Genomic DNA, 144,179 nt, shown 5'->3' on the forward strand with positions numbered 1-144,179 from the left:
GGGCGAGTGCACGGAATTATGGGAAGCGGTCGGGCTATCGCGAGACTTTCAAAGGACCGCCAAAAACAAAAAAAAATTAAAAAATGGATTGCCTAGTGGAAGGAGGCGGGTGAGGGGCGGAGCCTCCTCAGGGGTGGGCAGTAGAGAGTCGATGGAGTCGAACACCCAGGCGAGGCCCTGGGGAGCTAGCTGGTGGAGATGCGGTGTTAGCATAGGTTCGACTCCCTTCTAGCATCTAATCCGTAAAAGTCAAAAACTGACAAGTGCCTAGATATTTGCAAATTTTTATTGCAGTAACTGTTCACCATTTAGAATGAATTTTGATACTTGCGTATTTACAGTATCTCTAGAAGGACCCACAAGAAATCGGTAAATACCTCTGCGAAGGGCGTTAGGAACTGGGATGGAAGACTTGCTTTTCTCCCAATACAATTTAGTTTTGTTTTTTGAAACATGTATAGATTACTTTTTCATACAGTCAAAAATATATTTTTTAATCGGTGCTTCCTTTTTGACTCTCCCTAAATATTAGAAATTATTTACTGGAGTTCCAGACTTTGCTTTCGAGTTCTGAGATACACAGTTTAGAAGAAAGCCACAAATGTTTCAAAATAAACGCTCAGCCTCTTAAAGGTTATTGCAAGGATCAGATGAGATAATGGTGACAAAGGGCTCGCAAAATGTCTGGTACGTAGTAAGTAAATGCTCAGTAGGTACGGCTTGAAGCCCGGGGTCTGGCGGCCTGGGAGAGGGTGAATTCTGGCTCCGCCCTCTCCAGAGCTGAGTAACCTCAGGCTAGATACCCAACATCTGAAACTTCTGCCATAGACTTCTTTCCTCGCAGCTGTCACCCTTACCCTCCCTTCTTACCCTTCCTTGTGTTTCCCACTTGGCCGCCAGAATGATCGTTTCAAAACTCAAGTCAGACCTTGCACTCTCCAAGGGTTCTTAGCACCCTCAGTAAAATCCAAATTCCTTACCAAAACTTACAAAGTCCTCCCTGACGTGCACACCTGCTTCCTTGCCTAGGAACATCATCCCCCCAACTTCCGCCCCTGGCTTGCTTTTCTTCAGATACCCCAAGCATACTCTGCCTCAAGGCCTTTGCATTTGCTTTTCCCTTTAACTTGAGTATTCCTCCCCCCAGTTTATCCCGAGACTTGCTCCCCGCTCCCTTTCCTCAGGTCTCTATTCGATCACACACTCATACAACCTTCTCCCCATTCCCCCCAACCCCATTGCCCTGCTTAATTTTTCTCCATAGCACTTACCACCTGAAATATTGGAAGTGTATTTATCGTCTGTCTCCATTAAGTAAGCAGGGATTTGGTTGGTTTGTTCACCGCTGTACCCACAGCTTCTAGAAAAGTCATCTGGTACACAGTGGGCGGTTGATACGTATTTGATGAATAAATGAATGGGCAAATCAGTTCCCCCATTTGCAAAATGCGGATGATACACCAATCAGTTGAAGTTGCTATGAGGGTAAATGAAATAATCCAGATAAAAGAGACACATAAAATCCGGCAGCGTGCGTGCTCAGTCAGCGTCTGTGATTAGCATCACAGCCCACCTCCGCCGCCCCCAATGCTTCTCAAATCCCAGGTGAACATTGAGGAGAGCCAAGCTCCCAGTTTGAACATCTCCGGGATATAGAAATCTCTGGTTGTAACTTACATTTACAAAAGGACATTTGCTTTTCTAATGAACATTTCCTTTAAGAACTGGTTCCCCGTACCCTTAACAACACATTCTGTTGACTAAATATGTGGTGCTCACCTTAACTGAGGGCCTTAGCAACAGTGGGAAGTGAAGTGAATAAATCCACTTTCCTTCAAGAGCCTTACCATAAATAGAAAATTAGTACCAGCCACTATCTCTTTATACACTTCATTCATTCATTCATCCCTTCATTCAGGAAATATCTAATGAGTGCCTACCATGTGCCTGCCAGGTGTTGTACCAGCTGAGAGGACAAAAATATCAGTTCTTGCCCTTAAGAGGTACAGATCCTAGCAGAGACAGATCTCTAAATAACAGCACAATACTGGGCAGTGTGCCATATAGGATGCCAATATGAAGTGCTGTGAGAACGGAGAGGTGGCCTGGAAAGTTGCTAAAGCTTTCACAGAGGAAGTGCCATCTGACCTGTGTCGTGAAGGGTACTAACAACTACTAATTCCTAACTGCCACTAAGTGCCTCCTGTAGATTAACTGAATCCTCAAAACAACACATGCAATTACATAATGCCCCTGTGAGATCTGTACTATTATCTCCACTTCACAAATGAGGGAGCAAACTAAATTCAATCTTGACTCAGTCTTCAAATTTTGCTGTAGGTTAAAAAATCAAAACAAAAAAGTGGTCACCTACAACTTGTCTAAGCTACTAAATTACTTATGGGGTTTTGGGATCCTGAAACATTAGGAAGGGTGTGTGGCCTATAGATATTAAGAGCTAGGAGGGCACATAAAGATGGACAGAAATCTCAGAATGGTTGGGTTGGAACTGCGATAAGGGCAGAAGGGTGGAAATGGGTGGGAGGGCCATGTATAAATTGCCTCTTGTCATCCTGTGAATTCTGGAATGATAGGACCTCTGCCAGAGGTGGTGCAAAGGCAAGTTGAAAGGGGACCTGTGCTGTGGCCAGAGCTGGCACAGGAGTAGCCAAGTTGGCCTGGGGAGTAATCATAGCTGCATGTGGAAGACCAGCATTTCAGAGCATCCAATGACCAGGAGACCTATGGTGACTGGGTTGAGACTTCCCTGTTCTGGACATCATCAAGCCCCCAGGAGGCTCCAAGGAAGGATCCATACATTTTGGGGAGAGGGGGAGCAAGAGATTTAATTTGACATTGAATGTTCCCAGGATCCACCACATATAGATAGTAAGGCCTAATGATAAAATGTCCAACTGGGGCTCTATTTTTAAAAAAATTCTAAGTGCAGACAAAAGTCACCCACCAATTATTTACTGAGCAGCTCAGGTACCGAATTCTGAGCTAGGCCCTAGGGTACAGAGGTGCCTTGGCAGGCACTCTCCTGCATTGCTCCCTGCCTATTCTTCCAACCAGGCCCTCTCACACATCACCTCTGGCCATCATTTATTCATTGTATCTCCTTTTCCATCTAGGGTGGTGCCTGGATGTTTACTGAATGAATAAATTTAAACCTTTTATTTTATTTTGTTCTTAAAGAGCACCTTATAGCCATGTAATGATCACACAGGGTAGTTCATTAATTGGGTACATAAATCCGATCATGTAAACATTGTGCTGGCTAAGCTATAAAGAAAGGACACAAAAAAAAAAAAAAAAAAAAAAAAAAGAAAGGACACAAGGAGGGCTTCCAGCTTTTTTATTTTTCCCCTTTTACACAAAACAAAGTAGAAGAAATAATACAGGATTAAAACCGCAAAAGTAGTTAATTGGTAGAACACACACACAAAAATCTAGGAAGACAAGCTTATTTACAATGAGGAAACACATGTAAATTACGGTAGTCTGTATACGAAACATTAAAAAAGAAAAGTCAAACATATGCTACATGGGTGCCACTGTTTACAGCAATATTGAAGGGGAGAAAACAAAACTTATTTAGGAACAGATATACCACAAGGTCCAGGTTTTACAGCATCAGTGCAATAAATTCACAAAACTATATTACAGCTAGTTAATCAGTTTAAGAATTGTTCCCAAATATGTCACATTTCCAGCCCTCAGAGGGTCATTCCTACAGATTTCAACTACTCCATCTATGGGGACCAAAAGCAGCCAGTGTTACCATAAAATGAGAATCTTGAGGCTTACCTTTAAAGGCTTATTCTGGTCTTGAAAAACTAGTAGGATTTTCTACTGAAATGAATCTTGACTAAACACAGGATGAGTTTTGTTCTTTATCGGCTGGTCTTGGAGTGAAGGTCACAGACATGACTCTTAACCTATTATGTACTTTAGTTTCAGTTAGCTGAAAATCTGAAATTAAAAGTATGCTAAAAATCCTAAATACCATCTTGCGTAAGCCTGCTACTAAAAAGCCCTTAAGGATGTACTAACTTCACGTTTAAGTGCACGGGAACAAGAGTTCTAAGCCTGTCAGATTCCCCATCTGGGAGGAAGGATCAATGTTTCCAACAAATTGCTAAATTCTGCACTAGGGAGACGCCAACACATACTAGGCCATGGAATTACTTTCATTTTATTCCATGAGGATTCTTCTCCCACAGTATCGAAACAGAATGAGGAATGAATCTTAACTGGTCTCTTCATCAGAAGTGGTAACCTTGGTTTCTGTATTCACGAAGCCAGGCAGTTGTTTAAGCAGAGTGTGGAAGCAGATAGTGGAACCAGCTTCCTGTAGTCACAGACCACGATCTTGTATCCAGCTAAAGCGAAGATCAACTTGCACAGTTCTCCCAAGCCACTGTTAACTGTACTAAAGGATGAAGTTCACCACTATATTATTTTAAAAGTAAGAGTTCAATTAACCCTGGGTAAGAAAAACCAAGACAAATGGTAATGATGAATGAGTTGTCCATATAAGGCCAGCTGATGACAACATACCCTTGAAGACACTGGGCATAAAGCCTTACTTGGCAAGTCGGAATTTCTACTAACTAAGGGCAGAATGAGGGACAGCAAAGAGCTACATCTGTAACATTTTAGTATCCAGACAGCATAACAGACACTGTCCCCAAGGACAATGTATACGCCATTAATCACACTGAGTAAAGCAGATGCATTATTCATGTTTCTTTTCTTTTTGTTTCAGAAGCTTGTTTATCTCTCTTTTGGCCATTCCAATGTACTTCGAAATGATTCCATGTTGGTTTAGTCCAGGAAGCAAGAGTAAGAAAGTCACTTAAAATTAAAAACAAAAACAAAACAAAATAAAATTACAAAGGCAGCAATTAACTTCCCAAAGATTCTAACATTTACTATAGAAGGTAGTTCTTCAGACTACTACACACTCTAATGGGAGGAAGTAACATGAAATCCATTATTTCCATTGGTATTTATCCCCAGAAGCTTCTGCTTCATACCTCCCAACCTCAGATAAGACACACTGCTTATTTTTACCTCTTGCACATTACTTTCTACCTTGGTTATTAGTTCTTTGTCTTAACTTCCGATAAGACCACAAACTCACTGAAAACAAGGACCTGGGATTTAGTCATCTTTCCATACTCACACAGGTCCTTAATCACTGCCTGGAACTCAGTGAGCAGGAACATACTGCTTACTAAATTCCAGTTAGACTTTACTGGCCAGGATGTGCCTGCAGTTTTTCCTCAAAGACTTACCTATCAGGTAGGTGAGAAGGAGGTTGTGGACTTGCTGTCCCACCCAAGCAACCGCAGCAAGAGAAATGATCATGGTCATGAAGTACTAATAATGAAAATAACAAGAATTTATCAACTCCTAGAAACAGACTAAGAAGAGAAACTTTAGGAGGTTGTTTCAAAGATTGGAAAATAACTTTTTATTCCCACTTTTCTCTAAAAATATTTAGTATCTATGTATTATATAAAACCCATAGAAAACTCCCTAGGTCGACTTTATACAATTTAGATACATTCTCTCCTAGAATAACTATAATTCTGTATGTAAATTAAGTAGTTTGTAAGTTAACTACTTTTGCAATTAATAACTTCACATAGTAACCTCAAGTGAAGCTAAGAGAAAAGAGAACAAATGCTTCCTAAGTATATGTCTTTTACATTTATTTCAGTAAATAAAAGAGAAACAGAAAAAATTCACCTCTACAAGAATAAAAAAATTGAATGCAAAATGTAATTTTAACTTTGAGTCTAATACAGATAAATATTTATGAATGTACTCAGAGGAGTTAAACCAACACATAATGATAAACATCAAACTACAACTAAAGTAAAGCAAAAAGGCTTTACACTACAATGAAGCAAAAATTGACTCAATCTTAAAATGTTGCTTTACTTAAATAAGTCAAAACCAACAAAGTACCATTTTAGGCTTTTCTTCCTTTAGCGTAAAGAGGCGTTTCCACCAGCCCACAGCTCTGCGTCGAGTTTTTACTAGATTACTGCAAATTTCATGGAATCTCTGTTGTTGCTCAGTGGTCCTAGGAAAAGAATCTTCCCCTTTACTACAGGCAAATCTTAACAGTAAACAGAAATACACCGTCCTCTCAAATTTCAGAAACTATCTTCTAAAGAAAATCTAAATAAAAACAACAATGATTCACCATTATCTTATAGAAAAAGTTCTTAAACCATTAAGACTCCTTTTGGGAATTCCCTGGTGGTCCAGTGGTTAGGACTCTGTGCTCTCACTGCAGAGGGCCTGGGTTCAAAACCTGGTTGGAGAACTGTATCCCACACACAAGCTGCTCAGCATGGCAAGAAAGACTCCTTTCATAGCACAGGAATAAGTTTTAACATAAAGACACATATGTGTGTACAAAGTAATGGCTATCTATGGTTCTAAAGCCAAATTTGGTCAATGATAGTAACAAAAGCCTCATGACTACTATGAGCCATGCAGAAATCAGTATGAATTAATTTCTCTATTCCTTTATTATTTTGCAGATCCCAATGAATCCTGGGTGGTGACCCATCAGAGTCCCACTATTTTGAGGAAGATGTGAAGTTTCAACCAAACAGTTATATTTAAGCACTTGTCAGTAAGATAATAACTACTAGCATTCAAAGCACAATACCCTCCACTGGGCTTCATACATTTGATGCCTAGGCAGCCACAAAGAGCTCAAATCCAAATTCCTTATAAATTTAGTCCCATTGAGGGAAAATATAATCACGAACAAAACAGCAGTAAGAATACAAAAAGATCCACCAAAAAGCCCTTTGTAGTTTATAACATATTTTGGGTTCTGATTTTTTAAAGAAATTTTGCCTTTGTACTGTCTTTGCTATACAGACATAATGGCTGCTATAAAAAGTAAGCCCTATGCTGGAGATGTGTTGCTTTCTCTCCTCTAGCCCTTGTCCCTATAAATCTGCAGTGACAGATACAGTAGAAGGGCTTCTACTGAGCCCTGGAACTTCTTATAAATTATCAGACCTCGTATGCTGCCCATAGTCAAGGCTGGACTGTGGCTAGGCAACAGTGTTCTTCCTTCCTCATAAAGGTCAAAAAACAAAATCGCTCTGTAGATACGACTGAGCCACATACTGATTACCACGAAACTTCAAGAGCTTACTTCTGAAAATTTTTCTCCAGGAGTTATGAATTAGCAGATTAGAATGTTATCTGGCTAATAAAGTCAGGGTCTGAGGTTGATTCTGTTAAATTGTTACATTGCATAGTTACAAACTTGCCCCCCAAACTGAAGCACAATGAAAAACAATTCAAAACACATTTCCTAACACTAACCATTGTGCTATGCCAGAACATCTTTATTTCAATACAAAAATGCTTAATTATCCCATAACTTAAGCAAACCCTACATTTAAAATTCTTATTTTTATAGAATTATTTTATAATTTGCTATTATCAGGAGAACGAAAAACTACAGGCACAAGTAGACTACCAATCAAATTAAAATAAACAACCAAGGGAGAATAGCAGCTAGGAGAAAAAAAATCCATTCCTATATTTAGTTTTGCTCACTATTTGGATCAAAAGAGAAATGCAACATTCCAGAAGGAAGTTAAAAAATACTTTAACAGGATCCACAGCCACTTATCTTGGGAACTCATAAGTAACCCGTTCAAAGAGTCGTATAAATGCAATCAACAACCCACTTATATATACAGCTTGAACGTATTCTAAAGCACTTTTGCTAACCTCCACTGCATTACCTCAAGGTCTCAACGTGAAACACAAGATCAATCTTTTTCTTTTTTTTTTAAAGTCTTTATTGAATTTGTCACAATATTGTTTCTGTTTTATGTTTTGGTTTTTTGCCCGGGAGGCATTAGCTCCCGACCAGGGATCGATCCCGCACCCCCTGCATTGGAAGGCGAAGTCTTAACCACTGGACCACCAGGGAAGTCCCAAGATGAATCTTAAAAGTCAAAATATTTCACAGCACCCAGAAGAGTCTGCCTAATAGAAAAGTAGACATTCAATAAATAGTTGCTAAATGAACAGGCAAAGAAAATCTACGTTACTGTTTTCATATTCATTCAAAAGTAATTGGTGAAATTAATATTATATTATTTTAAATATCAATGGAAAAAATGTAAAAGTAGACGTACTACTTTTATGGAAAGCCCATTATGAGGTCTGCAATCCTTGATAAAACATTACCTTAAAAAGCCTCACTTCAATAAAAAGGTCTAGGAAGAAAAAAAAGTCAAAATAAATGCTAGAGTATAAAAGAACTATGGAGATATAAGTACTGGAAGTTTGTGATTTATATCTGAATCAGCTAAGAAATTCTTTACATCAAACGATAAATCTAACCCCTAGCTATCTGATGGTTAAGACAATTCTCTGTGCTTAATTACAACACACTAGTCACAGCTACCAGGTGCAGTAACTTCTCAGAAATTAGACTGCCACATCATTATGCCACCTACCATTTATTGGAGCCAAAAATTCTAGGCGCTAGAATGGGAACAAGGTAGTCAGCCAAGCACAAAAACATAACAAAACAGGAAACACCTGACAGAACGGATGGATCTAGATAGTAGATAGTCCTGTTTAAAAAAAAAAATTAATAAAGGTTAGAAAAACACAGTCCTTATTAGTCCTAGCTGAAGATGTTTATTCTCCTAGTCCTCTGGTTCTCAAAGATGTTATTCGCCTTTTTTATTCTAATTTTCTCACAAGTAGTTTTCCGGAAGCTTCATGACATCACAGCTGTATAACGGTTCATGTAAACATGAGGAAGCAAAGGCTCTTTGGAGTCCTCAACATTTTTTAGGAGTGTAAAGGGTCCTAAGGCCAAAAAGTGTGAGCCACAGATTTATTCAACTGCCTTGGTTACTGAGTTTACAAAGTACTACAAATACTGAGAACTAGGCAAACGGCTCTAAGCAAAGGCATTCTTTACAGATTCAGGCACTTCCATAAATGGAACCTGAGCCCTTATGAGCAACAAGCACAATCTACAGAAATTTAATAGCTCACTTACAGAAACACCAAAGAAACCACACCCACGATGGCAGGTGGAAACCAGGCTCTTTCCCATCGGAGGACTTTATCTGCCATCAGCATCACTTCTCCCCATCCTTGCAGCTGCTCTTCCAGACTTGCAGTCTCTGCAGCCTACATATGAGTAACATTTAAAGCGATCATTCTACTAATCTCAACGTTTCTGTGGCTCCTAGAGAGTTAAATTCTTCTAAGGCACCAGGTATGTAAAACAGCTGTTACAAATCACTATCTTAAACAAACTAGTTTCTTAGAAAAACGCAATTTTGAAACCAAAGACAGAAATCAATGGGGAAAAAAATTATCATTTAATGGTCACTTTCCAAGTCCAAGCACTGGGCTACTCTTTTACATGCATTATGTAACATAATCCTTATAGACCCCTTAAGATACGGATAATCAGAGCCATTTTACAATTAAAGAAAGCGAGCTCAGAATGGACTTTCCCAAAACCATGCACTACTAAGTGGCAGCGCCCTGAGTATAAAATTGGATCACTTAAAGTTTCTCATTTCAGGTAGTTACAATTGGTCTGTTGTTTTGTCACTTCATTGATTTAACCCCCTACTTCTGAATCCATTAGGAAAGCCTCTTCCTGAACAGCATTCAATTTCCAAAATAGCTCTTTGTGCAATGGAATCATTTAGATGTTGGCATCATCTGCATGATTAAGGAAAACTACTGTGCTTTTACAAAATTATAAAAGGCATATTAAGCCCAATATATCTCAATAAAATGCTTCTTACACTCATCAGGACATTTTGGTTAGACTTCAAATTTCTCTGCAAATTTGACCATCAGCTGCAAGTAGATTTCTCAGATGAGCTAATGTGGCAAAAAGCCCTTAAGCTGATTTTGGTAGAGAAAAAAAAACTTGGAACAGGAAACCCATGTGTCCTTACAACTGTTATCACAGGGAAATATGCAAATGACAGGAGACAAGGCAGCTTAATCTTGATAAATATGTTATCTGTGCCACACTGACACTTAGGTGACCTCAATGTTTCTGACTTTATACACCACGCTTAATATAGTTAAATAATACCATGTGGCAGAAACTCTGCTAAATGTATTATATGCCTATACTTTAATTACTCCGCCCAACAAGCTGAAAGGAAGGTGTCATTACTATCCTCATTTTACAAATGTGGAAACTGAGATACACAGAGGTTTACAGATCCGAATCCAGCAAATCCAAGGCCAAAGGCCTTTGTTCTCCTTAAATTAAGTCACACTGCTCTGTGGAAAGAGCAGCCGAGCTCCAGGCCAGGATCTGTTGTTTCAATAGCTGTGTGAACTTGGGCAACGATCAACTCTTAAAAGGAACCTGGCTGGGGCTCACTAGGCTAACCATAGAAAAGGGGGGTGTGTGTGTGCATGTAAGGGGGCAGAGGTCATGCATATCTAAAAACCAATGCAAAATGAAAATCACGCACAATCAAAACTGCCCTGCAAAGTCACTTAATTCGTTAGCACCTGAGCTCTTGGAAAATCAAAAGTCAAAATTAAATTATTTGGTTTCTCTATTCACTGTTGTTCTGGTGGTGAGTAGCATGCCTTTTCCTGGGGAAAGGCAACTGAGAAGATGGACGGATTTCTCTCGTTCTTACCTAGATTCTGAGGGGGGTTTTCGTGCTGAGGTTAAAACTGTCTGCCTGTGATACAACCTTACTGCAGTTCCCTCCGACCCCTGCTTACTCTAAAATTGTCCTGGGACACCCCCCACCCCCGCCCAGACTTACACGTTCCAGACAAACGCCAGAACCTCCCCCTGTCCCTCCAGCTGGATCCTACCTCCAGTTCCCAGCTGCGAGCTCGTAGCCTCCCTGCCGTTTTAAAGCTGTGCCAACTCTAAAAGAAATTCTCGGCAGCAGCCTTTTGACCCTCCACCCCTGCCCAAGTATTAGGGGAAAAGGGCGAACGGACATCCTGGTTAAGATCAAAGACGGGGAAACCCAGATACGGCTGGGGTCTGGGCCGCAAAAGCGCTCGACGAGCCCCTCGCGGCCCTCTGCCAAGGACTGCACCCCAGGCTGGTCACAGCCCCCCTTCTCCCGCTTCCTCCTCAACCCCTATTCGCGGTGAATGATCACGCGCCCTCCTCGCCCCGTCGTGCACCTTCCCCAGGGGATGGTAGGAGTCGACACGACTAGTGACCGCCAAGCAGAGGTTACCCAAGAAGCCCAAAGGGCAGGCGTCGTCGCCTGCACCTGGGAACGGAGAGGAGGGCCGGGCCCGCGACGGGTGATAGGAACGAGGCCGCAGCGCACCGAAGTCCGGAGGCCCCGCTCGGTTCCCTCGCGACGAGGAGCTGGGACTCACCAGCAGGTTCGTGCTGCGATTATCTCCTTCCGCCATTGTTCCCGAGGTGCCCCCTCAGCGAGCGCAAGACGCCCCCAATACCCTACCTTCCTCAGAGGCACTCACAACAACCCCAACGCAGGGCACGCCCAGCAGGCCGCTTATATAGGCCAGCTGCCTTTCCCGACAGACCCCGCGAAGTTCGCTCCTCATTGGGCAAATGGAGATCACGCTTAAGCGGGCCGGACCAACCGCTGCTCAGCGCTTGTCTTGAAACCCAGATCAAAGGAGAGTGAGACCACGCCGGGGCCGAGGGGGCGGGGACACAGAATGACCAATCAGCACCCAGGGGATGTGCTACGCCCCGCCCAGGCCTTTCGGAATCGGTTCAACCGCCCCTGGACGGGGCCTGCTATGGCCTCAGTATCCCCAGGGCGGGCCGCTATGGTGGCTCTCGGACTCTTCCGGGGGACCTCAAAGCAGCTAAGGAGCCTCTCTGGAATTTAGTCCCCAAGGAAATATGCCACCCAATATCAGGCGGAGGGCAGAGATGGGCATGTGACGCTAACCGCATTGTGATTAAGGAGGCTGGCTGGCTGGGATCTTCTTCCCGATCCAGACGGTGGCCCTGACCCTGGCTGTGCCCCTAGTCAGCCCGCTTTTCTTCTAATACCTGCTCTGGCAGCACTAGCCAGGCCGCTGAGCAGCTTAGACCCAGATATGTGACTCGCGGACTCGTGCCCATCTCAGGAGGTTTTGAGTACTAGTGAAAGGGGCCATTTATGTAGCTTTTCTGCAATTTTTCCTTCCCTACCCATTAGGAGTAAGGCCTTAGTTTGATGGAGGGGCGGGGGCGGCGGAGAGGGTGTGGAAATCTGGGCATAGTTTAAGAACTTGTGAAAAATGCACCGACTTATAAAATTGGCTTATTTTCATGGGTTTTTTGGAGAAATTCTTTGTGGGGCACTTCACTTAAACTACGAGCTCCCCCTCCAAAAAGGGACTGGTTTTGACAGATCCTTTCTTACTAAGGTCATGCTAAGGAAAGATGTAAACCCTCTCATACGAGTGGAATTTATTGCAATTTAAGAATTAGATTAACTATGTGAGACAATTCCACATATTTCTCTCCAGGATTTCAAAATGCGTTAACATTTCCATTACTCAATACAAACAAAATAATAACAAATGTTAACCTGGTTAGATGTCTCTTTCAGGAAACTTACCGTAGCTTTTAACTTCCAGCCTTTTACCCTTTTATAGTCATCTATATTATGCCATCGAGTTTATTTTAAAAGCATTCCTTAAATTACTACCAGGTTCATAAGATTTCAGGGAAGACATAAAGAAATGTGAGCCAACACAGCTACAGACCACATGCTGCCCCTAAGAAAACCAGGGGGACCGGAGCACTGTGAAGTTCATAAAAAGGTGTGAAATTTGCCATGGAACTTTGAAAAGAAATAAAGCATCTGATCAGGTATAAACAATTCAGGGGGGTAAAAAAAAAAAGCCTTTGCAAGGAAAGGGGACTCTTCAATAAACTGCCACTTCTGGGAATGTTGGGGAAAAACAGGTTATGTAGGTAAAATGCAGCCAGTTGGACAGCCCATTTTGGGAGATTTGAAAGTTATGAACTCTGAGGAGCAGGCCCTCCGCTACCTGTTCCAAAGGAAATCAAAAGGTCCCAGTCGGCAGCCACAGTGAATGAATGTACGGAGAGCGCTGAGCGCGAGATCTCGACACAGGCTCAGCAACGCCCTCTTCCAAGATCTCGACACAGGCTCAGCAACGCCCTCTTCCAAAGGACAGGGTGTGGGGTTATTAGACTTTAAAAACCGCCACGTGTACTTTGGGAATCAGTTTTTGCTACAGAATGTGCCTGGTTTTCGCCCAAGTTCCCTATGTACAACTTCAGAAGAAAGACTTTTCAACACCAGCTTGTGAAATTGAGGTAGGTGAAAAAAACCTGAAGAAACGGCTTCCAAGTAGCATGGGTTCTCCATAGAGTATTTGTTACTCAAGGACCATTTGCCCAGAATGATTTGCAACTTAACAGCCTAGGAGCACTTCTATAAGTTCCTTAACTAAGCTTCCAATTGCCCTAATTATTTAAAACAAAACAAAACAAAACACCCACGCCTAGTGTAGCTTCCTTTGGAGCTTTTTTTTTTTTTTGGTATTACAAAGGCAGGATGTGAACTTTCGAAATATATCAGGTGACTGAACAGTTAACATAAACCCTAACATAATCTAGCAGCAACAAATGCAATCTGATTTCCAGATATTAAAACACGCTGGACATTGTTTTCCTTCAGAGCTTTCATACACCAGGGAATATACATGTCAATAATATTCTACAGGAGTTTTTAAAGAAATACAAAATTAAGCTTAATAAATTGTGCCTTAATACTAAGAACTTTCCCACTTAAGTAAAATTTCTACTGCTTATTCAAAAATACTATTAGAACACTGAGTATAAAATACATTTTTTAGAATCAAGTTTTTAAACTTTTGTAGGTATTAGTAATTAGCTTAAAAAAAAAGCTCCCCATATTCCAAAATTTTTTCTGGAACCTACTTCAACAAATTCAGAGCTTAAATGCTACGTCTTTTAAGACTTTATTTTTTGAAAAACAGGTATTTCATACAATCTTTGCCACGTTAATGCAAATATGCACAAAGTAGGCCATGTATTTTTGTTTTCCAAAAGTTGCATTATGAACACTTTCAGGAAGCTGGTGTGATTTATTCAACTTTTAATCTTAAATACAATCACAAAATTATAACCATCAGGAGGCATTACAACCTTTTGTACAGAGAAGCCACTCTATTTATACAATGTTACTAGAACAAGGAAGATTCAGTTCAACTCAATTTACTCTACATAATAAGGGTAAAGTAAATTAACAAGTGAAGTGTGATGTTGCCACTGACATCACAGGTGGAAATATAAGGAAAATTTAAACCAAAAAATAATTGACACAGGAACTTCAAACAGGAGCTGAAACTTGGTCAAAAAAAAAAAAAAAAAAGCCTGCTTCGAAAGACATAAAAACATTCTGCAAGTCTGCATTTCAGAACATTCAATTCCTTAAGTTTATCATCTTCAAAAGTCGAGCTAATTGTATGACACTTTTGCATTAGCGCAACAAACAGCTTGCCTAGTAAGCCCAAATTCCCATGGAAAGCAAGAGACTGAATGGTTCATGTTGTACAACTAACTCTTGAACCTATAAAGCTTCTCTCAGTTGGAGTCCATTTGCCCTTTTGTAAATAAGAGATGGTGATACTCTTACCCAGGCATTAAAAAAAAAGCAGGAAAAGTGCAATAAACCCTTCCGGGTTCATAATACAGTGAATTTCCTTCCCCAGTGTTTGGAAAATTTATAATGCTAGCTCTTCCCCATAGGAGGAATATTTCTAATACAACCCAAATAATGAAAAAATCTGTCACTTCTTTAAATGACCCTTACATTAACATAGTCTACCTCCTAGATTTAAGGGGAGGGGGAAAGTCCTAGCTCTAAATTACTGGCATTTTACAATCTCAAGATACAGAATGGAAGGTCATTGGTTTTCATATTTATCTGGTTTTATGTAAAACAAAGGTACTTAAATGTGCTAACAGAAAAGCGTTCGCTGATTTTTGATGTATACGAACAGAAGCTAACAAGGCTAATTGTAGATGCTTTCTTTAATGTGAAAATTGGGAGAAAAGAAGAACCAGCTTCTTTGATTTTAGTACTGCCAAAACAAGTAAGCCCCCAGAGTAATCACAAATATGTGGAGGAAAATAGGCCAGGAAGACTTTTCAATTCAAAGTACTGCCTATGTCACCCCAAATTTAAAAGGACCTAAGATTGCACATCAACTCTAATATTTGGCTGCACTTGCATTGCCCTGCTTGGAATTTTTTAATGGCTCTTTCCTTAAATTTCACACATCAGAACCACCACAGTTAAAAACAAAAGCAATGCAGATAACATCAAACACTGGACAATATAAAGAACACTACATACTAAGTTTAGGTAATAGAGGCAAGTGTTAAGGGCAGAAGTGATGGAAGTTTTTCTTTGTATTATAAACCCTCACCCTGAACCTGGGGTTTGGGCTCTAAGAAAGCAATTTAGGGAAGCAGATCAAGAGCTTGATTCTCAGTTCTCACACAGAAACCTCACATATCTCAAACAACTCACAAGTGTCAGACACAAAAGAATCTTAATAATCATCTAGCAAACTATGTGAAGAATTCATGACCAGAAATAATGAAATACTGCAAGACACACCAAAGAAACGGAGTAAAAGAGAAATACAGACAGCACCATAAACTACTAAGCCTCCACAGCTTTACAGATAAATCAACTAAAACTCAGGCAATTCTAGAAAATTAAAGACAGCAAAACACTTAAGATAAACTTCAATTTCCAAGGGTCATAAGTTATTGTGTACCCCCTGAATCTTAGAGAGGGAAGAAGAGAGAGAGAGCACAAGAGAGACAGGGGAAGGGCGTGGGGCGGGAGGGAGAGAGAGCAAGAGGAAGGGGAAGGGGAGGGAGAGGGTGAGAGGGAGGGAGGGATAGAAGAGAGGAGCAGACCCCTGGTTTTCCACAGGTGTTTTTGTATAATCAAAAATGCATGACTTCATAACCACAGCACTCTGAACTTTACATTATTTTACAAGATAATCACCGAAATATAGCCTTGTCTTCTCAATCTGCTATATCACCAAGGCCTTTTACCTCTGATTAAATCTGACTGTTGAGTTCTCTTACAACAGGTCAAAATGATAAGGCTACTTGCCAAATGACTGCCCAGAAGAAGCCAAACTGTACAGACTGGGGGTCTTGCTGTCCAGAGTGCAGTGAAGAGCAAGCTTTGAAGTCACCAGTTATTCCTATCTGCCCTACAACCAAACATGTATATGCCACACTATTCTCTGAGGGACCATTTTAAAGTAAAAGTGATGGATAATTTAGCAGAGACACATGTTTTTTATGTAAAGCTGTTTTATTTTCGCTAGGATAAGGTGCCAGGTACCTCTGAAGCCTGAAATTCACAGGCAATAAAATTAACCTATTTCATTTCTCTTCTTTACCAAAGAAGAAGCAATTTCTGAATACTACCTATAGGGACAAACTAGTGTGAACTGGTTTTATCACTGTGATAAAAGTTTTTCCTTGTGACAAAGAATGTTGTTGAAAGACTGTTTAATCTTGAGAGAGAGTAGAGGTAATCAAGTGATGAGTGCAATAGCCTCTAGGAAATAAAGCAGTGTGCAAAACACAATATGGCATTATTATTCCAGATAGGTTGTTTTGATTGTGAAAATAAGGTTCAAGATGAATGAAGAAAATAAAATTTGATGCACTAGGTTCCTTAACTTGCTATTAGACACATGGGGGTATTCAAAGATACCACCTTTCTTGTAATACCTGTCAAAGTATTAAAAGAGCACTGATACTGAAATGCATTCTCCCATGAGTATTTAAAGATTATATATTAACGTGGCAATGAGAATACAGGAAAGGCCGGAGCTATGTGGAATTTTTCCTTAATACCTTTCAAGTTTGTCTGTGAAGACTGGCAACTAGAAAGTGATCACAGTGCTAATCTCTAAAATGCAGGAAAAATGTACTCAAGATTTTAATCATGTTCTACTTTGTGTTGATATGTGATTTTAGGAATCCTATTCTAGTCTGTATTTTGGATCAACTATTGAGCTTACACAGTCAGTCAGTACTGAAATGCAATGCTAAATTTAAGGAAACCCTGATCATGAATTCACTACTGAACAGGAAACTTAAAATTGTGGAAAAAGTAAAGTACTTCACACATTAATAACTGAACTTAATAAAAGATGTTGGTGGTTCTCACTTTTGCTGATGTTTCATGTATATGTCCTAAAATGCCAGGTAAACTAAAGCACTTTTAATTTACATCTTGTAAATTGTAAATTAAAAGTATCAAATGAGAAAACTGAATTAAAAAAACATTTCACTCTACCTCCACCAGAACATCACTTTATTGTTAATCTGTCATCAACAATGTAAAACTCTAATAGGTACTCTATCCTGGTTTTTAAAAAGGTAAAAGATTACATTGGATTAGCTACTTTCTATGAAAGAAACTACAGCAATCACAGAAGAGGGAAAATTTGAACGACCTCCCAAAAATGTACACTATAAGCGAAGGGGAGTGTACATTAAATCAAATGTCTGTTAGATTCATTACTTTTGAATGCACAGTGACAATTCTAGAAACTGTACATGATAGAATCACAGAAATGACTTAAATAATCAGAATTACATTTTGTATGTGATCACCAGACCTTTAAACAATCCTTGCATTTTCCATGTTATTGGTGGTTTTGGAAAAATTTGTTTATCACTCCAAATATTAAGTTGTTAACAGCACTGAGATGGAAGAATATGAAATATAAGGATTGAAATAAACGTGAATGTGAAAGATGGCTGGCTAATCTACTAGATCAAGTAAAGGGGGATGGGCAGATGGTGAGGGTTGGGGAGGAGGAGGATGGGGTGGGTTTTTTTCCCTTCATTTCAGAAGTTCTTCCAATGTAGTGTTATCTGTTACATAGCTCTCCTTCTTCAGTCCATTTCTGAAATTCATATCGCATAGCCTTTTTGTACTTACTGGTCAACCCAACCAGTACTGTTGCCAAGCAACAAGTGTTATGCAAGAATCTGAACGCATCAAATCTTCCTTGGCTGTGTCGCGGCCCCAGTTTTCTCTGTTTCTGAGCGGGGTTTGATTTTTCCTGGATTGTGCACACAGGGTCAGGTGGAATGGAGTTCCAAATCACTCTGTGCTCCGCGGCATCCCGATTTCTTTCTGCAGCTAACCTCCTGACACGTTTGCAGCTGTTCTGTGGCAGAAAGACAATCTCCGTGTTCAGGCGGTGAGCTTTCTTTCTTTCACCCTTGACCCTGGGGTTGCAGGCCATGGTGTTGGGCGTATCCCTGAGTGCAGCTGTCCTGCAGGATTCACTTCCTAGCGCACCGAGATTTCCTAGGTTTCCTCAGAATAAGCCCCCAGTTGCATCACCACCGACTGTGGTGTGGCTTTGGATGCCTGAGGCTGAGTTGATTCTGGTGGATGTCTGACCTCGCTTAACCAGACTCATCTACTGTCTTGCCATTCATACCCAGGCTGTCCAACCTTCATACAGCTGAGCCAAGTTATCTAGATTAGTTGCTTCCTTAATGACATAGTCAACCTGTAAAAATAGGCAGGATAGAATTAAAGCCATTTAAAACTTGAAAGAACATGGCTCATATATGAGTTATATGAACTGTTTAGGAGTAAGTTCCCAAATTAATTACCCAAAGATGTGTAGTTGTCATGATGGGAAGAGAAGTTAAGTAATCTGAGCTTCCTTCATAATTCCATAACTTACAAATGTGTGTCTTGGGAAAGTCACAATCCCCTTTGAGCCTTATGAATCCTTAGATGAAGAGAGAGCGCCACTGACCCCACAGGTGCCCTAGGGATTAAACATGTGAATTCACTGGGCAAATGCTTAGGTGTATTAAAAAGTGCCCAGCAGATTCTGAAACAGTTTGGTACTCAGCAAATATCTATTGATTCTTCTTTTTTTTTTTTTTTTTTTGGTGGGGCCACACTGTGCGGCATGTGGGATCTTAGTTCCCCAACCAGGGATCGAACCCACAGCCCCTGCAGTGGAAGCACAGAGCCTTAACCACTGGACTGCCAGGGAAGTCCCCATATCTGTTGATTCTGACTCAGCTAAATTTTCTTTTATAGTAAGAGATATAATCGTTATCTCTATCCAGAGCACCCATCAGGGTCCAATTATATCGTAAATGCGCAATATAAGGCTGCTGAATTGTAACCTACACCAAAAGTTGTATGCAAAGAACTCTATACTTACCCCACTCCTGTGAGCCCCTTAACTTTTTCATATAAAATTTAATAACTATCAGAATAAAAAGCACAATAGCCAAGCATTCTTTAAAAAGATGGACAGAGACCTAAGATGCACAGTCATGAAAGCACACAACCCATTAGCCTACCAAAAAGTTTCTGAAGTAAGGATACCCATGGATCCAGAACACCGTCCATGGTTTTTGACAAACTTGACAAACTCTCTCTAAAGAATGAGTCTTAACCAAGAAGAGCTTAAGCTTAGATCCTATACAGAGATGTAACAGTGTTTAAAAAAAAAAAAAAAAACTTTCCTTGCTGATATTAAATTTGAATTGTGGATGCCAAACCATTAAAAAATAGGACATTCACAAGTCTCAAATTTTTACCCCACAGAAGAAAAGGCATATGTGTAATGGAGAATTCAGGAGAACACTACCCTTGACCAAGTGATCTAACTTAACAACAAAGATAACACAAACAGACACATGCCCCTTGATGTAAGATTCTAAGAACACATCATTGGCAAAGTATTCTTGCGAAAAATGTTGATTCTAAATCTAATTATGAAGAAAATATCAGACAAATGCAAACTGAGACACATTCTGCAAACCAAGTAGTCTGGACACATCAAAAATATAAGTGTCATAAAAGAAAAGAAAGAAAAAGCTCAGGGAACTGTTCTAGACATTAAAGGAGACTAAAAGTAGAACAAGTATATGAAATTCAAGATAAGCCTTGACTAAATCTTGTATGAGTTGGCTGGGGGAGTTGGGTTGGTGGTTAAGGAGAGGCGGGCTAAGTAATAAAGGACATTTGAAGATAACTGGAGAAATCTGAATATGGACTCAATGTTGGATAGAAGTCAATGTTAACATCAATGTTAAGTTTCCTGAGTTGATAATTACATAATTATATCATAGCTATATATTATTAAAATGTTTTGGTTAGGAGACAAAGTATTTAGGCATGAAGTGTTACAATGTCTGCAACTAACTCTCAAATGTGGTTCTGAATATCTGTGTGTATGAACACACATACACAGAAAGATAAGGCAAACGTTAAGAAAGCATCAACAATTGGTCTACCAATTCTAGGTAAAGAGTATATGAGCATTCCTATATTTCTATATGTTTGAAACTTTTCAAAATAAACAGCTATAGGGAAAAGAATTCATTCTTGAATTTATATATACAATTTTAGAAAGACTAATGATAAAATTTCAGAGTAATAACTTCAGACAAACTGACACCCAAGAACACTTTATAGATACTACTTATTTATACATACTATGACACCCAAAATGTCATCCTCATTTCATTCAAAACCTTCACACAGCCCTCTCTAAAATGCAAATTAACTGTCTTCTGTTGGAGGAGAGAGGGTCAAGCCACACCCCAAATTTTTGTTAAAAGAGAACTGGGAAGAAAGGAAAATGCTAATAGGGTAGAGTCAGAGTCAAATGCTGAATATCTGACAATCCTAGAACTGTGTCACTCAAAATCTTCTGAAGCCTATAAAATCGATTTAAGTTCCTTATTTCTTGATATATCACCAAAGGATAGGGGTGAGAGGATCTTTAAACCTATACTGTTTCAGCAGCATTAAAATGTGTAGCTCAAGTTTAAAAAAATGGTCACCTGTTCAGCAACTGACATCCTCCTATTCGGATCAACATCTCGGCCCTCTAACTTGGCTTTCACTCTCTTCCACACGCTCACTGCATATGAGTTTCTCTCCTGCACAGCTATGAAGCAATGGAAACGTGTAAGTCAAACCACCACTTGGTATTAATATTTAAGGTATCCTTATTCTGACTAATTACCTTTTCCAGTTTTAGGGTCTCTGACAGCCTTTTTAGGACTACAAGCAACACTCTTGCCAGTTCCTGGAACAGTGCTTGGTGGAGTATCTGCTGATGTAGCTAGATTTTTCTGAACCAGCTTTCTAGCATTCTGTGACATGACATCAGGCTGAGTCTTCTGGCCAGTGTTGCTCCGGACTGCTACAGAGAGAGAGTTGGTAGCTCAATTTACATGTACACAGAAAATGAAGGAGCAGGGCAGTGCTCTCTCAATCATCACCTACAAATGGACAGCCCTGATACCAGATGTGATTTTACAACCTTAAAGTCCTTATCCCTTAAAATAAAAACTCTCCTCCTAAAAATACAGCCTAAACAGCTAGATATTCAGATATAAATTTGTACAATGATGCTCACGAGTTTGTTGTGGCATTAAAAAACTACAAATATCTTAACTGTCCAACAATTAATACGGTAAAGTCATAGAATGGCACATTAAATCTTGCCATTAAGTCATTTTTTAAAAGATTACTTAATGATAGGGAAATTATCAATTTAATATTAAGTGGGAAAAGGCAGCAAAAGTTGCATTCACAGAATGATCCAACTTGTATATGTGTGTGCATGCATATAGAGAATTCAACAAATACATAGTGGTTTTACCTCTAACTGTAATGGAACTATAGATTTTCCTATTAATTATTTTTCTGTATTTTCCTAACAGAATATATTTTATAATCATAAAATAAATTATTTAGAGAGTATCTGAACACATGGTATTTTTACTCTCTAACAATAAGTACTTTTAAAATTAAGCCAGAATTTGTTCAGTTTGAGATATGGCAAGAGTTTAGGGAAACACTTTATTTATTTATTTTAAATAATTAATTTTTTTAAATTGGAGTATAGTTATTTATAATGTTGTGTTAGTTTCTGTTGTACAGCAAAGTGAATCAGTTACACATATACATATATCCACTCTTTTTTAGATTCTATTCCCATACAGGTCATTACAGAGTACTGAGTAGCGTTCCCTGTGCTATACAGTAGGTCCCCATTAGTTATCTATTTTGTATACAGTATTATGTATATGTCTATCCCAGTCTCCCAATTTACCCTTCCTCCCGCTCTCCCCCTTTCTACATCTGTGACTCAATTTGTTTTGTAAATAGGTTCATTAGGGAAACCCTTTAAAAAGGTGATGACTAGAAACATATTAGACACTCATTAAACATCTTAGCATCTATGTGTAGATTATTAACAGGTCAAGATTCAGGTTCTTCTGAAGTAGGGGAGTCTTACCTGCAGCAAAGGATGGCTGATAAGTAGCAGATGACGTTGGACTCGAACATTCATTTGTTGCATCGGTGACTAAGGGTGATGCAAAACTCACTAAATTATTATAGACACTGAAATATAAAACAAAATGGCTCATTTATGAAATGCTTTAGCAAATAGCTACTTATAAATATGAACAAAACTGAAAAAAAATTAAATGAATTAAATAAACAAAACTTACTCTACCAGATGTTTTGCTTATATTTTAAATTCAGGCCGGAAGGCATTCTTACCTCTGACTTTGTGTTTTCAGTTCTTTCAAGGTGGGAGTTATTTCCTGGAGCATTTCAACATGTTCTTGACTTCGAACCTGACCCATAGCTTGGACTAATGTAAACAGCACTGTCTGAATGTTGTCTTGCCATGATTTATATTCACCCAAGAACTGCCTAACACTGTTCTCATAGGGAACATCTTCACCATCTGCCAGAGCAGCTTCTTCATCCTAGAATCAGTATGTTAATGATCAAGAAAAACGGTATTTGCTTCAGTAATTACTCTTAAGACCATCACCTTTTGGATAACAGGTAATAAGTGTTTTTCAAATACCAATGTGTTTATAATATGCTTATTACAATTTAACTCCTTTTCTACAGGAATCTTGTTTCCAGCACAAATAAAAACTCCAATTAAAAACAAATCCAGGGAATGCCTTGGCGGTCCAGTGGTTAGGACTACACACTTCCACTGCAGGGGGCACGGGTTCGATCCCTGGTGGAGATCCCACAAGCCACGTGATGTGGGCAAAAAAAAAAAAATCCAAAAAGTAAATGATTTACTGTTTTGTGATGATGAAGTAATGCAGCCTTTTCTGGGGATTCAGTTTCCTTACTGTCTAGATTCTGTACGATACTGGAGGGAAGATATTTCATTTATTTTGGAAGCAAGCTATACAAGTTTGGGCAGGGAGGCGGAAGAGAGGTCGGAAATCTAAATACCCTGTGAGACTAGGCTCAAGTTTCAGCTCTACTATAAATTATATGACTTTGGATAAATCAATTTCTCTAAGCCCCGGTTTCTCTGTGAACAAAATCAGAATACTATTTATACTTACTACCTGCTTAAAAAAAAACAGTTGATGAAAATACAAATTAACTCAGTGACAAACAAACTGGAAATATGACCTGAGAGAAATTAGGGTTTTTTCTCATAAATAAAACTGTTTGTAATTTTATAAAAGGGGAGAGTAATTATGTGTCAACGGTATTAGTCTTACCTTGGCCATTGCTTTCAGGAGATGTTTGACGTCTCCAAGCTGCCGGTTATGACCAGTGAGCACAGTCTTTATATTATCAACCAAATTCTGAATTGTTTCACAGACCGTTTCTATCTGTTGCTCTTTCTCTGTCTGAATTGCTCTCTGAGTAGACATATCCTGGGTCAGTTGTTTGTGTGCTGACAAAAGCCATTCAGAGCTGCCAATAGGATGTTCAAGACTCGTGTCCTAAATAGAATAAGCATTTGTTTGATTTTAAGTATCAGCCAGAATAATACAAGGTTCTTTTCTTCTTCATCATCTCAAAAGACATTCGCAACTCAAGCCTCGACACAAAGAACCTCAGTTGCTGAGTCATGAATTAATTATCTACAAAACAGTACTTGACGATAATTTAAACAATCTATAAAATACAGACTAAGATTTTTACCTTTTCTGCATAATCATACAGGGCACAAATGTTTAAAGTTTAAAACCTAAGACAATGTATCTGGAATAACAAAGGTGATCCATATCCAGGAACCTAAACCCACCGTAAATCACTCTTTAAAATGAAACCAGAGTCTCCTAATACATAGTCTAAAGCCTTCCCACAAAGTAGAAATGCCGAGTTTATCAACTTGATAATCCAGCATTCATCTTCCACTAGCCCTCTGTCTGCTACCCTACTTTCAGTGCATCTGAGTCATTTGCTACACACTGTCTTTCTCCTCCCCTCCGAACCTCCACAGTACTTCCAGTTGTAACTGAGTTCTTTTCACTTCTTCATTCAGTGTATTATTTGTGTAAATCAGTTCCTTGGGGGCTAAAAGCAAGATTTAATCATCACGGTATCCCTCATAACATCTCATATACAGTACATGCTCAATAAATGTAAACTAGTGAGTGAATGTATTAAATTGATTTTAATCACCCAATCTCTTCAGTCCCACCAAGATTCAAGACTTACCACTCTCTGTAATAAACGAAGCTCTAACTCAGAGACCGAACTGTTAAACTGTGATGCAAATGAACACATTTGCTGACACCGTTTGATTAGTTCAAATAATGAGGCATCCAGGTTTAAGGCTTCTGCAGTTCTAGTTCGTAAACTTTCAAAATGAATGATATTGCTGCAGAGGAAAGTGACCTGTGAAGATGAAAAAGAAGAGTGGAACCATCACAATGAGGAAAAAATTTGCAATTAATGAAACAAAAAAATACGACCTATTGATTTCCAGAATTCAGGACCAGGTCCTGAAAATGTATGAATGTATGACTCTTGTGGGAAACAGACCTACTCCTTATAAAAGCTAAATAAATGAACATTTTTTGGTTGATGCTGTTAAGACTGAGATGGCCAAAAGCACCTAAGTACAATTAGGTAAATATTATCTTCTGCACGATGGTTTTTGAACAGAAATTTTACTCCATAATAAAATTGTTATCATATTCAGCTGCAATTTGTTCGTGCTGTGTCTGAATTCCAATCTGAAATGTTCGCCTTCTGTTTCTACTCCTGCCTAACTTTACCATAAAGATCAGAAAACGCTAACTGGATATTTGACAATATTAAGCACATCTTTAAAGGTACAATAATAGTATTGTGACTGTGTTCCTAAATAGTTCTCATTTTTTAAAAAAAATAAATTTATTTATTTTTGGCTGCATTGGGTCTTCGTTGCTGAGTATGGGCTTTCTCTAGCTGCGGTGAGCGGGGGCTACTCTTCGTTGCGGTGCACGGGCTTCTCATTGCAGTGGCTTCTCTTGTTGTGGAGCACGGGCTGGTTCTAGGCGTGCAGGCTTCAGTAGTTGTGGCTCACGGGCTCTAGAGCATAGGCTCAGTAGTTGTGGCGCATGGACTTAGTTGCTCCGCAGCATGTGGGATCTTCCCGGACCAGGGTTCAAACCCATGTCCCCTGCACTGGCAGGCAGATTCTTAACCACTGCGCCACCAGGGAAGTCCCAATAGTTCTCATTTTTATAGATACCTATTGAAATACTTACAGATAAAATGATATAATATTTGGGATTTCCTTAAATATGGGATGTGAAGGAGGAGTAGGAAGTATAGAGAAAATAAAGTAGGACTTAAGTTGATAATTATTAAATTTTGGTAATGGGTATATGGGAATCATATTAGTCCAATTTTGCACCTGATTAAAAAGTACATAGTAGTTTCTGTTTGTTTGTTTTTTGCTCCCAATCACAACAAAGTTAATCCACAACCTCTTGGCAACACCCAAGGTCCTAAGACATTTTATCGCCATGTGGAAAAAATAACATTCAAATCTTTATAGTTGCATATAAAGAAAATCTTAGATAAATATGGAATTAAACTCTTTATTTTCCAAGAGGCTGGATCCACCTTATATTTAACTGGGAGGTAATAAGGGTCTAGGGAAATAACTGGCTGTGAGCTCAGCCTAAGGACGCCCCCTCTTTCTCCCTCAAGGCCTATCAGTCCTTCTTCCCAGTGCTGTGAACTAGACGGTGGCTCTCAAGCTACTCCTAATTATCCCACATGTAACTTCCAATCAGTTATATAACCCTGTAACAGAAAACAAAATGGCGCACATGAGTGCCTATACCTGACTTGCTCTTTGGCTCTCTTTAAGGACAAGATTTCTTCTTTCAGCTATTGTTGCTTCAAAATCTTGTAGTACAGGTGTCAGTGCAGGGTTGGCACCACCTGCCCACTTGAGTCGCTGTTCAATACTTGCTTCAAGTGCTGCCAGTTTCTCCTATAAAAGCCAGCAGAATCTCAGTGAAAACGACACTCTTCACTTCCTGTCTGTTGAGCATTTTATATAAATACAAGAGATTCAAAAGAAGTAGGATGGGGCATAAGTAAATTAGAAAACATCTTTAACAAACTGTCACCTTTTGGAATTAATCTTGATTTCACGCTGAATATTTAAGGCTAACATGTTTCGGATAGGTAAGGATTGGCTTTCAGTTTATTGTCTTAAAATTTGCAGAAAGAAGTTTCATTTTCATTTTTAAATAAAATAGTCCTTAAAACAAAACACCTGCTACACCACTGCACTATATGTTCTATCTACAAGAAAATCCATTTATACTTTTGATTGTGAAAGATGAAAATCAGATTCCCACAAATGCAAAAATTTATGAATAATGGTAAAAATACAGCCAGGTTATCATGACGAGGAAGATTTTATATAACAAAGTTGCTTCATTATTTATTCAACATTTTGAGCGGAGGAATTCACATTCATAGGCTCTCTCTCGCTCTCGCTCTCCCCTCCCTCCCCTATTTCTTTCTCTCACACATATACACTCTAAAATCAGAAAGGGCATGAGTTCATTCTCCTAAATTGAAAACTAGGACTAACATGCTGTAGAGAAAAGGTATTTCAATCCTCAAAGAAGTGAGCTCCAGAAAAGTTTTATAAAAAAATTTAAAAATATTATAAAAGTGATTATACTTGATTTTATACTAATATTAATCTATAAAAAGAACAGAAATATGTCAGTTACTACTGAGTGTATGAGATATAGGAATACTCACTATAGAGAGATACATAAAACCATCATCAAACCAGTTTCTCTTATTTAAAAAAGGAAAGCGAGATTAAATATTTTGCTGAAATGACCAAAAAATAGTCAATAAAAATGGTTTGGAAAAATGTTCTGCTGCCTTTGACATCACAAAATTCCATTAACTAACTGCACAATAGAAGTAAGAAATGCCTAAGCTTCTTGGATATTAATAATAAGCCAAATATAACTGCTTTATATACATTTCAGAAAACAAATTTGGTATTCAAATTTTTCCCATTACCAAGGTCCCCTTAATGTGTAAAAGCATGGTAATATCAAATTCATTAAAAACTTGAAATATTTAGTATGTCTCTATTCTTGGTTCAAAATATACTGCTAAGATTCAGTTACTTTGGAGGGTAAGAAAAAAAGATATAAATTAAAAATAAAAGTGAAAAGGTATTATGTTCCTGTGGCTTAGAAGCCAAGGACAGACTGAACAACAGAGCACTAACACTTCACCACAGTGGAGGTCATTTCTAAAAGTAAGATGTGCCAGAAGGAGGATCCGACAAAACACACCTGAACTGTTGCAATTGAAGTTTCAATCTGGCTCAGAGTATGGAGTTTCTTTTTCATGCTGGTTAAGATGGCAGAACGAGGGGGAGGAGTGACCGACATGGCTTGTGGTCTGTTGATAAGGAGATCTTCATGCTGCCACTGTTCAAAGAAAAAGAAATGTAATAAAATAAGCAGGAAAAAGGCCTTTAGATAAACAAGGGAGGGGAGGTGTGATTTAGGACTGGGGGAAGAGGGAAAAAACCCAGCTGCAGCAAGGTGGGGTGAGCAGGGAAGAATAACAGAAACACAATAAAAGAATCAACCAGGTGGAAAATTTCCTGAGGTAGAGAATGGCTGATAAATTTCTTGGATCACTGATATGCAAGATTTAAATAGTAATTCTGAAGATGTTTCCTAGTCTAAGTAAAAATCTGCTACACAATCCCCCTAAAATATAATCTCCAGTTAAGAGGTTGGAACAGGCATGGTAGGGGAAGAGTTCCCCAGCACGGAATTAAGCAAGTAACTGAAAGAAGCAATGGCAGCAGTCACAGAGGAAAGAATTCTCCAGAGAACCTACAAGCGACAGAAAGGCATAGGTAACTACTGACAGAGGATCAAGCCATCCTGTATGCTGTAAGGTGGCCCCAGAAGGCCCAAGGGACATTTGGGTTAAAATTTAAAAGTTACATTGTGCTTACAGCTTAAAATGTGTTCAGATGAACAAAACTGGAAGGATTTTGATAATGTTTTCCATATAATTGTCAATTTTTTAAGGGAATAAACTCTAAAATGTATTAAATAATAAAACTTTTCAACATTGTATTTTTTAGAAGTAAAATAAATACCAAAAAATCCCAATGTGCTAGAAGGACTGTTAATATATAATAAATGCAACTTCAGAATTTGAATAAATTACTTTTCTTATGAGGTAAGAAAACAGCTAATGATAAAACTGCAAAGAGAAGGAAATACACTGGTTCCATGCCCCACCAATTCCACTCTTGGGAAGTAGCTTCAATATAAATGATACAAAGTAACCAGTGTTTGTGCCAAAACAGATCCCAGGATGATGTAGTCCCCCAATATTACTCCACGAGTTACAACTTGTCTGAAGCTACTGACAATATTGAAGCCTATATTTGAAATAAAGAAGAAAAATAGCTATAATTTATACTGTGCTTAGTGTCTTACACAAATCATCATTTTTAACCCGCATAGTCATCAACATTTTAGAGAGATACTGTCCCCATTCTACAAGTAAGGAAATCAGACCTTAAGGGAAGTTAAACTTAAGTTCATATACCTGAATCCAAATCCATCTCACTCCCCCAAAGCCTGTCATACTGCCTCTAAACAAACAAGGACAAAAACAGGCTTCTAAAAAACAGTTCCCAAGTGATGACCAATGTATGCACAGAGCTTAGAGAATCAGGGAAACAGAAGTCACTTTAGAAATAATTATGTTAGACAGTACAGAAGGCATATCCACCTAACGAATAAATTCAACTGTTAGAAATTACATTTACAAGTAATACTTAATGATAACACTAACCATACAACTCTGATGGAAACTAATTCAAAGGACACAAACCATGAACACAAAATGATCTCAACTACGTAAAAGAGAAACAAGGAATAATTGGAAAGACAGCACCGAAATGCTAAAGCATTTCGGTGTTTAATCTGGGCTGGCACAATTCAGGAAGTTTAAAATTTTCTCTTCTTTATACTGTTCTGTATTAATTCCCCCAGTTTTTCAAATTCCTACATTGAGGAAAAACCCCTTTATAAAGAGAAATACTAACTTGAAACATGGCGATATGCAGCTGAACGCGCTGTAGGCTTGTCTTACAGGAGGAGATGCTGGTCTCCAGCCTGCGCACCAAGTCGTGCTTCTTCCAGGCAGTGTCGTAGGAGCTCGCCAGCACGGTTGCCCTGTTCATGACCAGCTGAGAGAACTTCCCGATCTGGATGTTGTGCTCCACTGCTTTTTTACACAGATCATCAACTGAAACTTTGCTTTCAGCACCAAAATCCTTTGCCTCCACTTGAGCAATAATGTCTACCCCTAGAGCACTGATGAAGCTGCACAGAGTGAGGCCCAAGGCTTGGTTCGGGAGTCCAATCAGGAGCTGCCGCACAAAGTCAGCTGTGAATGCTTTTATCGGTTTGGCCATCTGGTCTTCACTGAAACAAGAGTTTCTAAAAAGGGTTTTCACATTGACAATCTGTACAGGCCCATTTACAGTACTCGGATCTTCCAGTGAACTTGATCCTAAAAAAGGAAATTTTTCTTTCAGTATTTCATGCAACACTAAAATAAGGTAATAATGCTGCTTATTTAAAAACCTGAAGATTGCATGAACTTAGTATTTTAATTTAATTTACAATTAAATTAAGCCTCATCTATCCTGTCCCCCTCCAAAGTACTACACAACTAAACCCAGCTTGTTTAAGAGTGAAATATTACCTGACAAAGTTTTAGAAAAGGTACCACAGAGCCTGAAGAACTCCTTAATTGTCTGTAGTCGTTTTAGAAAGAAAATCTCTTCTAGCACCTGTCGGTGATTATCATCATCAAAAAAATTGACTTGGGTGCTCCTGGCTTCCCTTATAATGTCAATCTTTCGCCAAGCTATAGGAATTTCCATCTTATTTAGCTATGTAAATGAAAGAAAAGCAAGTTCACTTCTCCACACACTGAACAACTACTTTCCTACACTTGCATTATTCATAAAACCAGGTCAATATTTACCTTTTCAACTAATAAGCCAAAAGCAGTCTCAACTTGGGCAAACATGCCATCAAATGCTACCAAAAGCATCTGGCCAGCTGACATTTTTGGTGTTTCATCAACTGAACCATTTCTTGGTTGGATTAATTCACCATATTGAGCGTGAAGTATTCTAGAGGAAAAGAAAAGGGAGTTAAAACCCTTGCTGAAGAGTATTAAATTTTGGGGAAAACGTAAGATCAACAAGTCTTACAGCTGGTGTGTGGAGTCTAGGGAAAAAGTCTCTGTATGAAGGAAGGAGTGTTATTAGCCATCATTAATGTGAGTAAATTTTATGCAAATTTGAACTATCACATTTTTAAAAGAACTATATAAAATATTACAGTCTCACTTTATACACAGAATGTAAAATAATATAAAATGCCAATATTTTTTTAAAAACGTCGAGAATCACACAATTCTAAAGCTGGTGGACCTAGCAAAAGTTGTCAAGTATGTTCACACTACTGTCACATGGCAGAGCCAGCTACAGACAGTAAATGGAAATACCTATCAGTTTTGGCATGCTGAGTTTCGAATAATGCACAGTTTGAAGGTAGGTCTTCAGAAATTTGCCTTTCACATTATCATTAAATTAAGAACTTGCGTAGTGTTTACGTATCAAAGCACTATTCTAAACATTTTATATAAAAAAGCAAAAATACAATTCCCAGTACCTATGACTACTATCAGTAAAACTAATGTTAACTAGATTTTCAACTTTATCACACACACATAAATAGCTATAAAACTATTAGGAATTATTAAGAGAATTTAAAATTTAGGCTACCCGAGAAATTTCTAATAGAAAAAGAGCTGCATGATGGTGTAAAGTTTTCCCTGAGATTACCAAAAAGTTTCTCTAACACAAGATACACACAGGCTGTAACAGAATCAAACATGAAGTCTGTAACCCAATGCATACATGGAAGTAAACATTCCTCCATTTGACAGTAAAGGGAATCTAGATTAGATATTAAGGGAAAATAAGGGCTAAAATTTTGTGAGGAAGAAAAGTGTATAGATTTAGCATCTAAGTTTTAAAATAATGTTAGAAATTTTATGATAAAGCTCTTGTGCAAACAATCTAAATCACTATTTAGCTGACATTTATGTTTATGCTATACTGATTACAGTTATTTTTTAAATTTTATGGTAAAACAACTACAAAGAAACAAGAAAATAGGAAAATTCTGAATGCAACATAAAAGAAAACATTAAGGAGTTGTTACCTTTTTTGGTGAAATAAGGGCACCATAAATTAAGAAAAATAAGTTTACATTTTAGATATATACTTCCTGCAGTTTAAGAATGAAAAGGTATTTGCTTCAAAATAACTGGAGCAGTACAATTTAAACAAGATTAAACAGGTGCAAAAAAAAAGAGAGAGATTAACCAGGTACAGATAATTACTGAAGTTGGTAAAATGGAGGTTCATTATATACTGTTCTCTCTACTTTCTTGTATCTTGGAATTTTCCCATGGGAGGAAGTATGGTGGGTCAATTCATTTCTACTCTCTCAATTATACCTTCTGAAGGGAACTGGACATCAGAATGCCAAAGAAAGAGGCCTTGAGTCATGAAGCACAAAGGGTAGGGCTTAGCTTTGGGTACAGTGCATGGCTGGAGAAACTGCCCAACCTCTACAGGTTCCAAAGTCAAATTGTTACCCTAGATTTTAAGAGTCGAGAAATACAATGTTCAATACCTAAAACAAACTTATAAAACTTAAGCTAACTTAAAAGTGTTCATCTCAAATGAGGTGTATACTCCAGATGTTTCCATGGAGTTCCAAGGGCTGGCTTAAAAAATACCACACTCTACTTTGTGTGTGTGCACATGTATGGTGAAACTACAGCCCTAAAATAATACATATATGTATGTGATAAAACTACACACACAGACACACGAACAAGTGCATGTGTAACTGGTGAAATCTGAGTAAGCTCTGTGGACTGCACCAATGTCCATTTCACGGTGTTGCTACTGTGCCATAGGTATGCAAGATGCTACACTGAAGGAGGAATGAAGGGTACACAAGACCTCCCTGCACACTTTTTTTTTTAACACAACTTCCTATGAGTCTGTAATTATTTCCAAATAAAAGGGTTTTTTGTTTTTTGTTTGTTTGTTTTGGCCATGCCTCAAGGCTCGCAGGGTCTTAGCTCCCAACCAGGGATTGAACCCGTGCCCTCAGCACTGAAAGCGCAGAGTCCTAACCACTGGATCACCAGGGAATTCCCCCAAATAAAAGGTTTTTTTTAAAAAGACATTACTTACAAATGCTTATATATATATATCTGCTCTGAAAATTAAAAGTAAGCTTACCGTAAAATAAGAACTCAGAAAACTTTTATCTGGCTACCCATCTCTTTCACAAGAAAAGAGAACACAGCTTAGCATTCACTTGCCTGGCAACATCGATGTAATGAGCATGTGTTTCTTCCTCAAGTCCCATAGCTGCATTTCTTAAATAGGCTTGAAGAGATTCAACTAGAGTCTGCAGAGGAACACCATCAGTTGTCTGCTCAATAAGACTGTCCAGTTCATGAAGCATACTTTCTAAGGTGTATTCTCCTTTCATTAAACATCTCAGTGCTTCTGGAAATATGATTTGCCGGAAATTTGAATTTAATTCCTATAAATATGTGAGAAACATATTTTAATGCTTTCTGAGTTTAGAGAAAGCAGCATTAAAAGGAAGGAAGTCAAATCACTTTTCGGACCCAGAGATGAGAAATAAAACGTTCAATACCTAAAACAAACTTCTAAAATTTAAGCTAATTGAGAAGTACTCACCTGAAGTGAGGTGTATACACCATTAGCTAAGTGAACTGCCTCAGATGCTTCCATGGGGTTAGGAATGTCTAAGTCTTGTGGCACTAGGTGACACTGCTTCAGTAACTGAACAAGGCATGTGACATTTCCACTCATACTGCAGAGCTCCTCCAAGAACCAGGCTCCATCCCGAGAAGTCAGATCAACCAGCTGCTCTCCAGCACTCGAAGCTGCACCTTCCATCATTAGGTTACGCCTAAAAAATGAGATAAATATTTGTACAGTGAAACGGACTTAGCTAAACACACATAAATGGGATACCTCAAAATCTGAAAGGAAATAAAGCAGTCTTACACCGAGCAAGACTAATGAAAGAAAAAGGATATCTTAAGTTTGGGATCAAACAAAAGACACATGAACTCTCCATAAGCATCAATGTTCGCAAGACAGTGAAATGGTCTCACTATGTGGTCAGCTAACTCACCTTGTGAGGGTACAAAGGGCAGAAATAATAACACTTGCTAGACTCAAAGATCCTTCCTCTCCATTCTCGTGAAGGAAAACTTTGATACAACGTTCAATTTCTTTCAACTGATCTTCACAAACAGGTACGGTGACAGCTTCCTGTTTCAAGCGTTCCACCTGTCTAATCAGACGGCTGTTTATGTCTGTTGCGTACCGCTGCAGGGTCATCTCAGTGGCAGTGATGAACTGACACACTGTTGGGGGTGGCTGGGGCGCATACTGCACTTCGTATCTGTAAACAGAGAAAGAGGTGCTTGTAAAGAAAGTTCACGCCTTACAAAATACGAAAAAAGACAATATGGAATACTGCATTTGATCTTCAAACCTTGAAGAGTAGAAATCATTATTTCCATTTTACAGAAAAGGTCTCGAAAGCGAAAGTAACTTCCTAAGGTAACTTGTTAGTGAGCGATAGAATCAGTATTTGAATTCAGCTCTCTTTACCCTGATCCGACCATGCTTACACTGGGATACATTTTAATCAATTAGGAAAAATACTGTCTTTTAAAGGAAAACATGAGCTCAAACCCTCTTAAAACCAAGAGAAAAGTGACTCCATTCAAATTCCATCAACCATTTCTTTCAGAAAAATAAAATACTATGCAATTAAAAACATGAACACAACTTTGCTTCTAGTCCCAATGAGAAGTAAAGAAAATTGAGAGTGATCAAACTTACTTCCTGTAGAGTTCCTGACAGCGCTCTACTGTAGTGTTACAGATGAGCTCTTCCATCCAGGTTTTCCATTGCTCAATTCGATGTTTCTGAAATATAGCCTTTGGATACTGCAGAGCTACGGTTGCGTAGTGATGCAGCTGCTCCAGACAGCCTCGCAGCACCGAGCGCCTCTGCTGCAGGAGGGTACCGACTTCCCCCTCCAGCTGCTCACACTGGCTAATCAAGTGGGCCTGGCCAGCATTCTGCAGAAAGGCTGTTGCTGGCACATAGCTTGGAGGACCTTTGGGTAAAAGATAATTATTGATCACAATGAAACCATTTCAAATCAGCAGTCACTGAAAGGGAGTACAAACCAGAACTCCACACATGAACACAACAACAACAAAACCCACATGCTCACATGTATATCTAAAATAAGTCAACCCATACCAAGGTCCATTTGTGTGCTTATCTCCTGAAGCAAACTTGCCAGCTGTGTTGCTTCTAAATTACTGAATGCAGCCTGATAATGTGTTATCCACTGTTCAAATTCATTCAGCTTCACCTGGATTGCTTCCTGAACAGCTCTTTGCTGAGTCTGTAGTTGAGTGTGTTCAGAATACCTAATGGAAGGAAAAATTTTTGATTGCTCTTCTTTCTTCTGTGTACTTTTCATCACCCTGAAAGTACATTTTGCTTATACTTGGACTGGCTGGTAAGCTCCTTTTCAATCTTGAGGGCACTGCTCAAATGTCCTTTCCTTCTCTGGTTTTTCCTGACCCTACAGAGTTCCCTAACTACACTCACAACATTTTAAATAAAATTCTACCACATTTGCCAGGGTTACGAGTTATTTGAAGTATGGAAGACTGAGACTTGATAGGTCTTCGTTATCTCAGCGTCTCCGGCAGTGTTTGGCACTTGTACATTTAACCACCCTTCACTGAGCTGGGCAGCTGCTCTGTGCAAGGTTCATTCACTTAGATCACTTTTAGTTTAAGCTCAAAAAAACTCAGCCAAGTAGACAAGATCCACTGTACAAATGAATAAGGATTCAGATACAAACGGTAGAGAGAAAACCAAACCCCAGGTTTTCTGAATCCAAGTTCAGTGTTCTAACCCCCATGTCCACCATCTCCCACAGTTACTCAAACATTTAAATTAAATATAATAAAGCAGAAAATTTAACTGAATTCTGCTTTATTAACACTTTGAAACTGCAGTTCTTGGGAGAGCTTTATTTATCTAAGTTGCTGCAATAATTCTAGTTCAAGTTGACAATGTTTACACAAAAATACAAAAATTATCCTTAATGGCATGTCTTTAGAAATAAGAGTTCAACATTTGTTTTAAACCTGTGTTGCAGAGTATGAGAAGGATGATCCACTCCTTCAGCTCCTTCTAGAAACTCTATTTCTTCCAACAGTTTGCCCTGCAGTTTTTCCACATCTGTTAGTTGCTCTTGCAAGCTCAGGTATTCATCTAAACTGCTGTCCAGCTTGGGAAGTACAACCAGCATCTCGTCCCTATTCTTAAACCAGTTCACCTGTAAAAAAACATTATTAGGAAGATTCTTATATAGGGCCGACTGTGAGATATGATGATGTCTGTCAGAAGGATCATGTTAGAAGGACATTCTGAACATGTTACTCTACTTAAATCTCAACAAAGCCGGGGTGTGTGTGTGTGATGGCATCAGCCATATTTTTACAAAGATAACTAATGTGGTCAATTCAAACAGCCATAAATGAAGACTCAATTCCACAATAACATGCAGTTACCACCACGCCACACAAAACAAGATGAGCATCACTGGCTACCACGATATTAAAATCAAGAAGGAGGGAGGCTATACAAGTAAAGAACACTTAAAATCGTCATTGGTAAACGCTTTTCAGTCTATTAAAAAAGGTATAATTTTTTCAAATCATTAACCCACCTTCCATGTATGAGAGTGACTGTGTGTCTTTGCATGGGAGCATTTCTTAGTGAAAGATCACAGCAAACTGCGCCTTACTTTGCTGCCATTTCAGTATTATACACTACAGTCGTATAAAACCAATTTTTAGAAAAAGTTTCACTCTTGGACTTCCCTGGGGGCACAGTGGTTAAGAATCTGCCTGCCAATGCAGGGGACACGGGTTCGAGCCCTGGTCTGGGAAGATCCCACATGCCACGGAGCAACCAAGCCCGTGCGCCACAACTACTGAGTCCATGTGCCACAACTACTGAAGCCCACGTGCCTAGAGCCCGTGCTCTGCAACAAGAGAAGCCACCACAATGAGAAGCCCACGCACCGCAACGAAGAGTAGCCCTGTTCGCCGCAACTAGAGAAAGCCCATGCACAGCAACGAAGACCCAATGCAGCCAAAAATAAATAAATTAATTAATTTAAAAAAAAAAAGAAAAAGTTTCACTCAACTTTTTTATGGACACGTTAACTTTTTTTTTTTTTTGGCTGTGCCACACAACTTGCGGGATCTTAGTTCCCCGACCAGGGCTGGAACCTAGGCCCCGGCAGTGAAAGCGCCGAGTCCTAACCACTGCACTGCCAGGGAATTCCCTGGACATGTTAACTACTTTTTTTTTTTTTAATTTGGTTGCATCAGGTCTTAGTTGTGGCAGGCGGGCTCCTTAGTTGCGGCATGCATGTGGGATCTAGTTCCCGGACCAGGGGTCGAACCTGGGCCCCCTGCATTGGGAGGGCAGAGCCTTAACCACTGTGCCACCAGGGAAGTCCTGGACACGTTAACTATTAACTAAAAGACGATGATGAATTATTATCATTGGCCTCACCTTAATTTCAGCTACTCTCGAAGAAAAAAGGCTGCGAGTGATCTCTCGTTCCATCTCTCTCTTGCTCTGCTTGCTCTCGGCCTGCTGGCCCCCTCCACCATAGACGGCACCAGCAAACCCGGCCTCACCCCCAGCTGTCCAGTCCACCAGGGGGTCATACACAAAGGCCTCTAGCAGCGTCAGCAGAGTCTCTCTGCCACGCCGCATAATGTGTAGAACCTGTTTCAGAAGACTTTTAATTAAGTTTTGCCACAAGTTTCCTCATTAAAATGTAGTTTTTCATTCCAAAGGATTTGTTGATTTAAACAAGTACACTAAGAGGTGTAAGAGAAAAAAAACCACATACCTGCTCACATGAAAGCCTAAAAACACCTTCTACTCCAGTTACACCCAGTGCTGTTTCAATGTTCTGTGTCATTCGAAAAGGTACTTTCTCAGGAACTCTAAGGCTTTTTCCTTGAAAAGATAAATCATTATATTTTTGTCCTTTCACCAAAATAAATTCGACCCTCATGTAAAAAGTCCACTTTAATTTTACCTTTTTCAAAGCAAACATTGTAATCTATGTGAACAACCTCTCCAGTCGTCATATCTATGAGAACATTATCCAGATGTCTATCTCCAAGGCCAATTATGTATCCGACCATAGACATGACTGCAGTAGATCTGGCATAAGACTGAAGAAGAGGGGATGGGGGAGCAAGTTAAGCATCATTAGCAAATTTCCTTCCAACATGGACTTGATTCTCTAAAATTTACAAACCTCCATAATCCTACTCCCTTATTTCTAAATAAATAGCTAGCACTCTTCAGGGATGCTGCATGTGGTCACAGAAACTCTGCACTGAGCAGCAGCATACGACACTGGTCGGTCCTACTTAATCATTATCAGAATGCAGGATTTAAAAAAACAAAACTATTCTTCAGCCTCTCTAGTTTTTCCCTTTCTAAAGTTTTTATTCTCCTTTTCATTTCATCCATAATCCCCTCCATTCTGCCTTCATACAGTCATGGCCATGCCTCATAAAAATAAATGTAATATAAGATTCAAATGCAGGTCTCAAACTACCAAGTCTGGAGGGAGGCAGGAGGAGGGTGAACAAGACAAGACAGGAAGCAGGCAAAGAAACAATAATACTGATGATAGTCTAAAACAAAACACATACCTGTGTGACTCTCCACCATTCATCAGGGGTGGTGCAAGATGACCAAAGCTCTTTAGCAAGGAGATTTGGGGGCGTGGCCTCCATTAACTCTTCTAATACTGCCTTCATCACATGAAGAGGCCAATCCCGTCGGGACACATCCAGACTAAGTCCAACTGCTTTCAAAGCAGGACTAATTTTACTATAATAAAGTTCACTAGGACGGGGTACAATTCCAGGATTCTGAGGAGTTTGGTAGGAATCTTGGGCCTTTAAAAAAAATTTTTTTAAAGAAAAGATCAACTTTGTTTAAATAAGGATAAAGATTACCTTGAATATACAGCAGTATTTTAAAAACTGGTTTTTCAGTGGAACTCTCTACTTAGCTAGCTAAATCTCATCCATCAAATAGCCAAGTTGTCTGGACTAGGCATCTTTCTTACAATCTACATATCATTTTCTTAATTCGGTATTACTACTTTATTGAAAACTCTGTCTACTGTTATATTTTCTTGAGGTTCAATTCAAGCTCAACATCCAAGTTACATTCTTCTTTGTAACATATAATTCTGTTTAAAATTTATCACTCATTTATTGTACGTATTTCATTCTTCACCAATATGACTTAATCAATGTAAAATTAACAACAGATATTCAGAAACACCTTAGACAAAAATTTAAATAGCCCTTCTCTAATTCCACCTCCAATTTACCCCCTCAGTAATTGTTCTGTAGTCTCCTATGCCTACCTAAAAAAATTTGAAGCCTTTCAAACTCTTGCTCCTTCCCATACCTACCCTACTTAGATTCATTTTATTTGTCTAGATGTTGGAACCTGAAGTTGTGACTGTTTAAAAATTTATCTTCTTATCTGTAGTACTTAGTACTACTCCTGTCATATACACTAAGCACTCAGCTAAAATGAATTCTAAAAAACTGTTCTAAATCATAATAAATTTCACAGGTACAAAATAGGATGCCACGGTGATTAACTCCAAATTTAAAGTTGTGTCTACTCCTTCTTTAACTCTTATAAACTTGGAAAAATCCTCAAGGGCAGTAAGACTAGAAATATGTCACATATATCAGAGAACAGACTAATACATATACCTGTTTATTAACATTCAAATAAAAGCACATATTTTAATTTTAATCAACCTTTTGTGCTTGTAAGGCAGCTTCCCGTTGTTGCCATCGTTTGTAAAGACCAAATAAGGGTGTGGCTCCATCCACCCACTGGATTAGGCCTGATCGAGTTCCTAGTGGTGTTACAGAATAGTGTCGAGCATGGAAACGGGGTGTTTCCTGGCGATTGATTGTAGCAAACATAGTATTTACAATAGACAGAAATTGCATTATTCTCTCATCCAGATGTAAATCCTCCAATCCTATGGAAACAAAATTAAAGTAGCTAGAGTAGGTGACCAGATGGGGTGAAGTGCAATGGGATAGGACCGGAAACATACCACTTTTTTGTGTCCCTCTCAATTAGCAACAGCAGTCAAGAACTGACAGCCAAAGAAGCACAATGAGAGCATTAGAGAACATTCTATTCAGTCACAAGGTATTAGATACTAGCATTATTAGCTGTACCTCAGTTGCCCTGCTTGTATAAGTTCATAAGCAAGAAGAGAGGAAGCAATGGAAAATCACACTACACAACCTCCAACCACTTCTATCAAAATACAGGATACTCCAGGCTATTCACGACATACAGATATTCACCTAAAACAATCCTAACACACACACACACACACACACACACACACACACACACACACAGTGTTAATAATCAGACTAATGTTCTTCTTTTAAATCCCACCTTTAAAAAGATAAGGATAGCTCTTCCCATCTGATCCGAGAAAGAGAAGTTTCTTTGGCTTCGTTTTGGTAGGTAAGATTGTGATGGTTCCACCCACACTGTGGATTGTGACAGTGTCTCTGGCTGAGACTTCTCCAGGAAGAGCAATTTCAGTGTTAGTCATGGCAGCCAGCCACGGGCTGATTTCTTCAAGACGCAAGATGTAACTTGCACGTTTCTGTGCTCTCTGTTGCAAACTCAGCATTATCTATATTTAAGATAGGAAAAGTTTACAGTACCATTACAACACTTATTTTCTTCTACATTCAATCTGGCTTAAAGATAAATTTAAAATACAAACACCTCTTGTCTAGTTCTTACATTTAATTTGATGTTACATATTTGGGCCATCCTGGGAGGGGAAACACTGGTGTGCTGATATGCTCTAGGTGATTTCTACTTTGTTCAGACCTCTCCCACCTCCTCTGTACAAATATGCAATGAAATCATAGCAGATGGAAAGAAATCACTACTGTGATCACAAAATTCAAGGCTTGTAGCATATTCCCCACTGTTAAGTTATGGCCAATCAATGCCCAAACAAGTCACTTCAGTCCTTGCAATAGAGCAAAAGATATAGCCAGCTATTGGCTGTCAGGTAGACACACCCTTAAGGAAGCCATCTGAAAATGTGGTAACAATTTAGAGCTCTGACTACTTTAAGTATGCAGAAAAACACACAATCTCTTCTAATAACTCACAGGAGTGGATCATGTATAGCTGTATCTCTACTTGTAGCTAACTCAATAATCTATACCTGATTTAATAAACTCTGGGCTCTGCTTTCATGTGAAAATTTTTAAATCAATCTTTAGCAACATTTGTTCATAAAAGGAAAAAGACAACTGGAAACACCTCAAGTATCCACTGACAGGACAAAGGATAAACTGTGGTATTGTCCCATAATCTATCAATGTTCAGCTGTATACAAAATATGGATGACATTAAAAAAAAACAAAAACAAAAACCTAATGCTGATCCATCAATTATGGAAGTGGTAAACACATGCATGTACATACAATATAATCTCATTTATATGAAGCTCAAAAACAGGAGAAGCTAAACAATATACCATTTAGAAATGTATCAATAAAAACTGTTTTTTTAAAGTAAGTAATGATTAATTCAAAATTCAGAGCAGTGGTTGTGGAAAGGGAGATATAATTATGGAGGGACATAGGACTTCTAAAATTTTTCTCTATGACTTATTTCACACACACACACGGGGTTTTTAAAAAGTATTCCCCCTGGGAAGGGGGTGGGGGTGGGGGAAAGACTGGGATCAGCAGATACAAACTAGTATACATAGGATGGATGAACAAGGCCCTACTGTAGAGCACCGGGAACTGTATTCAGTATCCTGGGATAAACCATAATGGAAAAGAATATGAAAAAGAATGTAAATCTATATATATAAAAGAGTCACTTTGCTGTACAGCAGAAAGTAACGCCACATTATAAATCAACTATACTTCAATTAAAAAAAAAAAGTATTCTCCCTGTCTCCTCCTCTGGATTTCTTGGTTGATTTACTGAGAAGAACACAAAGAAGCAAGAAACTACTGCTGGAACACGAGGAAACAAGTTTTGGCTAGTCCACACATAATAAACTTCATCCTTCATGTTAGTGCTCTTATCTTGTGCTTCTAAGGCATTTCCCCTGAATTTAGCATTTCCTCTAGTTTCCTCTACTTTGCATTTACTAGTTAAAGTCAGGTGTACTTTTTGTCTCTACACTGTATCTTTTAATAGTTTTTTCATTACTAAAGCTAAGGAAATCAGTCAAGAGCAATATAGGAAAGGGATAGGGAAAGAAGGGATAAGAAAAAAAGCTACAAGGTAGCTTAAATAGGCTCCCCCGGGCTTCCCTGGTGGCGCAGTGGTTAAGAACCCTCCTGCCAATGCAGGGGACACGGGTTCGAGCCCTGGTCCGGGGAGATCCCACGTGCCGCAGATCAACTAAGCCCGTGTGCCACAACTACTGAGCCTGCGCTCTAAAGCCCGCGAGCCACAACTACTGAGCCTACGTGCCACAGCTACTGAGCCCACGTGCCACAACTACTGAAGCCCTCGTGCCTAGAGCCCGTGCTCTGCAACAAGAGAAGCCACTGCAATGAGTAGCCCGCACACCGCAACAAAGACCCAACACAGTGAAAAATAAAATAAATAAATTTAAAATAAATAAATAAACAGGCTCCCCCAACTAGTGGTGCTATTGCTGAAACAGATGAAAACCAAAGAACATACAGAATTAAGGGGACCAAAACATAAAAGATAAGGATTCCCAAGTATTTAAATACACTAATCATCTCTCAAACAGGCTATGCAGAACTGCTGTCAAAGAATTCCTTATAAAAAATGATGTTGTTACATGTGAATATTTTGTCTGTTAGAAATACTGAATACCACTCCACCAAGAAAAACTACATAGGTCCAAGATTAAATTTCTTAATCTTTTATGAGAAGAATATAGCAGGCAGTCAATATTTAGCTCAAGGCCACAGCTCCTTCCTTGTCTAATTTCTTACAGTATATTCTTCCCTGGAGTGAACCCTCAGTAGATTTAAGTTTGCCACCCTAGGCCCACTCACCCTCAAATTCTCAAAAATGAAGAAAACACCTTTCTCTATACTCTTTACAAGCAACTGACCACTGACTGCCTTCCATGGGCTTAGAAAGTTCTCTTGTGTTCTAAGTAAAAAGAGTCCCCTTACTTAAATTTTTTATCTCAGGGAATTTCCTATTTCAGTAGCATTCTTGAGATTTTTCTGTACCTCTTTAAATGGAATCCAGCTGCTTCCAGGCTTTGCAGGGTTTGATGGTGTCTTCAGTTTTTCTAGGGCATTTTCTATTGCATCACCGTAGTTATCCTGAAACCACTTTTCATGAGGCGTTTCTGCAGGGGCCGCCGTGATGCTCCTCACATGCTCCAAAGCAAACACAATGGGCTTCATCAAAGCCGTGTGCTTCTCCCGCATGATTGCAATTTTCTCTTCTCTGACCAGAAAGATGTAAAGAGTTCAATACAAACAAGGAACAATTTAATTGTCAAGTGTAAGTAAACAGTATCAAAGAATAGTCAAAATAAAGTAATAAAATATTAGCAAAGTAACTGACTAAAAACAGCATTGCAAAAAATCCAGCATATAAAAGGGGCGCCTTCTCTTTTCAACAAGTGGTGCCGGGAAAGCTGGATATGTGCTTACAAAAGAATGAAGCTGAACTCTTACCTTTTACTATGTGTCAAAAAATAAGCCAAAATGGATCAAAGACCTTAACATAAAAGCTAAGGCTTTATTTAAAACTCTTAGAAGAAAACAAAAGAAAAAATTGATAAACTGGGCTACATCAATACTAAAAAATCATGTGCATCAAAAGACATTTTTTTGGACTTCCCTGGTGGCGCAGTGGTTAAGAATCTGCCTGCCAATGCAGGGCACACGGGTTCGATCCCTGGTCCAGGAAGATCCCACATGCCACAGAGCAACTAACCCCGTGTGCCACAACTACTGAGCCCACGTGCCACAACTACTGAAGCCCACACTCCGCAACAAGACAAGCCACCGTAATGAGAAGCCCGCGCACCACAACGAAGAGTAGCCCCTGCTCTCTGCAACTAGAGAAAGCCCGCGTGCAGCAAAGACCCAACACAGCCAGAAATAGATTTTTTAAAAAAAAAAGACATTTTTTTTCACTCAAGAGAGTGCAAAAGACAATGCATAAAACAGGGGTAAAATATTTGCAAATCATGTGTATGATAAGGGATTAATATCCAGAATATTTAGAGAGCCCCTAAAACTCAACAACAATAAAACAACCCAGTTCAAAAATGGGCAAAGGTTTCAAATAGACACTTCTCCAAAGGAGGTATACAAATGCTCAATAAGCACATGAAAATACGCTCAACATTATTAGTCATTAGAGAAATGCAAATCAAAGCCACAAGATACCATTTCACACACAGTAGGACGTTACTATCAAAAAGACAGAAAATAACAAATGTTGGCAAGGATATGGAGAAATTGGAACCCAGTTTACCAGTTCATCTACAAGTTAAACATAGAATTACTATCTGACCCAGCAAATCCATTGGCTCACACACAATTAAAAGCAGGGACTCAAACAGATATTTGTAAAGCAATGCTGACAGAAGCATTGTTTACAACAGCCAAAAGACAAGAGCAACTCAAGTGTCCATTGACAGATGAGTGCATCTCATGCACTCATGAGTGAGCAACTCAAGTGTCCATTGACAGATGAGTGCATAAATAAAACGTGGTATATCCATACGATGGAATGTTATTCAGCAATAAAAAGGAAGGAAATTCTGATACATGCTACAACATGGAATGAACCTTCAAAACATTATGATAAGTGAAATAAACCAGACACAGAAGGACAAATACTGTATGATACCAGTCACACGAGGTACTTAGAATAGTCAAATTCATAAAGACAGAAAGCAAAATAGTGGTAACCAGGGGCTGGGGATAGGGGAGAAGGGAAGTACTATTAAATGGGTACGGAGCTGTTTGGGATGATGGATAAGTTCCGGAATTTGACATAACACTGTGAATGTACTTACTGCAACTGAATTGTACACTTAAAATTAGTTAAAACAGCAAACTTTATATGTATTTTACATTAAAAAAAAAAAAAGAGGCAGCTATGTTTTTGGAGTGTAAGTATATGAAAACATACTTGCGTAAGGTATTGTTGTTCTGGACTCTCTTCACCTCATCTTCCAGCTGCTGAATTCGTCTCAGGACATACATGTGTTGCTGTAACAGAACTCCCAACCAGAGCTCATCCCAGAGAACAGTGACCCTGCGCAGCTCAGCCACGAGCATCTGAACCTGCACACACGGCACATCCAAATATGCTCATCTACAAATCTACACACAGCACAGTTCTGCAAACACTGGATATTGCAAGTGAAATGTGTGCATCTTGTTCATTATCCAATTAGAGAACCTTGATCAGTGATTCTATCCGTAAAGATTTATAAAACCAATTTTGGTTATTTTAAAAGCTTTACTCCTTGAATAATATTTCCGTAACAGTTTTATGGGTTTAGTTTTTAGGTGAGTTTTTTTGGGTTTTTTTGGGTGGGGGGGGGGTGGTTACAATAAAAATTTATTTTAAAACATATGAGTTGGTTTTTTTGTACCTGTAACACCATAGTTGGGTTTGCAGAGGACAGTTTATCTACAATTTTGCTGTAGCAATCCTGCATCATGGCTTGGTCTTCATTCAATCCACTTTTAGGCTCATCCTTATTGCTATCTTGAGAAGCAGGAGGACTTCCTCCCTCACATTCAGAAACCAGCAATTCTTCTCCTTGAATATTGCCAAGTAAAGTTGGAATTGCAGAGGAAAATTTATTTCCTAAAGTGAAATGGGAGAATAAGGTATAATTTGGATACTTCTCCCATGTGCATATGTTGAGTTAGGGAAAACATCAATAATGTATTTGATCCCAGAGCACTCATTTAACTAATTTTGCCTTCTGTGCACTAAGTTGACCAAAGATCATGGATAGTCTGCCTTTTTACAAGTTCAGCTTCTAAATTTATTAATATTATAAGCTAATAAAAGATAAATGGGGGAAAATATAATAAATGAGTCTCAACAAATAAAGTGTTCCCCCAGCCAGAGTCCAGAACTTATTTTCAATCCTTGTCTGCCAGTTAATTCAGCTCGGTGAACCTGAGATTTCTCCAAGCCTTGGTGGGTTACTGTGAGACTGAAGATATCGTGTAAAGCACACATCCTACTGCCAGACACGGTAGTTACTCAATAAATGGTGTTACTATTTTTACTATTATTATTATGGAAAAATTACAAACTCTATCAACTCTGGAACATAAAGCTCAAAAAATTTTACCTAACAAACGTTGTTTGCAAACTCATTTATACTTAAAGTAGCAGTATTTAAAATTCCTTACCTGAAGCCTGTGATTCACTACTAAGCGATATGGTGCCCACTATTGCAGGATACAATATGAGATGTGGGGAATCTTGAGCCACACGGCAGAGAAGGTTACAAATACTTTGGCGCACATACACTTCAGGGTGGTTTAAGCGTGAGAAAAGTTGTGGAATAATTCCTTCAGGATAAGAAAGAAAAATACTTTAAAGTTATTAAAAACAGTCAACATGGTGGAGGCAAAAGGATAAAACTTGATATATGTCAGCATTAGTTCTAAGAACCTCAAATTTCTCCCTGTGATAGCAAAGAACCATACACAATAGTTCTTGATTTGCAAGTTTAGTTGGGGTACAGAGCTATAATCAAAATCCTAAGCAATTCAAAAATGTTATAGAGAAATATATTTTCGTGAGTGCCTGTAAAAGAAGGCAGAAACAGACAATACTTTCAAAGGGTATATGAAAGTTTTTGAAACTTATTCTTACCACTCTCTCCAAAATTCCTTTTGTATATAAAAAGCTTCCGCCTCTCAGCCTTCCATTTCTCTGAAAGGTGGGAGGGAAGTGGTATAACAAGCAGTCCAGAGTGTCCTATGAACTAATATAGCTATTTCATAACACATTCAAATAGTAAACATAGAGGAACTTTTTTTTTTTGGCCACACCACTCGGCATGTGTGATCTTAGTTCCCCGACCAGCGATTGAACCCGTGCCCCTCTGCAGTGGAAGCACAGAGTCTTAACCACTGGACCTCCAGGGAAGTCCAAGGAACTATATTATTTTTCAACAGTCTTATTATATTCTACCCAGAAATAATTTTTCCTGAAACATTTTATTTAGACTATCACCTCTCCATGGCGCAGTCGGTGTTGTTTCCAAGCCATGTTCCAGATACTGCCTAAGCTCTCCAGCATGCTTCACAAGCAATCTGAGCAATCGCAACGTGGCCATCACAATCACGTCGTCCGTGCTCTGCTCTGCTCTGTGACTTAAATGTAGCCGAGGGTCATCTTCATCTAAAGGAATCTAAGGATGAAAAACAAAAGGGAAAAATAAGACAATTCAGAATACTGTTTTCATCTACTAGAAAAGAAATTTCAAATAAACTTTCCTAACAGAACACTGTGCTACCTACCTGACCAGCATTGAGTTTAAGGAAAGTAAAATATGCACTGCAAGATAGTTTGTACAGGCTGAAGATTCTATCTACAACTTTCCTCCACACTTTAATAACTCCTTCTGTTGCACTTTCATCGAGTTCTGAAAGCCATGGGCAGCTTGATATTAACTGACGCCAGATAACATCAACCATGTCATCTTCCTCATTATCTTCACTTTCTGTTATCTGAAGTGTTATATCTTCATCCTGAAGAAAAATAGGGCAAAAAAATTTGCTATTTCTGGGCACAAATTAAAAAAGGGAAAAAGGTACGTGATTTTCCTAATATATGCAAGCATTTTCTCATTTATGACCAAAATACTCCACATAGTGTTATACATATTAAATCAATGTTACTATGCTTCTCTTTATGATATATTCACTAATGTAGCTAATGATGAAGGATATAAGCATTTAGCAAAGATCAAAGATTTTGATTTGGGGAATTTAAATGCTTCAGAGTTACAACATAATACTCTGCCTGCAGAGAATTACCTTACTCTCTCTACAGTACTGCACACGTACTTAACACCAGCTTTGATAGACACTGATATATGCTGAAGTCTAGAGCAAGAATTAAGTCAACACAGTTTTATCTCAGCAAATAAAATGCAAACTTCTAAAGTCTACAACTAAATACTTAATAGTTATAACATTCTAGAATTCATAGAACTTTGAGAGGGGAGGGAGTAAATCCTACAGACCATCTAGTCTGCTGGTTTTCAGCTATGGCTGTATAATTTAGAATCACCTAGTAAAACTTCAATAAACCCTCCCATCCCCAACACATACACAAACGTTCCATCCAGAATATGTGGAGAAGGGCTTAGACACTGGCATATTTTAAAAGATTCCAAGCCAGTATTAAGAATTTCTGATCAGAAGAGCAATTAAAAGAGAAATCTACATAAAACAAACTTCACCTTTTTTAACAGGACCCTAAGGAAATGACTTGATTTCTCAAGAAATCACATTCTTCTTATTAGAAAAATACTTTAACTCACCTTCATCTTATCAAAGTTTCATTTGAAACAAAACATTTAATCAAGTATATGTGATTTAGAACAGTGAACTTGACACTATTTCCCCCAAACACTGTATCATGTTTTCCTTGCCTGAATCCCCGCTGGCCGACAAACAGCTTGACCAAGAATACCATATATTCTCTCTTTTTCTTCTTCGGTTATAGTGTCTGGGAGCAGATTCTGAACTTCAGATTTTTCTCTAGGCAGCAGACGAACACCTTCTCCCTGACTGTAAAAATAAAACAAATCATCAGTATTTCAGCTACCGAAACTTCGCCGTGTCAGCAGAGATTTTAAATCTCTAGTTTGTGGGCTTCCCTGGTGGCGCAGTGGTTAAGAATCCGCCTGCCAATGCAGCGGACATGGGTTCGATCCCTGGTCCAGGAAGATCCCACATGCCGCGGAGCAACTAAGCCCGTGTGCCACAACTACTGAGCCTGCACTCTAGAGCCCACGAGCCACAACTACTAAGCCCATGTGCCACAATTACTGAAGCCCACGCCTAGAGCCCGTGCTCCGCAACAAGAGAAGCCACTGCAATGAGAAGCCCGCTCACCGCAACTAGAGAAAGCCCACGCGCAGCAACGAAGACCCAATGCAGCCAAAAATAAATAAATAAAATAAATAAATTTATAAAAAAAAATCTCTATTTTGCAATGCATTAAATAAATTACACATTTCAACGTACATACCTAGCATTGTCAACCACCTTTCTGCCCCACCTGTAAGCCCAACTAGCCAACGCTGCCCAAGATTTGGCTACTTCAGGCGCCTGTACTGAAGATAGGTGATACAACTGTCCCAAAATGAAGTCAGGTTCTCCAACTCCAATATGTACTGCCATAGCGGAGAAAAAAATAACAATGTCACATTCATAAATTTCTAATGGCATTCCCATTAACATTTTAGGATTTTACTATCTGCAAATAATAAGTTCTATAACGTTATATAGCACATAATTTGATAAAGCACACATTTGTATTATGCTTTTCTAAAAGGCTAATATGTTGAAATGAATCACTCAGCTTCCCAAGTAAGCTTAAATTATCACCCTGTAAAACACATCAATGTCTTTCATGATACTGAACTTTACGAACAGTTCAGGTGTCAGATGTGTTCTAGAATGTCTTGTATTTTGGATTTGACTGGCCATTTCCTCACAATTAGATTCAGCTTAAACATTCTGGCAAAAATAATAGATAGGTGATGAGTATACAATTTCATTCAATCAAAGATTCATGAGGTAAATATCTTTATTTCCAGTTTAGAAGTGAAGAAATCTCCTGCTATAGTGCCACTTGCCAATATGAAGATTTATAATGATCACAAGACATATCCCTTGTGAATAAAGACCCCTATAGTGCATAGATTAGAATTACTTAGTAAGACCAATGTAAGTAACTACAATTCTAGGCTTCACAACAACAAAATGAACGACATGAACAAAATTTTCATGTTTCAGCAAAAAGGTTAGTTATCTCCCAATCTGTAAAACCTGGACAATGGTGCCTACCATTAACAGGCACTCAAACACTGCATGAATTAACCACCCTATTTGTCGAGCACCCTTCTGTTACTAGCACTAGTGTCAGGATGTGAAACGTGAACCTTTCTGTAGTTTCTGTGCCCCACCAGTCAACGGGACCAGAGGCCACTATTCTGTATCTTTGTTGTTCTTCCTAGCATGAGGTAGAATTTTAGATATCATGGGCAGGACCTTACTGCCAGGAAAAACATCAAGGTCCATAAAAGCACCATGAACTGGGGAGGTGGGAAGTAAGGCCTGGGAGGCGGAGTTCAGTGACTTCCACAGTGGCATCAGATGCTAAAGAAATGTGCTTTAGTCACTTCTGGGTAATATAATATACTAAATTTCCACAGAGACAGTTTTTGTGGCCAATTATAGCCAGCCTAACACTGTAAACTTTAAAATAGGGGGAAATAACTTCTAAAATTAGTATTTTAAAGCTAACCAAACAAATCCTACCTGTAGATTCGCTCTCAATCCGAGGATACTCTTCTTCCATTGTATTAACAGATGGTAGTTCAATTAGAGTGAGTATGTTTTTAGATAAAGTAGAAAGACCTGTCAAGTTCTGCTGCTGCTGAGCTCTGTAAACCTGTTTCAGCTGCCCTGAAATTTCCTTCCATTCTGCCTGGATCCATTTAGCCAATGTCAGAATTGACTTGGCAACAGCACGTTCAGCCTTGGCAGACTTGCAGAAAGATATGGCGCAGGAACTCAACATCTCCATTGCATGTGTTGACTGGCCTATAAAAAATCAAACACCAGCCCTTAGAAGCAAACAAATGACATTCTTTCAGGATAAAGTAATATTGTAAATTCAGTGATAATCAATGATCTCTGCAAACATTTCCTACTTTAATAAATAACAAAATTACCTCTTTTAAAAGCACCAAATTACAGAGGTAAGTCAATTACACATAACTTACTCTTCAGGACCCAGATTTTCTGCAACAGTTGAAAAAAATCAACTTTTCTATTATTGCCTTACACCATACACAGTAACATTCACACACATGATTTTTATTATAGTCGTGTATTAATCATAATTCATTTTACTAACCTGCTGTATATAGCAATTTGGTTTTTTCAATGTCAAGTTCAGGCCCCCATTTTTCATCCATTTGACCTTGGGTCGATAGTTTTTTAAAATGCTGGACCAAATCCTGGGCAGTGGTGGTCTTTCCCAGCTGAACCTCACTACACTGTGCCAGCAGTCTTGTTGCAAGCGACACATTCCCCCGTTTTCTAGCAAATTTTGCTGCTGTTAGACCTAATTCCATGAGATGGCTTCTAATTGGAATTGTTTGTTCTGGAGAGAAGAAAATGTTTTATTAGTCCTTGCCTGGTCTAATCCCAGATTGCACAGAAACATGGCCAAACAATTTCTTCCCCAACTATTCCCTTCCCCACTACCTCCCTAAATAAAGATAATTCGTTTTCCATCATCTTTTAATCCCTAACAGCTAGCATAGTGCTTGGCATACAATAAACAATAAATGTTTGTTAAAATAAATGTATACAATGGAGTAGACAAAAGTAAAAATCGTTCAGTAGAAGAAATTTAACTTTTTAGCTTCTGAATTGTTTCAGTAAAGAGCCTAAGCCAAAGGGTGGGGAATGAGGGTAAGGCCAGACCATCCCCCCTTCTTGAGTAAGTACCCTCTGCCCTTCTACCATGCCATTCTCTCCTGGTTTACTCCTACCTTTCTGAAGAACCTTTCTCAGTCTCCTTCTCGTCCACTACCCATCCATTATAACTGGTGTTCCTTGGGGTCACTCCTAGGCTCTCTACTCTTCTCACTCTGCATACTCTCCCTGGACAGTATCATCTGCTCCTGTGGCTTCCATTACCATACAAATGCTGATGACTCTTGAATCTTTATCTCTAGCCCAGACCTGACATCTGAGTCCCACCTGCCTACCAGTCACCTATACTCAGGTATTTCAAAGGCACTTTAACCTGTGTTATTACATGGAATCAGTTTTCCACCACCCTCCAAACCTACTTCCGTCTCTGTTTTCTCTTTCTCAGGTAAAGGCACACGATCAACTTGGCTACCTGAGCAGGTGCCTGGCAGTCATCTTAGCCTTTACTTTCAATCCTCATATCACATCTGCTTTTTTCTGTCCCTACTGCTACTACCTTGGTTATCTTTAGCAGGGACTTCAGCCTAACTGGTCCCTCTGCCCCCAGCCTTAGCCTCTTCTAATTCATTCTCCCATCTGCAACTGAACTGATCTTACACAAAGGTAAATCTGAACACTTAACTTCCCTTTCATGCCTTCCCACTGTCCTTCCGATAAAGCCCCAACTCCGAAATTTGGCTTACGAGGCACTGATGCTTACACTGCATTCTAATCTCAATCTCATCCAGCTTCATCTCTTCCCATTCTCCCTTAGGCGAGAATTGAGAATTGAGTCATCTAAAAATCTTTTACTACTGTTGCTGGACTTCGCACATGATATTTTCTCTAACTAAATTAGTCTGCCTTCTTTCTCATCTCTACCCACCCTTGGTCTCAGCTTAAATGTTACTTCCTCCCCAAGTCCTTTTCTGATTCCTAGGATTAAATCGGTGCCCTTGTGCTATTTTAAGCACCATGCATGTGCACTTCCATTTAGCACACCATATTGCTGCTCCTTGCTTGATGACAATTTTCCCTGCTAGACTCCAGAATCCCTCTCGTCCTAGGAATGCAGAAAAAAGGCTTGTCTTGTTCACCATTACATCCCAACTTATAGCACAGTACCTGGCACAAAGCACATATTTTGATAAACACTTGCTGAATAAAGAAAGAAAAGTAAGGAGGAGTGAAGTTCTGTCTCCAAATGTAACGACTGGGTTACTGACTTTTTCTTCTCAGTTTTAGAACTTATTCAATATGGGAAGGATGGGAAAGGAGATGATATTTGTATTCCTATTATATGCCATGCTCTGTGCTACGGCTTTTATATACCTTGTCTCATTTCCTATAATCCTTACAAGAATCTCATGAGTGGGGCAACCCCCATAACTGAAAAGCAAAGCGACTCAGGAGTTTAATGACTTGCCCTAAGGTCCCTCAGTTTGCAAGTGTTGGGCTAAGGATCCAAACCCAGGTCTATCTGGCACTGAGGGTCCAAGTGAGTCACAGTTGCCAGTAATCACCCTGCACTACAAGTCCATATCCCAGCGTTGGCTTACTTAAAATTTAATACTCAAATTTACTCGGTAACCCTAGCGACCACATTATTGACTAATTCTACAGAATTCTGGCAACTTTTCTGTATTAGAGCGAAAAGGAAATTGCTAACATCCCTTTAACATGACATTTCTTTCTTAAAAATGAGACCTATGAATATTGATACAAATACTAATTCTCTAGCTATTCAATTGAAGCATTTAAAACATTCACGGTACATTGTATCTGACAAAGAATTTGAATCCAGGATATTTAAGTCTTATGACTTCATTAAAAATGGGTAAGAGTTGAACACTTATAAAATAAGATATACAATGACCACTATTCAAATGAAAAGATGCTCAATATCATTAATCATCAGGAAAATACAAATAAAACCACAATGAGATACTATTATACATTCACTCCAGTGACTAAAATTAAAGACCCACTATAGCAAGTATGTAGATGTCAGAAGGAGTGTAAAATGTACAATCACTTTATAAGAAACTGTCGAACTATTTCAAAAGTTAAACCATATGACCCAACAATTCCAATCCTAGGCATTTACTTAAGAGAAAGGCAAATATATATCCACCCAAAGATCTGTACATGAATTTCACAGCAGCTTTAGACATAACAGCCCAAATTTGAAAACAACTCAAATATCCATCAAAGGATCAACAGATAAACAAATTGTGGTATATTCATACAACGGATGCTACTCAGCTATAGGAAGGATGGCACTACTGACACATGGAACACAGGGAACCTTAAAAAATAAAATGCTGAGCAAGAGAAGCCAGACAAAGAGCATACTGTACCATCTATAAAGAAACTTCAGTAAAGGTGAGTCTGATCTACGGTGATGGGAAGCAAATCAGCAGCTGCCCAGGACAGGACAGATGGGAGAAACGACTGGCAAGAAGCATAAGGAAACCTTTGGGGGTGAGATAAGTATGCTACATCTTGACTGTATTGGTGGCTACACAGGTGAAGAAATGTCAAAAATCATGAACTACACACTCAAAATGCGTAATTATATCTCAACAAAGCCATTTTTTAAAAAAAGCTAATTACCTTTTATTTTCTCCAACAAATGACTCTGATACATGGTATATCTTAATGCCTGCATCCACGGCCTGACATCATGCTGTTTACATGAACGCAAAGCTTCACTGAAGAGTGGGATAAGACAGTCCTGCCAGAGAAAAACCAAAACTACTTAATGTAAACAGGCTCCTTATATGACCCCACAGGTCAGCTACTTCAGATCTACTACAGATTTATCTATTAAACGCTCCCCTTTCTTCACTGTATCTTCTAATCACAAGAGAAAACAACACGCTAAAGAGAAAAACCTTTGTTTTGCCAAAAGAAAAAACTTTTTTCAGAATATTAAGTCCAATTTATCATTGTACTTACCAATAAAGCAGCCACATTTTTATAAAAAAATAAACAGCTCATTTACTATAAAGCAGAAGCTAAGTTACAGAAAAACATAAAACTACTGCTTCATAAACAGATTCTCAAAGATTATTTCCCTTGGGAAGGGCCCATCTTTGGTTAAACTTTACCCTATTTGGAAGGAGGAGGCACAGTCGCTTCTTTTCAGTCAAATCTGAAATTTATATAATCTGGTATACATTTACGTAACCAACTCCTCTTCCAAAAATAAGGGAGGGAGAGAGGGAGGGAGGGAGGGAGGGAGGGAGAGAGGAAGGGAGGGAGGGAGGGAGGGAGAAAAAAACCTAAGCAACCAGCCATCCTTGAGATTATATGTCTTAGGCTCCATCTTCCTCACGTACTTCTCCAATAAAAATTTGCCTGAAAATGGAATTTTAGATTTCTGGATTTACTTACTAGCTTGTCCAAAAAATGCTACAAATGCTATTTTAAAAATGTGAAAAACAGCCTTTGTTCCACACTAATGCCTATTAATGTTCAGAAGGATATCCTGGTTAAAAATACACATATACACACCTCTGTTGAAAGTCTGCTAGAAACTGTGTTCTCCAAAGCAGAAGAGCAATATAGCTGTAAGGTACTTAGAACTGGCAGAGACTGTGAAACCGTTAAAGTAGAAAGTCTCAGTGGCCCAATAGCTATGCGGCAGGTTTGCTTCAAGTACTTCACCATGTTTCTGAAAGAAAATATTTACTGCTAATTAATAAATAAGATTTTCCAACTTATAACCACTAAAGGGATAATAAGCAGTGTGGTAAGATGCTACTATACTGGCATCCAAAGTGGGGGAAGAAAAAGGAACTGCCTGCTCTTAAGTAAAATGACACAAGCAAGTCAAGATATCAATATTAGCTTTTGGGGATATAAAACTTTTAATTTTACTTAGTTTCAACCTCTGTATATTAGCAAGCGACATTCACATATCATACGACTTCTACAACTAAAATGAAGCTATCATGACTAGCGCTGCAGTGATCTGGTAACTGTCTCACTCCCACCAATCTACACACATTTACCATATGGTACACATAATGCATATTTACCTTCTTAGGATTACACTTACTCAGTTATAGACTGCCACTTCTGATCTTGTTCTATGTGGTTTAAAGCAGTTGCCAAACAAACAGAACTTCTCAACAACTGAACTTCAATGGACTTCTGAAGTTCCCTTGGATCTGGACTTAACATGTTAGGAAGCAGTTTTTTCATATCTACAGAAATTGAATAAGTTCCACTAAGTTAATTCACTTTTAATGTACAAGAGTAACAAGATCCCTTGACAGTATTAAAAAACAATCACCAATGAATACCTCCTTTCATGTTTAAGTTCATATTTAAGTTCAGGCAGTTTCATATTAAGTTCAGATGCTATGATTAAGCATTTCTGATAGCTATATAAAAATACTTCACATAAAATAATACCTCAGACCTCTCAAAATGAGTTCAAAGACTCAAAAATCAGTAAGTCAACCTACTACTTAAAGGGGCAAACACTGAATTTAGCAAGTCAATGTTAACACACAAAATATTCATAATATTAACTTCAGTATTACATTTTACAAAATGCTCCAGTGTGACATAGAACTTAATTAATGAACCACATCAAGATGTCAAGCAAGAAAAATATTTAAACACGACTTGCACTTTTTCAAAGAAAATGGCTAGATAAATCTCTAAGTGTTACAGTAGCCTTTCTTAGTTTGCTTAATTTGAATTAAACTATTTTTCATTTGCTAAATCAAAGGTAAAGGGAACAGCCCTAACTTTTTGCTTCACACTCTGCCCCCAAAAATGTACAGAAAAACTTACAGATTTTCCACTAAAATATACTAAGCCAACATTTTAAACAACTTGTTCATTAAAATACTTAATTTTAAAATTATCTCAAATACCTATTTTTTCTTTTGATCCTCCAGCAAGTAGATTGATATTTTCTCCTGGTAACAATTCTAATTGCTCAGTACATTCAACAAACTCTCCAGATTCAAAACTGCTTAGTGATCTGTAATTAAAATATTGGTTAGCTTGTTTTACATTCTATCCAGCCTGTGGAGCCATTCAAAAATATAGAACAAATTCTAGAAAAAGAAAGCAGTTATACAGAATTCCTTTGATGAAAGTTCCTTCCACGTAGGCCACCATTTTATTTTTACTTTGAAGATGTGACTACCATCTTAATTAGAGTGGCAAACTGGAAAGTCACAGCTACAGACATTCAGTTTAGCATACTCAACCCTCCATGTTTCCTTCCTCTTTTTGCAGTCTGTTATCCTTGGGGGCCCGACCAAAACACTAACAGTAGAGCTCTGCAGGGCAACTTCAACACCTAGTTCTCCCCAAGCTACCACTAAATTCCCTGCATGGCCTCATTGCTCACCTAAAGCGTAAGCCCCAGTAGGTCTCCTATTATCTCAATCTGATATCCTACTCCTGCCTTCTTTCACTGTTGGCCTCCCTCCTTCTCTCCCTTTTCCACTGTTTCCTGGAACCCGTTTCTCTTCTTTCAAAGGATTTTTCCTTCCCTTCTCCTCACCTCACCTGAAAATGGTACACCTCTGGAACTCCTTCCGATAGTCTGTAGCTTCAACGCCAGGATGAGGGCCTTACCCTCCTAGCAACCCACTGCTACTTCCAGATCTTTCACTCTGTTCCCATTCCTATTACAGCTGTTCTCCGACCAACAAGATGACTTACAGTTTCTCAATTTCCCTCTTTTCCATTAATCTCTCATCTTTTCCTGTCCCTCTCACTATGTCACCTCCCTTACATTTCCAGCACTGAATACACCACTGGAAATGTACATCACTTGACTGTACCTGCTTCTACCTTAATAAACCCCAAGCTGGGATCAACGCAACCACCAGCTTCTCAGGTGAGCCATAATCACTTGGCACTAATGAACTGTCTTGGTGTGGTGACCAACACACTTATCATTCCTGCCACCACAGAAACGGCAGGTCTGCTGTGTCCCCACTATGCTCTACAGTGCCCTTGCACTTTCAGCTAATGACTGACACCTCAGAAAAGAAACAAACACAGACTTTCATTTTCTCTACCTTTACCCCCCAATCCACATGCAGTCCCCAAACTGTATGTATCCAACTTTAACTGCTTTCCTTGAGGTACAGGAAAGGTGGAGTCCAGTTAATCCTTCAATCACTGTTCTTTACCCTGCTTCTTCAACCTGTCTTCTTATGGCTCCTTCCCCTAGGCTTAAAAGAACATTTAATCTCTCCAGTATTTACAATAAACACACAGTACTCTGTTCCAGCCACAGCGTTCTTTCCTTGACTTCATTACCCAATTAACCTAACTAAAACTTTTCATTTTCAAGCTTCTCCACCACTCCACAGTATTCAACCTGGCTGCTTCTCCTTCTCTCTCTACAAAGCTCTTCTTGCTCAAAGTCTATGAAGTTCCCGACAAGGATGACTATTCCTGTCTGGTTCTTCTGCATCTCCAACATTGCCTTCCTCAGTGTCCCTGTGTTTTCTTCAGTGGCTTCTTCTCCCATCCCTTAACAAAGATGCTCAAAAGGACTCTGACCATGGCCCTCTTTCTTTTTCACTCACTCTTCTCCAGAGCATTATCTGTGGTTTGGTGGTTTATGAAGGTTCTGGAGTATAAAGAGTGAAAAAGAAAGAGGGCCTGTAATTATCACCTATATACTAATGATTCCCCAAATCTCTCTCAAGCTTAGGGTTTTCACCTTAGTTCCAAATCCAACTCTTAACTGCTTACTGAAACAATCTTGTCTGCATGTTTCACGTACCTTAAACATACTTCATTGTTCTCTGTGTTCCTACTTCAATTAATAGCATCTGTTTTCCTCCCTCTACCTTTGCCCCACAGACAGATGGTCTACATGCGTCCACCCTGGCCCTTTACCTCCAGTCTCCTGACAACCCAGCAGAGTGAGCCAGTAAGTCCAATCATGATATGCCTCTCTTACTCAAATCCCACCTAAGATTTTCCACCTTATTGGGAGTCAAAGTCTTTTTCAGAGTTCCCACCTACTTCTCTACCCTTATCTCCTATTATTCACTCTGCTCCAACCACAGTGGCTTCCCAGGCATTTCCAAAACACTCCAAGCCTATCATCCTTGCATCAGGTCTGTTTCAAGTCTGTGCTCAAATGACATCCTGATGGCATTCCCCTAGTCTGTGTGTCTCCTCCTCACTAGAAGGTCAGCTCCTCAAGGGTTAGAATTTGTGTCTGTCGTACACAGTGCTACACCCCAGTGGCTGGCACTCAGTACGTGCTCAGTGCAGAAACTACCCACTAATTCATTTACTCACTACAAGCTGAGCTCCTTGATGGTGAGGACAGCTAATGACCCTTTATCATCCCAGCCAAGTGTCTGGGACACAGCCTGTACTCAAATTTCGAATTAAGAGATTAATAAATGCACAGAGGAATAAGGGAAAAACAAAAAACAAAAAATGGAGTTTAATTTACAAATGTCATAAACTCTGGCCTCTTTATAATAAATGTTTTTGATATATTCACACCTAATTTAGAAACAAAGCCATCAAACATTATCCTTTCTAAAGCAGTGACAAATTTCTCTTTATCTTCATTATGATTTTAGAACAGGCTCTGAGAATCAATACCAAATGACTGTTTCAACATAGAAATCTGTCTTCCCATTGCATGAATACCCTCCTCACCTCTAATGTTGGTTTTTCATTGTAGTCATTTTTAGAATGGCAGTATTATTAGAACTATAACCATCTTGCCATAGTAAATATGGACAATTTTAATATTTTTCTGCCATAAAAGAAGACTTTAAAGTTACTGAAAATTTGTTTAATGGGGTAAGAAATCCTTACTTTATGTAGTTGAAATCAGCTTTTAGGTTGAGAGAAGTACTGCTGGTACTCTTTTTCAAGTCATGGATAGCATTCTGCCATTCCTGTACAGCAGCCCAATCAGCAATTGAAATGTAGCACTCACACGCTTTATTTCCCAAATAATTTATAACCTCAGGAGAAGAGTCAGTTGGTTTGGACAGCACAGTTTTTCTGGATTCACCTGAGTGAAAGTATTTCATAAAATAGAGAGAGAGAGAGAGACCCAAAACGGTTATAAATATTTCAAAGAGCAGAGAAATCTAAAAATATACAGTAAGATCATGAGCACAAACTATTTGACTACAACTTTTTATTTAAACCCTGAATGCTCACCATTCAAAGAACGTTTGGGGCTGGCACTGTTACGCCCAGCATTAGCCAATGTGAGAACAGATTTGTCGAAGCTGGAGATGCAGCAATCAACACCTGTCATGGCACACAGGTGCTCCTGGTACTCCACAGAGGCCTTTTCAAACCTTCAACACAAGTTCAAACAGTCTTATTTTTTAATTATCCACATATTTCATTTCTAAAAAAACTGGAAAGAATGAGTTAATCAATTGAGCTGAGACAATGAGTTGATTATTCTGTGTGGGGCTGAGCAGGCACAAAATTAGATCTCTTCCTCACAAAAAATGAAAATAAGTTCAAAAATCGTTAAATGTTTAAGAGACAGTATAAAATAACTAACAGAATGTATCAGTATTTAATCTCAATGTGTGCAAAGACTAAATAGAAAAATAAACACAAGAAAAAAAATACATAAAGTTAACAGATCTAATGGCATCATAATTTGAAACTTCTGGGCATCCAAAAAAAAAGGGACTTCCCTGGTGGCACAGTGGTTAAGAATCTGCCTGCCAATGCAAGAGACACAGGTTGGAGCCCTGGTCGGGGAAGATCCCACATGCCGCGGAGCAACTAAGCCCGTGCTCTAGAGCCCGTGAGCCACAACTACTGAGCCTGCGTGCCACAACTACTGAAGCCCGCACACCTAGAGCCCGTGCCCCGCAACAAGAGAAGCCACTGCAATGAGAAGCCCGCGCACTGCAGCGAAGAGTAACCCCCGCTCACCGCAACTAGAAAAAGCCTCCACACAGCAACGAAGACCCAACACAGCCAAAAATAAAAATAAATAAATTAATTAATTAATTTTTTTAAAAAATTAATTTATTTATTTATTTATGGTTGTGTTGGGTCTTCGTTTCTGTGCGAGGGCTTTCTCTAGTTGAGGCAAGCGGGGGCCACTCTTCATCGCGGTGCGCGGGCCTTTCACTGTGGGGGCCTCTCTTGTTGCGGGGCACAGGCTCCAGACGCGCAGGCTCAGTAGTTGTGGCACACGGGCTTAGTTGCTCCGCGGCATGTGGGATCTTCCCAGACCAGAGCTCGAACCCGTGTCCCCTGCATTGGCAGGCAGATTCTCAACCACTGCGCCACCAGGGAAGCCCTTAATTAATTTTTTTAAAAACATGAACATTAAAAACAAATTACCAATCAAGAAGTTAGATAGCATCAATAATCTTGGTGTATGATAAAATCTCACAGATCAATAACGAAAAAACCGAGAAGCCACAAAGACATAATCTATGTTTTTAAAAATCACAAATGGTCAATAACATATGGGGAAAGTTCTATTATTAATAAAGAAATGTAAATTAAACATTTTCACTAATATGGTGGCAGGGTTCTTGTTTCTCAGCAGCCCTCTGTATCCACAAACGTGCAGGGAAGGTGTTACTCTATTGTTAGAGATACAAATTGGAACCATCTTTTATGTAGGGTAAATTAGCAATAGTCTGTATCATAAGCCTTATGGTCTATAGCCTTTCTTCTAGTAAATCAACTTGTAGGAATGCATTCAAAGAAAACAATCACAAACATGAGCAAAGAATTAAGTGCCATGGTGCATTAAGATTAGTAAAAACATCATAAATAACCTTGCTGTCCAACAATAAGGAACGTTAAATTATGGTGCATTCCCAAAAAAAAGAAGACAAAAATGTGTTGTTAAAAATCACATCGTAGAATATTTAACACGGCAAAATATTTTTTTAAATATTGCTGAGTAGGAAAAGCAAAATCATGAGACCAGCAGAAACACTGCTATTTCTGTGAAGAGGATAAAAAACTACATACAAGAGAAAAAAGAACTAGAAAGAAGGCATATATGTACACCAAAACTAACAGTTACCACTAAGAGATGGAATTATGAGCCATTCTTTTATTTTCCCTACATTTTCCAGATTTGGTCAAACTTACATAAGCATACACAGAGGCACTGAATGAGTTTACCCAGAGCAATGAGTTTGAACATTTAGTGCACAGAGCTAATGAGCAAGAACTCTGGCCATAAAGGGCAATTTGTATCAGACTCTGACATGAAAGGTTATCAATTAAGAATCAACATTAAGTGTAATCAACATTTAATTACAATGTTAGTCAGTAATACAAAATAATTTAAATAGAGAAACCCTATCACCCATTTCCTTCCTTCCAACTTACCTCCCTTCAGCCTGTTGGGCCACTGAATTAATCCAGAGAAGATTTTTTCCAACGACCGAAGATGACCAGGCAGCAATTCCCTGTATAGCTTCAGGACAATGAAGTTCACACAGTGCTTCTACCACCATCATGATAGTTACTTCCAATTCATTCCCCTGAGAGTGGCATTCAGAAAAATCAATCACAGACCTCAGTACCTTCAAAATTCAAATCTCTACTAAATTTATAACTACCGATCACATTCTAAAGCCTGAAGTCAAATTTATTTAACAATTATTTTTACAACAATGAAACTGCATTACTGGAATTACCTAAAATGTTACACATAATGTAGATACAAAGGAGGGTGGTGGTGATGGACCTTAACAGCACATGCGTGTTAGTCTTTACAAAACAAACTTACTTAAAATATTTAAACTGTGGCGTCTTTGGGAGTAACACGTGAAGTCAATATAAAACAAAAATTAAACAACCATGAATTAAAGAATGCTTAATTTTATGTCTTTGAATATTGATTGCCTACTGACATTACCTTAACTAGTAAACATGTGCAATTTTTGGATTCCACTTATTTAGTGACCCTACTTGAAAGCCAGCACATTTCCCTACATTATAACATTATTAGTATTATACTTTTACATCTATTATAAAATTATTACACTTTCCTATACATTATATAATCATTATAAATTATTATAAAAATTCTTTCTTCTATACACAAATTTCTTACAATTACCTTTAAAGTTCTAACCCTTAAGCGTAAGTAATGAATATTTTCATTCTAAGTAAAAAATATGAATAGGTGACCCTGGAAGTTACTGCTTGTATAAAAATACTGGATCAAAAGCTTTAAAAATGAATAGAATCAGGCTTCCCTGGTGGCGCAGTGGTTGGGAATCCGCCTGCCAATGCAGGGGACACGGGTTCGAGCCCTGGTCCGGGAAGATCCCCCATGCTGCGGAGCAGCTAAGCCCATGTGCCACAGCTGCTGAGCCTGCGCTCTGGAGCCCACGAGCCACAACTACTGAAGCCCACGTGCCTAGAGCCCATGCTCCGCAACAGGAGAGGCCACCACAGCGAAGAGTGGTCCCAGCTCTCAGCAACTAGAGAGGACCTGCACGCAGCAGCGAAGACCCAATGCAGCCAAAAATTAAATAAATGAATAAATAAATTTATTTTTTTAAAAGTTCATTAAAAAAAAAATGAATAGAACCTTTAACTTCTTTTATCCATAGATTAGATCATAGCAAAGGAATTAAGCCCAAATTTTTCTAATTAACAGATTTAATTAACTCCACACACACACCACTTTACCTGAGATGAATTTGTCTTCATTTCTGTAAGCAAGTCGAAGCCATGTCTCACTGTCACAGCAGGCTGTCCTGCCAACAATCCAACCCTCATGATGGAGAGTCGGATCCGAGTCAGCCAGTCTTGACAAGTTTGGCGATTGGTATAGAAAAAAGTCCTAATGACCTTTAGACGAGAAAGAAGAGCTCAGGACTGGTTCAAATTACAGGCAGAGATGTCTCAAATACACATAAAGCATATACACAAGTCTACTGATTTCAGCTCTGCACGCACACACTGCCAGGTTTGACCACGAAACTGACCAAGCAACATTCAGCCCACTGAAACCAACCTTGGGAGGTGATGTTAATGCATTGGCGCATCCCTCATATGCATTATACATTAACTTCTCCAGGTTTTCCAGATACTGTAGAAGAAGCACAAGTCTAAGCTGGTTGCTACTGTGGCCTTCATCATTGTCTGCAGTTGTCCACTGACTAACATCTTGATCGGGGTTTAATGTGTGAGCTGCAAGACTTCTAATGATACCTGAAACCAAAAACAGCATTCCAAATTTAAAAGGAATCTTCAGAGATTCTAGAAGTTCTTAGAGATAATTTCACAAATACACATTTATCAACTATCCTCTGTATATCCATCATTTAAAAACAAAAGTCCCAACAAGATCTTTTCATTTTTAGAGGAAAAAAACATCTTCTCCACACAAATCCCCTAAATTTGTGAACAAAAACACATACAACATGATTATTTAGTAAAAGCTTATTCTAACAAACATATCTAAAAGATTAACTGATAAAAGTACTAAAGAAAAAAATCGTATACTCTCAAATTTTTGCTTTAACAAGATAAGAAATCCATTATTTCTTAATGTAAGCTTGAAAGTATTTACATCACAAAGTTTGAAACAATGCAGTCAATTACCTTCAATTGTCTGGAAGGTATCCTGAGCTCTGCCCAGTGGGGTTCTCAACTTAGACAGGACAGTGAACTGTGCTGCTTCCCAAATAGCCCACTGCCAAAGGACAGCATCTGTCTTTAGTAGATTGCGGGGAATTGTTGATTGGTCACGTTTATCCAGTCTCTGGCAGCTATAGAACAATCTTTCTAACCAATTGTCCTTCCTGGGAAAAGTAGTTTCATATTTAACAGACAATGACAACTTCATTTAAAAAAAAGACAAAAACAAAAAACAAACTGCAAGGGAAATGGGAGTAGGGGACTACAATCTTCCCTACCTGAAAAAGGCAAACATGTAAAATTGGGAAGCATTATGTCCCCACCTCTCATTTTAAAGAGGTCTTCTACGGTTGAAATAGGATGGGGTATGGTATGGACAGATTATTAGGGTCAAAGGCTCATGACAACTTGGCTATCAGGATAAAACATTAATTGCAACTAAAAATCTCCAGAATGCCTACGCCCCCAGGCCCCTCCCCAAAGCACTGATGACTAGGTCAGATCAGTTAATTGTCAACTACATTTCACCATCACTGCCAGTTGCAAAGCCCATTTTTATTTCTTCAGATGCCATCTTCAAAGCAATTCCTCCTACTACTGAAAACTTAAGAAAACCCATTTGAGAAGAATATTACTTTCTACTCTGCCACCCCTGACATATTTTCTCCTCAAAACTGGGCACAGGGTTAAGATATTCATGTATATTTAAATTACTTTTCCCAGATGAAAGAGTCAAAGAAATAATCTTACCCTGTTCTATGAGAGTTCCCATACAAAATAAAACTAATAACATCGGAGAAATCTTGTGGGTGGAATGTGTTACTTGGCGCCTTACTCATGTGACTTCTTAATGCTAAAGAAATTTCTTGAATTTCTGTGTGGTTGTTATTGCTGTAGACAGAAAATAAAGTCATTGTTACGCAAAATGTTTTAGTTAAAAAGTTAGTTCATACTGTAAATGAATCATTTCCCTGCTAACTAAATTTGAAAGTAAAAACTGATAAAATTAAGACTTAAAAAAAATACATACAGAAATGTTACAACTTTGAAATTTAAGGCTCTTAAAGCACCAAAATTGACCTAATTTAAAACTATAAAAGAATACAATTTAGTTTTATGAATAATAACTACTGAGAAACATATTTTGGCATTATAAGTATTATTCTGTAGCAATTATCATCTCTTCAGTCACTGAGAAGTGCCATACAAGATGTGATATTAATTCACTAATAGGCAATTTGTCTTTTCCTGAACTAAACATTGTGGGATGTCTTTGCACCAACATACCTCAAGACAACATCTAAAGGAATTGACTTCAATAGCTTTCCAAATGCTTGTCGAATACGAGTTCCACTATGGACTAGCTGAACACGGCAAACATCAACACACCTACAAAAAAATGAAATAGATAATACAAGTGTGGAATATTTCCAAGGATCAAAAGGGCCAGGGTCAAAATAATGGATCTTTAATCCATACCTCTGTAAAAGATCGTCTGGTAAGGAAGAGGACAAAGCATGTAGACTGCTGCATGCTTGTAGACAGATATTCACATCTTCGACAAGAGCTATTAAAAATTTAAAGACACTTTCAGCTTGCCAGAAGAAATTATATGCCACTATGTCATAATTTTCTGAACCCATTCACTTCAATAAACAATGAGTGCCTACTATGGATGAGGGGCTGCTCCTGCCTGGAACCATCACTGGCAGTAACATTTGGGAAAATGATACTCTCAACAAAACCCACTCAGGGTGACTAGTCTTCACCCCAATCTTTCTCTGAAGGAAACTTTAAAAGTACATGGAATGTATAAACAATTACATAAGCTTAAAAATGTGACAATCACTTAAAAACAACTTGTTTTTCACATATTAAGAATGGCAAAAAAATTAAAACAGATTATGCATTTGTCATTAAAATGGGGATGATACATTTCCAGTCATGAAAAGCACTCAAGTGACTATCTTTCTGCCATTAACAAAAGATCTCTTTTAAGCACTGATTAACAAAATTAAATAATGTCAGATTCTAACCGTTGGCTAAAAGGCCTTTGCAAAATTTATGGAAAGATGGAAGAGAGAATAAAGGTGCATATGTTTCAGACTTCCTCATTAAAACAGCCACTTCCAAAGCCCAGGTCATTAATAGTTTCCTGAAACACAAAATATACAGTTTATTTCACATTTTAAAAAAATAGAAAAACAACTTGAAAAACCTGTTCTTTTTACATTAGTTTTCTTTTGGTCTTTTAAATACCTCAAGCGATAAGAAACAAATATTAAAACTATAGAAATTCCTTTGGCAAAACTGTCTTTTAAGAAAATCTCCCCAAACTAGCATAAATTGTAGCAAAAAATATTTTAAAATCTCTATAAATACATTCATCTATAAAATATTGCAGGAGGGGGAGGCTTCATGTAATTCTTTCAGGAAAGAACAAGAAATTCTAGATTAAATAATAAAACAAAAATTTAAAGTGTTTCAATAATGAAGAAGTTGCTCTACCCATTCAAATGACAGTCTTCATTTCTTCTTCTCAAATTACGAAGCCAAATTAACAAAAGTTAGAAACAATATTATAAGTATTAGTTACCTTGTGTCCTGGTTAAGATTATCTTTCTTAAGCAATATTCCCAGGAGATTTAATATAATTGAGAAATGTTTTTTTGTAGCTGTAGTTACAGTACTAATCACCGCTCCATCAAACAAGGATGGGGACGAGGAACTAAGACTACTAGATATAAAGTGGTCATGCCTGGAAGACAAAATTTGGATCATCTTTTCATCTCTCATTTTAAAAAAAAAAAGGCAATTCCAAAGTTAAGTCAATACATATTTTTTAAAATGTACTCTAGGGACTTCCTTGGTGGCACAGTGGTTAAGAATCCGCCTGCCAATGCAGGGGACACGGGTTCTATCCCTGGTTGGGGAAGATCCCACATGCCACAGAGCAACTAAGCCCTTGCACCACAACTACTGAGCCTGCACTCTAGAGCCCGCGAGCCACAACTACTGAGCCCGAGTGCCACAACTTCTGAAGCCCGTGCTCCACAACAAGAGAAGCCACCGCAATAAGAAGCCCACTCACAACAAAGAGTAGCCCCCGCTCGCCACTAGAGAAAGCCCGCACACAGCAACGAAGACACAACACAGCTGAAAATAAATAAATAAATTTATAAAATAAATGTATACTCTAAAGGGCCCATCTTCCCTTTTAAAAAAAAATTTTTTGTTTTCTTAAGAAGTATATGTAAATACATTACCTGGTACAATGAGAATACAATGTGTAGAGCACTGCGTACTGAATGGCAGGGAAGTGAACAGCCAGGTCGCCATGCACAATCATCAGATTCTTACTAAGGAGTGCAAAGACAGTTGGAGACAGCGCCCACATCTGATGACGTACAAAAGAAAGTAAATGTATGGCTCCTCCAAGACATACATGAGCATACAAAAAGTTTATCCTTCAAAATATGTCTACACATTTTTAAAAATTAAAATTGACAGATTTAAATTTGGAAACAAGCTAGTACACTAAACCTGGGATCAGCAAATATTTCTTGTGAAGATGAGAGTTAAATATCTCAGCCTTTGCAGGCCACATGACACCTCTGCTACAACGTCCAACTCCTCAACTCTGCCACTGCAGAGAGAAAAGTTACAGACAAAAAAACAGGAATGAAAGTGGCTATGTTTCAATAAAAATTCTTTACAAAAAGAGGTGATGTTTGGTGATGGTTGCACAATTCTGTGAGTATACTAAAAATCATTGAATTGCATACTTTAAATGAGTATAATGTACGTGAATTATATCTCAATATTTTTTTTAAAAAAGAAAGAAAAAAAAAAAACACGTAGTAGGCTAGATTTGGTCCATGGACTGTAATTTGCTGATCCTTGGTCTAAACAAAGCCCTTGCACCCTTCAGTGTAGTAGATCATATTTCCTCAGTTTTCCATGTACTTCAAATGGCAAGTTGCCCTGTCCAGTGAGAAAAAAGGCACACCCTGCCACTCTAAGCCTTTTCCATCCTTCCCTTTCCTTCCATTGCTAAGATACTCCTTTCCACCTGACTGCCCTGTCCCCACTCCCTCTCGTTTCCAGAGTGCAGGATGTAAACCTCAAATCTGAGCACAATGCGAATTTCTCAACAACCAAATTTTAGAATGCAAAGAAAGGAAGAATCTACCGTAGCCTAGCAGTGAGGGAAAGAGCAGCTATGGAGGGACACAGGGCAATCTGATCTAACAATATGGAAAGCATGCAAATATAAACATCAGATCTTGACTCTTCCCTCCCCTCTCTCTTAGACTACATTATCCCCTTAATTATATCCCATTACTTTTCATTATAAATGTTTTTCAATCCTGCGAGGTCCAATAGGAGGGAGAAATATACTAACCACAGCAATAATTATAAATGAAAAGCATGGTCACTTCAAATTTCTTACAGGAATAAAATCTTTATTCTTTTTCCAAAAGAATATATGAATGTTCCTAGACAAAAGTAGGTAGTCAAAAAATAAGGACCATATGCAAGCACTAACTCTAGTGGGAAGAAGGAAAAGAGTACCAGGGGAAGAAGGGGTTGCATATTAAAAGAACGATACAAACTTGCCCTGTGGAAAATGTTGACAAATTTTTCTAAAAGCATGCTAGAGTAAATAGGAGAAAGCGTTAAAATACATTTTGTAAAAAATAAAACAAATATAAAAAACTTATCAAGGAAAGCAAGAGCTAAACATAATGGCAAGAAAATATTCCTGTCAATTTTAATTATCCAGGCATGTCCAAAATATGGCCGTTTGATCTATGTGATTCTGTAGACACACTGCCTTGATAGGTAAATGAAATATGTAAACATGCAATAAGAAGAGGCTGAAATGGGATAAAACAAAGTCATTACAAGTAAATACTCACCCCAATCAGTGAGTTTTTAGCATTTCCAATTGTAGTCAGAGCACTGAGGTCAAATATAACTACAAATTTTGCATTGTCTACATTGAATACATGATTCTTAAAAGCCTCATGTTTTATTTCGGAACAGGCATCAGGAAGTTGTAGACTACGTAACAGGTTGTTTAGGGCACAAGTCATTTCTCCCAAAATTAATTTATAGGCAGTCTCCAGAACAGGAATATTCTTCAGGCCGAGCACTGCTTGATAAACAGCATGGGCTACAGCAACAACCTTAAAAAAAGAATTCAGGAGAGTGATAATTAAATGGAAAGTATATTACTATCTGCAGAATGGTGATGATGCAAATCAGTTTAAGACTGATAAATTCACTGTCCAAAACATCAAAGACCTTAATTTTTAAAAAAGCAATTTAGGAAACCTACATAGTATCAGTAAGCATTTAAAATCTATAAAGCTTTATTAAAAAAAAGGGTCCTCTAAATTAAAAATGACAATGTGAAATTTCTTAAAAGTCCTTTTTTTAAAATCTAGGAACAATAAATGCTGGAGAGGGTGTGGAGGAAAGGGAACACTCTTGCACTGTTGGTGGGAATGTAAATTGATACAGCCACTATGGAGAACAGTATGGAGGTTCCTTAAAAAACTACAAATAGAACTACCATACGACCCAGCAATCCCACTACTGGGCATATACCCTGAGAAAACCATAGTTCAAAAAGAGTCATGTACCAAAATGTTCATTGCAGCTCTATTTACAATAGCCAGGACATGGAAGCAACCTAAGTGTCCATCATCGGATGAATGGATAAAGAAGATGTGGCACATATATACAATGGAATATTACTCAGCCATAAAAAGAAATGAAATGGAGGTATTTGTAATGAGGTGGATGGAGTTAGAGTCTGTCATACAGAGTGAAGTAAGTCAGAAAGAGAAAAACAAATACAGTATGCTAACACATATATATGGAATCTAAGGGAAAAAAAAGGCCATGAAGAACCTAGTGGCAAGACGGGAATAAAGACACAGACCTACTAGAGAATGGACTTGAGGATATGGGGAGGGGGAGGGGTGAGAAGTGACAGGGTGAGAGAGTGTCATGGACATATATACACTACCAAATGTAAAATAGATAGCTAGTGGGAAGCAGCCGCATAGCACAGGGAGATCAGCTCGGTGCTTTGTGACCACCTAGAGGGGTGGGATGGGGAGGGTGGGAGGGAGGGAGATGCAAGAGGGAAGAGATATGGGAACATATGTATATGTATAACTGATTCACTTTGTTATAAAGCAGAAACTAACACACCATTGTAAAGCAATTATACTTCAATAAAGATGTATAAAAAAAAAAAGTCCTTTTTTTTTTTCAAGCCAGTATCAAAACACATACAAACAGCATTTTATTAAGATAGGTTTTCCTACATCTACTTAGAAAGTCTGTAGTGGCTTTGACTGGGAGTCGGTTAAGAAGCTAACGATGAAGTTTTATTTACAACATATACACGACATTTTGATAAAACAAATTTAATAAAATCTGAAAAAACTATCTGCATATCACTCATCAAGGTATACAGTATGAAAATCAAATATTAAGTTAAGTGAATCATTATAATTTCTATATTCTAAATCAAATATTTATCATTCTGATTTCATTTATGTAGCTTACTAAGGAACATGAGTCAAACTCTTCAATGATCTAAGTTTATCAAAAGTCTGATCAATGAATCACTTACCTCTTTTTCTTTATGGTAACGCAAAAATAGTAGTTTAGATGATGGTATAAATAGTTTTTCTACAAATGATGATGGCAGTTTTGTATTTATCTGTTCAACAATCTAAAAGAATAAAATAAGAAATGAGCTATCAATTCACAAAAGAACATGGAGGAATCTTAAATGCATATTTCTAAGGGAAAAAAAAAACAACATGAAAAGGCTGCGTACTGTATGATTCTAACTATATGACACTCTGGAAAAGGCAAAACTATAGGGGCTTCCCTGGTGGCGCAGGGGTTAAGAATCCACCTGCCAATGCAGGGGACATGGGTTCGAGCCCTGGTCCGGGAAGATCCCACATGCCGCAGAGCAACTAAGCCCATGCGTCACAACTACTGAGCCTGCACTCTAGAGCCCGCGAGTCACAACTATTGAGTCCACGTGCCACAACTACTGAAGCCCGCGTGCCTAGAGCCCATGCTCCACAACAGGACAAGTCACCACAATGAGAAGCCCGCGCACAACAACAAAGACCCAGTGCAGCCAAAAATAAATAAATTAAATTTAAAGAAAACAAAACCAAAAATCTATAGAGACAGTAAAAAGATCAGTGGTTGCCAGCCAGAGAGGGGAGAGAATAGATGGAACACAAGGGATTTTTAGGGCACTGAAACCCTTCTGCCTGATACTGTAATGGTGAATACATGGCATTATACATTTGTCAAAACCCATAGAATGTACAATACGGAGAGTGAACCCTAAAGTAAACTATGGACTTTAATTAATAATGATGTGTCAATTTAGCTCATCAGTCGTAATAAAAGTACCACACTAAAACAAGATATTAATAATAGTAATAGAGGAAACTATTGGGGGAAGAGGTTATATGGGAACTCTGTACATTCTGCTTAATTTTTCTGTAAACCTAAAAACTGCTCTGAAAAATAATCTATTAAAGAAAAAAGTAATATATCTAAGCTATATGTTTAGGCCTTAACAGTGACATTAAAATGTTTAGATACCGAAATAGGATACATGTATTTACACTTAAACATGGGGTTTTTTTTCACATTGGCGAAGGGAAGTGTAACTATGGCAGAAATGTTTAGCAGAATGTCATCTAGAATTTGCTTTGAAATAATCCAGTTGGGGATGCAGGGATGGCAAGGAGGAGGCAGAGAGTAGGAGGCTTAGGTGAAACCAGATGGGCCATGTGCTTCTAATTATAGAAACTGAGTATTAAGTATGCAGAGATTCATTATACTACTCTACTTTTTTTTTTAATATACTTCAAAAGGTCCATAATAAAAGGTGGAGAGAGGGGGGATATTTATGATTAAGAAAAGAATAAAAACTATCAAAGAAGTTTTCATGTTTCAGCAACAAAACATAACAGGGTCTTTCAAAATAGCTATCAAGTACCTTCTCTACATAGTATTTATCAGGAGTGCTAGATAGTCTCGTGTGAAGGATGGTATTTCATCCAAAAAAAAAAGTAAAACTACACTGAGATGAGCTCTCAAATACTAAAAGTACACAGATACTAGAGCAAAAACAAACTAGATTACATAGATAAGACTAATTAATGCAAAAAACCACAAACAAACAAGGGCTTCATTTCTTCCCCATCAATTTAAATTTAAGGGCCTGAATAAACATATTAAACAAAAAAGAATTCACATACCAATGTGAGTAAATTCAAGACTGAGATGATATAATCTGTACCACAAGTCTGGCAATTCTCCAGTTGATCTAGTCCATATGCAATAACCATGTCACAATGTACAGTCATGCTAGGGTCCAAGCTGCCGAGCAAAACACCAACACACTCATTAGCAGCTGTCAACACAGCCTCAGAAAAAAACACCTGGTTTGCAGCCGTCACACATCTCATTACTCTGTACAGAACCTGCAATGGGGAAAACAAGCAGCTTTAAAAAAAACTCATATTCTTCCACAGAACAAGAAATATTTTCTATTTAATGCAGTTTCAATTGAAAATTAACTGCCTGCCTTATCAGTAGTCTCTTAATATTCTAGTTCTCAGTGGCTGAAAAATAAGGGTATCTCTGGTACAATACACAAAAAGGATATTGCCTAAGTATTCTAAAGTACTATTGTGACAGGAATGGAATTTGACATACTCTGTTTCCCTTATACCCAATTCCTATCCCCCCACCAAAGTCACTAAGTGGCTGAAGTTCAGAATCTTCATAATAATCATGAAATACACCAGAACTTAGAACAGTAACAGTATTAACAACATGGGAATAACCTGCCGTGAGAATAACTTTCCGTAATCTAGCACTTGGACTTTTAATCAATCTTTTAAAACTAAATATCCAAGATAGCTTTAGCTTATGAAAGTTCATGTACTGATGGTCTCTATGTAAAGATAAATATAAATATTCTCATTCATAACATATAATACCTATTTGAGGATTATGAAAATCTTATCATTTCCAGCCCCAAAAAACCCCAGTAAACTATAGTAGTCAAGGTACTACATTTCCAATAAAAATAACTTAGGAAAAAACAAGTACAGAAAAACAGATACAGAAAAGATTGATACAGAAAAATATTTCTCAAATTTTTCTGTAATATTCAACAACCACTACGTATAGGGTTTTTTTGTAAGCCTGCATATAGATTTAAAAGGCCTAAAAGAACATTTTTGGCAAAGACCTAAAAGACCTTCATAAAAGAGTACATTTAATATAGAACTGTCCTGGAAAATGATACATTCCTGTCCTTTTGTTTTATATCTGAGTTAACTGCTTTTATTTCAACACTGACAAAGTCATCAACCACCCATCTTTTAGACAGTAAAAATAAAGATATTAAACCACTTGGATCAGTTTTAAAATATTAACAGGCTGGTTTTAATTATCTTCAGGACATTTCTGCTCAAATACACAATTAACTTACCAAGAATTACGTATATAATTAATGTCCTATTTTATCTAGCAAAGTGTTCAACAAAAGTAAATGCTCATAAAAGCTAGAATTTTATACTAGCAGTAAAATTTTAATCATTTAGGTTAAATCTTTTATGACTTTATCACACAGGTTTCTTCTCCCTTCTTATTCAAGCAGAATATAGTGATGGGGGTTCATTTCTCACATCCATTACACTGAACCACTCACTGGACTGTAATACAGTGCAGCTGATGTCTGGGGCTGCTGAAATGTGGTAATCTAGCTACCTCTTACAATTGGTCTCAGGCTATTACATAGTTTAAGTTCTTATATCTTTATATCCTTTGATGTCAGGCTATCAAGTTGTTTCATCCTGTCACGCTTAGAGAAAATTACTTTTCGAGGCCTTCTCTGTTAAGAGTTACTCTTAGTATGTTGAAAAACTAAAAGGAGACACGATAATTTTAAAGCAAAACTCAGTATTATTAAAAAACTAAAGAATAAGATTTTAAAATTCATATTAAAAACAAGAATAAATGAACCTACAGAGAATTTCCTAAAAGAAAAGTTCATAGGCATTTAAAAATTCAGAGTGGACTTTTTTTCATCAGGTTGGGGGGTGAGGGGAGTGCGATATAGAATTCCCTACTTTTCTGGCTATTTAAGAAAGTGGCCAGACGTCTACACACATGCTAAACAAATGAGGGATTAATAACATAGCTCACTAGGTAAACAGAAGCATTTAAAAGAAAAGGCAATTTTTGTTGAATGATACTAAAGACTACTAAAACTTACATCTGTTACGTATGCCTCAGTAATTGGAGGACCCCGAATTGGGCTGAAACGTTCCCCAATGCTCCTCACCACAGTACTGAATACCCGGAGAAGCGCTGCCAACTTTGGTAAGGACACGGATGGAGGTGGAACATCTTCATCCACTGACTCCCCAGAGGCCACATGGCTGAGGTCCTAGATGTGAATTCAACAGCATTCTTATTTAAGTAAGACATTGTTTAAAAAACAAAAAACAACTCCCAATTTTTAAATCAATTAACTTTATAATACATTTTTACAAATAAAGAGGAATTTTGGCTTATGAGAAAAGGAAACATGAATCTAAATATAAAAGTAGATTTTGCTTCTCTAATTATTTAAATAAGCAAATATTAACCTCAATAGATTCTTTGAGCCACCCAAGTCAACAGTATACTAAGCCAATATTATTCACATGAAGAACAAGGGGGGTTGGGGGAGTTTAGAGGAGGTTGGTTTAAAAAATGATAAGACCTTAGAAGACCTAGCCTACAGATTCATAAGCTAGCTGAGGAAATTAGACATACTCAAAGGAAAAGATTAGCAAAAAATGGGGTACTAGAACCAACATATACCTACACATAATTAAGCACCAAAATAATCAAAGAGAATTAAATCTTAGGGATAGCAAAGGGAAGTCTCTACAAACTAGAATGGGTGGCTTATCAGAAGCAGATCAGCTTTAAAGGTGTGCTAGGAACCAAGACATCCTAGGCGTAGGGGTAAAGAAACACGTGGAAGCAAAATATTCCCTCACTTTTCTCTGAAAAGGGAGCAGATAGATTGGTACAGTTAAAAGTAGTGAAGTAACTGTTTGCTTGAAGTAGAAAAAGTATAAAGAAGAGATGAAGCTAAATCTTTATGGAAGTCTTGACCACCAAACAAGAATCTTGGTAATTACCAACTGAGTAGGGAAGAAACACTAAGATGGCAGGTTTAAGTCAGGACAGTAGCCAGGAAATCCAAGAACCAGTAATAGACACTTCAACAGCAGTATTAAAGGTACCATACTCAAAGGTGGCTGAAGCCAAGCCTTGTCTTCCAAAGCATGATCCAAGATTGCCAATACAAGTAAGAGAAAAGCCTTTAGGGGCTTTTATACAATATCAATTCACCTTTTTCATAACAAAAAAATAAGAAACAACTGAAGAAAATGTCTTCAGGAAACTACCAGCCACCAAGATTATTTCAAGCTTTGGGAAATTAGGCCTGCAATTTTTCTATCTTTCTGGTAATTCTGCTGGCAACTTAAAAACATCTAAAAATAATTAAAATATTGCAATGGTCTCATAATTTTTGCTTAAATGTCAGGTGATCTGAATTGTTTTCAAATAAATCTAGCACTGCTTTAGATTTTTGTTTTTGCTTTCTTCTTACCTGAAATTTTAGGAAATAACTTCATTTTTTTATATACTCACCTCAGCATATGCCTCCATATCCTCTAGAAACTGACCAAGAAGAGTGGTAGAAAATGCAAGATCAGCTACCCAGAATGGCTCCAAACTCTGCAACCACCCTAGGAATCATACAAGAAATTTTGGAAGAGTAGAAAAAAATTTTAAGTCCAAGTTAAAAAAATATTTAAGAGAATTCTTTTAAAAGGTATCTGGTTTTCAAGTTGGCCACTCTTGAAACATGCCCTATATCATAAAATTAGGACTGTAAACTGTTTTTTGTTTGTTTTTGGCCGTGCTGCGTGCTGCGCGGCTTGCGGGATATTATTTCCCCGACCAGGAACTGAACCCGGGCCCCTGCAGTGGAAGCGCAGAGTCCTACGCACTGGACCACCAGGGAATTCCCTGTAAACTGTTTTAACCACTACCTCTTTTAATGCTACAGAAATGAAAATTCTCCAGAAATTAAAATATAATCTCATGTCCTTTTTTTTTAGTAAGTAGATTCAGCAGTATCCATACTGTCACTACACACAGGACTTAGACTAAAATGTGCCAATCTACGGCCACCTTGGCTTTCTTCTCCAGGGCCACACCTGGCCACCACAAGTGTACACTCATCTCCCCAGGGGAAATGGGACCACTTGCCAGTGGAACTGAGAGAACTACTCTCACCTGTATATCTTAATTTCAGAAGTTTATTTCACCACATAAGCTATGAGAAACTACAGCACCTGGAACAAGCTGAAATGTCCAAGTGAGTCATATTAGTCATTCATTTAACTCAGAAAAAAAATATTTTTTCTTTATCATTTATGACAGTCCTCCAAATTAATCCATTTGTTTATTAGTTTAATCACTAGAAAAACAATAAATCATGAATATCCAGGATCTTCCTTTCTACCCTTCAGGGTACTGCCACTGTGGTATCTCCTACCAACACACGCAGCAAATGACTTGAGATAAAGTCCTTACTCACAGGTGCAACACTACAATCTGTATTTACTCTCCCTACCTACTATGAAAGTACACATTTTTCCTTTTAAAAGATAAATTTAGCTAACAAGTACTCTTCACCAAAATATCCTCTAAAGCAATTATTTTTCTTGCATTATCAAAAAAGTAGTGTTAACAGCTGGTCTTTGAGAAACGAACACTCCTTCCCACAATATTTAAATGACTGGTATATGCTGAGCGACTCACCAGACACCTGCTGTGTAAGCGAAGGTTTCTGAGTATGATCTATATGCCATCCGACTAATATGTCAACTGTATCCTGGATGGAGACAGAGAGAAGGGGACTAATCATTTTAAGGTCTTATTGCTATTCCAACCTGCAGACCATTTCAGAGTAAGAGAACCTAGAACATCTTACGTCCTACCTTCTTGACATTATACATTAAATGGGGGTTGGGAGGGGCAGGGCAGGAGAATAATGGAACTTTCTTTATGACACTGATGAAATATTTCTTTCTTTAAGTATCTTAAGGTATTAGTGTTAGCAAGTACAGATGGTATTTTTTATAAAACTACATTATTGTATCATTCAATCCTGGACCTTAAAACCAATTATACTCGAAGGAGCAGAAACTTTGTTTTCTAATTCCCCAGGTCCTCATACATGCAGCCAATCCCTTACCCCATCATCTGAAAAGAGGGGGCGGGGAACTCACCCTAAAATTAGTGCTGAAAATATGAGGGTAACATCGAGCTACCAAAAGAATGCACTTAACACATTTGCAAAGTAATTCTGGTGTATCCACATTTTCAAGAATGGATTGCAGGCTGGTCATTACAAGCTAAAAAATAAAAGTTACAAACCATGAACATTTAATAAAACAGGGAGAAAACAAACAAATTAGGTTTATTATTTAATAGTGACTATAGCCAAAACTGACTATATCAAAGAAAATAAATTCTATAGTTTTAGTTCCCAAAAAAGTTGAAAACATTTCAATCCACTGTTCTCCCCTCATTTAACGTCTGTTAACATTATTCCTAAGTAACATGTTTACATTGTTCCTAAGTGCTCTCTTCAAAACCATGGGTGTGATTAAAATTTCAAGTACAAAAACTAAGATGTGCTTGGGAAACTTGTCTTTAAAGTACCAGAATTATTTTCCAATTCAAAACATAGAGCAGATGTTGTACGATTTATACTTTAAGATATCAGTACTTGCTTCAAACTGGAATGATTTAAAGAAGGTTAGCATGGTCCCAACACAAGACTGACACACAGGCTCATGTTACCACTATATATATTTTTAAAATAAATATATGGCATACTACCTATAGAATATTTTGCAGCTAAATTTTTTTTTTTGTTAAAACCAATTTTTTCCCCAAAAGGAAAGCTCTTCTCTACAAAAGAATGATGTTATGAGTATAGAAGAAATGCTAGCATTAGAAAACCACTATTTTGCAACAGCCAATGCTATAATCTATACAATGCACAGAATATGAATGAATGCTAAAATCAAGTGAAATACTATGAAAAAAACAGGATATTCAGGAGGTCTCACAGTATCATGCCCACATTACTCACTAATTACAAAGGGAGAAAAATAAGCCTTCACAATGGAAAGATCTGGTTGGTCATCACCTCAACCAAGTGATGAAACTCTTCATCTAAGAGTTATGTGAACCTGAAGCTTTATGCCTGCTAGTGTGATACAACACTAAGTATGAACCCATGAAGTATTCGTGACCAAAATATTTGAACTGACTCTAATCAGGAAGGAATAATCAGACAAGCCCAAAACGTAGAACATTCTACAAAATAAGGGGGACAAAAAAGGGTGCAGAGAATTGTTCTATTTAAGAGGTTAAAGAGGCACATCACCATCTTCAAGAGATTAAAGATTCATCAATACATGAACCTTGATGGGATCCTGGGTAAGACAAAAGTTATAGACATCTTAGTGGCAGCTGGAAAATTTGAACATGGATTGTCTTATGTGACAAAATTAATTTTCTTATGATTATAATGTTGTTATATATGAGATTAGCCTTAATCTTAGGAGAGGCATGCTGAAGTATCACAGGATAAACCATCATTATGTGTGGAATTTATTTTCAAAGAGTTCAACAAAAAATCGTGTCTCTGTGTGTGTCTGTGTCCGTGTCTGTGTGTGTGTAGAAACAAAACAACTGCAGCAAAATGTTAATAAGTGATAGATCTAGGTAAAAGATATACGGGTGTTTAATATACCAGTCCATCTGTTTTCCTGTGGATTTAAAATTTTTCAAAATAAATACTTGGGGAAATGTTCATAATATGAAAACTGTATGCAGAATAAGCCAAATTTGGTGTTATGCTGGGTAGTTACAAATTATTTTCTGAATCTTTTCCAAAATTTTTTCACAACCTCTATAATCAAATAAAAATAAAAATTTTAAAGACAGAATAGATTTCTCATGTTTTTTAAAAATTATTAACCAAAATAAAACATATCATGAATTGTTTAATAAAAAAAGCAAAATAAATAAAGATATCAAATATTCTAAAGACACCACATCCTAAATTTTTAAAAACATTAGCTCAACAAAAATTGAATTACTTATAACTTTGCTCAAAATTAAATTGGGAATGATCTTTCAATAATTCAGATACAGGGACTTCCCTAGTGGTGTAGTGGTTAAGAATCCGCCTGCCAATGCAGGGAACACAGGTTCGATCCCTGATCCGGGAAGATCCCACGTGCCGCAGAACAACTAAGCCCAGTGCCACAACTACTGAGCTTGCGCTCTAGAGCCCACGCACCACAACTACTGAAGCCCGCGCACCTAGAGCTGGTGCTCCGCAACAAGAGAAGCCACCTCAATGAGAAGCCCGCGCACAGTAACGAAGAGTAGCCCCCGCTCGCCGCAGCTAGAGAAAGCCCGCGTGCAGCAACGAAGACCCAACGCAGCCAAAAAAATAATAATAATAGTAATTCAGACACACAATTATTTATTTTATATCACTAGGAGTAAGAATTTTTGACATATTATCAAAACTTCAGGCCCAAAATAAGTTGTGGTGTTTAGTTTTTATCTCCCTCAAAAAATGTGAAGCCCCCTTCTACGTGGCTTTCCTCATGGAGCTCCTATTTTCAAATCTGTAAATGATTCTAGTACTACACAAATTCAAAAGAAAGCTTCTAAAAAGCAAAAAGACAAAATTTTTAAAATAATTTATTTTAAATCTACCTTTAATGTGTATCATTTACTCAAATTCAGAAAGAGGAGTTTTATTTACATCATATATCAATCAGTAGATAACTCCTATTCTAAGTTTCCTTTCTTCAAGCTCCCCTTCAAGGATGTGTGTTAAGGACAACTTTCTTCCCAAGCACATCATCATTCCCCCCAACCCTCCATTCTTACCTGCATTACGGATGAAAAGGCTTTCTTTTCTCCTACAGTCTCTAGTGCTTTGTAGGTGGCACATAAGTAGAGGAGTTTAACTTCATCTTTTGCAGATGAGCTAAATTTGCTAAAAATCCATTTGAAGATCTTCTCAGCCTCATAGCTCAGAGAAGCGCAAAGAAGGCCAAGACAGCAAGCTCCCTCCTGTCTCAACTCCTGAAGCAATTTGCTACTGTGTTTATTTTAATGCAAACAAAACAAAATACACAAAAAGCTTAAGCTTTCAAAGATGACAAGAATGACACATCTTACAATAGAATGAATGCCTTAAATGATTTTATAATTTTTATTCAAACTACACAAAAGGTTGAAATTTTATCCACTTTAAATATTCTCTCTATTCTGTCTCCTGCAATGCCAAAAGTATCTTTGTTAAGACTTTAGATTTTCTTTTATAGAATCAATTATTTACAAACAGTAAGGAAAGGCTTAGAAATACTAAAATTCAGACTTCAAATTCCATCTCAAACTACATTAACTGATTCGCAGAAAAGGGCAGCAACAAGTGATCAGATAAAACACACTATATAATTATATACTTGGTAATATTCAATATGTAAGGACTATAAAATAGGAAATGGTAATAGTTAAATACAGTAAACTTGAAGGACAACACTGATTTAAGTATTATATTAATGAGAAACTATATAAAATAAAACCATCAAAAAGCAGTAAGGTTTGTGACCTGCTGAGATGAGTTTTGGATGCTTTCCAACACTGCAATTCTTTGGGAATCACCATATGAAGAGATGACTGCACACCTTTGGAGAACCCCAGTAGCCTCAGAGAATAGATGGCCTGAATCCACTGTTGCCCAAAGAAGGAAGCTCCCTTTCACATCTACTCTCTAAGCAGTTTCCAAATGCTCTAGTTTACAAAAGTTAATCGCATTCATTCACACTTGCATTAAGAGTTTGTCATTCTACAAGTCAATGCTCAATTATTCAGTCATGTTGACAAATTAAAAAAAAAGAAAAAAAAAGAATGGCTCTCCCTTTCAAGTGGATTCCAATTGTATTCAGTGGTAATTAATGTTTAAATACTTTTACACAAATAAAGATGACAAGAGAACCCACTGAAACATTAAGTAGATGTTCATAAATGAAGCCAATGGGTTTATCTTCTTGTACACTTTTTAATAGTTTCTAAAAATATATTTTAGTCTTTTAGTTACTTACCTTTCATTAAGCACATCATGTACAGCAACCAAGATATTATCCAATTGTTTAACTAGTACCTTAAAAAAAAAATTAATAAAAACTTCAGATTCCTATACTTTTAAGAATAACACTGGGTACTTTTTTTTTTTTTAAACTTGTGTTTCCCTCCAAATTATAACTGGACCACACCTTACTTTTCTTATTATTCCCAGGTCCCAATTATATCATAAGTTAAGAGTGTCATAAGTTTCCTTTCAGACTCTGAAAGAAATTTACCCATAGGAAATATACAGCCATGATCATCAATGGGGGAAAAAAAAAAAACTCAAAAAGCTTATTTTATTTACTCTGAAATGCATTTTTAAAACAAAAGATGGACTGATGGATAGAGGAAGAGGTAGAGAGATATATGATAAAGTCATACGATAAAGTGTTAATGACAGAACTTAGACACTATGATATTCACTGTAAAATTCTCTCAATTTGCTGTGTATTTGAAATTTTTCATAATAAAATGGGGAGGGGGGTTGGAGGAAGCTTGCTTTGAACCAAATGTTATTTGACTCACTATACCATTTCATTAATTTTCTCCTGTTCTATATCAAGTTCTTTTTTTAACTATGTATTTATTTATGGCTGTGTTGGGGCTTTGTTGCTGCGTGCGGGCTTTCTCTACTTGCGGCAAGCGGGGGCTACTTGTCTTTGCTGTGCGCGGGCTTCTCATTGTGGTGGCTTCTCTTGTTGCAAAGCACGGGCTCTAGGCACTCGGGCTTCAGTAGTTGTGGCACACAGGCTCAGTAGTTGTGGCTCGGAGGCTCTAGAGCGCAGGTTCAGTAGCTGTGGCGCATGGGCTTAGTTGCTCCACGGCATGTGGGATGTTCCCGGACCAGGGCTCGAACCCGTGTCCCCTGCATTGGCAGGCAGATTCTTAACCACTGCGCCACCAGGGAAGCCCTATAGCAAGTTCTTAATTTAACATTAGGAGACTTACCTGGAGGGTAAAGAAATTTGTAACTGCTCCTGTACTTTATTATTTTTGTTGGCCGGGCCACACGGCTTGCAGAATCTCAGCTCCATGATCAGGGATTGAACCCGGGCCACGGCAGTGAAAGCCCGGAATCCTAACCACTAGGCAACCAGGGAACTTCCTCTTGTACTTTACTCTTTAAAGCGTTTTTCCATTTATTTAGCCCTGGCCACCAGACCAAACTTACCCATAAACGGAATATGTACCTCCTACCCCAATTTCACATATGAAAAACAAAGAGATATTCTGTCCTGGAACACAGAAAAAAAGTTCCAAGGACAACAGAATAAATGTGTAAAAGGTCAAAAGCACTTTATTGCAGAAGGAACCAATGTGGTTCTAACATTTGTATAGATAAATTACAGATTAAGGGCATTAAGTTCTAGACCATCATAATATAGGCCAAATCAATCTGGAATAAGGAATCCCTATTATTTTTCCTTGGAAGCAAAACTTTTCCCTTCTTAAACCACTCTAGGTAACATTATCTACTGAACTATGGAAAAATGAAACTTATCAACATTTCCAAACATACTATACTGACCAGCTTATTTTCTGGTTGCTGAATAAATTCTTTCAACTGCTTTACAGTAGCCAGTCTTCGGTCTCTGTCGTCTTCCCGGGTGATCCTCCGAAGAAGATTCGACAGTCGAGACTCATCAGAATAAGACATCGATCGCTCTGTGAATATAAACATTGAGTATGAATCAGCACAGAAACTTTACAGCCCAAATATTTTAAAGTATACTAAAAATCACAGTCCACCAGACAATAAAAGCTCAATGAATGTAGGTCCTGTGACACTTCTGTTCATCACTATAAACCCAGCCCCAGCAGACTGCGGGCACACAGCAGACCCTCAAAAAAGATATGCAAACACCTCATTCCAGAGGACCAACTGACAGAGAAAAAAGAAAGGCTTAGAAATTATTCTCTTCGAAACTGTTCCAAACTGTTTTCAACATCTAGGTAAAGAGCATAGGTAAGAAACTTCAACAGGTTAGGGATAAAGTCTCTATCAGGCAGAAACAGGTTACATGCTTCTATTTCTCACCTAGGTCTCCCACTGGAGGGGAGCCTCTTGTTCACATCATCATCATTTTCCTAGGACAAAGTTTTGGTGAATTGCAATCACATATTCAGTTCAACAAATGTCTACTTACCACCTACCATGTGCAAGCATGCTGCCACAAGTGGCAAATCAAAACTCTTCTTCCCTTTTTTAATGACAAGAACAAGCAGGAATGCTCAAAATGCTGAACACTACTAATAAAGATGGCTTTAAGTACTAAATTTTTCTTTTTAAGTTTTCAGCTGTGCAATTCATCATAATTAACCCATGTACATTAACACAAACCACATTAAAGGGTCTGACAGTTTCATTTCTAATGAATGAAAGGGAAATTGATCATAAAAGAAATTACAACATCTGAGAGAAGGAATAAGATCTTTAAAAATCCCTAGCCTGTAGAGTATTTTCAGTAAGGATGACTGCTAAAAATGTATTTAGGTTACTAGTCAGGAAATCTAGGTTCTATTTACAATTATGCCCCTAGCAAGCTGCATAACTCTGAGCTTGCAAGGGGGATCTAGACTAAATTAGCTTTAGAGTCACTTTCTAACTCTATCATACCTAAAACTAAGACTTCAAACACTGGTGTTTTTTGTTGTTTTTTTTTTGGCCACACCACTCGGCATGCAGGATCTTAGTTCCCTGGCCAGGGATTGAACCCGTGCCCCCTGCAATGAAAGCGCAGAGTCCCAACCACTTGACCACGAAGGAAGTCCCTTCAAACACTTTTATGAGACAGTATAGCCTTTGACTAGTCATTTCACTTTAGAAAATTTATCGAAATCATTTTTTTAAAACTGCATGCAAAAAAAAGCTATATACACAAAGATGTTCACCAAGATACACACAACACACACACAAAGCCCTCACTGGGAAAAAATGGTCATAAACTAAATGTCCAAAGAGTAATTATATCCAACAAAGTGTATAAATCAGAAATCTTGATTTCTTAAGCAGCTTTACCAATACAATAAATTTCTCTTTTAGAAAAAAAAAATGATCATTACCTCTAATCCTATGAATTTTTGAGACACTTTACCTATAGAGTGAGGCTTGTGTTATAAAGCAAGAAGCAGTAACTGTGTATTTAACTTTAGAAAAGGGCCCAGTCCATGTACACCCCTACCCTCACCCTAGAGTTCAAGGACTCGCTGCAGTAAGAGCCCACTATACATTCAGTATCCACTATAATCAGGAAAATCCTTTCTTTAAAATCTTACCCAGTCTTCTAATCTTATTTTAAGAGAATTCTCCTTTAAAAAGTATTAAAAACCTTCTTGTGGGAATTCATGGTAGGGAACAGTTCACAGGAAAAGGAATGCAAACAATTATCACCTGCACATGTTTCTCAACTCAGTAAGCTAACCAACTCACACAGGTGCAAGGCACTGGTACAGAAAGAGGCATTTAGGAGATGTCTCAGCGGAGGCTTGTGTGATTGATTGTCCCCAGTTTACCCAGCCTTACCCTGTGATTTCCTCATGTCTTTGATGGCTAACGCACGACTGCCATGCTGAATACTGGTGAACTCAGGGCTGGTCACATTGTTAACCCTCAGCTCTTGCCCCAACGACTTCCGACCATAAGTATTTTCCCCAGATCCTCCATTGACACTGTAGCCACCTAAAAACAGCAACATTTACATTATTTCAATAGGGCTCTTTGTTTCACTCAATCAATTCCTGATAGTTCAGGTTCTTCTGACCCAATCTGCAGGTCAACCAGCCTTGGCTTCTACTCTTTCCCTGTGATGCATGCATTGATTTCATTTTGTTATCTTCAGTGGAAGATAAGAAGAGAAATGGAAACTAAATTAACTCAGATTTTGCACTTGAAAACTTTTTAGAAGTCTAGAGGAGAGACAGTAGTCAGGAAAGCCTTAGTGATAATATTGTATTTTGGGGGCAAGGAAACTGCATTTATGTATTGTGTGTGTGAAAAGTACATTAAAATTTTTTTTAAATTAAGGGGGTAAACTTAAGAAGTTTCAAGAACAGCACTGTGTGTAACATTTATATTTTAAACATATTAGAAGAGAGAGGTGAGGGAGCGAGAGAGAGGGAAGGAGGAAGAAAGGGAGAGGCAGCTAGGTTAAAAAAAACAAACGCACAAAAAACATGCCTCTAGCAGCAAGGAAATATATATATACCCTTTTCGTCATTGTGTATGTCAGCGTGGATTCTGGTATCATCGTGCCTTTGCCGAGACACCACAGCTGCATTTGAAGGTTGCAGTCCATAAGAGGAAGACCCACCCCTATCTCTGGATGAAGAATATTTTAAATTATCTGGGTCGGCTGATGCACTATCAGTCCTGCAAAGAGAGAAGAGTATAAGGTTACAACTTTAAACAAACACTTTGATAACCCAAATCATAAATTTTTCTTTCATACATGCCTCTCTCTTCTCATTACTATTATACATAAGCACTCCAATGTGTAATAAGAAGTCTTTCAAGTGGGAAAGGATTGTCAATGGATGAAATACCAGCTTTTCAGCCCCTTCTGCTATCTAAAGACCCATACAGAAATATGAATAACTACCAGGACTAGGTGCTCAACGCAAAACTTAACAGGTTTTAGCACTGAAAGTTCCACGTCCTAAGAACTCCCTCAGTCCCAGGCAAACTGAGATAGTTGGTCACCCTGGTCCCAGGATTCTTTTCACATGACTTAATAAAAGGAATAGTTCTTCCTAAATCTCCTCCTCCCAGAAGAGGGTTTTAACCAGAGGAAAAATTACAATCTTCCCAGTCATAAAAATAAAAAACACTGGCAACATATCAGGCAGGGGCAATGTGTTACCAAATTATTTTTAAAGTACTGCCTCATGGCAATGTGGCTCTCTCTCTCTCTCACCTAAATTTGTAACTTGACTATTTGGTGGGAAAATAAATTATAGAATGAAATTTGAAAGCAAGCTCAATAGGATATTAGGAAAGAACACATTAGCTGCAAAGATTATTTTAATGTATGGCAACACTGAGGACTTCACTGAAGATTCCTCATATAAAGGATATCTATTAAAATTATAAAAAGTGAGGAAAATAAAAGCAAGGTATCAGGAATCCAATAAAGCTGAAGGTTGCAGTCCATAATCTATTTAAAATTCAAGTACCGCCTAGAATAATCCAAGATACCTGGATATTAACAAGTTGCTCAGCCCCAGGATAAAATTAGTACCCTTATCTAAGGATCATCTCTATGCCTCAATGTCCCCATCAGTAAAATATGGAGCTAAACTTTATAATTTCTCATGAGCCTTATTCTTCCATCAACCATATGGTATCAAGAAATAAGAAAACACTAACTACCCTATGGCAGCATATGAAAAATACCAAGAAAAAGGTTCCTCTGCTTTGATATTTCTTCTGAGAGGAACAACCTTCTGGAAAAAAATCACTTTTATGATACTTACTAAAACACCTTCTGCACCCATAATTATTTGGAAAAGTTAAGGACGCTGGCAAGAGCAGAAACTAAGTTATTCCTCAACCCCCATGGCCCTCCCCTATGTGTAAAAAAAAGCGTCTGTGTATTTCATTTCGAGTTTATCATCCTTTCGTTGCCCCCCCGCAAGAACACTAAATATGAAAAGGTGCATAGGCTCAGACACCCTGATCTGTACCTACTGCAACCACTGTTAATATAGAATGTAGACAAATAGGTTCAATTAAACTTGGATACCTACGTGGCACCAATCTAAATTATTCCTAAAGGCTCTCAATCTGAAACTTGATAAAAATCCATAACCCTAGCATACTATGCATATAACTAAGGCTCCATAGTGAAGTATCTTCTTCAAACATTCAGAGTTCACTTGTTGACAAAGCTCAGAACTTCCAACATATGAAAAATAAAATCTATGGAATTTCAAAAAAAAAACGTATTAGGATATTTTCTAAGTATACTAAGTATAAGCATTTAAATGCCTTTACCACTAAATGGAGCGTGACAACTTTTTAAAACTAACATAATGATCTACCCCCATGTATCTAAAATAGCACACTAAATGAGCACCTATAATAAACCATAACATACCATTAATTTCTAAAAGGGAACTGAAAAATAAAAGAGAACTGATGAGCTTTTCTGGCAGATTTTGAACCTGTCTATATGTATAGCACCTAACACAACCTAGAAAAGGAAGTTGTTAGTAAATGAATGAATAAAATAATTCTAAAACATCAAGATAACTGAAGTCTACCAATATTTAAATGAATATTTAAATAATCTGAATTTCTAATTTTCATTATGCTTATGTATCACATATACTACTCTTACCATTGAGAGTTAAATGTTTGTATCTTTTTCTGGTGACATACCAGTAAACACAAGGCAATAGAGAATATGGGTTAAAAAAAGATCTGGGCTCAAATCCCAGCTCTAGCACTGAAAAGGTATGTGTGACTTTGCACAAGGAACTTAATTTCCAAGCCTCAGTTGTCTTTTGCATAAAATGGGGATAATACCTATCTATGACGTAATGTTATTGTGAGGCTTAAGAGATAAGTTCTTAAGAAATACTTAGCTTACAAGGTACACTTGAAGTTATTATGACCATAATAGTAAATATACTCAAGGTTTTCAGTCTAAACAAATAAATATAAATAGTTCATAAACATATGAATATGATCAAAACAAGTTTTTATACTCAATATACAATAGCTGATTTTAACCTCTTCACTGAAGAAATTAAGCAATCTACTGCTACCAACAAATCCATTTCTAACTAGGAAGCACTGATTTCAAACTAAACTGAAAAAAAAACAGGAACAACCTCCCAATTTGTTAGAAATACACGTTTTTAAATCTCATTAGTTATAAATACCAAGTTTTTTTTTCAGAATTTGAGTTTTCAGAAATATAGCAAAAAATTCACTAGGGTAGAACTACTGTCTCAGAACTGTCTAAAAACTCCCTGGTTGCTAAGTTCTTCTAATACAAACTGATCAGAATATTTCTAACCAGAATTCAAGTTACAGGTATTCTGAACCCAAAAGCACAAAATAGTTCAGCATTTATATGAAATCTCTATTTTATAATATCTAGACAGCTTAGTTCTCAAAAAGTCAATATCAGGCAGTTAGCACCAACAAGATCATCCCAGTCCAATAAACAGAAAACTGTTAAGAACGGAAATGAGCACTTAAAATGAGGCAATCAAAGGCACAAAATAGAAAATGCAGATTTGAACTCAAAGAGGCAGGCATAAATGTTAAGCTAGTTATAAGGGCTGAAAAAGCTATCATCTGCCAGAATTAGTGTCTCAATTTAGTGATAAAAAGAAAATGTATCTGTTAAGACTAAGTATCCTAGCAAGAATCCAAAAATACCTCCACAGCCCCTTTAATACTCTAAAAATATTATGGAGAGAGAGAGGAAAAAAAGAAATGCATAAATTCCCCAAAATGATTAAACTGAAGTTAAAGCCTGATGTACATGCCACATGAGAGGTAAGTTTCTAAAGCTCATACCTCAAAAATCGCATACTGTATAATATGGAGCCTTTGTGATGTTTTTGCATCAAGTCAATCTGTAAGACAGTAGTTACAATATTAGTGAAGACAGTGGATTAAAACATTTGTTGTTCAAACATGAAGCAAATATCATTTATGGGTTAGGTGCTTTTAATTGCACGATGGCCCTCTAGGGTTCATATGTTGAAGCAAAAACTGAGATGGCATGCCACTCTGTGCCTTAGAGAATAGAGGCTTAAGGTGGCAACAAAAAAATTTTTAGTACAAAAGAATTTAAATGTTAACTATAACATACAAATCACATGCAAATATAGTTACCGCTCATTTTAGTCACCTATTCTCAATATACAGAAAATGTAATAAATCTGAGAGGTTATTCATTTTCAATGACCCAAGCCCTCAGACCTCACATCAACAATCTACCACGTGTTAGGGGATAGTTAAGTATCTCCTGGCTAAATGTGGTCTTGTGGTCCAGTTCTTGAGGGGGAAAAGTCAGCCTGGAAATGTGAAGTCAGGGAATTCCCTATCAGAAAACATTTCCATAAAGCACCCCAAAATGACTTGATGCAAACACCACACCTAGTGGTGCCACCGGAATAAGCATCATATTGCTTCAAGTTGTTTTTAACTAGGCTTATTAAAGGATTTCGTTCTCATGGTGAGATCTAATTTGTAATGGATATCAACTAGGAAATGATATTTGCACTAAAGCCAATGAGGTGGGAAAGCATTTATTCTCTAAAGCAATGGTACTCAAAGATAGATAGCATCACTGTCACAAAGCAGTTGTAGGATATGCTCTGAGTTTTTCATACTAACAGTTAATACCACTAAAACTGATTTACTTTTTAAAAATAAATTCAAGGTTATCTCTGTGATATCTCTTACTCACCTGGATTCAGACATACTTTCAAAAAAGTACAAGAGAAAAGGTGAAACTATGCATAACTCTGAGGCTCGTGTACATCACACTTTCACATTAGAGACATTGCTCTAAAGTATGAGTCTATGGCTAAAAAATTCACTTGGGAGGCTCAGGGACTTCATTATATGAAACTGTTTCCACAGGAGAAAACAGTAAGTTCAAATTTAATATAACAGAATTGAACCATCATGCCAAAATTATAAGCTTACCTCAATTTTACTATAAATATTAATGGTTAATATTTCTTAATGAAACTTCCTTAGCTACTTAAGTATTAAGTGTCTACAATACCAAACCCATGCAATTTATGGGTTCTTTATTACCAACTTTTAATCATCAATCAAACATCAACTAATTAGTTTCTGCAGCCTCAAAATATAAAAATATATTTAACTATTGTTGTAAAACTGTAAAGAATTTTACCTTGCCCAAAGAGAGATCTGGCCTTAACCCTTGGCTTCTGGAAGGTAATCTCTAAACTCTTGGAATATAATGCCTAATAAGAGTGTCCTTGGGCTTCCCTGGTGGCACAGTGGTTAAGAATATGCCTGCCAATGCAGGGAACACGGGTTCGAGCCCTGGTCCGGGAAGATCCCATATGCCATGGAGCAACTAAGCCCGTGCGCCACAACTACTGAGCCTGCGCTCCAGAGCCCGCGAGCCACAACTACTGAAGCCCGTGCACCTAGAGCCCGTGCTCCGCAGCTAGAGAAACCACTGCAAAGAGAAGCCCGTGCACCCCAACGAAGAGTAGCCCCCATTCGCTGCAACTAGAGAAAGCCCGCGGGCAGCAATGAAGACCCAAAAGAGCCAAAAATAAATAAATAATTAAAAAAAAAAAAAAGTAAAAAGAGTGCCCTTGTCCACCTGGGAACTTTGGGTCACACTAGAAAGTATAACAATGTGATCTATGTATGGTGGGGCCTTTGAATCACACAGATCAACTCAACCTCTAGTAGGGCTGGAAACTAAGTTCATGCATGTGGGCAGTCAATCATGGAGCCCAAATAAGAACTCTGGACAGGCTGGGCTGGGCTTCCATGGCTGGTAATACTCCATATGTATTATCACACATCAATACCAGGAAAGTAACACTGCTCACTACTCCACGGGGAGAAGCTCCACATTTGGAACTGTCGTAGACTCTGCCCTATGCACCGTTACCCTTGGTTGATTTTAATCTGTATCCTATAGCTGTAATAAACTGTAACCATGAGTATAACAGCTTTCAATGAGTCCTATAAGTCCTTCCAGTGAATTATCCAACCCAGGAATGGTCTTGGGGACCCCCAAACTTGCAACTGCTATCAGTAGTAAGGGTGGTCTTAACAGACATGCTCCCTCTAACTCTGCACCTATATGACTGAATATACTCTAACCCAAAATTTAAAGGGTTGTAAATTTTGTTTTTATGTAATATCTTTAAGCAAAACATAGAAAAGATTCAACTTCAGTATAGTTTATATCCCTCCCAAAGAATCTCAAACAGCCTCTATTGACAGACCTCTAATCATATTAACCACAAAGGACAAACAAAGTAACTAGGAGGGTACTACATTAGATTTTAACCTTTGCTTCATGTGCACAAGTGTCTTCAGTGTAAAGGCTGGTGAATACACCACTCCCGTGTAGTTCCCTATCACTGAGTCTTCAATGCTGCCCGTGACTCCCTAGCCAGGGTTTTCTGCTTTCCAAAACAGCTTTCAAACTTTCTGCACTTTTCTCCTTTCCCCAGCACTACCACTGATAACCTTACAGATTCTTGCTATATAAGAAGTACAAGTTTTTCTACAGCACTCTGAATAGTAAGAGCTAAATTTTGAGCTCATTTTAATAAAGTCTGGTAGGCAACCTCCCCAAGCAGTTTACATACATTTATCACCTCATTTAATCTTCAACATAATCCTATTGTGATTATTGAAGATGGTAAGTTACCTTCTTACAGATGAGGTAACAAAGATTCCATAACTTACCTAAAGCAGCACAGCTAATTAAAGGCAGAGCAAGAACTCAAACTCAGTTCTAACTTTCAAGTTCTTCAACACTCCACCACTGCCTGCCAACCTCCTTCCAGCAATCTACAAATTTACTTATGTCTGCACACAGAACATTTCTTCCCATCACACTCACATAATGGAACAAGTAAACCTCCTATCTGCAGTAACCCTTTGGATTCATACATGCCCCTACCTTCTGAGGTAAGCCTTGCATCTCTGACTTTCCCACTGCTCATCACAACATCAACATATGAACACATTCAGGTCTTTCCTTTAAGAAAACAAAAACAAAAACCTTAATTCTCTTTCTCCTTCTAAAGTTAATTGTCTAGATAGATTCTTCACAGCCAAACCTCTTGAAAATTTATTTTCCTTGCCTTCACTCACTTTCCAACTCACTGTAACCAGGGTCCCACCCTCAGCACTCCACAGAAACTGCTCCTGCCCAAGTAGCAACTGCCACTGGTGGCCTACTTGTCTCTAAAATCCCACAAGCCCTTTTCAGTTCTTCTTGCTCAATGCCCCCAATGACTTGCTTTGCTTTTGACAACTCTCTACTACTCACACTTTCTCAATACCGATCTAAAGGGTTTTTTTAGTAATTTTAATTCCAGTGATTCTCTCTACTTTTTTCCAGTCCAAGTACTTTCTTTCTTCTTAACTTCCTTCTTTAACCAGTTTAGATTTCATGGTTTATCATTTCAATAACTCTTGCCAATTCCCTTAACCTGCCTTAACATTTCCCTCACACCAATCTGGCAAAATCCCAACCCTGCATAAACCCAATTATCAATTCCATCATCCATCAGTAAGCACCACATTCCCAGGTCCTCCAATGTTCATCTCCCACATGCACTATCCAGACATTCCCCATTCTCTTCAGATTCCAAAATACTCTCCTAAATCCCTGACAAATTCTCTCCTTCTTCTTAACCAAGAGGAAAAAAAAAAAAAAAAAAAAGATACCATAACACACCTGCACCCAACTCTAGGCCTTGATTAGGATTCTATCTATGTCTACCCTCTCGTAACTTTTCACAGTCTTTCTCCTAGGGAGTCTACCTTTCCCACCAAACTGAATGCTCTCCTTAAACATGTAAAATTTTCTAATATCTCCAATGTAAAAATACAAAAACATATTTAAAAAAAACACAAAAAAAACAGAAAAACTCCATCAATTGCACGTCCCTCCAACCAACCAATCTGCCTTTGCTCTTTGCAGTCAAACTAAGAATTGTCTCTACTCGCCGTATCATTTCTTTACCTCCACTAGCTCCTCCAGCTACACCAATCCAACTTCTGCCCTATCACTTTTGGCAAAACCAACTAAGACCTCCAGGTTGATAAAAGCAAGATATATTCCAGGCTGCTTCTTACTCATCCTCTCATAGCAGGTTTTCACAGGGCTGCTGAGCAGGGTTGAGCAGGCTGTGGCCTACACAAAGGTGCCTTACAGAGGAATGAGGTGGGCTGAATGAAAACTTCTTTTTAAAATCCTTACAATAACTTGGGCTCAGATCCTGAGAATTCAAAGTAACCAGATTCTTCCCTTCCTTTCGCTTATAGTATGTTATAGTCTGTATTTCTTGCTGCCTCTCCGGTTCTGCTTTTTCAGGAACCTTTGAAGGCTTGCTCAGCCTCCTCTACCAAATCACTAAATCTTGGAGTTTCTCAAAGCTTGACCACAGGCCCTCTATGCATCTCACTTTGTACTCTCTCCCGCAATCCATGCCGATGGCAGTACTTACCACCTATGTGACATCGACTCCCAAATCCAGGCCTCCATCATAGATGTCCACTCTGAGGTCCAGACCTATATACCCAACTGTTTAAAAAAACAATCTTAATGTTCTAATGCCTCAAACACAACTGGCTCCTTTCTTCCTGGAACCCCCATTTTAATAAATGGTGCCATCTTCAGGTATTTTCCAATAAATGGCACTATTTGGCCAGTCAGACACAGTATGTTTCCCACCTCCAACTCTCACCTCTCTCCCACTTCCCCTCCACAGTGCAACAAAAATAATTCTTATAAAACACAAGTCTGATGTCCTCCCACTGCCCTTTATCATCTTATGTACCTTACTTCCCTTTTCAGCTAACTCTCCACACTCTTGTAATCCTTTTACATTCTATGCCCCATCCATCCCAATCTTTCAGTCACCTTGCTCAGCTCGTCTGCCTGGAACAGCCTTGTCCTCAGCACTCGCCAACCCTAGCTAATTTTTCAATGTCCTTCAAGTTTCAGCTTTCCTTCGTAAAGTTTCTGATTCCCCAGAGGGTGACTAGGAGTCCCTGCTATATAAGTGCTTCCAGAGAACCTAATAGTTCCCTTAGCTCTTACACCATTTGAGAAGCTTATTTAACTGTGTTCTGCCAGGAGACTGTAAATTCCAAAAGGGCAAGAGCCTGTCAGTGTTGCTTATCATTGTACCCTTATTGCCTTGATGGCACACAAATTACCTGCTGATTAAATGATTGCCTATTCTCACAATTGAGGCCTTTCTCTTGACACTGGAATGCAGTCCCCTAACCTAACCCAACACTAATTTTTCTTCAACATTCAACCTAGAACCCATACTCCCTAATCAACAATATTTTCTTGGTTATCTTCTACAACAAGAGCACTAATTAGGAGTAATGACTCCAAAACGCGAACTAAGTAAAATAGTTCCAACCCTCTAAGAATTTACAATCTAGAAAAAAAAGAACTGTTAGTATAAGTTCCAATTAGGAGTATAAAATGCTCTGTGCTTTCAGAAAAAAAATAAAATAAAAATCCCATCATGCCCCTTCTTCAAACTCTTACAGCACTCAAAGAGAGAACCACACTAGCTTGCACTTTAGTAGTTATATACTAGCTTCAATTTGCCCACTAATTTGAAAAGATGATAGTATTGAAGGCAGAGGTACTGTATTATCTAATACCACACACCTTTCAAAGGGAAAGGAAAACAGTATAGTGGTTGCTGCATGGAGAGGGGTGGGGAACTGACTAGAAGATGACCTTGGATCAAAATCCATTGTGATTATTTAAGTAAAAATTTTGTCTTCTAAGGTAAAACTTTATATAACTAAAATATGGTCTATGCATATGATCTTAAGAATAACATTTCTGAACACAAAAAAGAAGTCAGTAATAGAAAGGGATGGCTTCAGTAATATATTTAAATGATTCTGAATTTTTAAATTCTACTTAATATGCATTTTAAAAGTCTTATTTATTTTTGTGCAAAGGACACTATCAAGTGAAAAGAACACTCATAAAACCAGAGAAAATACTTGCGAATCATATATCTCATAAGAGAAGAGTCTAGTATCCAAAATATACAAAGAACTCCTATAACTCAACAAAAAGACAAACAATCCAATTTAAAAATGGGCAAAAGACCTGAATTGATACATCTCTCCAAAGACATACAAATGGCCAATTAACACATGAAAAGTTGCTCAACTTCATTAGTGAATAGGAAAATGCAAATCAAAACCACAAACAGAAACCACACCCACTAGAATAGCCAAAAAAAAATTTTTTAATGGAAAATGTTGTGAGAGGTGGAGAAATTGGAACCCTTGTACATCACTGATAAGAATGTAAAATGGTACAAAGGACTTCAGAAAACAGTTTGGCAGTTCCTCAAAAAGTTAAACATAGAATTACCACATGATCCTGCAAATCCACTCCCAGGTATATGCCCAAAAGAACTGAAAACAAATGTTCAAACAAAAACTTATAGGTGAATGTTCACCACAATACTATTCACAATAGCCAAAAGATAGAAACTCAAATGCCCATCAAAGGATGAATGGATAAACAAAATGTGGCACACAACGGATGATTATTCAGCCATACCTACTATAACATGGATGACCCTTGAAAAATGTTATACTAAGTCAAAGAGGTCTGACACAAAAGGCTACATATTACATGATTCCATTTATATGAAATATCCAGAATAGGCAAATCCAGAGAAAATAGATTTGTGGTTGCCAGGTGCTGGGAAGAGGGGAAAATGGGGAGTGACCGCTTAATTGATACTGGGTTTCCACTTGGGGTGATAAAAAGTTCTGGAACTAGATTGTGGTCACCGTTGCACACGTTATGAATGTACGTAATACCACTGAATTGTAAAATGGTATATTTTATGTGTATTTTACAACAATTTTTTAAAACCTTATTTATGACATTCTTGAAAAGACAAAATTATAGGGGAAAAAAGACCAGTGGTTACCAAGGGCTGGGAGAAGTTGACTACAAAAGGGAGCAAGGAAACTTGGGGTGCGGGGAGGGAAGATATGATGGAACTATTTACAGCTTGATTGTGGTGCTCATGGTTACAATACTATCTGCATTCCTCAAAACTCAAAGAACTCTACAGCATATAAACTAAACCTCAATAAATCTGACATAAAGAAAAGAGTATACTTCTTTACAGTAAAGGTATAAAAGTAAGTAAAAGACCATTGATTTATTTTTAATAATTCGATATTTTATGTCTTATACTGCCTGCCATATTTTGTAGCCATCCTCAATGGAAAAGCAAAAATGTAGCACTGGATGCTCTCCAATGAAACCAAAGACTGTCAGTGTCTGAATTAATCAGGCATGAGAGCTGGAACTTTAAGCTAGGGAAGGATCAACCTAGCCAAGGTACAGAAAGAAACAAAACAGTGCACTCATACCAGTAAAAGACAACTGTTACCTAGACTAACAGTAAAAAAGTTCCAAATTTCTAGCAAGATAGTAATTTTACTCTTTAGCAATGCTTGAGAAATGCCTGAGGTAAGTCCTTATAGCACTTTATTTTTTAAAAAAAGAAACACCCTGTAAATTTCTAATATTTTATTGCCTACCCATTTTGATAGCTTTCAAAAAAAATTTAAAGAGTCAAAGCACTGTGGCTGGCAAAATCAGAAAAATCATTGCCTGAGAGAGAGACAGGCAGTCCACTTCTAATTTATTTCACGTATTTAAGTATTATGAGGTTCTGTACCTCATCTGGCATAAATTCATTTCTTACTAGGCATTAAGAATATTGATAGTTATAAAAGGTGGTATGCTTTTAATCTCCAATACGGACGTGAATTCAATTTTCAGCAGTTAACAAAAAAGCCAATTTTGTTAATGCTAAATAATCGTTCACCTGAAGGCTTCCGAATCTAAGGCACCACGTTAACTGGACTCACTTTCTTCTGACCTTTATTTTTAACCCAAGCTAGTTTACAGCCTTAAATAAAACCCTGCTTCAGCTAGCTACCATTTGCATCGCTTATCTTCCTCTTTTGTCAGCAAGTCCTGGAAGTACTTTAGAAACATCCCATTCAGCCTGGGAAATTGCCAAGATTGAAAGGAAATCTCTTACTGCATGACCTCCCTAGCAGAGGAAGGACAAAAAGACTGAAAGTCTACCAAGAAACATGTCCCACCCCCTCCCCTCCACCCAGACTCTCCAGTTATATGCCAAACACAGCCCCTTAGGACAGAGAAGATTAAGAATCACTAAGAGTTAAACACTAAAGAAATCCTAAAACGAAGTCTTCAGACCAGAGGGGGACTCTAATCAAGGACAGGGCAGAGTGTTTTATAATATAAGAAATGTGTGCGACCATCTTTTAAAAAGTCCTGGGGACTTCCCTGATGGTCCAGTGACTAAAGCTCTGCACTCCCAATGCAGGGGGCCAGGGTTCGACCCCTGGTCAGGGAACTAGATTCCACATTCCGCAACTAAGAGTTTGCATGCCGCAACTGAAGATCCTGCATGCCGCAACTAAAAGATTCTGCATGCCGCATCTAAAAGATCCCACACGCTGCAACAAAGATCCCGCCACAACCAAATAAATAAATAAATAAATATTTTTAAAAATAAAAAGTCCAGAAAACTGGGGTGGGGGGGGCCAAAACAAACAAATAAGTAAATAAAAATCAAAAGTCCTGAAAACAGGCAAATAACGACTGTAGAGTTATTCTGATAAAGTTCCTCTAACTAATAGACTCAAGCATATACCCAAGGGACTAACATGCTTGTGAGATTCTCTAACAATTACATATTTAAAATTTTCCCTTTAAAAATAATGCAAAAAAGCACTGTGGTACAAAAATGTACTGTGTAACAGATAACATCATTAACACTTTTTTTTTTTACAGGTCAAGAAAAATGATGTGGTTGCCAAAAATCACTTGTAACACATCAAGAAAAAGTAAGTACTAGGCAATTTAGACACAGGTATTTTTAAAGAAAACTATTACCAAGTTAGGCTCTACTGCCACAATGGTATGGTATACCCTACAAATCCTGGGCAGAGTCAAGGATGTGGGCATCGAAAGAGCAATATTCTAACATACACCCCTTAACATGTAACACATCTTAAATATAATGGCAAGTATGGAAAAGACACTGAATTTCATATTCCACATGATTCTCAACAGAGGAAGACATTACCAGAAATATCTTTAGGTCATTCTCAAATCAGACACATGACCCCCAACCCCAACCCTCTTAAAAAAATAAATACACCTTAGAGAGAAATCTAAAACACCTTGGTTCTATCTAACTTTACCAACATAATTATAGGAAGACAGCAAGTGGATTTTTAAATGGACTCTGACTCCTTTCAACATGCCCAGTAACTCCTTTAGGACCTATCTCCTTAGGTATCCTGGGGTAGGAAACACACTATTAAACACCAAACTGGTAAAGAAACATACTACCTGTAATCAGTGGTAGCATGGTAAAGTATGTATGGTAAACCCTCCTACTTAAGCATTGGAACCTCTTTTTCAGAGGTGATCTTGAACAGCCATATCCTCCCCTACTTAAACATAAACAAATAAAAATGTCTCATAGATAAATCTCAAAAGACATGGGCTCCTAAATCAAATAGCTGGGAAAGGAAGATACTTTTCACAAAAACCAGATTACTCTTCTAACTGAAGAAATATTTATTAAATGAAGACAGTCTGGGGTAGTTATTGAAACATACTAGCAAGCAGCAATCCAGAGCCAAGAAACAGTGCTCTCACTGTGCTCAGCGGTGGCCAGAAATACACTGAGGTATTTAAAGTATTTAGCCATAAGTTTGAGAAAGCTATGAAACAGTTCAAAATCATCACTTAAGCCACTTTAAACTCAAAAGGCCTATACAAACTCAAAAGGCCTATACAAACCCTATCTCTTTCTTTTGTTACATTTTACACTAAACACACTTGTATCAGATTGATTTAAGTGGTATAAAATAAGAATTTTACAACGAAAGACAAAAATCAATGTTTCTAGATATGAAGTTCCTTAGGAGACAGCATTTACCCATTCTGAGTAAATTTATACTGCTACAATTTAAAATAGTACCAAAATCTCATGAAAGCTTAATACTGTATATACACTACATAATGATACAAAATTTCATTAATTCCTATCTGTTTAGAAGATACATGTGGTTCTTCTTTTTTTTATGTATTTCAAACTATTACATTGCCAGAGTCTATCCTTTCCATGATTCCATGATTTCCCTACTCCCTTTAAAACAAACATACGTACGTACTACAGTAGGGGAGAAAACGCAATGCAGCATTCAACTGATGTTCTTATAAGAATCAGTTCTTAAATTCCAACTGTATAATGAAAGTTAAGCAAGGTACAAGCTACCTTTTAACCTACCCTGTCTCTATTTAATTCCGTTTGCACCTGCCCTACAATAAGTGCAGTCAGAAAGATTAGATTATTTTTGCTGTCTCACAATTTCAACTGGTATCAAGTTCTTAAAGTGTGAATTATAAGATATACAGAAAAAATAATAAAGAATGATGCAGACCTACAGTCAAATTCCTCTTTGGCCAACTTGAAACAGGATGATAGCCTAATGGAAATTTTCATTCTAGAAGCCTGTAAGTAGAAAATGTAAAAAGAAAAGCCACTACTATACTAAGTATGGCAAATGTCATACCTAACAGAAATTTAACAATTATATGAGCTTCCAGTCATATATCCTCTAAGACACTTGACATAAATGCCCTTCATGAAACTTTTAGAAGTTACCACACACACATACACATACACACACTCTAGTACTTAGAGCACTAGAAGAGAAAAATGAAATTTGAACTAGAGTGTGGGTGCATGTGTGTAGTAAATTCTAACTTTTTGAGGAAGAGATAAAAGAGGGAGGTTCTTTAAAATTCCAAATTTGATTCAGATGTGGCAACATAAATATCATTTGTATAGCATTTTACAGTTTTGAAAGTAATCTCCCAAACTTTATCTTTAACCCTCACAATGCTGCATCTTAGGGAAAGCAAGAATTACCTCCTCAGAGGGACAGCTGGTAACGTCAGTACAAAAGACCTTTGTCTTCCCATTCTTAGTCCATTGCTATTTTCATGACACCAGCCTCTCCTAAGACAAATATTTGTAAAGGATCAAAACTAAAAATGCACACATTCTTAAAAATAAATATACCTTAGAGAAGAATCTAAAACACTCTGGTTCTACTTGTAACTTCTCCAATGTAATTATACTAAGACAACAAGTGGATTTTTAAATGGACTACAAGAGCGGGGAGAAGAGCACTGCAGTGTAATTTTCACATCTTCAATAAGATTACAATAAAAACACAGGGAATACTAGCATTATAGTAATTATACAAGATAGGCCACTTTAATTAAATAAAAGGCTGCTTTTACAAAACTTTGTCTTATAGTCAGTCAATTGATTACCACCCCCCCAACACACTTTTATTAAGCATAAGTTCATCTTTAGTTTCAGTATTTTCAAAAAAGGAACAAGATACCACCTATGAAAATTACATCAATATTTCAAATAATGACAATTAATCATTTATAACAGTCAGAATTCTAACTCAAGTCCTTCAAAAACAATACAAACTGTATCTCAAGGTAGATTCCTCTAAACCAGACTAATGAATAGACACTAAATCTCAAGTTTCATTGTCTTACTTCTGGAAAACCATTTTCATTTTTCTTCACATTTATCAAAAGAATATAAGGACAGGAAGAAAAACAATCCATCTTTTTAGGAAAGAAAATCCAGGATGTGTTTTCTTTCCAATTAAATATGCATTAATTCATCTGTACAATACTATGTGATACTGGTGATCATCTTTGGATCTTTTTAATCATCAACTCAGAAGAGAGTCCCATTCTATAGAGGACAAAAAGTCCGACATTTTTCCTCAAATTAATAGATTTTTCTGCCTAATTTCTGGCAAACTGCAGGAAGTCAATATACACTCTGTCATTAGGGCAATGAGTCTGAATTTCCAGTGTCAGAATCAAAGCAAAGAGACTGGAAATAAAGTGATATATTTCAGACAAGGATTCCAGGGTTCATATTACTAGGAATATAAACTAGGGAAACCCTTAAAAGGCAGGATAGCAAGAGTCATGGGTTGCTTCAAAGAACGAAATATTCCAAGACGAAAGTTAAAATTTCAAACACACACACTGACACACACCTTTTTAAATCAGAAGATGAAAATGCTAAAGAGGAGACAGTAAAGATAATTTTTCAATTAAATTTAAATAAGAGGGAAAATTTTAATTCAAAGAACTTCAGTAAAAAACAAGATTGTTGCCAATGCTGTCATACACAGAGGAAAAACTAATACATGTCACTATATAGTCCAAGACATGCTTATTAGTGAAGTCTTTTGCCTAATCAGCAGAAAAGGTATTAATATATTAGATGCCACCCAAAAATAAAAATCTAGTAAATACTAAGTTCAACAATTTTTTTAAAAAATCTGCAGACATATACATATAATTACCTTAGGCCACTGCAGAGGCTGTAATAATTTTCTTGTGGACCTATAAGAGCACTGCTGAAGTGCTTTATTGATGATAAAAAGGGTAAAGGAAAAAAGTAGTGCCTTTCCTTATAAACAAAGAAATAGCATAATTTAGTAAGTTCCATACCAAAAAGCAATCTACAATTCTGATACCAGAAACTCCTCTTTTTTTTAAATTAATTTATTTTATTTTATTTATTTTTGGCTGCATTGGGGTTTCGTTGCTGTGCGCGGGTTTTTGTCTAGTTGCAGCACGCGGGACTCTCACTGCGGTGGTTTCTCTTGTTGCGGAGCATCGGCTCTAGGCACCACGGCTTCAGTAGTTGTGGCTCACGAGCTCTAGAGCGCAGGCTCAGTAGTTGTGGCACACGGGCTCAGCTGCTCCGCGGCATGTGGGATCTTCCGGGACTGGGCTCGAACCCGTGTCCCCTGCACTGGCAGGCGGATTCTTAACCCACTGTGCCACCAGGGAAGCCCGAAACTCCTCTTTTTTATTGGAGGGGGAGGCAGGGGGGCTGTGTGGTTTGTAGGATCTTAGTTCCCCCACCAGGGATCGAACCCGGGCCCTGGCAGTGAAGCGCCAAGCCCTAACCACTGGCCTGCCAGGGAATTCCCCAGAAACTCCTCTTTTGAAAAAGATTTTAAAGTAATAAACACAAAAAGTCTGTAACAGGTTTTTAAATAATAAACATGAGATCCTAGACATACTATGAATAGCAACATTAACTTCCAAAGGAATGATTTCTAACAGGAATACAATCTCCTTGTTTCAAAGGGTATGAAGATTAATATGAAAGAAGTAATTCACTATGAAAGAAACCTGTTGATTCTGGAAAATTTGGATTTCAGTCATTCCCCAATCAGCAGGCATACAACTGGCAAGAGGTTTGTTTCCTCAGGCATTCTAATGGAATGTCAAAAGAGGCTCAACCCACCCAGTGCTTAACTTTTTGGTGATTAGGCTGTTTAAATAACGTACAAATAGATACAACAGATATGGGATAAACTGTCAATGTGTAAATTAACTTTACGTGAGCGAAGTATTTCTCCAAGATGGATAAAACCTATGAATCTTAAATGGCCACAGTCTGATCTGGCCACCTCAGCCCACTAGAACATTGTCCCTTTGAACCTGCACAATCACCTTACTTAAGCTGCTGCCTCCGGCTAACCGAGCTGCTGTACAAGGAACAGTTCCTCTCAAAATGCCTCCTACAGTAACAGTGTTCTAAGCCCTGCAGCTAACTCTAAACACAAAAACAAACTTGCAGAATTCCATTTTCATGTATCTACTTGAGAAAGGACACTCAAATTTAGAGTGTTTACTATTTATTGATGCACTGGTAGGGAAGAAGGGATACAGAAGTAAAACCATTATACAAGATGCATGCACACATAAAGGTTATGTCTTACTGGGGAAGACACACACAAAAAAACTCAGATAGTGAGTGTTATTAGAGAAGGCTGGTGCTTCTCACTGAGGGGGTGCACTTAGGCTGAGACAGCATGAAAACACCCAGGTCAAGCACTCTGACAAGAACCATCTATGCAGTAGCTACACAGCAAGAACAGGACTTGCAAAGGCCCTAAGACAGAAATGAGTTTGGGGAGTGCTTTAGGGCAAGTACACAGAACAGCGGAGAAAATGACTCAGGCTCAGCCTTCAGGGACAAACTAGTTGGGAGAACAAAAAAAGGTTGAAGTGATAAGCACAGTTAGCTTTCACTGTAGACCTGTACCAAGATTTGGAAAGGATCACAGAGGGCAGAGGTAGGGTAAAGATCTTAAGGGAAGTGCAATGTTTAGGTTGGGGAGAGGACGAAAAACAGAGCTACCAACGGTAGGTTCAAGAGGGAAGAGAAAAGTCCATGAACCTGTAGCTCACAGGAATAAATTTAGCCAACAAACTTAGAAGAGCTCCTCTGTGTTCCAGGACTCAAATGCCTGAAAAGGTTAACAGTGGATCCACCATCTGAAACTGTTTTCACAAATATCTTCAGATATCCCAAGTCTGTTTATAGCAAAAGAGGAATAACAGAACTATGTTGAAGATGACGAGGTTATCAATCTTCAGAAACCATAAGTTGGTAATAAATCATAAGATAATATTCAAAAATTTCCTGTCTATAATAACTTTTAAGGTAAGATCCACATGTACACTCTGCCAGGGTTTTTGTGTTTTTGGGGGGGAGGGTGCAGTGGGAAGGGAAGTTATCCAACTGCAAAGTCATTGTGTATCTGTATCTTGATCAGGGTCATGGTTACACAGGTGTATACATTTGCCAAAAATCACTCAACTTAAGACCTATACATGGATAAATTTTATCTCAAAAGAGTAACAAGTTCAAAAAAGAATTCAACTAAGAGAGAAAAAGTACAGTCAACTAATACAAGATGGAGCAGAACATAATAAAAACATATCCATACACCTGAAACTAATATGTTGTATGTCAATTATACCTCAATTTAAAAAAAAGAAAAAGAACACAAATGTCTCCATAAAAATTTAATAGGTTACATTCTACATTGAAAAAAAGTAATAAGCTGGAGTATTTCATACAGGAATTAAACCACAAAATGTCTGCAACCTTCACTGTTAGACCTCTAAACAAGAGGGGATGTGTTTTATTTTCTAGTCCCCAAAATAAAATGGATTCTGAGAAAACTTTAAGATAACTAAAGACAGGTAACCAAAAAACAATATGAAGAGACACCAAACAAATGACAGCTTGTGTGAATCTATAAAGGGAGGTCCACTGAAAGCCGCCTCAGGGATTTATTTTAGGTGATTAGGATTGGGAAAGAAAAGCAAGTAAGCAAGTGCCAAGCAGTGAAAGCAGGAAAGCCTAAATTTAAAAGTTGTGAGAACTCAGTGTTCACCAAAAAAAAAAAAAACCATCAACCACACTCCATTTTGTGTATATGATCATCCTATATAATGTAAGTGTCCTAACCTGAATTGAAGTGTGAGCAGATAAAAAGTATCACTTTAGTGATCACCATCAATCAACACCAGATAACAAATAAGGGGCTCTGGCTTATGGAAATTCCATATATTGAGCTAAATACTTTTGTCTGAATTTAAACCATGAATTATAAACAGAATATTCAGGTCCTCAACAGTCTCTTGTCTAGACTGTTCCAACTGCCTCCTACTGTGGTTACACACACACACACACACACACACACACACCCCCAACTAATTTTAATCTTCCTCAATTATGCCACTTCCATGCTGGTAAAACTTCAGTAGCTCCCTAAAGTCATTCCAAACACACGTCCAGTATGATTCAAGACCTACAATACAGCCCCACTCCAGCTCTTAAGCTTCATCTCTTATTTGTATCACACCTCACAAATACCATCCTTGTAACCAAACTGGTAACATTTTACCAAGGACAACTTGCATTTTGCCATTTCCCAGCTTTCTTCTATTTTTTGAGAGATTCCCCCCCCCCAAATTTACTGTCAAAATAGAACAGATCAATTTCATGGTCCCACTGGCCCCTACTCAACTGTACAGCTTTCCCTCCTCTGACTCTCCAAGTTTTAAACTGTAAATCACATATAAAAATAATTTTACCAAGAATTATATCACAATTAATATCCATATACTGCTTTACCTTTTACAAAGCCCTTTCTTATCCCCCATACTAACCGATAATCTCCTTAAAGACAGTAGCTCTATTAGTCATAAAAATCCCTACAGCATCACTATTTCCTGAATTAGAATATTTTCATTGAATTAGAATATTTCACAATCTCCTATTATTTAAAAAACCCTTCAGTTATACTCCCAACTTAAAAAGGAACCACAACAGAAGGGGAAAAAGGGTTCAATTTAAAGATAAAATTGCCAAATGTTTCATAAGGAATATATTTTATTCTATAATGGAAAAAATAAACTTTCTCCCCAAATTAAACACCCATACACAATTATCTGGAACTCCTTAATGTACATGAAAATCTGTGGTACAGAACTGGCAACCATTAAATTGTTTAACTAAAGCTCTATTTATAGTTATAAAATATGTAACTCCACTTAATTTCACCCTTTATGTATTTCACTATATTATGCACCTCTGGACATCAGACAGTACAGACTCATAAAAGGCTGAATAGACAACTCTAGTTTCAAAAATCCAGCTTCTCACAATGTCAGACATACTAGTTTTTGGCTTTTCTATCTTCACAGCCCTCTTCCCCATCTTTTGGTCTGTGACAATGGAGAATGAAGGTATTTGTACTTGTGAGAACTTCAATCTGTCTACATTTTACCAAAAATAGAAGCTGTCTTTAATATACAGTTTCATCCTTTTAGAACTGTATGAAGATCTTAACATTGGGCACAGTAAGATACCCAAGATATATCTGTTAAACGAATAAAGTCTTAAGATGCCCAAGTGTGGAAGTAAAATTATGTGTTTTCATTTGACAACGCTCCCTCTTGCTTGTTGAACTAATCTATATTTGACTCCAATGTCAAATCAGTCTTGTCAGTTTGGAGAATTAAAATGAACAATATAACAAATTACACACTTTTTTTTTTTTTTTTGCTTCACTGCCTGGCATGCAGGGTCTTAGTTCGCCAAACAGGGATCAAACCCGCGCTCCCTGCAGTGGAAGCCCAGGAGTCTTAACCACTAGACCACCAGGGAAGTCCCATATACACTTAATTTTAAAACAAATCATTCTGATCTCTATCTTGATTGGTGCACCCAGAAGATTACTCCCCAAAATAAAGTCAAGAAAAGGAGAGACTGGTTAGTGCCAATAATAAAACCACTCATTTGCCTAATCATTCTTAAATGTTAATGGAGGGGCTGTGCTGGTGGCGCAGCAGTTAAGAATCCCCCTGCCAATGCAGGGGACACAGGTTCGAACCCTGGTCCAGGAAGATCCCACATACCGCAGAGCAACTAAGCCCGTGCGCCACAACTACTGAGCCTGCACTCTGGAGCCTGCGAGCCACAACTACTGAGCCCACGTGCCACAACTACTTAAGCCCGCGCGCCTAGAGCCTGTGCTGTGCAACAAGAGAAGCCACTGCAATGAGAAGCCCACGCACCGCAAGGAAGGGTAGCCCCCGCTCGCCGCAACTAGAGAAAGCCCGCGCATAGCAATGAAGACCCAACGCAGCCAAAAATACATAAATAAAATAAAATTATTTTAAAAAAAGTTAATGGAGAGTACAATGAATGAAAACGAAGACTATAAGCCAGTGCTATAAAAATGCTTTCTGCTAGAGGTATGCTTTTAGCAAAGGTGGGCTTGCTCTGTTGCCACATGACACTAGTCTATTCAGCCACCTGGAACACTTCCTGTCAATATGTGTGAAGTATCAGGTGTGGCCATCATTGACTCAACAGTCGGTTTCCAGACTAACTGACAAATTAACACTAAAAGAAACCAACCAAAAATTGCTTTTTTAAATCCTACTTTTCAAAAAGCCTAAATCTAGTAAAATAGAACCAAAAAAATCAGACAAGGACTGGTACAGAAAGGCAAATAATTTTTTTTTAAACCAAAATGACTCTGATGAACCATAAGCAATCTGCCTGCATTTGAAGATGTTTAGAAAAATAAACCCCCATTTAAGCAAGGGGAAAAATCGAGCTCCATTCTGTCAGTTAACTGGAGTCTGTCACCTTTCTAAAGTGAAGAGGGTACAGAATAACAACCGCAAATTTAACTCATGAAAATTTATGACTTGGCAAACACCTGAAGTTTTTTATTGGCTATTTAACAAAACAACTAGGTAACCGTGCAAAGAAATCAAGTTTTGCTATGGCGTATTGTCCATACTTTTCTATTCCCTCCTTAACAAAAAAGTCAAGTATTTCCGACATCCTAATCAACTGTTACTCCATGTAACCAAGCGCATCTCACAGTATCTGTCTACCTAGGCAATAAGTTCTGAGACTTTGTTAAACAGCTTCCAAGAATGCATACATCCTCCCCGCCACACAGCCAAGAAACAAAGTACTTGAAGAAAAACAGACAATACTAATAACCCATGTACATATTCCACAACTATATAAGCCATTCTGCTTCATACCTGTCAAATTAAACCAGGTGATCTCAACCCAGAGCTGCAACTGTGCTACTCCATTTATTTAGAAACACAAGCTACAACTTATTCTTTTCCAGAAGCTCCAGGACTATTTGTGAAGGGCACTTTATTCAGCCCTCTAAAGGGATACTGTGTACATTATTTTACATATGCTGACCACAGTACTGAAAAATAATGGAAAATCTACTGTCAAAGAGCTCTCAAATGTCAAATTCAAGCTTATTTATCATCTAATTCATTAGATGCAAAAAAAAATCAAATTTCACACATTTCAATGAACATACAAAAGAATGTCAATTACAGATAAAAATACCAAAACTAGTTAACTGATTTTATGTAAAGCAGGCATAAACCCTAAGTGGTAAAGGACAAGTAAAACTATGCTTTCAAAACATTTTTTCTTAACTACTTATCTCAATTCTAGGCTCAGGAATTAACTTTTAAAGTCACCTAGTTATATACACCCGATCTCAACAGACACAGGATTTGGGAAGGCATATTAAACAGAATGAGATGTGTACCACTCATTAGCCAAAAGAGTATTTTGATTTTTCTATCAAGTATTAAAGTGTTACCTTTGAACATCTTACCAAATTATTTCCAAACACTGCTGGTATTACATGAAACCATCAAGAAGCAAAAGCCATCCCAACAACGTGTGTTTGTCTAACATTTATTTGGCCAGTTCCTGGACAATCATAAGGCAAGTGTGTTTCAAAGTATGAGAGCTCCATGAATCAACTAACCCTAAAATATTATATACGTTTAGGAAGTTCTTCTAGGCACTGGGCTAAATTCCAAGATAGTCTGAGTATTACAAGCACTTACTCAGTAAGAGAGATAAGAATAAATTAGTCCTAAATTAGATACAACTGCCCCATGATTAATCAGAAAGACACGAAAATTAATTTTTTTTAAGAAGTCGATGCTCCGCAGGGAGTTTCCTGGTGGCCTAGTGGTTAGGATTCCGTGCTTCCACTACCGAGGCCCAGGTTCCATCCCTGGATGGGCAACTGAGATCCTGCAATCGGCCCGGGGTGGCCAAAAAGAGGTGGGGGGGTGGGGGGAAACTCGATCCTCCTCATATACTCATTTCCAACTAGGCCCCAAACCTGTCTGAAATCAAATCAAATTCTCTACTCCTCTAAGCAACTGTCCGCACAAGTGTCCAGGTATGAATTGCTCTCCGCCAGAGTAACTGCCCCTGCACTTGGGGAAAACTTCATTTCCTAGTACCAGGGTCGGTCGGCCCCATTAACACAGTCACAATCTAGTCTCATGCTCCACAACTACGCTGTTGTCAGAGTAAGGCCTTGGAGTGCTGGGTTTTGTTTTGTTTTTTTAATATTAACACGTGGGGGTCACAGAAGGGATCCCAGTTAAGGAAATCTTTCACGTGGGGACTCAAAGGGTTAAAGATCAGGGAAGTTAATGGGTAACAGAGAGGGTCCCGTACTCTCAGGATCCCCCAACTCATATCCCAACTTGAGGGCAAGGTAGCAAGTAAAAAGTGCCCCACCGCCAGGTCCCCTTCCTTCACACAACTCCTAGGCCAGTGCCTTCTCCCGGCGCCCTGGCTCTCGGCTCCAGCCCCCGAGCTGAAATGCAGGGAGAGGGGAGGCATTTAGGCCTCGCCTCCCAGCGGCCTTCCTCCCCCGGCCGGGGCGGGAGGGGACCCAGGAAGCCGCGCCTGGTTCCCCGGGGCGGGGGGGTGGGGTGGGGTGGGGTGGGGGGGAGGAGGGTGGAGAGCCTAGGCCGCGCCTCCCACCCCGGCGGTCCTAGGCCTCGGCCCGCCCGAGGCGGGGCCCGGGGTCGGATCGGCGGGCTGGGCGCCGGCTCACCCACCTGGGTTGCCAGTCATTCCAGCTCCGCGGGTACTTGGTGCCGCCGCCGCCGCTGTTCAGCCGAGACCCCGGGGCTCTGCGGCTCATTACCTTCCCCGACACGACATGGCCAAGCGCCGCCGCCCGAAGAAGCGCGAGTCGCCGCCCGAACCGGCCGCCGCCGACACTCCGCTCCGGCCCGGGGCTGAGGAGGAAGCCGAGCAGGAGGAGGAGGCGGCGGAGGGCGGGGGAGGCGGACGGCCGTTCCGGGTTCCGCCTGAGCCCGCAGCGCAGGACTGGGAGGCGGGAGCGGCGCGGTGAGAGGGAGGCGGAGGAAGGGGAGGCGACGTCTCTTACAGGGCCGTACGCGGCCCGCGACGCCGGGGCGCAGGAGGAGGAGAACAGCTAGGAGGCGGTGGCAGCGGCTCCTCAAGCTCACACAGCCACGGCTACCCCACCTCCCGGCTCCGCCCGCCGCACCGCCGCTGCCGCACGGCATGCTGGGAGCGAGGGGCGGGGCCGGCGCCCGCCGGGCCAGGGGGAGAGGGGCGGGACCGAATCAGAAGGGCGGGGCCTGGGCTGGGGGCGGGGCCTGGGCCGGGGCTGGGGGCGGGGCCGGGCTCAGCGAGCGGACGATCCTCCCGCGCCCTGCGGTAGTCTCCACTCTCCGCGGACCACGCCGAGGTCCGGCCCCGCCGCAGGGGATCACGGGAGAGGGGAATCTCCGCCAGCACTCCCACACGCACACCCTCGCATATAAGCCCGGGAAAACACCTGACCCCCTGAGGGCCGGGCAGTAAGGTGTAAACAAGCATCCAATTAAGAACCCGGGGTGCCCTTGCGGGGAGAGGGGGGGTGCGCGCGCGCGCGCACACACACACACACACACACACACACACGGAGGCGTGCCTTTAGGGTTCACGTGCCTCCACGTTCCTCACCTTCTACGGTAAAAAGTGGAAATTTAAAAAAAAAAGAGAGAGGGTGGATATCTATTTAGCCAGCCTCCACCTGAAATGCCCATGGAGTCCTGACACCTTGACCATTTCTTCACATTGCAAAAAACTAAATTAAATAGAGAAAGCGGAGTACTCTTGAGCACCAGACCCGATTCCCTGCAATGTGAAATATGCTCTGAAGTCCTCTCACCGTTACACTTGCCCACCTTCCCCTCCAAAAAGAGTCGGGAGGCTGGGGGGCAAACCTGAGCACTCTCTCCCCCACAGCGACAGTCCCCCAGAAAGACTTCACTAAAGCATCTGATACATGATGTGAATGCCATCCATATACATTGAGAAAAGGTCAGCAAGATGCACATGGAACAGGTAACAGGAGTTACCTTTGGGGAGGATAGTCAAAATGATCTTACCCTTGTCTGCACAGAGGGTCTTAACCTAGTTTATGTTGCAAGAAGAAGGTCTTTATATGTTGCTTGTATGATTAAAAATGGTTACCAAAAGTACTTGAGATTATGAGGTGTTACACACTCATCCCGCTTCAACCCTGGGCTTTCTTGTGCCCACCAACCCCTCATAAAGGTATGATCCTGCCAGTTCCAAAGGATGGAAAGTTAGATTTTCAAAAGCACTTTTCTCCCCTCTCCCCTCCACCTATTCAGGAAAAAAGAAACTCCTCTGAACTGGGGCTATTTGACTCAACATAGAAATTCCCACTAGGTCAGACCCAAGCATGGTCACCCACATGTGTAAAAAAAAATTTTTTTAAATAAAATACCTGAGTGAAGAGAGATACATCTGGAAGGTACACACTCTACCCTGAAATTTGCCCTGGGTTCCCCTGCACTTGCTGTGAGGAAGGATCCCACCAGTTGTAAACGGGGCCCTACAAGAGGTATCCTTTCTTCTCTACTCTCTGATGAAGAGAAAAAGTCCCTCTTGAATCGAGTCCCAAGATTAGGGTCCCCTCACTCAGTATCATTCTCTCTGGAAAACTGTTAATCCTGCCCCAAGGTATTTTGGTTTGTTTGTAGTTAATGTCTAATTACATAAGCAACAGTGAACATATTGTCCTCACGTATGTTTTTAATGTGCAGCCTAATCATGATTTATTCTTTCATTCAACATTCAGCAAAATTTATTGAGCATCTACTAACCAAGCAGTTGGGGACAGGGACAGAGATCCAGACTCCATCCCTGTCCTCAAGCAACTCTGGGAGTAGGGGTCAGAGAGATAGATCTATAATTAGAAATGTCTGGAATTGTTATGTTTGCTCAATCTCCCCTCTCTCCACCGTCCTGCAAGCCTGTCTTGCAATCTGACTAAAAAGGCCCCTTCCCCCAAAGCCTTTTCTTAATTCTAACTTTTGACGATTCCTGGACCTGTCTTCCTCAGATCCTTTTCTTTTTGTGCTGCGGGTAAGTTGATGCTCTCTTCCTCTTTGGGACCCTCAGACCCATGAGCAAATGGCTGATGTAGCCAATTAATCATTTTGACTTGCTTCAACAGTTGATGGCAACAAAGGTGCAGTGACCAAATTATGTCAGTTGTTCAGATTCCAAAAGGATTCCCAACAGAATAATCAGAACCTTAGACCCCTGAGAAAAATGTCAGGAGTCCTTTAACCTTTTCAAATTACAGAACAACAGCAGAGTACTTCAAGGAAGGGCTCTGGGTTCAAATTCCAACTCCACCTAAGAGCTGAGGGAGCATCAGCAAAGCTCCTGACTCTCACAGTGCCCCAGGTTCTCATCTGTAAAATGAAGATGATGATATTAGCACTGACCTCTTGAGGATGTTGAGAGGATTAATAGCGATCTTGCATGTAAAGTGTTTTTCACAGTGCCTTCCACATGGTAAGCAATCAAAAAAAATTACTTAAAGATCAGATTCACCACTTCTCTGAAGCACGTGGCTATTTGGATAATATTTGACCAATGAAGAACAAGAAAGAAAAAAAAAAAAGTAGTAGCTGGCAGGGGTTGTGCCCAGTTGCTCAAACAATTCCTTCTTATTTATCATTGTTTTTTTCTACTTCTTTCATGGAAATGATTAACCCTCAAAAACAGTGTTGGCACAAGGGAGGTGTGAGGACATAGGAGGTGGGTGAGTGTCATTTGGCAGCAACTTCCTGGAAAGCAATTTAAGAATGTGTATCCAAAGACTTAAAATTAACCCCCTTTCTCCCACTAATTCTTCTCCTGGGAAACTATCCTAAGGAAATGTGCCACATTGCAGACAAAGTGATTTTCTTAAAATAAAAATCAGATCATGCGAACATCCTACTTAAAATGCATCAATGGCTTCCCATTCTTAGGATAAAATCCAGACTCATCATTACTAAGAGCCTGTAAAAGCTGGCTTCTCCTGCATTGCAAACATCCCAGGGCTGCTCATACCCAAAACAGGATCTTAGCAATGGTTCTAAAGTTTGTCCTCATAGTAAAATGCCCTCATGTAGGCTGTACCCCAATTAAATCAGGATCTCTCAGTGTAGACTCAGGCATCAATACTTTTGACTTCCCCAGGGGATTCTAATATGCAGCCAAGATTGAGTAACACCACTTTTGAGCACCTAAGCACTGAAAGAGTTATTGCGGACCCCACCACATCCTCACTTCCCAATACACGTGGACGATAAAGACAATTCTAAACCACTGAGAAGAAAGAATTAAAAGCCCGGTTTTTCCTATGATGACTACTTGGATACTTAAAAATATATACACATCAAATATGATCAACTCTGAAAACTTTCCAAAATTTTTTCTCACTTCTTTTAGTAGTTTTGCTTCACTGGTTCCATTAGCACTTTTCCATTCCACTCCAATAATAGAGACAGAATTTCAGTTCCTGAAACACACTTAGCCTCTCCAGGCCCTGCACTTTTTTGTACTTGCTGTTCCCTCTGCCTGGAATGCCTTTCCTACCTTTACTCCCATCAAGGCTGGTACTGGGGTAAAGAGTGGAGTGCCTCTGGGGCCAAATTTAAGGAGGCACTCACTCTTGAGGTTGTCCAAGGGCCAACCCTGCACTTGCACCAGCCTGCGAGTGAGTGCCTCCTTAGGGCCTCTAGGCACCTCTTTTGTCTCACCCTAGTCCTGGCCCTCTTTTCCTGGCCCATCTCAAGTCTTTTCTTTTTTTTTTTAACATCTTTACTGGAGTATAATTACTTTACAATGGTGTGTTAGTTTCTCCTGTATAACAAAGTGAATCAGCTATATGTATACATATATCCCCTCCCCCTTGCATCTCCCTCCCACCCTCCCTATCCCACCCCTCTAGGTGGTCACAGAGCACCGAGCTGATCTCCCTGTGCTATGCAGCTGCTTCCCACTAGCTATCTATTTTACATTTGGTAGTGTATATATGTCCATGCCACTCTCTCACTTCGTCCCAGCTTACCCTTCCCCCTCCCTGTGTCCTCAAGTCCATTCTCTACGTCTACATCTTTATTCCTGTCCTGAGCCTAGGTTCTTCAGAAACTTTTTTTTGTCAGATTCCATATATATGTGTTAGCATACGATATTTGTTTTTCTCTTTCTGACTTACTTCGTTCTGTATGACAGTCTCTAGGTCCATCCACCTGACTACAAATAACTCAATTTTGTTTCTTTTTATGGCTGAGTAATATTCCATTGTATATATGTACCACATCTTCGTTATCCATTCATCTGTCGATGGACACTTAGGTTGCTTCCATGTCCTGGCTATTGTAAACAGAGCTTCAGTGAACATTGTAGTACATGACTCTTTTTGAATGTTGGTTTCTCAGGGTACACCATCTCAGGCCTTCTGAGAGGTTTTCCCTGACCTCCCTGCTCAAAAAAGCTGGCCAGTGCCCTTTCCAGGTGTGTTCTATCACACACCCTATTTCTTTCCTTGGTAACACCCATCACCATCTGCAAGTATTGGGTCTCTTTGCATATTTATTATCTGTCTCACCCTTAGGATATGAGCTCTGTGAGATTCAAGTCCATACCTGTCTCACCTTTACCGCCTCCATCCCCAGCACACAGCACAGCACCTGACTCAGAGTGAGCACTCAAAAAATAGTTGTTAGTGGAAGGAATGAAATGGAAATTAACTAAGACATGGACCAAGATTGATACAGAAGTATTGGTCTCAGTTTTACTTATAAATAGCACACACAAAAAAAGAGGAGGCATTATTTCAGTGTCCAACAGTAGGAAACATTAGGAGACAGTCTATTCGTACTTGTAATTTTCTTCAGATTATTACAAATTATATTTATTTATTATTTATTTTTGGCTGTGTTGGGTCTTCGTTGCTGTGCGAGGGCTTTCTCCAGTTGCGGCGAGCGGGGGCCACTCTTCATCGCGGTGCGCGGGCCTGTCACTATCGCGGCCTCTCCCGTTGCAGAGCACAGGCTCCAGACGCGCAGGCTCAGCAGTTGTGGCTCACGGGCCCAGTTGCTGCTCCGCGGCATGTGGGATCTTCCCAGACCAGGGCTCGAACCTGTGTCCCCTGCATTGGCAGGCAGATTCTCAACCACTGCGCCACCAGGGAAGCCCTACAAATTATAATTATGAAGATTTTAATGGAATTGGGAAGATATTATGCTTACATGTTTTAAAAAGAGCATGAAATAGAGAAATGCAAATCAAAACTGAAATGAGGTATCACCTCACACCAGTCAGAATGGCCATCATCAAAAAGTCTACAAACAGGGGGACTTCCCTGGTGGCTCAGTGGTTAAGACTCCGTGATCCCAGTGCAGGGGGCCCAGGTTCGACCCCTGGTCAGGGAACTAGATGCCACATGCATGCCGCAACCAATAGTTCACATGTCGCAACCAAGGAGCCAGCAAGCTGCAACTAACGAGCCCGCCTGCTGCAACTAAGACCCGGTGCAACCAAATAAATTAAATAAATAAATATATTTTTTTAAAGTCTATAAACAGGGGCTTCTCTGGCAGTTCACTGGTTAAGAATCTGTGCTTCCACTGCAATGGGCATGGGCACGGGTTCGATCCCTGGTCAGGGAACTGGGGTCCCACATGCCACGCGGCATGGCCAAAAAAAAAGTCTACAAACAATGAATGCTGGAGAGGGTGTGGAGAAAAGGGAACCTTCCTACACTGTTGGTGGGAATGTAAATTGGTACAACCATTATGGAGTACAGTTCGGAGGTTCCTTAAAAAACTAAAAATAGAACTACCATATGATCCAGCTGTCCCATGTCCCATTCCTGGGCATATATCTGGAGAAAACCATAATTCAAAAAGATACATGCACCCCAATGTTCATAGCAGCACTATTTATAATAGCCAAGACATGGAAGCAACCTAAATGTCCATCAACAGAGGAATGGAGGGGACTTCCCTGGTAGCACAGTGGTTAAGAATCCACCTGCCAATGCAGGGGACACAGGTTCGAGCCCTGGCCTGGGAATATCCCACATGCTGCGGAGCAACTAAGCCTGTGTGCCACAACTACTGAGCCCGTGTGCCTAGGAGCCTGTGCTGCACAACAAGAGAAGCCACCTCATTGAGAAGCCTGCACACCACAACGAAGAGTAGCCCCCCACTCACCGCAACTAGAGAAAGCTCGTGCACAGCAACAAAGGCCCAACGCAGCCAAAAATAAAATATAAATAAATTAATTAATTTAAAAAAGGAAAAAAAACAGAGGAATGGATAAAGAAGATGAGGTATATATATACAATGGAATGTTACTAAGCCATTAAAAAGAATGAAATAATGCCAATTGCAGCAACATGGATGGACTTAGAGATTGTCATACTAAGTGAGGTAAGTCAGACAGAGAAAGAGAACTATTGTATGATATCACTTATATACGGAATCTAAAAAGAAATGATACAAGTGAACTTATTTACAAAACGGAGACAGACTCACAGACTTAGAGAAGGAACTTCTGGTTACTGGGGGGAAGGGTAGAGGAAAGGAATAGTTAGGAAGTTTGGGATTGACATGTACACACTGCTGTATTTAAAATGGATAACCAACAAGGACCTACTGTATAGCACAGGGAACACTATTCAATATTCTGTAATAACCTATATGGGAAAAGAATCTGAAAAATAATGGATACATGTATATGTGTAACTGAACCACTTTGCTGTACACCTGAAACTACCATAATATTGTAAATCAACTATACTCTAATGTAAAATAAAAATTAAATTAAAAAGTAAAAAATAAATTTAAAAGAGCATGAGATCCAAATGTGAACATGTGCTATGACCTCAGCTCAGTTAAAAAAAAAGAGGGGAAGCTTTTGTAGAAAAAAGATTAGAAAAAAATGTATTAAATTTACCTAATATTGATATCCTGTGATAAGTGGGATCACGGGTGATTTTTTTCCCCTGCTTATTGCTCATTTTCTAATTAAAATATAGAAGTAGTATTTGAAAATACAATTTTAAGGGACTTCCCTGGTGGCAAGTGGTTAAGAATCTGCCTGCCAATGCAGGGGACACGGGTTCGGGCCCTGGTCCAGGAAGATCCCACATGCCACGGAGCAACTAAGCCCTTGCGCCACAACTACTGAGCCTGCGCTCCAGAACCACAACTACTGAGCCCGCGTGCCACAACTACTGAGCCTGCGAGCTGCAACTACTGAAGCCCGCGCGCCTAGAGCCCGTACTCTGCAACAAGAGAAGCCACCGCAATGAGAAGCCTGCGCACTGCAGCGAAGAGTAGCCCCCGCTCACCACAACTAGAGAAAGCCCGCACGCAGCAACGAAGACCCAACGCAGCCAAAAATAAATTAATTAATTAAAAAGAAAAACACAATTTTAAAAAAGCTAAAGCATTTGATAAATGTGTGTTGAATGAACGAACAGAGAAACAATACTCTTATGTGGCAGTGACCGACATAGAACAATTAAATAAACTTTGGCCAAGGCATAGAGTCTTAGCTCTAATAATGGTGACCAACTCTAGCTAATATTTATTGAGCATTTACTAATGCCTATTTTACTAATTTACTTCATGGAATTCTCCAGAACCACGCTATGCGGTAGGTATCTCTGATGCCAAGAGTAACTGAGCAGCCTGTCCAAAATCACCCAGCTGGTAGCAGGCAGGGGACTGTCATAGGCAGGAACAGAAGGGACATTTTGTCCCGCGCCTGACTTCACATTCATCAAGGTTTCAGATTTAGACCTTTGACGTTATTGCCTAATGAGGTTATACACAAAGTCCCAAAAACACACTGACAAGGAAGTAGCCTGGATTTTTAAAAATTGTGTCCCCTTACCAGCCCACACACCTGGAGGGGCTGTGCATTTACCCTTTATAATTGTATTACATTATTCACCTGTTGAATAGGTAATCCTTTTGCATTGTAGTTTCTTCCCTCTTGCGTTAAAAGTGGTCAGTTGTAAAAAGAAAACTTTTAAAATATACCATAAATGCTGTGCCCTGTTCGCTATTTCTTAATTTTTTAATATCCTCAGAAACTCCAAAACTATAAGTTGACCTGAGCCTTTAACTTCTGAAAGAACCTGGCATCAGGATTTGAACACAGGCACCAGGATTTTCCTAGATAGATCTTCCAAGTTTCCTAGACAGATAAACTCAAATGTATATCCTGAGTAAACAAATCTGGGGATCTATAATCCCCAGATCTGGTGCAGAATTTACCCCAATTCGTCTCCAAAAATCAAGGGACATCATTCTCAAACAGGAGACTGCAGTACAAGAGCGATTTTTAAAAAGTAAATCCACATGATAGAGACATTAAAGCAGATTTTTTGAAAAGAAAAACAGCAGCCCTCATATTCCTGCTCCCAGCTAGGAAAGCTTTGTCACAGGTCAGGCTCCCTCAGTAAGGGCTATTTTTATAGCCAGTTTTCAAGTTGGTGCTGAAGGAATTTGGCTGGGAAACCTCTTGACACATTTGAAATCTCCACTCAGGCTGCCTCAGCTTGAGACAAGGCCAAGCTTCTGTGAATCAGGGCACAAGATGTGCTGCCCAGTGACTCGTGCACACTCCAGACAATAAAATAGGAGGACAACGATGCCCAGCCAAAGCTGTTTGTGACTTACAAAGTGCGGGAAACACGACGGTGAGATTCCCCCGTGCTTGGCTCTGAGGTGCCCAGGAATTTATATGATGATTCTAAAGGAGCCAGCTCCTTTGCTTTTTAAGGTTTAAGCAATATCAGGCACATATGTAAATAAAATGCAGATTATGTAAATAAAATTTCCCCAGCAAGTCATTGCCATCTATTGTTTGTAAAGTCATCTTTTAACATTTTAAAAAGATGTCCTGGGGCTTCCCTGGTGGCGCAGTGGTTGAGAATCTGCCTGCCAATGCAGAGGACACGGGTTCGAGCCCTGGTCTGGGAAGATCCCACATGCCACGGAGCAACTAGGCCCGTAAGCCACAACTACTGAGCCTGCGCGTCTGGAGCCTGTGCTCCGCAACAAGAGAGGCCGCGATAGTGAGAGGCCCGCGCACCGCGATGAAGAGTGGCCCCCGCTTGCTGCAACTAGAGAAAGCCCTCGCACAGAAACGAAGACCCAACACAGCCAAAAATTAAAAATAAATAAATAAATAAATAAATAAATAAATAAATAAATAAATAAAATATTTCCTTTAAAAAAAAAAAAAGATGTCCTGTGGCGGACTTCCCTGGTAGCGCAGTGGTTAAGGATCTGCCTGCCAATGCAGGGGACACGGGTTCGAGCCCTGGTCAGGGAAGATCCCACATGCCGCGCAGCAACTAAGCCCACGCACCACAACTACTAAGCCTGTGTTCTAGAGCCCGCGAGCCGCAGCTACTGAAGCCCACGTGCCTAGAGCCCGTGCTCCGCAACAAAAGAAGCCACTGCAATGAGAAGTCCGTGCACCACAACGAAGAGTAACCCCCGCTCGCCGCAACTAGAGAAAGCCCGTGCGCAGCAACCAAGACCCAGTGCAGCCAAAAATAAATAAAAAAATAAAAAGATGTCCTGTGTATATCTCTTTCCTCTACCTAGTATATGTCTTTCTGAAGAACTGGATTGTAGGGGAGCAAAACTTTTTTTTCAGATGCTAATTGTTAAGTATTAGCCGGCCAAAGATAGTTTATCTTCCTTTCTCGCAGGCCTTTAGTAGAAGCTCCTACCAGTGTAGGCTTTGGTTTTTCCTCATTTTTTAATCTGTGACTTCTAGTGTCGTTTCCTGGTCTCTTATCCACCTCAGCCTTCTGAAACATTTTGCCTGAAGTCAGGACCCACCAGGATTGGGTTGAAGAGAAAGGATATTAATGTGTTGGGGGTGGGAAAAGGAGGTGTACAGATGGAAGTTAACCCAGGGCAAAGAAGAGTGGTGCCTTTAGTATTTGTTGTCACTGCCTGGAAGTCACCCAGGTCTGATATGATGATGATGATACAGTTGATAATAACAATAGCTGACATTTATTGGGCTCTTGCTCCTCCCCAGTCATGGTACAAAGGCTCTACAATAACTAGCTCATCGTTCATGGAACCCTCAAGGTGATCACATAAGGTTGATTGCTCTTCTTATTCCCCTTTTACAGATGATGCAGAGGCTTATAGTGGACACAACTTGCCCAAGGTGACATAGGTAGCATACAGTAGAGCTGACGCTTAAATTCACATGCCTGTCCCCATGTTGCCCCAATAATTTACTATACCCAACAATCAACTTAATGTATCAATTTGTATAAGTAGCCATTTTTAAAAAAAATTTATTTATTTATTTTTGACTGCATTGGATCTTTGTTGCTGCGCACGGGCTTTCTCTAGTTGCAGCGAGCGGGGGCTACTCTTCGTTGCAGTGCGCGGGCTTCCAATTGCGGTGGCTTCTCTTGTGGCGGAGCACGGACTCTAGGTGCGTGGGCTTCAGTAGTTGCGGCATGTGGGCTCAGTAGTTGTGGCTCGCGGGCTCTAGAGCACAGACTCAGTAGTTGTGGCTCACGGGCTCAGTTGCTCTGTGGCATGTGGGATCTTCCCGGACCAGGGATCGAACCTGTGTCCCCTGCATTGACAGGCAGATTCTTAACCACTGCGCCACCAGGGAAGTCCCTGAGTAGCCATTTTTAAAAAAGCAAACAGGTGTTGCAAATTTAATTCACTATAGTTAAAGAGTTAAAGAGCCTACCAAATAAGGGAGGGATAAATATTTCCCTGCAGAGCTTCTTGCTGAAATAGAACTCTTTGACCTCTTTAGTGCACTGCTATATGCGTTACTGAAACTGAAACGATCCCTTCATCCCATGCCAAGGAGGCGAACGCAGGCTTATTCTGGAAGGTCTTCTGTGCTACAATGATTTGAAGGTCACTCTGCTTGGCCTGGGTGTTTGGAACATCCCCCAGGCATACCACCTCTCAGGGGACCCTCCTGCTGGGCCCCGGAAGAAGCTTCTCAGTAAAAGCATGACTTGGGGTGGCTTTTGGATGCAGGGGAAGCAGATGGCCGAGTATGACATCACCTGGGGTAAGGGAAACAGAAATATGAAAATAATAGGATTGTAGGAAAAAGCCTAATCTCCAAATCACTGGCTAGTGTTTGGGAAGTGTTTATTCCTAGCAAATACCAGGGATGGAAAAGAGCTAATAAAAGACAAAGCCTGAGGAAAAAAAAAAAAAAAAAAAAGACAAAGCCTGGCCTTGAGCTCCCCAATTTAAACTTAGAAACCACCTTTTTCACCATTTTGTTAAAATAATAGTGACTACTTACTGAGAATTTTAATTATATTTATTTCTAACTGCCACCATTCCTCAAACGCTGAGAAGTAAATATTATCAAATCCTGATTTTTACATAGGAGGAAACTGTACTCAGAAAGTTTAGTGAGTAACTTGCCCCAGGCCACCCAGCTGGTAAGTAGCAGAACCTGGTTTTGAACCCTGGGCTATCTGATGTCAAAGAAAACCTGAAAACCACTTGAGGGGCATGTAATGGAGGAATATTTTTTCTGGTCAGTCCATAAAGTACCAAAATGATGTGCCTCTAAGGACACTATCAACAGAGTGAAAAGGGAGGAAATATCTGCAAATCATATATCTGAAAAGGAGTTAATATCCAGAACATATAAAGACCTCCTACAACTCAACACCGGCAACAGCAAAACAAACAAGTCAATTAAAAAACGGGCAAAGGACTTGAAGAGACACTTCTCCAAAGAAGATACACAAATGGCCAATAAGCACATGAAAAGATGCTCAACATCACTAATCATTAAGAAAATTCAAAACAAAATCACAATAAGATACCACTTTATACCAATTAGGACAGCTGTTATAAACAAACAAACAGAAACTAACAAGTGTTGGTGAGGAGGTGGAGAAAATAGAACCCTTGTACGTTGCTGGTGGGCATGTAAAATAGTGCAGACACTGTGAAAAACAGTATGGAGGGTCCTCAAAAAATTAAAAAATAGAATTACCATATGATTCAGCCGTTCCACTTCTGGGTATATGCCCAAAAGAATTGAAAGCAGGAACTCAAACAGGTATTTGCGCACCCATGTTCATAGTAGCATTACTCACATAGCCAAAGATAGAAGCAATCCAAGTGTCCGTTGATGGATGAATGGATAAATAAAATGTGGTAAATCCATACAATGGCATATTATTCACCCTTAAAAAGAAAGGAAATTCTGACGTATGCTACAATAGAGATGAACTTTGCAGACATTATACTAAGTGAAAGAAACTATACACAAAAAACAAATACTGTATGATTCTACTTATAGGAGGAACTTAGAGTAATCAAATTCATAGGGACAGAAAGTAGAATGGTGGTTGCCAGGGCCTAGGAGGAGGGGAGAATGGGGAGTTACTGTTTAATAGGTGTAGGGAAAAAAAACAGGTGTAGAGTCTCAGTTTGGGAGGATGATGAGTTTCTGGAGATGGATGGCGGTGATGGTAGAACAACAATGTGAATGTACTTAATGCCACTGAACTATACACATAAATGGTAAATTTTATGTTATGTATATTTTACATCAATTTAAGAATGGTAAAAAAAAAGTAGAGAAAGAACAAGCCATAGGAACTATTACTGTTCTCTACCCAGTAACTCTGCCTTCCTAATGTTAACACGAAGCAAAAATAACAATCTCTAACTTTAAAAAAATAATAATTTAAATTATTTTTAAAGTAATGAATAATGGATTTTTCTTATGTGCTATTTATAGAAATACTTATTAGATTAAAAAATATTGCTAACACCAGCATCAGAATAGAGTTTGGGAAAACTGCTGGAACCAAATTAACTGTATTCAAACTTTCTGGAAGACAGAACATATGAATAAGAGTGGTAGTTTATACTGACATTGTCCAACATGGTAGCCACTAGCCACTTGGGGCTATTGAGCGCTTGAAATGTGGCTGGTTCCCATTGAGATATGATGTAAGTAAAATATACGCCAGCTTTCCAAGGCTTATTACCAAAAATAGAGTGTAAACTATCTCATTAATAATTTTTACATTGATTGTATGAAGTGATAATATTTTGGATATATTGGGTTAAATAAACTATATTATTAAAATTAATTTCACCTGTTTCTCTTTACTTTTTCTTTCTTTTTTTTTTTTTTGGCCGCACTGTGTAGCTTGTGGGATCTTAGTTCCCCGACCAGAGACTGAACCCAGGCCCTGGGCAGTGAAAGCATGGATTCCTATCCACTGGACCACCAGAGAATTCTCTCTACTTTTTAAATGTGGTTATTTTCTCTTTACTTTTTAAAAGTTTCAAATTATATATGTGGCTCAAATTATATTTCTATTGGACAGAGCTGTGCTAGATAAAGGATAAGAATGAACCTTTATTAAGCACTGTCTAAGGGGTGCTGACACTGTATCTGGGCAGCTCTAGAGATACAAGCTATCCCTGGGGCCTTGGCAGCTCATCTGCAATCTCTGCTGAGAATTACCTCCCAGGGTCTCCTCACAAGACCCAATCTTTCTAACCTTCAAGGCCCAAATGAGATCTTGCATTCAATTTATCTTTACCTTAAGACCTGACCCTATAGAATTATCTTAACCACTCCTTTTGACACCTAAGTGTATTAAGTCTTAACTCCCCTATCAAGCCAATGTGGGTAGTTTGTAAGATTTTTGGTGAGGAAACACACAACAAGCATCCTATGTCTTCTACTAGTCTATACACACAACAGACATCAACAATCACTCACAGCACTATACCCACAACAGACATTAAGAATCAATCACATGGACTTCCCTGGTGGCACAGTGGTTAAGAATCCACCAGCCAATGCAGGGGACACGGGTTCAATCCCTGGTCCAGGAAGATTCCACATGCTGCGGAGCAACTAAGCCCGTGCACCACAACTACTGAGCCCTCGTGCCACAACTACTGAAGCTCATGTGCTCTAGGGCCTGCGTGCTGCAACTACTGAAGCCCTTGCACCTAGAGCCCGTGCTCCGCCACAAGAGAAGCCACCGCGATGAGAAGCCCGTGCGCCGCAACTAGAGAAAGCCCTTGTGCAGCAATGAAGACCCAATGCAGCCAAAAGTAAACACATTAAAAAAAAAAAATCAATCACAGCACATTTTCCCTCCAAGCCCATTCAAGGTCTTATTATTGTTTTTAGTACAGAGCTCTAGGCAGCCACTACCCATTGATCAAAATTGTCATGAGAGAAAAAACCTATTTGTCAACCCTGTAATAGAGTCTTAGTGAATAAGATTGGCAGAGTAAATTCAGCAAAGAAGCATATGTTTAAAGTTTTCTCTCTTTGCATCATAGGCTATATAACAAAAAAATGAGACCAATAAGTGGATTTTATTAATAGTGTGTCTTTAGCATGCTATTGTTGCCTGACACCAGGTATATGGGTAATGCCCATGTGTCTACTGAAGACCGGGGAAGTTGTAAAACATGTTGCCTGTCTTCTTTGGGATTCTTTTTAGCAGGTCCATTATTCCCTCTCCAAGTAGGTACTGAACAAAAGGTATTGGCATTATATACCAAGTCAGGGTCTCCAAAAGTGAGTTTCGTAGAACACTAGTTCTGTAACTCTGTAGGATGCTAATAAATATTCAATGAAGAATGAATTCTCCAGTCAAATAAGTGAGAAGCATTGGATTTATAAAACGTTAAAATGATTTATTGTTACTCTCCAAAAAGAAGATCTAGTATGCTCCCCAATTTTTCTGATGTAGAGTCCCATTTTCACATCTTGAGGAGCTATGTTCTAAGAAACATATTTTAGGAAATACTGTTCCAAAGATTAGCGCTGATGCTTTGTTTTTGAAATGGCTCAGGAGAGGGTGGGAGGGAGGAACACTGATGCTAGGAATCACTGTAGTCTTTCCTTTATTTTCAAATTTATTTCTTCAAACCCGGGCATTTGTTGCCATCATTTAACTGATGGTTAACTGGTGATAGATGAATCATTATGGTTATCTAGAGTGGAAGACAAATAAGCCATGGCCTGATCCATCCCCTTGAGTTTGCTGATGAGAAAACTGAGGCTCAGGGAGATTAAGTGCCCTAGCCAAAGTCACGAAGCATATCAGTGTCTAACAAATTAGAAAGCTAAAAAAGAAAAGGGGGGGGGGAATTAAAATATATGAAGTGGCCCAGAACTATCACCTCCATAATCTCCTGTCCCTTAGACTACCCTCATCTTTCATTTGTTTACTTGGTTTACCTGCAAGAGAAAATTACATTTTGTGGGAGGGCCGTGAATGTGGACACACTTCTTTCACCTAACAGAAATAAAGAAGAGATTTATTACATCAGAAAGTGGGAGAGAGACTCAGAGCTCTATCAACCTTCCTGGGGAAAGGGGGCAAAGTGAATATTCATGTTAGAGTTCTTTCTACTCATGACGATACCATTCAAAGAGCTTCTCTGGCCTGGTTTCTAGAGTTCTGGACATAACTTTACTGTTCGGAATGCACAGTGTCCTCCAAACGTGGGCCCAGTGGCAAGTAGTGGTTAATGGTTGGAGCTGGCTTCTCAGCGGAGAGCTTTGCAGAATTTGACAACTCAGCCGACCTCAACAACTCAGCCATCCCACACATTTCATGGCTTCTACTCTTGTGCAGCCCAAACAATTTTCCCCCTGGCAAATCTAATTGGCACTGACCTTGACTAGGTCAGGGTTTCTCAACCTTAGCACTGTTGGTATTTGGGGCCAGATAATTACCTGCTGCGGGGGGCTGTCCTTTGCAGGACGTTTAGCAGCTTCCCTGGCCTCTACTCACCGGATGCCAGTGGCATCCCCTAACTTGTAACAATCAAATATAGGTCCAGACATCAACAAATGCCCCTTGGGGAGCAAAACCGCCCCTGGCTGAGAACCATGGTTAGATGAACCCAAGGAGGATGACCGCCACTTCCAACAGACAGTGAGCTTCTCAGACAAGGGACTCAGGAAACATATGTTAATCATCTTTGTATCTCTCTCCCTGGCACATAGTAGGTGTTCACTCACCAATTCATTCCACAAATATTTGTTAAGCACCTATTATGTCCTAGGCACTCTTGCAGGAGATAGGGATATAGCACTGAACATCAGATAATCCCTGGCTTCAAGGAGTTTATATTCCAGAGGGGGCAAGATATTAACAATATAAATAAAAGTATAAATAAATATAGAGGGTAATTTTAGGCACTAAGGGCTTTGAGGAAAAAATGCAGATAAATATGAAAGAGGGCTGTCTTAGCCAGAGTAGTCTATCAGTTGGAATTAAGTTGGTAACAGGATCCAAAATAACTGTGACTTCAACAAAATAAAAGTTTGTTTCTCTCTCAAGTAGAAGTCCAAAAGCAAGTAATCCAGGGCTGTTATGGCAGTTCTGCTCCATGAAGTCCTCAGTGATCTGGCTCCTTCCATCCTGTTGCTTTGCCGTGCTTGGCCTCCATTTCCAAAGTTACCTCATGGTTTGTGGTGGCTGCTCCAGCTCCAGCCATCAGGTCACGTTCCAGCCAGCAGAATGAATAAATGGGGAGAAGAAGCTAAAGGCATGTACCAATGATCTTTTAAGGTTGGTTCTTGGATACTGCCACATGATATTTCTGTTTATATTGCATTGGACAGAACTTGGTCATGTAGCCATAACCAGTTTAAGGGAGACTGGCCAATTATGGACTCAGCTAAAAATAGGAGGTTCCATTTCTTTGGAAAAGGGGAAGAGTGGATATTGGGGGACAGCTAGAAGTCTGTCAAAGAGATGGTCATGGTAGGCCTTTCTAAGGAAGAGACGATGAGAAGAAGGAAGGCTGCCATGAAAGAACTTACTGGCAGGAGATGCAGATGTGCAAGCGTCCTCAGCTGCCAGTAAGGCCAGTCTGGGGGAAAACAGGTGGAGGCTAGATCACATAAGACTTCTGGGGCATGGTAACAGGTCTGGATTTTTATTCCACTTGCAATGAAAAGCCTTTGGAGGGTTTTGAGCCAAAAAGAGATGTTATTTATGGTTTCAGAAGATCACCCTGGCTGCTGTGTTAGGTCAGAAGTGGGAGAGGCAGAGAGATGGGTTAGCAGGCTGTTGGAGTAGAGAAAATGGTGGCTTGAATTGACCTATACAGTGCACATGGTGAGGAGTGATCCCATTTTTCATATAATGCCATGGAATATCGGAGTCAAAGTGCACAGGGCTACCTGAGGGATTGGATATGGGGTGTGATAGGAATAAGAAAAAATTAGAATGTTTTCCAGGATTTGACATATGGCATTGTCATTTATTGATATAGGAAAGGCTTGCGAGAAGGCAAATTTGGGTCAAGCGTTCTGTTTTGACCAAGTCAAATCTAAGATACGTATGAGATCTCCAACTAGAGATGCCAAGCCAAGAGCTGGAGATGCAAATTTGAGAGTCATCAGCCTAAAGACGGTGCTTTAAGGGTAAGTGTGAATACAATGTTAGAGATAATTGGCTCAAACAAAAGGAAAGTTATATGTTTTTAAGTGCAATCAAACAAATTAAAAAACCTAGAATCATCCATCTTAAAGGCCCTCCCTACAAGCCCACTTCGGAATCACCAAGTATGCAACTCTTTGCTCTTGGTCTTCTAGTTAAGGCTTAGCATGTTTAACTAGAAGCACCACTCACAATAAGCCAAAAGCCTTTAACGTTGTTAAAAATAACCCAAAAGGGCTTCTTCTGTTGTATTTGCATCACATCAACGGGGTTTTCTGATTTTTAAAAAAATTGCAGTTGTGCAATATTTAGGCCATCCTATAGTTTATTATTTTTTTAAATTTTTATATATTTATTTATTTGGCTGTGCTGGGTCTTAGCTGCGGCATGCGGGATCTTCATTGCTGCTTGCGGGATCTTCGTTGAGGTGCGCGGGATCTTGTGGCATGCGGGATCTGGTTCCCTGACCAGGGATTGAACCTGGGCCCCTTGCATTGGGAGCGCAGAGTCTTAACCTCTGGACCACCAGGGAAGTCCCCACCTTATAGTTTAAATAGGCTTTTCTGGGTTTGCTTGGAGAAGTAACCAATTGATGCCATCTCTACAGGAAAACAAACTTGAAGGTATACACTTTGGGAACACAACCAGCTGCTTCCAAGTTAAGAACTGCCGTCACATGATTTTCATCAGACCCAATGCCTAACACCTAGGAGTTTATAATGTAACAATAAAAGTAGTAGCGCTAGATAGCATTATTTATTGAGCATCATCTATATGCCAAGTATGTTACAGACAGAATTCTAATCTTCACGCAGGCTTGATGGGGAGGTATTATTCTCCTCCATTTTACAGATGAAAATACCAAGCCTCAAAAAGATTGTGTGTCTGACTAAAGAACCAGATCTGCCTTTCCTTAGACTTTTCAAAAAGCCTAATTATTCACTGAGTCTTGTTATTTATTGGAGTATCTCACTTAGCTTTCCCACTTGCTCACCTAAAAGTAGAAGCCCCATCTCATTCCTTTTTTTTTGCCAGTCAACTATGGTTTCTGGCTTATAATGGGTAATCAAATATTTATTGAAAGAATAAACTGGAGACAAAAATATGACTACACAAAAAACAACAAATTCATTAAAGGGGTAGAATTGGAATTCTTAAAGAGTGCTGAGATATCACTGAGTGTAGAGGACATTACTTAGCTAGCCCCGGTGGACTATGGCCTCAGGAGTGTTTGGTGTGGTTTCCAAATTCTGGGGAAAAAGTTATATTAGTTACCAATATTCAAAAACTGAGAAATTGCAAACAAAAAAATCCAGATTTTTTTTTTCTTGCTTCCTTTGAAATCTGGCAGCATTGGACCCACATTTTCACAGGTCAATAAGGAGAGAGAGGGCTTCCCTGGTGGCGCAGGTTGGGAATCCGCCTGCCAATGCAGGAGACACAGGTTCGAGCCCTGGTCCGGGAAGATCCCACATGCCACGGAGCAACTAAGCCCGTGCACCACAACTACTGAGCCTGTGCTCTAGAGCCTTTGAGCCACAGCTACTGAAGCCCGTGCGGCTGGAGCCTGTGCTCCACAACAAGAGAAGCCACAGCAATGAGAAGCCCACGCAATGAAGCGTAGTCCCCGCTCGCCGCAACTAGAGAAAAGCCCGCACGCAGCAATGAAGACCCAATGCAGCCAAAAATAAATAAATAAATTTAAAAAAATAAATAAATAAGGAGAGAGAGGGGCTGCCCTTGACCCATTTAGATTTCTACCTAGGCCCCTGGAGGTATCTGAATCTGCAATCACAACTGTAAACTCCCTTACTGTAGAAGCAAAAAAACTGAGGCCCAGCACAGCAAAGTGACTTGCTGTGAAGGACACTTGCTTCCAGCCAAAGGCTCTTTCTACACCCTGCTGCCCAGGATACACAGGCATCCTGAAAATTCATATTCGTCATGACTACACACAAACACACATATACAGAGACGAGGAAAAAAGCTGACTATGTGGATTGGGTTAATAAAAAAGATCTTATAGGTTAAAAACATTGCAAGGCAATAAAATTTCTATTGCCTTTGGTCACAGTGTCGGCCTATTTTAATCTGGACCTCCTTCCACTTCTTTAAGGAAATAGTAAGTCGTGGTTAATATTTATCCCAATTCTGAGTCAGCCTTGGTTTCACTTTCTAAATCATTCAGTAGTGGTCTGGTAAGATGTTGAGAAATAATGAAATAAGAAATTGGAGGGTGGAGTGGAGAGAGAGAGAAAGAAACAGCTGGTTTATGGGGAGGCCTCCTGGGAGTTGCTATTTGACAAAGTGGTGATTAATAATATGGTGAACAGAATATGGCCAGAATACACCCAAATGGTAATTAAAGTGTTTCTTCCTCCCTTACTCACTCTGTAGGGCCCCCTTGAGGTGCTCTTTGAATTTATTTCCTTTCCCCCAGGTGCTCTCCCCCTCCCCCATTGAAGGGGGGAGGGGGAGTGTCACCAGAGAACCAGAAAAACAAAATCAGCAACCTCTGGACCCGGTTCAGTAAATCATTGATCTATAAGTCAGAAAGTTTGAGACACGCACTTCAGATTGCGTTTTTTGTACCCTGGGCCAGTGCTTGTCACATTTTAATGTGCTTATGAGTCACTTGTGATCTTGTTAAAGCGCAGACTGATTCAGCAGGTCTGGGCTGGGGCCTGAGATCTGACGTTTCTAACAAGCCCCCAGGTGATGCCAATGGATGCTGCAGGTCCGGAGACCACACTATTGAGCAGTGAGGCCCTAGATAGAGCAGTGGTTTTCAAACTCGCTTGCCCATTTTGAATTACCTGGGGGATCTTTAAGAACTCCTGATGCCCACGTCTCATTGCCAGATTCTGACTGAATTAGTGTGGGTGAAGCCTGGGCATTAGGATTTTCAAAGCTTCCCAAGAGAGTGTAGTATGAAGCACAGCTGGGGAAGCACTGCCCTAGACTAGAGCCGTAGTTCTCAAACTTTAGTGCACATCAGGGTCACCTGGAGGGTTTGTTAAGACATTCAGATTGCTGGACCCCACCCTGAAGGGTTTCAGTTGGTCTGGGTGGGGGCTGACTGAGAATCTGCTTTTCTAACAAAGTGCTATTGATGCTGTTGGTCTGGGGATTACACTTTGAGAGCCACTGTCTGTGGGCTAGGGAAGAGAAGGAGCACAGAGCTGTGTCACTAAGGGGAGGCATTAATCTTCACTTAAGTAAGCACTTAAGGAAGCATAAGTTACCAGTGCTTGGAAGTTGCATTGACTGTCCTTCTCTTGCCACCTGGAGAGGACTGTCCACCCATTACAGCCAGCCTATGGCCCCTGCTTCATGGCACAAGACTTGGCAGCTGTCCAATCTGTCCACTGCATGTGGACGACCCCCTTTGCCATAGTTCAGGCCAGTTGTAACCCTCTAGAATAGAGGGTGGTGGCGTCATCCTCAGAGAGGTGATGTTGATGTGGAGGATGAATGCTGCACCTGTGCAAGCTGCAGATCGCCCACCAAGGCCAGACAGTGGTAGAACATCCACCTTTGCCTCAAGAAAAGCCCATGATCCCATTCCACAGAGATGGTTTAGCTAGCCTGGTTCTTATGCAAAGAGTGGAAGAGCTCAGTTATAACCACAGAGATGCTGGGATGTGGCGGAAGAAGAGAGAATTCTCCTATGGGGACCAGATGGAAGAATGTTCAACGTCCAGGACTGTCCCCGAAAACACTGAGCTCCTTACTCCAAAGAGTTATTTTCCAAATTTAATGTTTTCTCCAGCTTTTTAAATTAAAAAAGGAAGAAAGAAAGAAGCATGCTATAGATTTGTAGCTAAGCTTCAAGATAGAGCAGAGGTAAGGCCCAGCAGCTCTTTTTAAATATTCACTTTTATCTTCCCCAAAGAAAATTCCTTTACTTACCTATCTATTTTCTTTCAGGGACATTTTCATAATCAGTAGTCTGAGTTAAGTAGCACTTTAAAAAAAAATTAAGATATATTTGATATATAACATTATGTACATTTAAGGTGTAAAACATGTTGATTTGATACATTTATGTATTGTGATATGATTGCTATTGTAGCAGTAATTAGCACATCACATAGTTATCATTTCCTTTTAGTGGTTGGAACAATTAAGATCTAGTCTCTTAGCCAGTTTGGTGATCATAATACAATGTTGTTGTCTACATTCACTATACTATGCATTAGATCTCTAGGATTTATTTACTACTTATTGCAAGTTTGTTTAATCCTTAGAAGAAAATATCCCTAGAGATGTGGGAAGGAAAGTATCATTTATTAAGCATGCACTATGTCTCAGGGATTCCACAAACCTCTTTGTGTTTGTGAGCTCATGTGCTATAGTAGAAAGCTCTGCTATCACTGGGATTATGATTGTCTGGAATTTTTAGAAAAAAATTTTTAAGCAAACTAAAGATAAAGCATTCTTTCTCACCGAGAAAATGATGTAGACATTAAAGAAGCACGTAGAGCTCTGAATGTATGTGGGCCATTATGCCACAGAAACTTTCTGGACCTCGTACGGTGAGCATTAAAATTCCTTCTGAGAGCTAGTTATTTAATCACATCACAAACAAAGTTTTAGCAGTTGCTTCCAATGGTTTTTCCAAGTCTATGGGGTCCCCCAGAGTTAGTGGGTGGTATGGCTAATTTTTGCCTCCTGGCAGGAACTTTAAGTATTGTATTTTTTGTTGCTCTGTGTCGACCATAAATTGTATAGCAAAATGAAGCTATGTATTAGGCAAGGGACCTTTTTTTTTCTCCAAAATACTGTATCAAACATTGGCCTTGAAAATGACTATGTTCTTTCATTTAATAGGTATGTTTTGGGAGCTACTACACACCAGGCACTGGGTTTACAGTGAAGAACAAAATAGACACGATCCCTGTCCTTAAAGAGCTTCAGAGCTGGCACAAGAAAGAGATGTTACAAGTAAATATACACCCCAAGCTGTGTGTTGAGACTTGTCTCTTTGTTGTATATATACATCCTCAAGTTGAATATAAGAGAAAAATAATGGGAAGATAATTTATATTGGAAGTCTAGGGAAAATGACTTTAGCTTGACTCTAAAGGATGAGGAAAAAGGAGCTAGGCAAGGAGGTGGTGAGGGGAATAATATTTCAGCTAGAAGTAAAAGGTCCTTGAGGTGGGAAAGAACTTGGAGACTTCTGGGAACTGAAAGAACAGTGATATAGAAAAGAGGATGTATTAGGGTCCTCCAGAGAAAGAGAACAAATAATATATATATATGAAGAGAGAGAGATAGAAAGAGAGATTTATTATAAGGAATTGGCTCATGCAATTATGGAGGCTGAGAAGTCCCACAATCTGCTGGAAGCCCATGAAAGCTGGTGGTGTGGTCCCAGTCCATCCCGAAGGCCTGAGAACCAGTAGAGTCAACGGTGTAAGTCCCAGGTGAAGGGCAGGAGAAGATTGATGCCTCAGATTAAGCAGCCAGGTAGGGATCAAAATTCTCCCTTCTTCCGGGACTTCCTTGGTGGTCCAGTGGGTAAGACTCCACGCTCCCAATGCAGGCGGCCTGGGTTCAATCCCTGGTCAAGGAACCAGATCCCACATACCTCAGCTAAGAGTCCTCAGGCTGTAACTAAAAGATCCCACATGCCACAACTAAAGATCCTGCATGCTGCAATGAAGATTGAAGATCACACATGCTGCAACTAAGACCTGGTGCAGCCCAATAAATAAATACTAAAAAAAATAAAGGATCATTTAAAAACAAAAGAAATTCTCCCTTCTTCCATCTTTTGTTCTATTCAAGCCCTCAACTGATTAGATGAGGCCCACCCACACTGGGGAGGGCCATCTGCTTTACTCAGTCTACCCATTCAAATGCTAATCTCTCCCAGAAACACCCTCACAGATACAGACAAAATAATGTCTAACTAGGTATCTGGGCATCTTGTGGCCCAGTCAACACTTAAAATGAACCATCACAGAGGATGATGGCAAGAAGAGGCACGAGAGGTGGGCAGGGATGTGTGGTTTGTACTGTGTCAACTTGACTTAGCTGGAAATGTTTCCTAGACTCCTCTTCCCTTTAAGACTTGGCAGAAAGAGGCAAGTGCAAGTGCAGCAGTCACCATCACTGAAAGTCACTATGGTCAGATGCAGTGGCTGATGAGATGCAGAGATGCCCAGAGGTTCCATCTGAGCTTGCTCTCCTCTGCTCTGCCTCCTGCTCTGTACCAGCAGGTGCTTGGTGGTGGCACTGACAGAGGCACAACTTGCCAGAGGGCCTTCCCTTGGCTGTCCTATTTTGGTCACTGAATGTGCTTGGCTTCCCAGAGGGACTGGCTAGTGCCTCCTTTGATCCTGCATTTTCCCTCCTGGACTGTCCCCCCCCCAGCTCCTCCTATAGCCCTGTAAGGTCTAATCCCTAGGATGAATCTCCTATCCCATGACCCATTGTGTTTCTGTGTTGAACCCTGGCTGATACAGTGGACCAGACCACCTAGGCCAAGGTGAAGAACAAAGGAAGCTATCAAAGGCCTCTGAGACAGGCAGTGGCCTACATCTGTGAGTGGGGCTCCTGTGACTGTAGCCGGGACTCAAGGCCCCTGGGCTTCTAAACGGAGCAGGGCACTGTGCAGAAAAAATTGCCATCAGGCTATTTCCCAAGTCAGCCCCACGCCTGGTGCCCTGTGCCCTCCTGCTTCACTGGCCGGGGGTCACTATCACTTGACCCCTCAGTCCTGACAGGAAGAGCTGGTGTTTGTATCTAACAAGTAGAAGGATTAACGTGCAAGGGATAAGAACTCCGGTCCTTTATGGCAGTGATGTTTATATGCAGCAACTTTGGGGCAACCACAGGAGTAGGTTAAATGAGGCGACTTTTCACCAAGAGCAGCTGTAAATCTGCCTTCCTCCAGGATGTATGTACAGTGCTCTGGGGAGGAGTACGTGTATGTAATTGGCAGAAGGAGGCATTAGTGGCGACATTTCAGAATCAGCTGGGGTGCTTTAAAAATACCCAGTTGCCCCACTGCAGACCATTTAAATCCGATTTCTGGGGGTGAGGCCCAGATATCTTGGTGGTGGTTTTTTTTTTAGTCCAAAGTGATTCCCAAGCGTAGCCAGTGTGGAGAATCCATTCAATCACAGTGAAGAGGTTGCAATGAACGGGACCTGTGGGCCATACCTTTATTTATTTGTTTGTTTGTTTGTTTATTTATTTTGGCTTCACTGGGTCTTAGTTGTGGCACACGGGACCTTTAGTTGTGGCCTGCAGGATCTTTTTTTTTTTAGTTGCAGCATGTGGACTCTTAGTTGTGGTGTGTGGACTTCTTAGTTGCAACATGTGGACCCTTAGTTGCGGCATGCATGTGGGATCTAGCGCCCTGACCAGGGACTGAACCCAGGCTGCCTGCATTGGGAGTGCGGAGTCTTACGCACTGGACCACCAGGAGTCTTACCCACTGGACCACCAAGTCCTGTGGGCCATATCTGATTGAAGACAGTATTTTCTTTCAGAAATTTGAATTTACTGCTAATATTGAAACAAGGAGACTGCAAATACAAACCTAAATTTCTAGCTTATTTCCTTTGAAAACTCGGAAGCAATAGCAATACTGGGCCACAGTCACCTCTAACCCCTAATGTCTTGCCCAGCCTTTTTCACTCACTTTATTATCTCCCTGTCCACTGCAGACATTGGATTTGGGGACCTCGCAGGGATTAAGAGCAGGTGTCAGTGACCTATAGCTCTTGGGCCAAATCTGGCTCTCTGCCTGTATTTGTATGGCCTGTAAGCTAAGAATGGTTTTTACATTTTGAAACTGGCGGGGGAAAAGTGAAAGAAGAGTATTTCATGACACATGAAAAATTAAATAAAATTCAAATTTCAGTGCCATATTGGAACACGGATCATGGCCATGCTTATTTGCTTATGTGCTGTATGTGGCTACGTTTGTGCCACAACAGCAGACTGTGTGGTCCCAAAGCCTCAGATATTTACTACCTGTCACTTGTTACAAGTTTGTTGATTAAGAGAATAAGATTTAGAATCAAAGAAAGCTCGGTTTGAACCCTGTATCTATTATTAGCTATCAGAGAGAATTTGGGCAAATTCCATCACCTCTCTGTAAAATGCAGAGAAGAAATCTTACCCTGCAGGGGGCTGTGATGATGTCTGCTAGGTGACTATGTTCAGCCTACAGCCTAGTGCTGAGAAAGTGCACAATACATTGTACCCAACAGAAGAGGGAGACTGAAAATCACCCTCTTTGAGATTGATAGCGTTTTTCAATGAATAACAGAAAAAGAGCCAGGGGTCCTTAACTATAAAAAAAAAAAGTTCATTGCTCTTCTCCTAAAGAGGTTACATTACTATGTCATTAAAATCACTTTGCGGCAATTCAAATGGAGTTATTGTTCTACATTAGATATCTTTTAAGTGTAAAAACTGCAATATTTATCAAATCCAAAATCACCTTTTTACTCGACACTATTAATTATTGGCTTTGTTATCATATAGAAGCCTTGGAAATAATTACCCATTTAGCATTAATAATAATTTAGTTTGTTTAGAAAGTGAACTGTCCATACAGAGTGAAAACTGTCTTTTCTATGATATCACTTTATATTTTACATTGGAAGTTTATTAATTATCTAGAAGCTGATATTGTCAATTTCCCCCCAAAATGAATTTTCCTCTGTTTGATCAAAGTTGACCAAATAAAAGACTTGGCTGTACATATTTATAATCTAATTAAATCATCAGAACTGATCATACACTTAAAATACACATAACTTAACATTTACCATTTTAACCATCTTAAAGTGTACAGTTGTGTGGCATTAAGTACCATTCACAATGTTGTACAGCCATAACCACTATCTAGTTCCAGAACTTTTTCATCATCCCCAAAAGAAACCTGGTACCCACTAAGGACTCATTTCCAGTTCTCACTCTCACCGCATTCCCTAGCAACCACTAATCTGCTTTTTCTCTCCATGAATTTGCCTATTCTGGATATTTCATTCAAGTGACATCATATAGTATGTGGCCTTGTGTACCTGGCTTCTTTCACTTAGCATAGTGTTTTCAAGGTTCATCTGTGTTGTACTGTAGCATGTATCAGTACTTCATTTTTTTTTTGTGGCTGAATAATATTTCATTGTATGGATATCCCATGTTTTGTTTATTCATTCAGCCACCGATAGACATTTGGGTTGTTTCCATTTTAGGGCTAGTGTGAATAGTGCGGTGATGAACATTCATGCACATGTTTTTGTTTGAAAATCTGTCAGGAGTTCTAATATCAAGACGCTTTCAGACAGTGCTAAGTGTCTGAAAAAAAAATGAGCTGGATGGACAGTAAAAGGACTGAGACCTGGATGAAAAGGGTCTTGATAATGCATTTGCTTGCTTGCATGATACCTGACTTACCTCCTCGAATGCAAGGGCCGTGAGGGCCAGGACTGTAGGTATGTTCACTGCTGTACCTTGAGAGATTGAATATACAAACAGACAATGCCCAGACCACATATAAAAATAGAACTCTGACTCACAATCTGCAGCAACCAGCCCAGGAAACCAACCCATTATCACAAGTAACCAGCCTAGGAAGCCAGCCTGCTCTCTCTAAGTCAGACTTGGAGGACCACTGTCTTCAGCAGCCAGCCCAGAAGCCAAATAATAACCCCTGTACAATCAGCCCCAAATGACCAGGACTTGATTCATAACTGACAGCTTCCCTAATTTTTGTCCCCTCTTCTAACTAGAGGGACCAACCAGAGAAAGCCAAACATTCATGCTTAACCAATCACACAGGATGCCCTGCTTCTAGTTAGCCTACCTCCAACTTCCCTGTGCCTACAGCCTCCAATCGGACACACCTGGCTCCTTCTCTCATCTCCCTTTCTTTAACTATAAAGCTTTCCCACTCCTCTGCCTGCCTCTGAGTCTCTGCCAAAAGGCAAATGATGAGGGCTGACTCCCTTGCTCTAGCAAGCTCTGAATACGTAGCTTCATTATGTTCTCCTTTGGATGGTCTTTGTCTATTTCCACAACCTCCATCTCCTGGACAGGGCCTGGCACACAGAGGGGGCCTGGTCAGTAGCTGTTGATGGTGTGAACACACATTGCTGAGGAAGAGCCTGTGTGGTCCTATCCCAGTCCCCTGCCTGGGCACTCAAGCCCACAGCACACTCTCTGGTCTTATCCCAGCCCCACTCTCTCTTTAGAACTCCAGACCTGCACACACAGCAGCTGACATGCCATCTCTGTCTGGACATCCACAGACCCCTGGGACTCAATGTGTCCCACATCTACTGGCTACCTCCCCCCTTCCTTCTACAGCTCTTCACCTGGTTTCATCACCCAGGGTCCCCCCAGTGCCCAGCCTGGAACGTGGGAGTCAGCCTACCTCCTTCTCATTCTCCCCAACCAATAATCTGTCAGTAAGTCCTGTTGGTTCTACTCCAGAATGCCTGGTGAATCCACCCCTTCTTCTGGCTCCATTCCTGGGACAGGCCCTCGTTGCAGCAACAGCCCAGAACTGGTCTAGCTGCCTTCAGTCTGGTCTCCTCCAAAACAGCCAGGGGACACTCCCCTGAATAACCCATTTCTGACCAGGAGATGCCCCTGCAGAGTGGCCTTCCAGCCACCCTCAGATTAGAGTCTAAACCTAAGAGAAGGGAATTCCCTGGCTATCCAGGGGTTAAGACTCTGCGCTCCCAATGCAGGGGGCACAGGGTTCCATCCCTGGTTGGGGAACTAAGATCCCGCTCACCACATCACGCGGCCAAAATAAATAAAGAAATAAGTAATAAACCTAAGAGAAGAGTTTTTCTGGAGCCTCCCAGACCTGGTCCCTGCCCACATTCCCAGCTTTAAATCTGGTCCAGCCTATACTCTAACCATGAACACGCCAGGCAACTGCACTGTCTGCCCTCCCTCCCTCCCCTCGCTTAACTTGGCAGGTAGCTCCTCTTCTTCAAGCCTCAGTGAGTCACTGCCTCGGTGGGGAAGCCTTGTCCTGACTGCCATGATCTCCTCCTCTTACCCGATCAATTATTCTGGGCTCCTTACACTAGGGTGAGATTTGCTGGTCAGTTCCCCACCCCCTGCCCCATTGTGTAAATTCCTTGAGGGCAGAAATTTTAGTTTTTAACCTTTGTCATCTCAGAACCAAATACAACGCCTGGCACTTGGCAGATATCAAAATGTCAATATTTGTTGAGCAAATAAATGTTTGCGCAAGAAAAGAATCATAACAGGGCTGGATTACCCAACAGACTTTAGGGCTGGTACTGAAAGAGGGGAACCCCCCGAAATTATTTGGAAAGATTTTGATATGTGATAGTTGAATAAAAGCAATGAGATCATCATTCTGAGAAAATAGAGGAAATGAGGATTTTGTTGGACTTCCTTACATTCCTCTTGCTGTCTAGGTTTTTTATTTCCTATTTTATTTTATTTATTTATTTATTTATTTATTTTTTAGAAGAATTTTTTAAAAACATTTTTTATTTCTTTAATGTTGTATCTATTTTATCTATTTACTTTTGGCTGCATTGGGTCTCTGTTGCTGTGCGCGGACTTTCTCTAGTTGCGGCGAGCGGGGGTCACTCTTTGTTTTGGTGCATGGGCTTCTCATTGCGGTGGCTTCTCTTGTTGTGGAGCACGGGCTCTAGGCACGTGGGCTTCAGTAGTTGTGGCACACAGGCTCAGTAGTTGTGGCGCACAGAATTAGTTGCTCTGCGGCATGTGGGATCTTCCCGGACCAGGGCTTGAACCCGTGTCCCCTGCATTGGCAGGTGGATTCTTAACCACTGGGCCACCAGGGAAGCCCATATTTTCAATTTTATTTATTTTTTTATTTCATTTCATTTTCTTCCAGTTTTATTGAGATGTAATTGACATACAGCACTGTACAAGTTTAAGGTGTACAGCATAATGATTCGACTAATGTACATCATGAAGCAATTATCACAGTAAGCTTAGTGAACATCCCTTATGTCATCTAGATACAAAAGTAAAGAAATAGAAAAAAAGTATCTTTTCCTTGTGATGAGAACTCGAGATTTACTCTCTTAACTTTCATGCATAACACACAGCAATGTTCATCATATTTATCATGTTGTACATTACACCGTTAGTGCTCATTTATCTTATAACTGTCTAGGTTTATTATTATTATTATTATTATGTTCTCAATTGTATTTGTAATACTTGACACATGAAACTTGCTTTTGAAGAAATTTTAGGAATACTGAGGATATGAACAATTATATAACTCGTTATTATCTTTTTAAAAATTTTTATTTATTTATTTTTGACTGCAATGGGTCTTCGCTGCTGTGCGCGGGCTTTCTCTCGTTGCGGCGAGCGTGGGCCACTCTTCTTTGCGGTGTGTGGGCTTCTCATTGCGGTGGCTTCTCTTGTTGTGGAGCACGGGCTCTAGGCTTGCAGGCTTCAGTAGTTGTCGTCCGTGGGCTCTAAAGCGCAGGCTCAGTAGTTGTGGCACATGGGCTTAGTTGCTCTGCGGCATGTGGGATCTTCCCGGACCAGGGCTTGAACCCGTGTCCCCTGCATTGGCAGGCGGATTCTTAACCACTGCACTACCAGGGAAGCCCTCATTATTAACTTTTTAAAAATTAGGATCTGCAGGAAAGATTTCTTTCATAGTTCTTCCCTTCCTTCCAAATACAATCTTAACCTCTGTTGATCAGATGTATGTTTTTAAGTTTTGTGTCTCCCTCTGTGCCTAGCTTCCATGGAGGTCTGCACTGAACCTGTGGCCCATATTTTATAATTATGCAATACTTTTCTGACTACTAACTTCTCAGATTATTATTTAACCTTCACTTTTCTTTTTTATTACTTTACTTTTCAAGCTTAACTGTACCATGGTTGTTGCTGCTTTTTTAGTTAACAGACTTTATTTTTTATAGCAGTTTTACAGAAACAGCAGGTTTATAGAAAAATTGAGCAGAAAGCACAGAGAGTTTCCATATATTCTCTCTTCCTTAAGTTTCTCCTGTTATTAAAAACTGGCATCGGGTGCTCGCTTCGGCAGCACATATACTAAAATTGGAACGATACAGAGAAGATTAGCATGGCCCCTGCGCAAGGATGACACGCAAATTCGTGAAACGTTCCATATTTTTAAGAGAAATGAGTTTCAAGCATTTTTGTTGGAAACATTTTTGCTAAAGACATTAAAGCTGACTCTGGGTCTTACACAACTAAATTAGCTGGAGAAGATAGAATGCTCTTTTCGTATTTTTATTTGTTGTTAAGTATTAACCAGCAAGCAAATTTTAAGACCAGAAATTACTGACCCCATAATTCTATCTTTTTAATAAAATTTAATTCAATAAAAATTTTAATTTTTGCAAAAAAAAAAAACTGGCATTGGTGTAATACATTTGATACAGCTGATGACCCCATATAGGTACGTTATTATTAACTAAAGTTCATAACTCATTTTAGGGTTCACTCTTTGAGGTGTACAGTTCTATCGGTTTTGACAAATGTATAACATCATGTATCCATCATTTCAGTATCACACAGAAGAGTTTCACTGCCCTAAAAATCCCTGGTACTTCCCGCTGCCCCCCATCCCCACCTCCACACTTTGCTGTCTTTGCTGTTAGTTTTGTTTCTGTTTTGAATTACATAAGAAAAAGGACAGAGAGGAATCACAATCATTTTATACTATCATCTTATTATGGAAACTTTCAAACATCCCTAAAGGTGCAATGAATGATCACCAGTATACCTTCCACCTGGATTCAACAATCATTAACATTTTGTCATTTTTATTCTCTATTATTTATTTATTTTCCTTTATTTTACATATTTTTCTGAACCATTTGCAAGTAAGTTGCAGACACTGTGGACAGTTGATCTTTAAATACTTCAGCATACATCTGTAAGAATAAAGACATTCGCCTATACAATGTCGATGCCATTATCATAGCCAAGGAAATTAACTGTAATTCTATACTGTCGTCTAATATTCAGTCCAAATTCAAATTTCCCCAGGTGTCTTCAGAATGCCTTTTATGACTGTTTTGTTTTCTCAAACCAGGATGCCATTAAAATTCATGTTTGGCCTGTATTGTCTTTTTAGTCCATTTTTATTCAGAACTGTCCATTCATCTCTTTCCATCTTTTTTTTTTTTAAATTAATTAATTAATTAATTAATTTATTTTTGGCTGTGTTGGGTCTTCGTTTCTGTGCGAGGGCTTTCTCTAGTTGCGGCGAGCGGGGGCCACTCTTCATCGCGGTGCGCGGGCCTCTCACTATCGCGGCCTCTCTTGTTGCGGAGCACAGGCTCCAGACGCGCAGGCTCAGTAGTTGTGGCTCACCGGCCCAGTTGCTCCGCGGCATGTGGGATCTTCCCAGACCAGGGCTCAAACCCGTGTCCCCTGCATTGGCAGGCGGATTCTCAACCACTGCACCACCAGGGAAGCCCTCCATCTTTTTTTTTAATTGACATTCACTTTAAAAAATTTGTGTAGAATATACATAGCATAAAATTTTCCATCTTAACCTTTTTTTTTTTTTTTTTTGGCCATGTCTTGCAGCATGCAGGATCTTAGTTCCCTGACCAGGGGTCGAACACATGCCCCCTGCAGTGGAAGCGTGGAGTCTTAACCACTGGACCACCAGGGAAGTCCCTTAACCATTTTTAACTGTACTGTTCTTGATCCTATATGAAGAAAATCTTAAAGACTTCACCAAAAAACTATTAGAATTAATAGGCAAATTCAGTAAAGCTGCAGGATAGAACATAAAAGACCAGTAGGGTTTCTTTACACTAACAATGAACTTTCTGAACTGAATGACATTAACGTTTTTTATATTTATTTACTTATTTGTTTGTTTGTTTATTTATTTATTTAGGCTGTGCTGGGTCTTAGTTGAGGCACGCAGGATCTTCGTTGCAGCATGTGGACTTCTTAGTTACAGCATGCGGGATCTTTAGTTGCAGATGCAAACTCTTAGTTGCGGCATGCATGTGGGATCTAGTTCCCCGATCAGGGATTGAACCCAGGCCCCCTGCATTGGGAGCTCCGAGTCTTACCCACTGGACCACCAGGGAAGTCCCAGTGACATTGACTTTTAAAAGCCTCAGGCCAGTTGTCTTCAAATATGTCCCACCTTCTGAATTTTCTTGCTTCTTCCTGATGGTAACTTCCTCCCCTGTCTTTCTGACAAACTGGAAGTTAGTTCTAGAGGCTTGATTGGATTCAGGCTAATTGTTTTGGGGCAAGAACCCTTCAGAGGTGGTATGCCCATCAGAGTGCATCACCTCAGGAGGACACACAGCATTGCATGTTGCAGTATAGGAAGGGCTTAATCCAGCTGTGAGTTGGATGAAATCTCTGCTCCTCTGGTCCCACTTAAGTGTCTTCAAGTTGATGTCCCTACACTCTCTATAGCTGTCTCCAGCAAACTTCATGCTGAATTTTCTCCCAGCCACTGTGTCCTGTCTTTAAAAAACAACTTTAATCTTTAGCAGCCAAGGATGGGAAGGAAATATTCAAGTAAATTAGCTGCAAATGTTCTCCCCCACCCCACTCTCCTCTTCCATATTCAGGAGACTGCTTTAATCTCAAGATGCATTTTTATCCTTTACTTTTTTTTTAATCAATAAATGGATATGAATTTCTTTGCTTTGATTTTTATCATTTTGGTGCATTTTCCTTCCAAAGGTGTTGAAGTAGGCAATTTCAGAAAAGTTCAAAGAGCCATCTTAAGATCTGGCTCCAGTTTCAATCATTATCTCTGGTTCATTAATCAGAAATATAGATGTCTAAATTGACTTAAAATTGCAGAAGGAAAGACAAATGGAAAACACTCAGATACTTCTGAAGAAATTTGCAAAGGTTGGAGTAGGGGACTGGTAATAATGATTATAAAAATAGCTACTATTTACCGAACACCTGTCACATGCCTGGCTGCCTGGTGTTCTTTCCAACACGTTTTCTGATTCTCTGACATGAACTGGGTGTCCAACAATTCAATTCCCTTTGAACACTACCTGCGTCAGATCCCACAACTTAAAGGGCTCAGTCCCACGAGACTGCCCCCACTTCAGATGGCAGCCACAAGGCCTGGGCCACCCATACTTCTGACCAACAGCTACAAATTTGGGGGTTCTCACAACTCCCTCCTCAAGTTCAGTAATTTGCTAGGATGGCTCACAGAACATGAAACCGTGTAACTCAGGTTGGACTTGAACCCACATGCCGGGACTTGAACCCAGCCAAAACCCAGACTGGGACTTGAACCCATGGTCTTTTAACTGAGATCACACACTTGGTCTCAGGACTTAATGAAGCTCAGGTTCTTGATGCCTCATCACAGAAAGAATTCAGTGAGAGACAAAGTGATAGGTAAGAAGTGGATTTATTTAGAGAGAAACACATTGCACAGACAGAGCGTGGGCCATCTCAGAAGGTGAGAGCGGCACCAGGAGTTGTCAGCTTTCAGAGCAGTGGGTAATTTCATAGGCTAATGAGGGGGAAGATTATTCCAACTATTTTGTGGGAGGGGTGGAGATTTCCAGGAATTGGGCCACTGCCCACTTTTTGATCTTTGATGGTCAGCCTCAGAACTGTCATGGCACTGGTGGGTGTGTCACTTAGCTTATGCTAATGTATTACAATGAGTGTAGAAAGAGGCTCAAGGTCCACTGGAAGTCAAATCTTCTGCC

General features: G+C 39.3%; 3 protein-coding genes and 1 non-coding gene across 10 annotated transcripts in view; 1 reads left to right on the forward strand and 3 right to left on the reverse strand.

Annotated features, from left to right (window-relative positions):
* Positions 1 to 85, reverse strand: part of RPS15A (ribosomal protein S15a) — a 5,973-nt gene extending 5,888 nt beyond the window's left edge. The window contains exon 1 of the mRNA XM_036825927.1: positions 1 to 85. This exon is cut by the window's left edge and continues 33 nt beyond it. The gene's annotated coding sequence lies outside the window, so the exon portion shown is untranslated.
* Positions 86 to 3,341: 3,256 nt separating this feature from the next.
* On the reverse strand, positions 3,342 to 11,573 carry ARL6IP1 (ADP ribosylation factor like GTPase 6 interacting protein 1). 2 transcript variants are annotated; one of them, XM_036826493.1, is made up of 6 exons: positions 11,422 to 11,573; positions 9,080 to 9,213; positions 8,523 to 8,642; positions 5,983 to 6,100; positions 5,304 to 5,388; positions 3,342 to 4,860 (listed from the first exon to the last, which is right to left on the reverse strand). In XM_036826493.1, the coding sequence occupies exons 1-6, from the start codon at positions 11,455 to 11,457 to the stop codon at positions 4,742 to 4,744; spliced, it is 612 nt and encodes a 203-aa protein (XP_036682388.1). In that variant the 5' UTR covers positions 11,458 to 11,573; the 3' UTR covers positions 3,342 to 4,741. The 2 variants fall into 2 exon arrangements, with proteins under 2 accessions (XP_036682388.1, XP_036682389.1); XM_036826494.1 differs by lacking the exon at positions 8,523 to 8,642.
* A 2,417-nt stretch (positions 11,574 to 13,990) lies between these two features.
* SMG1 (SMG1 nonsense mediated mRNA decay associated PI3K related kinase) lies at positions 13,991 to 110,143 on the reverse strand. 6 transcript variants are annotated; one of them, XM_036825388.1, is made up of 64 exons: positions 109,700 to 109,817; positions 89,053 to 89,111; positions 85,727 to 85,890; positions 85,045 to 85,200; positions 83,050 to 83,186; positions 81,497 to 81,555; positions 80,277 to 80,490; positions 77,582 to 77,707; positions 77,112 to 77,184; positions 75,933 to 76,030; positions 74,497 to 74,670; positions 72,467 to 72,691; positions 70,801 to 70,902; positions 69,068 to 69,337; positions 67,412 to 67,542; positions 66,742 to 66,903; positions 66,182 to 66,300; positions 65,625 to 65,712; positions 65,433 to 65,534; positions 64,896 to 65,036; positions 64,110 to 64,309; positions 63,520 to 63,716; positions 63,192 to 63,353; positions 61,878 to 62,032; positions 59,709 to 59,851; positions 59,355 to 59,556; positions 56,414 to 56,523; positions 55,585 to 55,732; positions 55,038 to 55,197; positions 54,135 to 54,255; positions 50,953 to 51,201; positions 50,352 to 50,636; positions 49,057 to 49,201; positions 48,455 to 48,593; positions 47,316 to 47,546; positions 47,029 to 47,206; positions 46,197 to 46,358; positions 45,419 to 45,636; positions 44,950 to 45,104; positions 43,023 to 43,245; positions 40,210 to 40,456; positions 39,546 to 39,775; positions 38,409 to 38,657; positions 37,781 to 37,919; positions 37,589 to 37,698; positions 37,243 to 37,461; positions 35,802 to 35,992; positions 34,897 to 35,069; positions 34,468 to 34,747; positions 33,749 to 34,021; positions 33,286 to 33,520; positions 32,898 to 33,124; positions 30,468 to 30,618; positions 30,183 to 30,372; positions 29,518 to 29,987; positions 27,731 to 27,868; positions 26,236 to 26,388; positions 24,615 to 24,794; positions 23,666 to 23,893; positions 22,683 to 22,894; positions 22,414 to 22,520; positions 21,133 to 21,312; positions 20,948 to 21,054; positions 13,991 to 18,639 (listed from the first exon to the last, which is right to left on the reverse strand). In XM_036825388.1, the coding sequence occupies exons 2-64, from the start codon at positions 89,100 to 89,102 to the stop codon at positions 18,562 to 18,564; spliced, it is 10,941 nt and encodes a 3,646-aa protein (XP_036681283.1). In that variant the 5' UTR covers positions 89,103 to 89,111; positions 109,700 to 109,817; the 3' UTR covers positions 13,991 to 18,561. The 6 variants fall into 6 exon arrangements, with proteins under 6 accessions (XP_036681283.1, XP_036681284.1, XP_036681282.1 ...); XM_036825389.1 differs by lacking the exon at positions 109,700 to 109,817 and adding an exon at positions 100,281 to 100,302; XM_036825387.1 differs by lacking the exon at positions 89,053 to 89,111 and having other exon boundaries at positions 80,277 to 80,487; positions 109,700 to 110,143.
* Positions 110,144 to 140,511: 30,368 nt separating this feature from the next.
* On the forward strand, positions 140,512 to 140,618 carry LOC118882131. Its single transcript, XR_005016684.1, has one exon. It is a non-coding gene; the product is annotated as a U6 spliceosomal RNA (small nuclear RNA).
* Positions 140,619 to 144,179: the final 3,561 nt, after the last annotated feature.

This window comes from Balaenoptera musculus, chromosome 15 (assembly GCF_009873245.2).
Source record: "Balaenoptera musculus isolate JJ_BM4_2016_0621 chromosome 15, mBalMus1.pri.v3, whole genome shotgun sequence".
Classification (NCBI taxonomy): Eukaryota; Metazoa; Chordata; class Mammalia; order Artiodactyla; family Balaenopteridae; genus Balaenoptera; species Balaenoptera musculus.

Excerpts from the sequence above, each read along its gene's own strand:
- ARL6IP1 (XM_036826493.1), bottom strand. The coding sequence starts at position 11,457 with ATGGCGGAAGGAGATAATCGCAGCACGAACCTGCTG. Across the intron at positions 8,643-9,079 it reads GTGGTTTCTTTGGTGTTTCT|GACTATCTACTATCTAGATC; the intron begins GTAAGTGAGCTA and ends TTTTTTAAACAG. Across the intron at positions 4,861-5,303 it reads CCTTCTCACCTACCTGATAG|TGACTTTCTTACTCTTGCTT; the intron begins GTAAGTCTTTGA and ends TTTAATTTTAAG.
- SMG1 (XM_036825385.1), bottom strand. The coding sequence starts at position 109,785 with ATGAGCCGCAGAGCCCCGGGGTCTCGGCTGAACAGCGGCGGCGGCGGC. Across the intron at positions 49,202-50,351 it reads GATTGAGAGCGAATCTACAG|TACATATTGGAGTTGGAGAA; the intron begins GTAGGATTTGTT and ends CCGCTATGGCAG. Across the intron at positions 37,462-37,588 it reads TTAGGCTTTCATGTGAGCAG|GTTCTACACATTATGCGGCG; the intron begins GTATGTGGTTTT and ends CTTCTGAAACAG.